Source organism: Ciconia boyciana, chromosome 14, assembly GCF_034638445.1.
Source record: "Ciconia boyciana chromosome 14, ASM3463844v1, whole genome shotgun sequence".
NCBI classification, from domain to species: domain Eukaryota; kingdom Metazoa; phylum Chordata; class Aves; order Ciconiiformes; family Ciconiidae; genus Ciconia; species Ciconia boyciana.
The window spans coordinates 17,026,231-17,164,588 of NC_132947.1; the positions used below are offsets into that span (position 1 = coordinate 17,026,231).

The following is a 138,358-nucleotide window of genomic DNA, read 5'->3' on the forward strand; positions in this document are numbered from 1 at the left end:
TCTCACTTTTCTGATGCTGCCCAGGACGAGGGAAGACACAAATGCATCAGCCCTGTGCTGCTGCCAAATGCTTTCTGGCTCCCAGACACTGGGATCAAATACTGTGGGAAGCAAGCATGTAACAGCTGTCAGGGCAAACGATGGTGGCGTAGGTGCAGGCCCGTGCCAGGCACTGGCCCCTTTTTTTCCACACCCAGCAATGCTCCTTAGACCTCTTAAGCTGCTTTGAGCGTCAGGAGGTGGGAAGGGGGGGTGGGGAGGGAGGAGCAAGTGAGCCACCCACAAATGATATAGTCCAGTCTGACACACAGCTCATATTAAAAAAAAAAACAAAAAAACCAAAACAAAACTAAAAAACTTTTATTTGACAACAGAAGAACAAACAAAAAGATATTTACAGTAGTTTTTTGCTCCGTAAATTTCATTCCAATAATCCCTGCCCTCCCCACTCTTTCTGGTCCATCCCCAGGGCAGCACCACTGGTCCATGGCACAGGCACAGCTGTAGCTCTCCTGCCCTGGGGGAGGAAACCACTTTGGTTTGACTGGGGCAAAATAAAGAGAGGAGACTAAAAAGCCTCTCCCTCCCCTGGGGGAGGAAACGGAACTGCAGGGGGGTGACAGGGAAGGGCTACCTAGAAATAAGGGAGGGAGTCCTAAAATTCAGGGCTTTCCCCAGAAAGGAGGCAGAGGGCAAAGGCTGGACATAAAGCGGAGCTGGGGGAGATGAGGAAGGGGATGTTCACAGCCGCATGATGAGCATCCACCAGAAGTGGTGCCCTCTGCCCAGCCGGGTAGTGCCGGAGCTGGAGCCGTCCCTGCGCTGCACGGGGGGCACCCGCACAACGCAACACACTATTGGCAAGCCTTCCTGCAGCTCCCCGCTAGCGCTCCAGACCTCCTTTCCCCTGTCACCTTCTCTCTGAAGAAAAGGGGGGGGCGATGGGTGGAAAACACCAGTCCCCAAAATCAGTGCTTTTCCCTTCCCGGCCCCATCATCCTGCAGCGTGCTGCTCCCCCAGCACCGCTGGCTCCAGCCACTGCAGAGCACCAGATCCTGTGGACGTTATTATCTCTAGTCATGCAACTTAATAATCAGGCTAATTACCTAGGATTAGTGTTTCTCAGGATAGATAACATAGGTGCGTACGTATCGCTATTTAACTTACATTTTACAGTGAAACAGCAATATCTCAGTCCCAGGACCAGCGCAGCACCCAGGCTCCCGCTCAGTGACAGCAAGCGATGCCCAGCCAGGAACTGCCCCGGAGCCCGAAAACCACCACCAGGCCAGGCTGGGGGGCCCAGCCAGCTCCCAGCAGACACCAGCTTGTCACTAGAGGTCACCAGCACCGCACAGCCGGGCACAGCCACGCTCAGCCCTGGAGAGCAAGAGCAGGAGGGAGGGGACAGGGGAGCAACAGGACTCGATCCCTCCGCGTTCCCAGAGCAGTTCATCAGCACTTGGCTGATGAGACCACTCTGCTTTCCAGGAACCGTGGTCTGCAGGCTATGAGTGCCGCACTTGCAGAAGAACACACATGCCCATGCCCGCAACACACCTCTTTCCAAATGTTTTTTAAAAAAAATAGGAAATAAAGAAGTTGGATACAAAATTTCACAGTCTCAGCTTTGCGTCCACCCCCAGCAGCAGCCGGCTGTCAGCGTCTCGCAGGCTCTGCAACGCGCTCTCTGTTCCGGGACACAACGTGCACGTATTCAGCAGGAACTCAAGAGAAACACGGGGAAGTTTGGAAATGCTTATAGAAGAAAAAAAAAATCATATAATAAATCACAATTAAAGGGAAAATGTTTCAACAAAAAATTGCTAAACAGCACCATAGAGGTTTCTACTGGCAGCATCCTTAACACCCTAAGGCAGAAGAGGAGGGTCCCATGTTTTCTGTGCGAAAAAATGCCACAGACTTCAGGTTTCCAGTTCATCTGTCCTTTGCCCTTTCCTGGGCAAGGCAGGGCTCCTGGCCAGCACAAGGTACCAGAAAGGCCCTCCACAAACAAAAGGAAAAAAAAAAAAAGGGAGGGGGGGGAAGAGATCAGAGATTTCGGAGAAAAAGCTTTTCATCCATAGTCCTTAAAACAGACACCAACTTTAAAAAAAATAAATTCTCTCTTTCTCTCCCTGAAGAAACGGTGTTGGCTGGGCCCTTGTTCACAGGAGAGAGAAAAAGAAGTCAGCAGGTTTTCCAAGGGGAGCTCCACAGTAACCGTCAGTCAGGAGAGGTCAGTAAAGCTGCAAAGGTCTTTTCACAACAGCCAGACTGCAGCGGCCGCATCCTCCCGCACGCCCGGGGCACCATCCTCGGCGGCAAGGGCAGCAGGCGGGGGCATCTCCCCAGCGAGAGGATGGCGGGATGGGACAGTCCTTCCTCTCCCCCCTTGGCTGACAGAGACCGGAACCCCCGGAAGGCAGGAGTCCGCTTCTGAGATGAGCTGGTCGGGGGGTGCACGCAGACGGGTGGCACGAGGCCGGGAGGGTCAGGCACCCCCCAAGGAAGGGCACCCTGCGGGACCTGGCCCAGGCGGTTATTTGGAGACGGAGGCTCCCGGGGGCTCAGTCTGGGGCGAGAGGGGCAGCTGCCCGCCCTGCCGCTGCGACTCCAGCTCGGCCGCCTTCTGCAGCGCCACCTCCACCAGCAGCTGGAAGCTGCTGAAGTCGTCGCCGAAGAGCTCGGGGGGCGTGGGGGGCGGCGTGTTGAAGAGTCCGCTGGTGGGGCTGGCCGCCTCGGCCCGCGCCAGCAAGGTCATGGTGCTGCCGGTGGCACCCAGCGGCGCTTTGGGGGCAGGGTCCGGCTCCGCTCGCTGCGGGCCAGGGGGCTTCTCCCGCTCGGGGCTGCAGGCGCTCACCACCGTCAGGTTGCTGCCCAGTGCCTGGGCGGGGTGGCACAGTACCTGCGGGCATACGGACATCGACAGCACCTTGGAGGCCCCCGCGGCCGTCACAGGGGGTACCACCAGCACCCCGGCGCCGGCAGCAGCCCCCCGTGGCAGGGCCACATCACCAGCTTTGCCCCCTCGGCGGGAGATGGTGAACTGGTTGGGGTCCTTCCCATCCTTGCGCAGCATGTCGGGGAGCAGCCGCCGCCTGGCATTGATGAACCAGTTGCAGATCTGGGAGGAGAGAGGGCCGCAGTGCCGTCAGCCAGGGCTGCCGTGCACGCACCGCGCTGGGCAGGGGGCAGCAGCCCAAAGCCAAGCCACCAGGAGCCCCCCTGGACCCAGCAAGCAGCTCCCGCTACCGCGGGTCTCCCCCCGCCTGCCCCGCACCTCCTTCCCGTGGGGCTCCGGAGAGGCAGAGCTACTCCTGGCAGGAGTTGCCCGGCCGCCCACGGAAACCCCAGCGCCGGCTGCTTCCTGCCTGGCATCGCCTGCCCGGGGCAGCCCCTTCCTCCCTGCACCCCTGTCCTGGCTGCCCCGGTACAACGCTCCCGCTCAGCCCTGCCAGCCCACCCTGCCGGCTCTCCCTGGCGGGGACTGTGCATGGGTGCCAGCCCCCCACGGCACCGCCGGCACCTGCTCACCATGCCAGCGCACTGAACAAGCAGAGCCTGGGCAGCTTTGGGGCCGAGCCACTCCACAAGCCAGAGCAAGGCTGCACAGAGCCACTGGAGCTGCAGTGGCTCTCAAAGAGAGCTGCCCACTCCCCGGATGAGGATGGGCTCAGCGCTGTCTCCCCACCACAGCCCCAGAGCCCTGGCAACTGACTGTGCCCAGCTGCATGCAGGTAAAGCGGGGTGCAGCTCCCAGCACCCTCCCGGGGGCTCCTGCCACCCCCCCAACCAGAGGCTGTGGCCTTGCCCAGAGCCAGCTCAGAGCCCAACGGCCTCCACCAGGTCTCCGGTCTGGGGGGAGTTTTCCCTTCTCCAGGCGACCCACCTCAGAGGTCGGTGTGCCCAGCCACGCTTCACACGCTGATGCCGGTGCCAACATGCTGCCAGCCTGGATGGGAGCACTGAGGCTGCCCGGAGCAGACAGACAGCAGGACAGCAGCATGGATGGAAAACCCTAAAAACCACCAGCGTGCAGAGCTGCAGCCCCCCATCCCCTAATGGGGCGGCAGGGGTTGCAGCAGTACATCGACACCTTCCCATGCCTCCTGCCAACGAGGGGGTTACGGCTAACTTTAAAGGCTCTTCCAAACATCTGCACACCAAGGAGGCAGAGCTCTGAGGCTACACCTCTGGCAGTCCCTTCAGAAACACAGCAGCCATGTATTCAGTCTGTCTCGGCCATGTATTGTTTCAGCATCTTTATATAAAATGCTACATTAAAATAACTGCCTTTTCCTAGAAAACAATTAGAAGAGAATAAATCAAGGGGAAAAAATGACTGATCTTTCCTAAATCAACAGCTACATAAAATAGAACTTACCACAACTTTGATCGCAGCAAGATCTCAGTTGTGCTTTTTTTGTCTCTAAGACAATATTTGGCATTTAACACCCTCAAATACACCAGTCTCACCCCCTTTTCCCTTCCAAACACCCTCCCTTGCAAGCCTTAGCCGGGTCCCCTTGATGTGATCTTGTGATCCCATGGCCATCAACCGCTGTAATCCCCAGCCAGAGGGCTGGACTCCCAACAAAAAGCCCGACCAACTCCGCAGCGCTGAGAAGCCCCCAAAAAATCCTGCTGGTCCCCCCTGCCATGCTCCTTCCAGCATTCAACTCCCTTTGGAGAATGCGGCATGGAGGCAGGCACACACAACCACCGGTGACGCCGCAGGACACCGCATGACATCACCCGCCCGGGGAGCTGGGATATGCCTCAGCTTTGAAGCAAGCAGCTTTTTTTTTTTTTTTTAAACATGGCCATCGCTCGGCCCCACCACCAGCACACACTGGCCCATCGCTTTGGGCAGCGTCTGTCCCTACCACTGCCATGAGAGCGGCATCCCTTCTGCAGGGAGGAAAAGCCCATCCCCACAGAAAGGCACGGGCTTGGAAACCTGCTGTTCCCTGGGAAGCCTCACCAGGACCAGGCACCGCTTTCTTACCTCTCAACTTTCTGCAAGGGAGGCACATGGCTTCCGGGTCTCCCTGGAGACCCGGGGTTGCTGCGCTCCTGATCCCTGGCCGCCAGCGCCTGGCTTCAGCTCCCCAGGCCACTGGACCGGGCAGGGGGATGCACAAATAAACACCTGGCGGGTGTTTGGCCAGCGGCTGCAGCAGAGCCCTGCGCTCGAGAGGCTCCTGGAGGGGTCGGATCGGCACTGACGGATCGAACCCCGCAGCCACTCCAGCCTTGCTGAGAGTGTCCCACACCTCCACCCCAACAGGCTTCTACTCATCAGATGGAGCAGCCGCCATGGCGTCCTGTTGCATCACCTCAGACTGGCAGCAATCCCAGTGACAGCCCTCAGCTGCCTGGGGATACAGGGGCAGCCTCCTCACCAGGCACACGCTGGCTGCAGGGGGTCCCACGGGGCAGACAACAGCCGGCGCACGGCAAGGCCACACCTCGACACAAGCCCACGTGCCTGCCGACACTCTCCTTGGTCCCAAAGAGCTCGGGGCACAGACAGCCGGGCACCTGCCGGTCCCACTGCCGCAAGGCCTGGGGTAAACCCCTGTGTGCCAGGCACTGCCGTGCCAACTCCGGTCCAGGACAAGCCCAGGCTCCCACAGCCCCAAACACGTTGCTGCTTCCCCCACCAATCTGACTCAAGTCCTCCCAGGCCCACCAGCCTCCCCTCGGAGCGGCTGCCCAGACACAAAGCTGATGCACAGCCAGCATTTAAAGAAATACATTAAAATGAAAAAGAAAGTTCGCCTTACCGGCCAGGAAGAGGGAAACCAGACAGCCACTGCCCACACACCGGTGTCTGGGCCGTGGCTGGGACGGCTGGCCAGGACCGCACTGAGCCGCAGGGAAAGGGGCCAGAGGTGCGGAGGAAGCCCCAAGGAGGGGAGCTCAGCTGCAAACCTGCTGGCCCTTGCCCGCTCCCCTGCACAGAAGAGCTGTTTCCCACCCCGCTGTGCCCCCCCCAGAACCAGAGAACGGAGCAAAGCCCCCGTTCATCTCCCACCCTGCCAGGCTGGGAGAGGGAGGATGGGGCCCTGGGCACACAGGGGTCCCCCTGCCTGAAGGCTGCTGGCCTTCGCATGGATCAAAGGGACAGGCACCTGCAGGCAGGTTCTCCCTGCCGCCCTAACAGCAGGCAGGGTGAAAGCCAAAGCCAGAAGGAAAAGCACCACTCACCCCCACCGCTAGCCAGGGCTCCTGGCTGGGCACCCATCACAGCATCACAAGAACATCAGCCCGCGACCAGGAGCGGGGCAGGGGGACTCCTGCCCAGGAGCCCTCAGCTGGGCTGGGCTCCCCTTCTTGCAACTGGTGTAACTGGGGCCAGCCAGTACTTAGTGCTGCTAAGGGCCCACCTGGGCTCAGAGCCCAGCCCAGCCGCTCTCTCCCAGGACGGCTGTCCCCTGCCCAGGCCTCTGTGCGGGGGGGTGGTAGCCCTGGGCCCCTTGCTGAGGGGTTCCCAGGGGAACAGGGTAAAGCAGCACCCCCCTGAAACCCAGCAGCCCCCTGCGGTGGCTTTTACTAACAACAGGGTATTGCTTAGTTTGTCCCCGTCCCGGTCCCTCCGTCTTCTGGCTGGCCAAAAAGCTCTGCTCCAGCACTGCCATCAAACTGGTGCCCGGGGCTCAGACCTCTTCTAAAAAGAGGCTGCCCGCAGGCCGGTGGCTTTGCTTCCCTGCCGTTCCCTCCCTTGCCTCCTCGCTGCCCTTCAGAGACAAGTGGTTCCAGCGTGCCAAGTCCCTTGGGATCTTCGGTGGGGTTCTCCCGGGCTGGCCCGTCCCAAGCACCGTGGCAGAGGGCCCAGCGGCGTCCCCAGCGTGTGGGGGACGGGCTCCTACCTGCAGCACAGAGAGGCTGGTCTGCCCCGAGAGGCTGAGCTTCTCCTGCTCCGAGGGGTAGGCATTGAAGCGGTGCTCGTACAGCCAGTCCCGGAGGATCTTCACGGACTCCTTGGGAAGATTGCCCCTTCTCTTCCTCTTGTTGGACTGCGAGGTGTCCGGGGATGTGGCGCAGTCGTCCTCCCCGAGGTCGCTATCCGACATGGTGGAGCTGCCCGCAGATCTCTCCTGGCTAAAGCCTGGCAAGGTGGAAACCGAAGAGCAGGCGTCAGGCGGCGTCCCGGCCGGGGAGGGGGGGACGCGGCCAGAGACCCCGCACCGCCCCGGGGGCGGAGGGCGGCTCACCCCCCTCCTCGCCGGCCGGGGGGGGGCAATCCAGAGGCAGGGGCCCCGCCGGGGGGAGGAGAAGCCACGGGCACCGGCGGAGACAACAGCCCACCCGCGGCACTTCGCCTTGCCTAAACAGAGCCCCTGGAGGTCTGCGGAGACGGCACAGGCGTGAGCCCGGCGCACGCAAGCGGGGTTCAGGGGGAGCCACTCGCAGCGGGCAAGAGGAGATCAAGCGTTTGGGGGAAGGAACTGCAAAAACTCCCAGCGGGAGAAGGGGGCCGGGGCTGGGAAGCCGGAGTCGCTGCGGGGAGCAGGAACCACGCGGGGTCATTGTGCGGCGGGGATGGAGGCGGGGGGCGGCGGGGGCGACTTCCCCGCGCCGCTGTCACGGCCCGGGCGGGCCGGGGGGCTCGGCCCGGCGCCGCGGGCCGGGCCGGGCCGGGCCGGGCCCCGCCGCCCCCCCGCCGCCCCTCCGGCCGCAACAGGTAGCGCGGCGCCGGGGCCCCTGCCCGCCGCGGACACAAAGCCGGGGGAAGCGGCGAGCCCCGGCCCCCCCCGCCGCCGCCGCCCGGGGAGGCGAAGGGGAAAGAAAGAAGCTGGAAACTCGCCCGCGGCCCCAAAACCCGCACCCCCGCGAACGGCAGAAACCGGCCCAAAAATAGCCCCGAGCACACAAACAACATCGGCCAAGTTAGAAACGACGCGGAAAGGGAACAAAACCCCCCGAGCGCGCCCACCCGCCACTCCCGCAAACTTTTCACGCCGGGGGCGGCTCCCGGCCCGGCCCGGCCCGGCCCGCACAAAGGCGGCGGGGCCGCGCTCCGCTCCGCGCCGCCCCGCGCTCCCCGGCCCGGCCCGGCCCGGCCCGGCCCGCCGCGCCCGCAGCCCGCAGCCCGGCCGGGACTCCATGTTTGCCGCCCGCCCCGGCTGCGCTCTTACCCCCGGGCCGCCGCCGCCGCCGCCTCGGCCCTTGCATGGGCCGCGCCGGGGTCGTGCCGCCGCCGCCGCTCCGGTGCCGGGGGTGCGGCGGGACCCTCCCGCGGCGGCGGGGCGGGCGGCCGAGGCGCAGCGAAAAGTTTTGGGTGGGCGGCGGTGACAGATGCCGAGACAGAGTTCCCTTTGTTTCCGAGGAGGCAGGAACTCGGCCGGGCCCCCCGCCCCCGGCCCCGGCCCGCCCGCCCCCGGCTGTCACCGCCGCGGCACCGGGCAGCGGGCACCCGAGCCCCCGCCCCGCCGAGCCCTGGGCCGGTACCTGGCGGCGGCGGCGGCGGCAACCCCCGCCCGGAGCGGCCCCGCGGCGGGGATGGGGCTCTGCCCCCGCTCCCGGACACGGTGCCCGGCGGGAGGGAGCCCCCGCACCCGCCCGGCCCCGCGGGCTGCACCGGGCTGCAGAAATGCCGCGGTAACCCCCCCCCGCGCGGAGCTGCACCCCGGCACACGCACAGGGACACCCACCCAGGGGCACCCACGCAGGGGCACCCGCACAGGGACACCCACCCAGGGACACCCGCACAGGGACACCCACCCAGGGGCACCCACGCAGGGGCACCCGCACAGGGACACCCGCCCCGCACAGGGACACCCACCCAGGGGCACCCACACAGGGACACCCGCCCAGGGACACCCACCCACGGGCACCCACGCAGGGACACCCACCCAGGGACACCCGCACAGGGACACCAACCCACGGGCACCCACCCAGGGGCACCCACGCAGGGACACCCACCCAGGGACACCCGCACAGGGTCTCCCACCCAGGGGCACCCACACAGGGACTCTCATGCAGGGACACCCACCCACGGGCACCCACCCAGGGGCACCCCCACAAGGCACTGCACAAGCTCCTTCCCCCCGGCCACGTTAAGGCTGAATCCTGTAACTGAGCACGGAGAGGTTACTGGTGTCTGTGGGCAGGGAACAGGCAGGCACTGGTTGCAGGGCCAGGCCTGGGGACAGGAGCTGCTGGGGCGGGTGTGGGTGACAGCCCCAGGGACCTCAGACCACCCTGAGGCACCACCGGTGCTTTGTTTGGTGGCTTTTTGACTGACTAAATGCGAAATCAGAAGCTCGGCACATCACCGCTCCCATGAAAGTGGAAGGTGTTTCAAAGCAAGGGTGGTGATCGAGGAGGCACTGTGGGACCTTTGCCGTGTCCATTGCCAAACGGGCCGGGCGAGGTCTTTGGAGGCCTTACGGGGCTGCCACTGCTCTCCCTGCACCTCTCCACTGCAATAGCAGAACCCAAGGTGACCTGTTGAGTTTTCGAAACCAAATCGCTCCATTTACGCACAAGCACGCTGCTGGTCCAGGATGTGGCTCCTGCAGGATCTCCCCACCACGTGCTCCGTGCCCTTCTGCGATGTGAGGCTGGGTCACACCTTCACCCTCTGCCAGATGCTCAGGACAGGGGAGCTGGGCCGAGCCCAGAAGGGGACATGTCCATCATGTCCACCCTTCATCGGTGGGAACCACAGAGAGAAGAGCTGCTCTGAGCAGTGGTGCCACATCCTGTGGGTCAGGCACCCTCTGGGCTGTATGGATGACACGGTGAGAAACACAGACTCATCCCTTCCAGCTCCTGCGATGGAGAAGGTGCTGCCATGGGAAGCCAAGATGACCTTGTCCAGCGGCCAGCTGCCAGCAGAGAGACCCCCTTCCTGGGGATGTCCTCTTTGGGTTGTCCATCCCCCTTCTCGGGGATGTCCACGGTCGTCCTTGCCAAGCCAAGCACAGCACGCGTGTGTGCATCCCCCCAGGGACCTGTGTGCTCGTGGGGCACAGCAGCCCCAAGGGTCAGCGGGTCCTGCACCGTCTTTCTCCATGCAGAGCTTGTTTGCAGCGGGTGTTTGATGGCACCCTGGCGCAGGAGCCGGCCTTGGGGCAGCTCTCCCCTCCCACGCTCCACCACCTTTGCAGGCTGTGCTGCAGCTTCCCTCCCTCCCCTCTTTTCTGCCTGCAGGGAAAAAGATGGGGACCCGTTTGGGTATTGAGAAAGGCTGCAAAAAACCTTATTTTATGGTGGGTTTTTGGTCCATGCAAAGCAGATCGCGTGGTGCAATAAAGGATTAAATAGCAAAAAAAGGAGAATTCCTTAAAGCATTTGTTTAATTGCTGCTAAATCTTCAACGTCCTGAGTGACCCCCAAATGGCTATTGCTCCATTAATGCCAACGCAGCATGGTCTGGTGAACCACAGGCGAGGTGTGGGGCCAGCCCCGGGTGCAAATCCCCTCCGCTGCAAGCGTGCACCAGCGCATGGTGCGTGCCCTGCCCCAGCCAGCCCTCTCTCGCTAGGCTCGCTCCTGCCTGCAAACCAGGGCCCTTCCCAGGCGGGGTGCGCTCATCCTGCCCGCTCTGCTCCCTGCCCGGGCGCCCAGCCTGTTCCTGGTGGGTGACACCGCAGGGCCCCCCCGGCCGCCCCCCCGGGGTCTGTGTCAGCCGCTGTGCCCAGGCAGGACCGTCCTTCCAAGCAGTCTGCTTTTGCTCCCCCCTTTGAAGAAGGCTGCATTAGTCTTCTGCCTAATTGAGACAACCGGGAAATGGTCCCTGGGCTCAAATACCTGCCCAGGGCTGGGCCATGAGACCCCCCCGCGCTCCCTGGGCTGCAGATACAGGTAGCGTGGAAGCAGCTTTGGAAAAATCCCACTGGGTGCCTGAGTGCAGCATCTGGGGAGCCTACATCCCTGGGCAAACCCGGCCTGGAGCGGGAGCCAGGGAGATCCCAGCTGATGGGGAATTAGGAGCTTTGTGGGGCGAGGGGCCAGGGCAGGGGCTATGGGGCATCTCCCTGCCTCTTCTCGCTAAGGGCTAGGCCAGGCTGATTCCCCGGGCAGCCGGCCCTGCAAAGTCTGGCCAGGCCCATTGACATGATAATACTATTAAACGTCAGCAATTTGAAAAACAATCAGCCAGCAAAAGCCCGAAGGGGGATGCTGGAAACCCCAGGCAGCCTCCGAGGGTGTTGACCTGTCCCAGGCAGGACTCCCTCCAACCTTTGCCCACCCTCTGATATTTAATCTGGATTTTTGGCAAGGAAAATTGGATTCGTGGTCGGCTGTGCTGGCTGTTGGCTACAGCCCTGCCCTTGGGGCCCAGCTCTGGCTCTCCAGCAGCGGGGGTCCCGCTCCCTGCTCAGGGCCACCGGACTCCCCGCAGGCCGGGATTCCCCCAGTAGGACTGGTCCTGGGAGCAGTGTTAATAGGGCTTTTTTACTGGTTCACAGCCTGCCTTTGCTCTGCCAAAGCCGAGGCTCGATGGCCTTGGGCTGGAGTCCTGGTGGTGTTAATTAGGAGGGAAACGATAGCTGGGTTCTTCCTTCCCCTGCTCAGGGATGGAGTGGGAGCCTCGGGCTGGTCTGCTCCTTCACCCACCTCCGGGAGAGCTTTAACAGCAGGTTTAAAGGTTTAAAAGCGATCGCTGCCTGCTCGGCGAGGAGACCGACAGTTGTGTTAGAGTGCCAATAAGGGCCGGTGCGTGCCGGCTGGGCACCGACCGGGAACAAGCAGCGCCGTGAAAACACCCAGTGTCCGACTGTTCGTGCCAGAGCCCTGCGGTCCAGGGCTCAGCCAAGTCAGCTGTGGCACGAGCTGCTTCACCACCTCCAGTGCCGCGTGGCTCTGCCTGGCTCCAGCATTGGAGCCCCACGCTTGGGCGCCGCGGCCCCTCCATCTCCTCCTGCCCCTTCCTGTGGGGCAGCTCTTCCGTTCCTGTTGCCCTTCCCGGAGACCATCGGGCAGGACAGACCCTCTCGCAGCGGGTACTGCCATATCCTTTGCCTTTCTGATATTCCCATAACCTGCATCATTGGACATGGAAAGAGGAGCCGTGGTGCTCTGGGGACGTCAGGATGGAGCTCGCAGCGCTGGAGAACGACACTCTTGGGTCAGGGTTTGGAGGAAGCCCCTCCTGGGCTGCACAGACAGCTCCTGATCAGGCTAAAGGAGGGAATAACTCCCATGGGGAGAGCTGAGACAACAGGAGCTGCCACCCAGAGCACCCAGGGCTGCTCCTGGGCCCCTGGCTGGGCTGCGTGTAAGAGCAGGAGCAAGAGCTGAAGGAATGGGCCAACAGGAACCTCATGAAGTTCAACAAGGAGAAGTGCAAAGTCCTGCACCTGGGGAGGAACAACCCCAGGCACCAGGATGTGCTGGGGCCTGCCCAGCTGGAAAGCGGCTTGGCAGGAAAGGCCCTGGGGGTCCTGGTGCACACCAGGTTGACCGTGAGCCAGCAACATGCCCTTGTGCAAAGAAGGCAACTGGTGTCCTGGGCTGCGTTAGGAGAAGTGTCCCAGCAGGCAGAGGGAGGTGATCCTTCCCCTCTGCTCAGCACTGCTGAGGCCACCCCTGGAGTGCTGGGTCCAGTGCTGGGCTCCCCAGTACAAGAGAGACAGGGACAGACTGGAGAGAGTCCGGCAAAGGGCCGTGAAGGAGATGAAGGGCCTGGAGCATCTCTGCTACGAGGAGAGGCTGAGAGCTGGAACTGTTCAGCCTGGAGCAGAGCAGGCGGATCTCATCCGTGTGTATAAATACCTGGAGGGAGGGTGCAGAGAGGACGGAGCCAGGCTCTTCTCAGTGGTGCCCAGGGACAGGACCAGCGGCCATGGGCACAAACTGGAGCACAGGGGGGTCCCTCTGAACATCAGGAAACACTTTTCCACTGTGAGCAGCTCTTTTAGACTGATCCAAAAGGATGGTTATTTTCTTAACTTGGTGCCCTCCTGCCCCAAGCAAACACTGCTGAAATTAAACACCTAGTTTTATTTTGGTGCTATTTAATACCTTTGAAATGACTGAGTCAGGTCAGGTCGACCTGCTGGCCATGGTTCTTGTGATGCAGCCCAGGGTACGGTTGGCTTTCTGGGCTGCAGGAGCACATTGCTGGCTCATATCCAATTTGTCACCCACCAGTGTCCCCTCCGCAGGGCTGCCCCTAACCCATCCATCCCTCAGTCTGTGCTGGTACTGGGGATTGCCCCAAGCCAGGTGCAGGTCCTTGCACTTGGCCTGGTTGAACTTCATGAGGTTCACATGGGCCCAAATAGTTTGGGGGTTTGCTAAAGTTTCTTTCTCCCCTCTTTGGATGAAGTGGTTGACCAAAGTGGATGAAGTGTTTTTGGGGAACGCACCATTGACAGCACAGGAGAACTGCCCCATCTGCTCGTGTTGGTGGCACCAGGGGCCTCCCAAGAGCATCGGCTGATGGACGATGTGAGCCGATATGATCGGAAAGGCTGGCCTCCAGCCTGTGCACCGCTGGAAAAACTAGGAAGCCAACAGCTGAGCAAAACCAGGGGAAGGGCTCAGTTAGTACCAGGACTGAGAAAAAATAACAAAGCGTAGAAAGGGCATTGCTGGACGAACTGGCATGTCTCCTGGGGTCCTGTCTCCCACTGTGGCTAGAAGCAGGTGCTGAAAGAGGGTGAGAACAGAGCCCGAGGGAGAGATGCTCCCGGCCACAGACACCCTGAGCCAGACGTGGCCTCTGCGTGTCCAGTGATGCCCATGCACAGCCCAAATTGGGTGGGAAGCGGCACCATCCCCACGCTGCCACCCTGCTCCCACATCTCCTTGCCAGGCCAGAGAGTTCAGCCTGCCTGGGGCCTCCCTGGATGGAGGCTGGTCCGTGCTGCCGGACCTCCCAGTAGCCCTTCTCAGGATGCTTCCACTTGGGCTCTTGGCTCTTTTTTATATTCAAGGTGTGGGTGATAAAAGGACCTAGGCAATGGCCAAACAGTGGTCTCACTTTTCATCTCCTGTCTTTTCCCAGTAATTCCTAGCATGGGATTTTCTTTCTCCTTTTTTTCTTGATTTTGACAGCTGCTGAGCTCTGACCTTTTCTTGGGGATGTGTCGGGGCACGTGGAGCCTGTTGTCTCACCTGTGAAGTCAGGGTTGACCTTCCCCATGTGCTTCACTTTCATCAACCCACCTACGACTGCACCTGCGTTTCGGTGATTCTCACTCAGCCTCTGAAGTCCTGCAAGACAGCCCCATCTTTGTTACCCAAATAACTTCTCGATCCACCTGCAAAGAGCTCCAGGAGGTGGGGGAGGCAGGATTCCTTTTGCAAGGGCCATATGTACTCTTCCCATATGTACCCCAGTGTCCACTAACAAAGTTCCTCTACTTTGCTGGCGTCAGGGTTGAAGGATGCCCTCTCCTGAGAGTCCTGCAGTGTAACCACGGCCGTGCCAGTGAAGGCGGCAGCTCAGACACAGCAGCTTTAGTACAGCTTGAGACAGCGCTTCTGAAAGCCCGATGCTAGAGCCTCTGGCAGCTCTCTGCTGGGGGCCAGCAGTGCCTGCAGCTGGTGGTGACCAGCCACCAAGTCCATCCCACTCGGGACACTGGGAAACCTGGGCTGGTCACACAAGCTGATCCTTTGGGGTCAGTGGGGCTGAACATCGCTCCTGGATGCAGCTGCCTCCAGAAGACAATTTGCCCGCAGCGTGGCAGAGACCTTGCGGAAGCTGGAGGCCCTTTCCCACGCCACTCAGTTTATCTCCAGCATCAGCCCATCTGCCCCAAAGTGACGTCTGTGAGATGTTCACTTTGGTGTGCGTCCAAAGGGGGCTTATTAAAAAGCATCCTGCCCTCCAGCAGCCTTCAGGCCTGGGACTTTGCTCTGGAAGTGGGAGAACTGTAGGTTTTCCTCTGGTACAGCAGGGAGTTAGGGAAGGAGCTTGGCATCTATGAGCCTGGAGGTGGGCTGGTTTGGGGCTGTTGCTGCAGAGCACGAGCCATGACCCTGGGGAAGCTTCCCGGGAGAGCACGTGTTCAGCCTTCCACATCTCTGTGTCCCTGATAATGCAGTTCATCTTTCCTTGTGTTGGCAGTGCCTGGGAAATAGAAGCACCGAGAACCAAGGAGAGGCTTTTCAACTGTGGGCCATCTCCCAGGTGAGAGCATTGCCCGGGGCCTGGCAGATGGGGCTGCTGACCCCTCTGATCCCAGCAGCATGCACCCATGGAGCTCCCGCAGACCCCATCCAAGCTTTCCCAGTGCACTGGGAGCACCTCCAGCACGCAGTGTGCCTTTGCCAGGTTCTGTGAGTTTGTCGTCACATTTTCCCCCATTTTAAATAAAGAAATACAGAAAACTCATCCTTCCAGGGCAGGGAGATGGGCTGACTTCAAGCAGCACTTAAGACAGTAGCTTTGCAAGGCAGGAGCCCCCTGCACTCCCACACTCTTGTCAGGGTGGTGATAAAGAACCAAAGCAAGGGGAGAACCCCCCTCTCTATTTCTTACCCTCCCTGTCCCTTAACCCCACCCCTGCCCTCTCGGGGTGACACAAAAGGGTGGCCGAGCCCCTGGGACCCCAAACCAGCTGATGGGGGGAGTGTGGCCGGCACCTTGCCAAGTGCATCTCCCCCCACCCATCTGCCTGTCCTGACGCAGGGGCCGAGCAGAGCAACCCATCAGCAAAAGGTGCAGCTCAAGCTGCTTTTACACGGGTTGGGAGCAATTTGGCTTTGAAAACAGGCTGCCCCACTGCAAGGGGCCCCGGCTGGTAACAGCAGCGAGGTGGGGAGACGTGGTGCCCAAACCAGCTCCCCAAACCCTCCAGGCAGGCGGGCAGTGCGGCATGGCACGGCACCGGTCCACGAGGGAGCCACACACAGCACGTCTCCATATCACACCCATTGGGTTTTATACACCGCTTCGGCTTCCCGAATCCCTCAGATCACAGGCTTTAAAGCCATAAAACAGCCAGGGAGGAGGAAACAACGTGGGTTTTCTTTCATGAAGGAAGGGAGTGTGGAGGAGAGGGGAGAGATGCTTTCTCTCTGTGCTACGGCCCTGAGACGGGGATCGCTCGGGATCGAGCCAGCCAAAAATCCCTGCAGGCCAGCGCTCACCTGGGATGCTCACCCCAGCCCCAGGGACCAGCGGCACGGTGGCTTTGAGGGGGTCAACGGCTGCTTGGTCCCAGCTGGGGGTCCCAGCGGGGCTGAGCCTGTGGATGGGAGAGGCAATGGGAGGGGAGGCCTGGGGCTGATGGGTGGGCACACAGCAGCACAGTGATGGGAGCGCTTCCCCTTCAAGCGTGACCCGATGCGGGGTGCTGGTCCTGGGAGGTGTTTCCCATGGGGGGAGCCTGCTGTGGGGCAGCAACGGGGGCCGAGGGGCAGGGGGCGTGCGCAGGAGGAGGCAGAGGGGGTGAGTGGCCCCGGGCTCTAATCGTCCTTGTCCTTGGCCCCATGCTTCAGGATGCGGGTGAACTCCACGTAGTTGAAGTTGCCCTTCTTGTCGATGGGCGCCTCCCGGTACATCTCATCCACCTCCTCATCGGTGAACCTGTCTCCCATGGTGGTCAGCAGCTCACGCAGATGGTCCTCATGAATGAAGCCTGCAGGGATGGCAGGGGGTGGCATTAGCAGGGGACACTGTGGGAGGGCTGAGTGGCAGGACCTTCCCCACCTCTCCCGAAGACACGCCTGCCCAGCTCTCCCACTCCGGAGCTGCCTGGGGACTGTCCGCAAGGATTTGGCCCCAGCCCTCGTCCTGGCTGCATGCCTGAGGGGCAAAGCGCCCAGGCAGGCAGCGTGGGGCTGCGCAGGCAGTGCCCGTACCTGACGCCTCCTCGTCGAAGCAGGCGAAGGCGTTGCGGATGACGTCCTCTGGGTCGGTGCCGTTCAGCTTCTCCCCAAACATGGTGAGGAACATGGTGAAGTTGATGGGCCCCGGCGCCTCGCTCATCATGCCCTCCAGGTACTCGTCAGTGGGGTTCTTCCCTGCCGGACCCAGGTAGGGGTGTGGGTGCAGGGCCCTGTTCCCCCCCGAGCACCCATCCCCATGCACCCAGCCCGTGCACCCAGCCGGCTGGTTTTTTTTTTCCATAACAAATGAATTTGCTGGCACGTGTTCACCCACCCCACAAACAAGGGAAGGGGGCTTCCGCAGTGCCCGGTGCTCCCCCCTTGGCATCTCTCCCCATGCTTTAATCCGTGCCGGAGGCCACCTGGAATCAAGCTCTGCCAGGCTTAGCCTCGAGGGAGATGCAGGAATTCATCTGGGGGTTACTGGGAACTAAACCCACGGCTTTTCCCTGTTCCCCTGGCAGCTGACACCCAGCACCACCTGAGGAGAGGGGCAGCAATGTCCCCACACGAGCCTCGTGCTGCTGACGTCCCTAGCACTGCTCCTGCCATGGATGTACCAGGGATTGTTTAACCTCCTCTGCTGAGGTCCGTGTGCCCCCAACGCCCGGCCCCTCTCTGCTCCCAGAGCTATGGCTCATGGGGAGGAGGGAGGTCCCTCCCATGGCCAGGCAGGACCTCCAGAACAGGTTTGGCTGCCAGGTCAATCATTGACAGACCTCCCAAAGCGCGGTGGAGGTACCGCAGGGAGCAGGAGGTGGGAGCTGTGGCCTGCAGCGAAAGAGAACGGGCTCTGGGTGGGGAGCATGGCCAGACCTGCAAGTCTCAACCGGTGGAGGTATCATGCCGGTGCAGGGACTGGCCTCTTTCTGTCACCCAGGCTGAGAGCAATGGGAGGGCTTTGTCCCGCAGGAGATGACCCCAGGCGATATTCGGGGGTGAGGCTACTCATCAATGGCTGCGGCTGGTGGTTGCTCCTAGGGCAGAGCTTCTCCACCCCAAGGGCCTCTTCCCTTCTAGTGAGCGTGGCCGTAAGAGCAACACACCAAGCTGCTGCCCTTGAGTGCCTCCACAAACGCACCTTCTACGGTCAACTGGTGCCAGCAGAGAAATCCCCCCTCCCAGATTTTGCAGCCAGCATCGGGCTGGCCCAAAGCAGGAGGGCTGTGCCACAACGGCATCCCACCAAAGCCAGTCTTCAACGCTGGGTGTGAGGCACTAGGTCACCCAGCAGCTCTCCCCACTTGCTGAGGAGGCGTTGAGGGCAGAGGGGCCGAGGGACACGTGGAGGCACGAGGGAAGGACCTCCTCACCGAGGGAAGCCAGCATGTCGTGCAGATCCTCCTTGTCAATGAAGCCATCGCGGTTCTGGTCGATCATGTTGAAGGCTTCCTTGAACTCCTGGATCTGCGACTGGTCAAACATGGCGAAGACATTGGAGGTGGCGCGCTGGGGGCGCTTCTTGGTGGTCTTGGCTTTGGCACGTTTGCTGGACATCTTGGCAGCTGGGGTGGTACCTAGGGGCAGGGCAGCAGGCAGGAACATCAGGAGGGCTGGAGACAGGCAGAGCCCGGGTGGCCAGAGCAGAGGCAGGGGCATACAACTCCCGGCACCTCCAGTCCCGTGCCTCAGTTTCCCTGGCTGTCATACAGTTGCCAACAGTGAAGTAAGGCAGTTGCAGGGCCGGAGACGGGGACAGGTGAGGCTCAGGCTCTAACGAGTCCCCTGGGAAGTCACAAGAGCAGCGCTCACTGGCACCCCTTCCCCAGGGCCGTCCCCACGGGCTGCAGGCAGGGCTCCCGGCCTGCACCCTCGGCCCCCAAACCCGCTTGCCGCCTGTCCCCTCTGCGTCCCAGGCACAGGGAGAGAGGCCAAGCCCAGCACCCAGCACCCAGCATCCCCCCGCTGCCGTCAGTCCCGGGGCGGCCCTGGGGCCGGCTGCCTCGGCGTTTTGGGCAGAGCTTAGCCGCGCGCCCAGGCCTCCCCTCCTCTGGCAGGGCTCTCCCCAGCCCTCCCCAGCCCCGCGCCCGGGCCGTGGGTCTCCCTGGCGTCCTCCACCTCGCCGCGCCGGAGCGGCCCGCAGCCCCGTCCCCGGGAGGCGGGCTGGCGCGGCACCCAGCGCCCAGCGGGAAGGGGTTATCTGCTCCGGGCACATTCCTCACATACCACCGCCTCCCCTCCCCCTCCATCCTGCCTCCATCCAGCCCACCTCCCGCCACCGCCGGGCCGAAGGCCGCCCGCCGCCGCCCTCCCCTCCCCGCCGCCGAGCCCGGGCGCGCCCCGCGCCCCGCGCCCCGCCCGGGGAGCCCACGGGAAGGGCCCCGAAGCGGAGGGGAGAGAGGGCCGGTGGGTCTCTGGGGGGCTGCAGAGCCCCTGCGGGGCAGGGGGAGAGCGGCCAAGCACGGTCGGGCCCGCGGGGTGCCGAGGACCGGTGCTGCTGTTACAGGTAATGAACGCCAGGAGAAGGGCACAGCCCGGGGGCAGCAGTGGGATGGACAGACCTCTGGGGCCACAGCTGGGGCAATGTGTGTCCCATGGGGCATGGCAAAGGGACCGTGCGGACCCCAAACACCACCGAGGCAGGAAAGCCTGGTCTTTCAAAGGGGGGGTCCTGCCCCCAGCCCGTGCTGGCGAGCGCCTCGCAGCGCCGGGCTGGAGCAGGGAGCCCGTTCCCACACCGAGATGGTACCCGAGCTCCTTCACAGCCTCCGAGCAGGGGTTTGGTGATGTCCCTCCACGCTGCCAGGCTGAGGGATGCAGTCAGTATCTAAGACACCCTGCGCCAAGGCTGCTGGGGACCCGAACGGGATCTGTATGGGGTGCTCAGCACCCCCAGCAACCACCAATGTCTCCTGAGGGGAGGATGCTCAGACCTCTCTCAGTCGAATCCTGCCACGCGTAACTCGGCAAGATGCCAGCAAAGACCAGCCTGGCAGAGGGACGGAGTCGGCTGCCAGCTCAGCACGGCCCTGCGAGAAAGCCCGGGGCGAGGTCAGCCCGAGGGAGGGACGCTGCTCAGAGCCCTCATGTTTCCACCACAGCCATTTCTCCCTCACACGCAGCCCCATGCCTCAGTTTCCCCATCTGAGTCAGCGTCTGGCATGGGGAGCGGCTGAGGGGGCAATGTTAAATTAATGGATTATGAAGGAATTCCATGGGGGAAGAGCAGAGTATTAATACTCCGCTCTGCTGTGTGCCCCGTGCCATGCTGGGCAGCCGGGCTGCCTGGGTTCCTGCCTTCTCTGGCAGGGGACACGGAGCAGTTAAGGAGCCACATGATGTTGCATGAAGCAGCACAAAGCAACACCACCAGCAAGCTGCGTGCCAGCAACCATGCCCGGCTGGTCTGGCCACCCTGGGTGTGCTGCTCCACGATGCGCTTCCCAGCTGGGTCCTTAATGCTGATGCACCCAGGGGGACCGCAGGGCCTTGGGGAGCATCCCTCCCAGCGGGACCCCAGCGCTGGCACGGACTAGGGCAGAGCAAACAGCCTTCTCCTGCACCCGCACAGCTCCTGCCAGCCCTCCCCAGACTGTACCTGCTTTCCAGCTCTTTCCCTCCCCTCCTGCTATCCCTCTTTCAAGGGGTTGCAGAGGTGGGGGCTGGAGCGGCCACCACCCTGGTCCCCATCCTGTTGCAGTCCCCAGGCTCCCCTAGGCTGGGGAGGACATCCTGGGGGCTGCGGTAAGTGCCACATCCCAGCTATGGTGTCAGTGCTGGCAGGGCTGCCCAGCACCACGGTGCCCAGCCAAGCTCAGAGGGGGCTGTGGACTCTCCCCCCACCCCAACACCCACTCCCATCCCACTGTGGGAGCAGTGCACCAAGCCAGAGAGCCTGGCAGCAGCTGCCAAGCCCAAGCTGGGCCCTTCACCTGCAGGAAACATGCTCCATGTCCCTCGGGAGACAGTCCCCCCTTTGTCCCCCATGAGCCCCAGTGGCTGGAGGCACTGGGATGGAAACCGCGCTGCCCTCAGTGGCCTCCCTTGTGCTGCCCTGAGCTGCCCTGGCTGGCACCCAGTGCCTAACAGCAGTCATCAAATCACCCTGCCATCCCCCAAATGCTTGGTTCTTTCCCAGTGCCCACCAGGAAAGAGACATTTGTCACCAGCCAGCTGAGGAGAGCAGCAGGACTGGAGAGCCCAGCCATGCCCACGGCTGGGTGGGCAGGAGATCTCACCCCTCGCAGCCCATCGCTTGCCCGCTGCTTCCTCCAGCACTGCTGCACCGTAAAGCTCTTTGCAACAGGACAGCCTCTTTCTGCGTGCCCTGCCAGACACCAGCGTGCGCTGCCGGCCTGTAACCATCCCCCAGGCAGTGGCCTGGGGAAGCTCAGCTGACCACAACTTTGCTGTGCTGGGCCAGAGCCAGCAATAAAAGCTCTGCCACTGGCCCATGGCACTGGGCTCAGCTTTCAAAACACGCTGAATTATTAGCAGAATTATTAGCAGAAGACTAGAGAAATAAGCAGGAGTTTTGCTCTCACCACATGAATTAATACTATCCAAATATTTACCCTGCCCCGGCTGTGACCAGTAGCAGAAGCGTGGCTTGGCACCCTCTCCAGAGAGATGGTTCTCGTTAGGGGGATTAAGTGCGATTTTGACAGCACATGGTTTTGCTGTTTGATCCAAAATATGCCCTGGAAAGATGCTTGGTCTCAAGGTCCAGCTCGGTCTGGTCATCTCCTAATCATTCTATTTCTGCTGCTAGCAGACCTCCCTGGGCTGGCTGGGACCTCGGAAGAGACTTTTTTGGGTCAGTGCGGGGAAGGTGCCTCTTGCATGAGACAGAACTGATTTGCAGCGAGGCCTGATTTGACAGAGTCGATCCATGCTCTGCACAAGGGCTCAATGGTCACCCTCCCTTGGTCTTCAAGCCCATGCTTTCTGGGATTCCCGAACCCCCGCTAGCTAGACTGTTTCAGGGAATGCCCGGCCATGATGCCCTGCATGCTGGGGTGGACTCGGCTGAGCCAATCGGTGCAGCCACCAAACCTCCGGCTTCCTCCTCAGCAAGAAGGAAACCCACAGAGACTGGTCCTGCTCCTGCCACCCCCTACCACCTCCTTGCCACCCCATCCCAGCGCTGCTCCAGCCCAGGAGCTGCTGATCTCAGGCAGCAGAGCCAAGGAGGTTAGTGCTGGGGAGAGAGCCCAGCCAGCCTGGCATGAAAGGGATGCGCCGATCTGATCACCACACTCGCCCCGTCACCGGCTGCCCTTATTCCCCTGCCCTTCTGCCACCACTCCTGCCAAGACGATCTCCCTGCCTCCTGCACCACTGGGCTTGCGCCTTCCCCACCCGAGAGTCAGACCCAAGGGGCCATGAGTCTGGCTTAAAAAGTTTGTAAGTTAGTAAAGAAAACAGTTTCGTTTTAAAGAGAAAGAGCAAAGACCCACAGTTACCAGAAAAATAAACCGCCATGTGTTTCCTCCTTGGTAAAAACCAAATGAGCAACTCCATCCTGGTGCTGCTTCCTGACCATGCTGGGGAGGGTGGGATAAGCCAAGGGGACATCACAGTGCTGCCAGGGCAGGCGGGCCCTGTCCCATCCCCATCCTCCTCCCTCCTGCCAGCTTTCACCCTTCCCTACCCGGCATCTTCTCCTCTGCTGCTCCAGCTCACTATCCCAGCTGAAAAATAAAACAGCGGGACGCTGGTGCTGGGCCAGCGGGCTGAGCGGGCTTGTGGCAGGTCTGGCTGGCATGAAGGAAGGGTGCCCGGGCAGGGAGGGGACGGGGCAGCTCCCCTTGCAGTGGAGCCGGGGTGTTCCCATGTATTCGGAAGCTACAATCAACCGGGATGTGCTGCTAAGGGTTTCCCAAGGGTGGCTCCTCCAAAGCTGGCCATGCAACTGCCGGAGCCACCCCTCAAAGTGCTGAGGAGGCTCCGGCACAGCGTGGGGCTGCCCTGCGGTCTCCAGCACAGCCAGAGAGGGACATCATCTCCTGCTTGCAGCAAGCTCCTCTCCACCACGAGATCCCGGCAGCGAGATGCATGATGTGCGTCTGCTGGACGCTTTTGGTCAGGGTAGGGAAAGAGCGATTCAAACAGCCTGGACTGTCCCAGAGGACACCCCTGCAGGGTGAGCGATGGCCCCTTGGAGGGACTGTGGTTAAATCTCTGCCCAATGGCTCTTCCCAAAATTAGTTGCTAGTACCAACGAGCCACAACACAGCTGTGTTTACTAACGGGCAAGCACTGGCCCTCCACGACGGGTGGCCAGCCACCCCTCGACACATTACAGCACTGCAGGGGGTGTGGTCCAGCACGAGGGCCAGCGCGGGTGATGCCTTGCACCATCCCACACTGGCACAGGAGACTGCAGGGAAGCGCTGCAGCCAGGGCATCCTGCCACCCGTAAAGCTTTGCCATCTGCCGGGCACCTCTCCCAGCACCAGGACTGCCCAGGAGCGGACATCCCACCTCTGGAGTCAGTGGGACACACGGATCAGGTTGTCATACGCTGGAGGAGTGAGCAGGGAGCAGCTCATCTTCCCTGCCTAATTTGTCGTTAAACCGTCCCTTTTCTCCAGCACAGCCTTGCTCAGGGTGCCCTTGGGATGTGGCAGTGCTCAGCTCCATCCCTGCCGCCGAGGGGTGCTGGTGCCGGGGGAGCCGCGCTGCCGGCCAGAGGCATCGGTGCTGCGGGAAGAGCTCCCCATCCCGCTCAGCTCTGCAAGAACGGAGGCAGGCTGCCGTTCTGCTCCTGGTTTGGCCTTATTAGAGATGGATGTGGGAAAGGGAGTTTGGAGGCGAGGGGAAAGCAGAACTCGAGCCCTGGGCTGTGTCCCCAGACCAGCCGCAGCCACCAGCACTGAAGCCGGCGAGCAGGTTTCATGTGCGGATGAGAAGGAGCAGGGCAGCATCACGGAGCCAGAGCTCAGCATGCAGAGACCCCTGGGAGGGAGAGTTCCTGCCAGCCCTCCCTCAGCTCCCGCCGCACACCGGGGACCCGGCCGGGCCCACGCGCAGCTGTGGGGCTCGGCTGCAAGTTTGCAGACAGTTTCTGGGCTAGCTCCTTCCCACCAGCTTTAGGGGACCAGGACCTCACCGTGCCCATGTGGCACACACAAACCCTTCCAAAGTGCAACTTTTGGGGCCACCACGAGAAGACCATGCACAGGCATCATCACCACGCAAAAGACCCGTCACCCAGCACCTTTCTGATGCCCAGGGAGGCTGGGAAACGGGACCATGGGGCAGAAGGTCCTAATGGCATCGGGCCACCAGCATAATATGCCCTGGACTGGGTTTGATATTTTCCCAGGAGAATTAAGGGGCTCACCTTGGCAGGGGAATCTGGCCGCAGCGCCTCAGAGGGGGAGGTGACCACAAACTCCTCCTACAGCTGCACAGAGCCTGCCAGTGACGAGAGGAAAAACATTCAAGTGACTGAAGAAACCCAACCATCTTTGGTCAGTGGCGGTGGTTGTTGACACTTGGGAATGTTCCGCTCCAAAGAATGCTGCTTCGGCCGCCGCCTTCTCCTACACATCCATGTTTTAGAGCCTCCCTGGCTTTTATCACAGTCATAACATTTTCTACCAAAAGGGCATGCAGGGAGGGAAGCCAAGAGGACCTCAAGGTTTCATGGGCAAGGCTAAACAAAACACAACGTTCCTCTGTGCTTAAGACTGAGGGAAATGAGCTAAATAAAGCTTTTCTGCCTTACAACAGTTTATTGCCTGAAGTTGCTCACAGGTCACTGGGGAGATCTCCGGAGCATCGCGCGTGCATCTGGATCTTGGCTCTGACCATCAGCAAAAAGACTTGGGGGAAAAGCAGATGTTCCAGACGGGAACAGCTCTTGCAAGCCAGGAGGCGGGTGAAGCCACGGGCGGTAGGATCTGCTCTTGCAGCGCTGCCATCCCGGGGAAGCCGGGGTGTCCCGGCTCCAAGTCATTGCGGACAGTTACCGAGAGCTTTGCTCAAGACCGATCCGCACCTCCCCTAGCTGGGACACCCCTGCCGGGCCCCGGACAGAGGCTCTCCCCGCCTGCCCGGGCACGGGGCTGCCCGGCAGGGACGCACCGGGCGTCGCCCGCTCCCCGGGGCTGACCCCAGCCCCAGCTCCCCAGCAGCGGGGGGGGCGGGGGGGGGCCGGGGGCTGCTCCCTCCCGCTCTCCCCGGGGCAGCCGCCCCCTCCCGCCCTGCCGCTTCCCCTCCGAGCCGCCCCCGGCTCCATCCCGCCCGCTCCGCCGGGGCTGCCCCGGCTCCATCCGTCCCACCCCACCGCGGCTGCCCCGGCTCCATCCCGCCCGCTCCACCCCACCCCATCCCGGACGGGCCCTCCCGCCCCGCCGGGGCTGCCCCGCTCCCTCCCGTGCCGGCCGCTCCCCGCGGCCGCTCGGCTCCCGTCCCGTCCGGCGGAGCGGGGAGCGGCGGGGCCGGGACCCGGCGGAGCCGCCTCACCTGGACCGGAGCGGGGGAGCCGCGGAGCCGCCGGCGCTGCTCTGCCGGGGCCCGGCCCGCGGCGCGGCCCTAGGGGCGGGCGGGCAGCGGGGCCGCGGGGCGGTGCCGCCCGCCCCGGCCCGGCCCGGCCCGGCTCGGCCCATACAAGGCAGAAGAATGTGGCGGGGCCGGGGCCGCGGGGCCGGGGCGGCGGGACGGCGCTCCCGGCCTTATATAGACGAAAGGGCGGCGGGAGCGGCCCACGCGTGTCGCTTTCCCGCGGGAGATGGGCAGCTCGGGGCGGCGGCGCGGGCGGCTGGGAACCGGCGTCCCCGTGGGCGTCCCTGCGCCTCCCAGCCTGGTGACACGGGGGGACGCCGTGCTCTGTGGAGCCGTGGGCACCCACGGAGGACACCAGCCAGGGGCCCACGGGTGGCGGTTCACCCCGGGCTTCCTGGAGCAGCTCTGGCTGCGGCAGCGCGGCCGAGGCAGGTCCCTGCCAGCAGGCACGGGGCTGCCTGTGGACTCCACTTGGGTTACGTGGAGAGGCCCTGAGGGCACCCGAAGGCTGCACCGAGACCGGCTGAAAGCCTCTGTTATGGTCCGCCGGGACCACCCTGCAAAGGGAACGGTGGCCAGAAGGACCCGCCAGTGAGCCCTGCCTCTGCCCCGGGCTGCGAGCCCCCAGAAGGACCCGGTTAAACAGCCCTCGGAGGTCCTCTGAAAAGTGGCCTGGACTGGAGAAGCCGGGGGCTCGCCCCACTCCCAAGCTGGGGTCTGGAGCCCGGAGGCGCGGGGACGAGGAGCTCCTGCCCTTCACCTGAGGCAGGACAGGCACGCGTCCTGGGACACCTCTCCACGGCAGCAGGTCTTGCTCACCGTTCCTTCCCATCAGCAACCCTGCGCCGCATCCCAGTCCTGCAGTCACCAAGAGGAGCTCCTGGTCCTGTGGGCTCCCCCTCGGGAGGGTGATGCCCCCCCCAGACATCATCCTGGGGGGGGATTTGTCTTTGGTTTGCAGGACCCCACGACTCTGGGGCCAGAATTCACCCTGCAGAGGAGCAGGCAAGTGGGAGAGGGAGACACCAGGAGCGTTTCTGAGAGGGATTCACCCAACCCTGGAGCAGGCAGCCAGAGCAGGGCTGCTCTGCCTGGGCACTGCCAGCAGCTCCGTCACTGCCCATGGAGAGGTGGGAGCTCGAGGACGAGGACCATACGCTGCCATCACCCCTGGGCACTTCCCAGCATGGCAGAGCCATGCCAAAGGGACAGCGTGGGGCACATGGGCTGCACTCACAGCAGCTCAGGTGAAGAGCAGAAATGAGCAGTGACACAAATTCAGAGTGCACCCTCAGCAAGTTTGCAGATGACACCAAGCTGAGTGGTGCAGTTGACACGCCAGAAGGACGGGATGTCATCCAGAGGGACCTGGGCAAGCTGGAGAAGGGGACCTGTGTGAACCTCATGAGGTTCAACAAGGCCAAGTGCAGGGTCCTACACCTGGGTCGGGGCAATCCTCAGTTTCAATACAGGCTGGGGGATGATGTGATCGAGGGCAGCCCTGCGGAAAAGGACTTGAGGGTACTGATGGACGAAAAGCTGGCCATGAGCCAACAATGTGCGCTCGCAGCCCAGGAGGCCAACTGGGCTGCATCAAAAGCAGCGTGGCCAGCAGGTCGAGGGAGGGGATTCTGCCCCTCTGCTCGGCTCTGGTGAGATCCCCCCGGGGTACTGCGTCCAGCTCTGGAGCCCTCAGCACAAGAAGGGCATGGAGCTGTTGGAGCGGGTCCAGAGGAGGGCCAGGAAGATGATGCGAGGGCTGGAGCACCTCTCCTACGAGGACAGGCTGAGAGAGCTGGGGTTGTTCAGCCTGGAGAAGAGAAGGCTGCGGGGAGACCTTATAGCAGCCTGCCAGTATTTCAAGGGGGCCTATAGGAAAGACGGGGACAGACTTTTTAGCAAGGCCTGTTGTGACAGGACAAGGAGTAATGGCTTTAAACTAAGGGAGGGCAGATTTAGACTGGATTTAAGAAAGAAATTTTTTACAATGAGGGTGGTAAGGCACTGGCCCAGGTTGCCCAGAGAGGTGGCGGAGACCGCATCCCTGGAAACATTCAAGGTCAGGTTGGACGGGGCTCTGAGCAACCTGATGTAGTTGAAGATGTCCCTGCTCTTGCAGGGGGGTTGGACCAGATGACCTGTAGAGGTCCCTTCCAACCCAAACCGTTCTGTGATTCTATGATTCTATGAAATTAATCTTCAGCTGCCATTCTCCTGTGGGGCATCACTACAAACAACAGTTAAAAAGCCAAAAAAACCCTGTTTCATCACTGATGCAAAAGCAATGGCCAAGCCCTGCCCAGGGTACGGATTTTGCTCCCGCTGGCTCAGAAGACCAGTGACCTGCTCTGCCAACAGCCTGCCAGACTTGGGGACATCCTAACCATGTCCCCATGCTGCTTGGATGAAATCTGCCAGGGCACTGCCTCCCCTGGGGAGCGGGGCAGCCACGGAGGTCATTCAGCCTTCGCTGGAGGCAGGTGTCCTGCCTGTGTCCCCTCCGAAGGACAGGCTGTGCCGGGGAGGAATCGGGAGCTGGCCAAATGCGGAGATGGGGTGGGAAACGCCACCGAGTGCCGTGCCGGGCAGAGGCGAGCCAGGGAGAGTGCAGAGCCTTTGCCGTGCCCATGATCTGGCCAGGGGGTCCCAAGAAGGTTTGCCTTTTTAATAAAAATACACGGAAAGAGAAAAAAGAAAGAAAAGAAGAACAAATCCCAGGAGTCAGACAGCCCGAGCTGCCACCCCGTAGCTGGTCCCAGGTTTTTCTGTGCTGGAGGAAAGGCCCGGCCTCAGCGGTGGCCAGGTGGTCCCTGGGAGCCTGGCAGGAGGCAGGACTCCCCTCCAGCCCCTCTGGGGTGCTTGCTGTCCCTCACCGAGTCCCGGTTCCTCGCCACTGGGCACGTCAAGCCGGGCCCCAAGGGGGGAACTGGAGAAGAGGGGCAGTATGGACGTGGCAGCTCCTCACACGCTTTGCAGCCTCTGAAGCTGCGTGCACATAAGGGGCTGCTGCTGGGCCACCTCGTGCGGCCCTCGGGCTCTCCCTGGAGCCCCATCCAGCCCTTCCCACCTTCCCCTGCCTGCGCCCAGGGCTCCCCATGTAATCCTTCTCCCCTCCTTCCAGGCGCCTGCCAACACGCATCCCTTACTGGGGGCCTGTTTGTACCCCCGTGACATCCTCTGGCACCTCTCCTGCCTCCTCCCTGTTCTTTCAAGCCCCAATTTAATTTGCTTTTCTCTCTGGGCAGTGGATCAGTCAATGGAGATGGAGTAAAACAAGCCAGTTTTTTTTCTTAGCACTTGAATTTTAAGACCAGTTCCCTGATCCAGGTGTCTCATCACCGTGCAAGCGCTTCCACCCTTGCAAAGTGGCCTGGGGCAGGAGCACAGAGCTGGGGACAGCGAGACTGCTCACGTGCCTAGGACACAGCCTGAAGCCCTGGAAGAGATCAGCCCTGGGGTCCCACAGCTGTCACCTCCCCCTGCACTCAGTGACCGTGTCCATCACAGAGTGGAGGGCGCGGAGCAGAAGGGGGGCTGCCATGCCCCGAGCTCCTGAGGAGCACCCCGGGAGCGAGGCTGGAGCCGGGGCATGTGAGACCTGGCCCCTCAGCGAAAGGCCCTGTCATGGTGGGGGTGTCAGAGGCAAAGGTCCTGCTGGAGATACAGCAATGGCCCCCCCACTGCGTGTCCCCTTCCTGCTAATGCAACATGGGGCCATTGACTTGGACCAGCCTTTGGCTTGTGGCAAATGCCCAAGGGGTTGGACATGTGCTCAGGGGTCTGATAGCTGGAGCAGGGCAAGACACTTTTGAAGTCCAAAAGTATCTTGCATAATCTGTATTTAAATTACATGGCCTCGGCTGGAAGCGATCGGAGGTCTGGGATGAGGACTCATCCGCCTGCTGCCCTCTGTGATAACCGCACACAGCTCAGGTAGGTCCAGTCTGCCCCTGAAGGTTCCCAGGTCCTGCTGAAATCAACAGCAAGGTGGCTGCTACCGAAGTATTTCGCGCTGCGAACAGAGAGCAGTCAGGCTCCTGAGATGCTCAGCACGTCACGCGTTTGCTAGTTTGTGCCACAGAAATGCAGGACCTCGGGCCTGGGCTTTGTTAATGGGGAAATGAAACAGCGAACCTCATCGTGTGTCAGCACCAGTGGGGATGTGCGCGGGCAAGCGAGGAAGGAATGGCTCCATGCGAGGTATCTTTGCAGGACTCGGGCCTGCAAAGGTTCATTGCAACATCAAGGTCTTCCAGCAAGGCCTTGAGTGGCCCCAGCACCGCTGAGCTGCACTGCTCAACACGCTGCCCACCAGAAGGAGGTACCGAGACCACAGCCACGCATACACAGGAAATTCGATCATTTGTTGTCACAAACCCGGGCCCTCCTCTGCCCACCCGCCCCCACCAGCGCAGCCCGAGGAGGGCAATAGTGAATCAGTCCCAACCGAACGCTCTGCCCACCCCATGCTGAAGAAGTAATTCCCAACATGTTTTTTCACGAGGAATGCAACCGTTTTAAGTTGAATACCATTGCTCTTGTAAGGCAAGAATATAAAAAATAGTCAAACCTTTAGGACTCCACATGTGATTATTTTGTTTGCATACACTTCCAAGAGCGTAATTTCTGCAGGCAGCATATGTTTGGCTGCTGTAACGTCTGCTCGAATAAACAGAGATAACAAGCTGTAGCGCCCTGCACAACCGTGTTTTATTTTAAAGGCCATCCTGCTCCAAACGCCCCCGTCCTGCAGCCCGTCTCCAGGAAGGAACTACGGAGAGCCTCAAGAGCGTGGCTAGGCATCTCGAGCAGACAGCGTAGCACGATGGAGACATGCGGTCAAAACGCCCAGCGCGGAGGGGACGCTGTCCCCAGGGAACCCTGGATCGCCGCGTGGCGGCTGTGTCTGCGCGGCTCAGCGCGACGCCTTGCCGCGTGTGCGTGTGCTGGTCCGAAGGGCTGTCTGCTCCCCCGCCCAACGTGCAAGGACAACACGGGGGCTGTTGTCCTGCCCTGCTGTTGAGGAGCGGCCCTGCGAGGCCTCCCCCTTCCCCTTCCCCATCCCCTCCCCTCCCCTTCCCCTTCCCTATCCCCTTCCCCGGCGTGTCCCCGGGAGCGGCGCCTCCAGGCAGCGGTGCCCGAGGCGGCCGCTGCCGACACGGGCCTGTTTCGCCTCACGGCCCCCGCCAGCCCAGGCGCTGCCCTCACGCCGGACACGGCCCCGGCTGGGCCACACGCCCCCTCCGCCCGGGCCCAGCGGCCGGCCGGGCCCCGGCCCAGCGCTGCCCATGGCGGAGGGAGCCCGGCCGGGGTCCGCCCCGCACAGCGGGGCTCCCTCCTCGGCCCCCCCCGGCCGCGGCCCCCCTCCGTGAGCAGAGCAGCGGCGGGGCCGGGGCTCGCGGGGCTGCGGAGGCGGCGGGGGCCGGGGGGGCGGCGGGGGGAGGTGGGGCCCCCCTCCCTCCGCGAGCCCAGGCTCCGCCCCCCGCGCCGCCCCCCGCGCCGCCCCCCGCGCCCAGCGAGCGCCGCGCTTCAGCCTGGCCCCTCTCCCCTGCCGTAGGGGGCGCGGCGCTCGCCTTTGTCATGTGTGACGGGAGACGCCGCCGCGATTGGCGGAGCGGGGGCGCGGGCGGGTGACGGTGCGCGGCGGCCGCTTCCGGGCCGGCTGCGGGGCCCGGGCCGGAGCCGGAGCGGGGCGGACGGACGGACGGACGGACGGACGATGAGCGGCGCGCGGCGCAGGGAGGAGCCGCCGCACGCGCAGCAGCACGCGGTGGCCAACGGCGGCGCGGCCGGGCGCGGCTCCGTGTGGGGCAAGGCGCTGCGCAGCGACTCCGCCTGGCACGACAAGGTGGGGCCGCGGCGGGCCCGGGGTGCCCGGGGGTCTGCCGTGAGCTGCGGGCGCGGGGGGGGGCGGGGGTGTCTCCGCCGTCAGCCTCCGCCCCGCTGGCGGGCCGGTGGCAGCGCGGGGAGGGGGCTGCTCTCGCCTGGCGGTACCGGGGCCGGGCGCTGGTGCCCGTGCCCCGGCCGGAGCGGCCGCGACCTGCCCGCCCGGCCCCGGGCCCTCACCCGCTTGTCGCCCGGCCCGGGCTTCGGGCTTTGTGGCGGGGGGAGGCTCCGCTGGAAGGGGGCAGCAGCGGCCTGCCGCCGCGGGCCGGGCTCGGGGCTCGGCAGCGCTGGGCAGAGCCGGAGCTGCTGCGGGGAGGGGCGCGTTTGAGGGCGGGCTGAGGCCGCAGCAGGCGCGGCAGCGCCCGGCGCGGCGGGCTGTGGAGCTACGTGCGGGGCTGCGGGGAGGTGCGGGAGAGCCTCTCCGCGGACGCCGGGCGGGCGTCTTCCGAGTTGGTTGAAGGCCCTTTCGCAGGAGAGGCGGGGGCCTCGCCGTGCGGCAGCCTGCGTGCGTTTCCCCCGCTCTCGCCCATCGGGCGGGCTGTGCCGGCTGGGTGCGCCGGGCTGCTGGCTCGGCAGCGCCCTGTGCTCGCAGCCCGCGGGTGAGGCTCGGGGTGTCGTCTGGCAGACGCCCCGGGTAAACACAGCGCTCCTGTTTAAATCCGGCTGTGCCTTCCACACCGGACAGCCGGTGCGCGGGGGGTTTGCGTCCTTTCTTACCCAGCTCGGCCTCCAAGCACTTCCTGAAGGCAGCGGTGGCGCGTCTGCCGTACCGTAGCCTACAGCAGACCTCGTTCTTCTCTGCTACTTGGGCATGGAGCCAAAGAAAACACAAGCTGCGTTTATATTAAGATACCTCAGTTAAATTTGGCTTTTGGAGGAAACTCTTCTAGGATTAAATAAAAATTTACTTTGTGTAATTAAAAGAAAACTAGAAATATAATCTACTTTAAGAAGTTGTGGGAAAATATATTTGCAAGTCCAGCTGACCTGTCAGGTCTGAAGGGAAAGGGCAGCAGCAAGAACAGGCTTGTCAGAGTTTCTCTGTTACAGTGTCACAGCGCGGGTGTGTTCTCAGGGAAGAGTAACATCGTGGTGGTGGTTTAGCCCTTTGCAGTCTGCCTTGCTGTTCCTAGCCTCGCCATCTCATGTGCAAAAAGAGATTTGGTTTCTCCAAAATTTCACGTGTGTGCTCAACTTGCATGTTTTGCTCGTGTTTGTCTGCAAACCTTCCAAGTGTGAGTGAAAACATGTCAGCCATAGACTTCCCAGTGTTTTTAGCGCTAGGGAAGCCTTTTTTCCTGTGCATATCTCCCGTGTGCTGTAATGCTCCTGGTCAATGCCTCTTCCTGCTGCTGCCCGCCAGCAGCACACCCACAAGGTGCTCTGAGCTCCTGCAGCGTCCCAGGTCCTGCCATATCCCTAGCGCAGCCTGGGCGCACGGCCGCGTGGACGGAGCGGGATGTCTGCTCCCCAGTTGGCTGGCTTTGCCTTTCAGCGTGGAGAAAGTGTGGACTCTGTCCTGCTTTTCCTTGGGGGACAGACGTGAATCTGTGTGGCTTTTTTCTTACCAGTTGCTGTTGCTCACAGAGCTGGTGGGGCGCCCCTGTACTCGACCTCATCCCCCTCTGACAAATTGGGGAGGGATGTCAGAGTTAGCGAGGGGAGCAATGGCAGGCTGTGCCAATGTTTTGATGCAAGAGGATATGAACTGAAGGCTAAAATGACTGAGAAGTGTAGTGACTGAGAGAAACAACCATCTCTGACATGGATTCTAGTCTTCCACATGGAGCCAAACAACTTTGCACATTCTACAGTAAAATCACGAAGGCTGTTGGTGTTTGGGGGTATGCTGGGGCAATCCCATCTTTGGGGAGGCTAGAAAAAAGATGCAAGCAGAAGTGAATTTTATTTAAAGCATGAGTCAGCATTGTCCAGCTGCAATACTTACAGTTGCATCGGCCCTATGGACGAACAGGAATGACCACTTCACTGCTGCGCTGAAAGAATTGCAGATGCACTCGTAGTGTGTGTGAGATTCGGTTTGTGGTTTGGAGGTGGCGTGAGTACTGGCTACTGGTAGCGCTTGTTTCTGGGTAGGGGAGGGCCTGGGGCACTGACAGTGGCTATAAGAGTCTTAAAGCATGAAAAATTCTTTAAACTTTTATTCCAGTGAATCTTTACAGAATTGAAGCTTTAGTAAACAAGGGGACTAGATACTTGTTTGCCTCTGCAGTTAGCCTATTGGAGGACAAAGGCGTGTATTTAATTCGGAAGCAGAGAAGTCCAGGGTGCGTGATGCCAGAAGCTGCTTTCATCTGCTTTGAGTACAATACCTTATCCTTTGAATGGAAAACTAAGTCTTCAGTGTCTTAAATTTTCACCTGTTAATTGTATGATGCTTTTAAAAAAGGAAACATAGTAAATGCCAAAATCTTTCTTGTGCTTTATCTCCTCAGGACGAGTTTTTAGATGTGATCTACTGGTTCCGGCAGATCATTGCAGTTATTTTGGGAATCATCTGGGGAGTAGTTCCACTGAAGGGATTCGTGGGAATAGCAGTGTAAGGTTTATTTCCTTTTCTGTCTCATGTACTTTCCCACATTTGGACTTTACTTGGTGTCTGGTTTAAAGTTGTGCTATAAACAATGGGCTGGCCAAATGCAGTCTCCGTCTGCAGTGCATCTTAAAGCCAGCATTGCATTCCAGACTGTTATTTGCCATGAAATTCATACAAATCATAACATGTCTTCATCAGCCTCTTTCTCTCTCCTCAGCCTGATTAATGCTTTTTTAAAGTATCATTTATTTTATTATTATTAAAGGGGGCAGGGGTAGAAGAAGGGAACGAGAGGTTCAATTGACTTGTGAAGTGGCCTGCTCCTGCATGTGTGAATAGGGGCTATGAGTACGGTGCCTAGCGTGGCCACCTAAGAAGTAAGGCCCATATTGGGGAAGGTGTGGTAGTCCTTCTCTGAGTCAGGAGCCCTCCTCAGAGAGGAGGTTCTGTTAGTAGACAAGAGGGGCAGCTTCTCTTTGAAAAAGAAAAGGTTTCTTCAAAACACCAAAGACTGTAGGTAACAAGCAGGCAAAGCGGCACCATTGGCAGTGCTCCTGCAGCGCTCCCAGCTTGCTGAAGTTGTTTTTTCAGCCATGGTGCAGGGGAAAGGCAGTGCCTAGAAGGGTATGTACGCGTTGGATCCTCACAGAGACATGGGATTCGGGTCACCTCCCAGCAGGTGTCCAGAGGCTGCAGTGAGCACTCTGAGGTATAAAATGAAAATTTGTTTGGCCCTGGCATGTGCCTGAAAGCCTCTGGAGGGACACGAGAGATGGGAAACACAGCCCTGCTCTCTGAACACCGGGTGTGGGAAGATGCTGTGTCTGCTCTGGGGAGTTTCTGTTTGCAAATGTCTCGGTCTAGTCAAGCTCACAACCTCACAGCTTTTCTTAGGCAAAAGTGACTTGTCATCTTGTCCCTCCTCCTGAGTGTCCTGGCTGTGGCAAGAAAGTGGAGGGAGTAGCAGCAAGTGTCTCTAAGGAAAAAAAAAAAAAAAGGGAAAAGGGGCTGTAAAGCAGTGATGCTCCAACAGGAGCTCGATAGCTACATGCAAACAGTTAAATCTCAAGTGCTTCCAGTAACAGGTGTGGAGTAGCTGAGAAGCATTGTTCTTTCTTAGTCATCCATTAATTCACAAGGCACCTTCAGGCACCTAAGCCAATTCCTGTGATAAATGTGTAATAAGAAATAAAAGTGATTTGGTATACAGTGGAAAGACTAAAAGCTTCTAGAACTGTGCGTGTGGTTTTTCTGTGGTATGCAGTCACACAGCTTCTCACAGCTTGCTGCCAGTCACTGAACTTGTGTGTATGTCTTCCCGTATTGCCCTTCCTACACAGGGTTCTTTCCAGGAAATGTACCTGTCGCTCACCTACGCTGAGGTGGTGTAAAGCCAAACGTGTCTAAGGACAAACAGGAGGTCACGTTTTTTCTCTCTATTGCAGGGTAACTGTTGGCACAGACTAGAGAGCGCTCAGAGTTGTCTCAAGTTGAACCCTAATGCTATGGCTCTGAGGGTGCTATTGAGTCTTCTCTGGCTCTTATCTCTAAGTTCACTGTGTTTGGTCATGGGACGTTAACAGGAATCTAGCACTGAGCATAGAGTCTAACAGTCTGCCCTCTTAGCAGCCTCAAAATCAAGTAGCACACACAAGGAAATTGGATTCTGTGTGGGAGCAGGACTGCTGTTGATCTGCAGGATAGGAAAACGTGCAGGGTTTGCAGATCTGCTGATACTTCCAGCTTTTGACTACTGTCTGTTGAGCCTTACTAGGAGTCGGTTGTGCCTTGTGAGGTGAACTTCATCCAGACCTAGCATGCTATGGGAAGCTGACCTGGAGGTGCTCTTTTAAGGAAGTGACTGAGCTGCCCGGGAAGTGTTGCAGGAACAGTGTTCCTCTTTGCTTCCTCTCTACCGCGGATGAAAGACATTTCATTGCTACGCAGCTGTACGGCATGTTGGATACCTGCACCCTGTATCACCGAAATGACAGTTCCTCATCTCTTTCTTCCAGATTCTGCCTGATCAATGCTGGTGTTCTGTACCTCTACTTCAGCAGCTTCCAGCAGATAGATGAGGAGGAGTATGGCGGGACGTGGGAGCTAACAAAAGAAGGATTCATGACGTCTTTTGCACTGTTTCTGGTAATGCCTCTTGCTTTCTTTAAGTTGATTAGTGAATTGTGTTGGTACACTTTCTGAGGGAAAAGACCTGGAAGAAAAGCAGGTGAGGTGGTGCACTGATAAAAGAGAGATGTGTTAACGTCATCTAATAAGTGGAGTTGATTGGGAAAGAAAATCCCAAAATCTGATGGCTACTGACTATGAAATACAGTATTAATGCCTGGGATTTCTCTGTAGGAAAGGATGTAGGAACAGGCAGCTATACTTCTGCATCTACCACTTAACTTTTATGTCTTCCCATCCTCTGTCCCAGATATCCTGGTGGAGTTTCATCTAGAGCTAATTACACCCAAACTGGTGTCTTTGTTTTTCCCTTACTGCCCTCCCCCAAGTCTCTGAATACGTTCAGCACTTGATTTGGTGGTGTTTCTGAATCCCTAGAGGGACTGTGGTGGGACTTTAATGTGGAGAGGCTAGTCACCCCAGAAGGCAAGCAAGTTGAATGCCACCGTTTGCGGCACGTGGTGATCCTAACATCTCTCTGAGACCATCTGACAGCTGGAATTCAGTCCCCAGTCCTCTATTGAGAGCAAGGCGTGAGGCTTGTTTTCTGTGCCTGAACCCTCTCCAGAGGCATCAAAATAACCTTCACTTCCTTTCCTTTCCACAGGTTGTTTGGATAATCTTCTATACTGCCATCCACTATGATTGACACGGTCTGCAGCTTTTGCCTGTTAAATCAGTCATCAGTAAATGGAGAAGGTTTTAATAAATCATAGTCTTTAGTGGACTGGTGGGAAGGCTGGGGAAGTCAAATCAACTCCCTTCTGTACCAGTGGTCTGATTAGCCTAGAAGAGCCCCAACTCTTCTGCTGGAGAAGTCCGTCTCCGTTTTATATACCCGTTAATTGTTGGAACTATTAAAAAGCCATTGGAATTTTTGGAAGTGGTTCAAGACTGTTCAAATTTGGAACTTTCTGTGACTCTAGCCAGTAACTCTATCAAACTCCTGTGTGCTGAAGGTTGAATCTGTTAATTTAATGTATGTGTGCCCTTCTGTTTGAAATCTGTCATTAAATCCTGACTTGTCTTCCACTGTTGTCCTTTAGACAGTTTTAAAAAAGCAGTTGTAGGGTACATGGGAGGAAGGCACTGCAGCATCCATATGAGTTGAGTGGCTGTCCTTAGTGTGTTTTTGTAGTAACCAGATCTGATTTGATTAAACAGACTGTGGTGTTACCATTTCTAATATTTTTTGTTTTACTTGTAAATCAGTTGTTGGCCAGAATTTTTAAATGGTCTTTGCCGAAGACAAATTTTTAAGCAATTTTGCTAGAAATAATTGTGATTCATTTGGTTAACGAAGGGGTATTCAGGAGGCTTAGAAACTCCACTGCATTCTGTTAGCCTGGCTACTAAGTTGCCATTGCATACCTCAGAGCTTAGTAGTCTTGAAGGACAGTCATTCTGGAGATACCCTTTTAAATGTTAAGCATTTAAATTCTTTTTTTTTTTTTAAGCTCTTGAATTCAACTGCTCCTTGTTAATAAATGCAGGAGACTAAGACACAATTGAGGCAGCTATTATCTTAAATGCAGAATTACTAACTTGCAAATCAGGCAAAGTACATAGCCTCTGGTTCGTGAGGTGCATTTTAAGAGTTGATCACTTCATAGTTCAGTTCCTCCCTAGTCATGCCCTTCTTGTGCATCAGTAGGGGAGTCTCTGCTTTAAGATATTTTTAAGGACGTGTCTGTCGGAAATAGTTCTTGGGAAACACGCACAGTCCTTGTTATTGTCAGAGCACCTTGTAGTCTTGTTGCCATGTGGTCCTAGCTTTTCTAAACAACAGCTCAGGCACCCAAAAAGAGTCCTGCCCTAAAGCTGCCTTATAGTGAGGAGTTGATAGTTTTAGTGTGCTCTTGCTGAAAGTCTGCATTGCTTCCTCGCTGATGGAAGTCCAGCAGCCTGGTTCTCACATGTGAGTATGCAAAGCCAGGGATCTAAATCTCTAAGTGCTGAGCTAGGGCTCCAGAATTGCCCCCCGGTGCAGGTCTCCATTCTTACCAGGGAAAATGCTGCCTATTCTTGTTGGAAAAAACACACCTGGCTATTTCAGGTCCTTGGGATGCCAAGGGAAGAGTGCAATAGCAGACAGCTTCTGCTACTTGTGAGTTGCCAATTTAAGTGATCTCAAATAAAAATTTCTATATTTTTCTCCTTCCCATCCCCAAACTTGCTCAGTCTTTTAGTCTGATACTTTCTTTTCCTCTTCTTTCAGCTGAAAGCATTAATTTCCCACAAGAATTGCATAGCCTGCTAGTTCTAGGTCACCCTTTCCTACTGGCATCTGTTTGCATCTTAGCTGCTCACAGCCATCAGTAAAATCATTGTATACTTGAAATGCTCTAATAAATGTTGCCTGGATAATCCACTGTGCAGCTTCTGTATCTGCTGGTCTTTGAAGTTTTGTAAAATGGTGGGAGTGTGGGATTCCTTTAAGAGTTTGATTTTTGGTAAATACCTAAGCCAACAGCTCTTGGGATTCTGAGGTCTCTTGTGCTGCAGGTTTGAGTCCTGCGCTTCCAGAAGGGTCCAGAAGCATTTGTAGTGGAAGTAGTAGCTAATGCTTAGATCGTGCTTTAACGGGTGATGAAGCAGGTTAAGCCAAGTATTGCCTCCATGTAAGCTGTTCTGCTCCTTCAGCAGCTGTCCCTGCCCTGTGACACGCAATCATGGCAGAGCTACTGCTGCGTTGCAGAGTGCCCAAGTCTGGTCCAGAGCAGGACTTCAAGGTCTGCTGTAAAATGTGCAGAGTGAGAGAGTGCAGAGATGGAGAGTTGCTTACCTGCCCCTCTGCTTTATTCCTTGCTTGCCTGCAGTCCCACCAGATGAGTTTCTTGGTCTTTGCAGTTCTCTACAGTTCTAGTGGCTGGAAGCTGAGGCAGAACCTGAGTTGAGGAGGATCCTCTGTTGCAGAGGATCATGACTATGTGGAAAAGACATTGGTCTCTAGATGTCCTCAAGTATCCTGGTAAATAAGTTAGTGATTGCAGTTGCTCAGCTGCAAGCTTTTAATCTCTTAAGTTTTCTGTTTTAAGGGGTGCCTCAATGGCTAGAAACAGGTATCCCCAGTGCTGATCACCAGGAGAACTAAAGCTATGGCATCTGCTCCTGAAGAAATGACGTTAATTTTAAGAAGCCCAAGGGGATGTGGCAGCCTGTAGAATGGAGCTGAGCATCTTACAATGATGAGCACTGTAAAAACAAGGGGTTTTTGCAGAGACTTGAGAGACTGATACAGGGGTGGTCTAGCAGAGAGCATGAAGTTGAGTGCTAGGAGGACAGAAGAGCAGCAGCTGACAGGAGTAGGGACTGCAGCGGGGGGGAACAGGGACTTGGGCAGCACCTCTGTCCTCAGCAGTTCTGGTATTGGCACAATGAGCATGCTTGCTCTGCACTCTCCTCTCCTTGAAGGGCAGGGGACTAAACCAATGGCTGGTGGGGGGTCTGTGCTACTGTGGAGCAGCGACTCAGGGAGAAAAAGGTCTTTCCTGTGCTGGAGAGCTGAGCTGTGGGAGCCACAGCTGCTGGGATATGGCTCCACCAGGAGGCTGCATCCTTATGGGGTCTACGTGGTGGTGCAGAGAAGAGGCTGTACTGTCTGCAGGCTCTGTGAAGCTCACTGCTAGCTGCAGACCTGGAGGAACATCACTTTGGCTTTCAGCAAAAAGAAGCCAGTCCCTGGCAGGAAAGAGAGTGAGATATTCCCTGGCCTAACCTTGTTGTGAGGAGAGAAGCAAGTGTGTGCTGGTGTGGAACTGGCAGAGAAATTTCTTGTCATCTTCCTTAGGCTTCAAGCATAATATCTGTTAAAACTTTAATGCAGGTTATTTTTGGTGTTAAAGGGAAAAATGGTGTGGGTGCAAAGATATGCTAACAGGTGTTGAGGTGGCTGTGTGGCTGGGCATCTTGTGCCTTGGCAACACCAGTTGTCAGACCCCAGCTAAAACAGCTGCTGCCCGCCACAGGGTAGCTCTGCAGCGGTGATGGCTGAGCTCTGCAGCACGATGTAAATTTGTTACCTGTAGTTTTGGTCCAGCAAGGGAATGTTGCTGATGTTACTTGTCTTTAACAGTGCTTGGGATGTCCTTAAAGCAAGTGGTGCCTGTTGGGGCTGAGAGCACACCGCTGAGGAGCCTCTGTCCCCTCCGTGGAGGTGTTGTCATCTCCGCATTTCCCCAGCTTGATTTCCAAGCTTGCAAAGGCTGTGCTCACAGTTGCAGGGATTCAGCTGCCCACAGGTGATAGCTGATTGGTTTTGGTTTGTCAGAAACACAAAAGCACTGGAGGCTGGGTTGGTCTGGGGCAAGCAGGGTCTTGAAAACCCAAGAAGCAGAGCTTTGTCTTCAAGCACTGTTAAGTCACATATACATCTGACAACTGGGGATAGTGTTTACTGAGACCTTCTGGGACAGCAGTGTCCCTGCCCACACTTCCTAGGGTGTTTCATTTCCAGGATGTCTGTTAATATTCCACCAGGCAAATGGGTGGAGGAGGATGCAGTATGCACAAAGCTCCTGGCCTTGGAGGAGCTGCTTTGGTGGGGAAGAGACCACCTCCAACTGCTGGGGATGGGAAGGCTGGAGAGATGTCTGAAAATGGAGCAGGCTGAGACTGCTCATACATTTAGTTAATAACTGGCAGCGCCCATTATGCCCTCAGGCTGCTGGAAGGCACTAGCGAAGCCTTGCCAGTGCCACAGCAAAGGAAGGTTTACAGCTCCCTGCGTTAAGGAGCGCTGAGTGAGCTAGGGGAGCTGCTCATGCAGGCAAGAGCAGGGGGCATTAGCTGGCTCGTTGGAGGATGAGAAAGTAGGACACATACCTCTCAGGTGACTTCCCCAGAGCCAAACAGCCCAGAACTCAACACGCTCCATCTCCCGGAACAACAGATGTCCAGGATAGATCAGAAGATGGATATTTCGGATCTGGCAGCAGAACAGCCAAGCGTGTGTGCCAAGCTGAGAGGGAGGGGCCGGTGTCCTTGCGGGGGGAAGTAATTTGCACAAACCTGAAGCATTTTGTTCAGCCCAGAATGAAACAACCTCGCCCATCTTCCAGTTATTTTACTGGTGTTTTTTAGGTCAACCTCTGAAAGTGTAGGGGGAAAAAATGAAATGTTTCAGCCGGTTTGATTTCAGAAACGTCCATGCAAGCCAGGCCTCCGCTGCTGTACGTATTTCAATCAAAACTCTTTGCCAAACGGGAGCTGTTGGTCACCATAGCTCAGGTTTGCCCCAGGCATGGCTGGGTCTGTGGCCCCAGTTCGGGCTCTGCCTGCACCCACCTGGCCCCACGCTGGCCGGCTGCACTGCCTGACAGCCTCAGCCCGTCCTGACACATGTGCCGGTGCTGCTGGAGCCAGCAGCGAGAGCTGCTGCTGCCAGGGCTGAGCCTGGACAGCTTCGCCTGCAAACACCAACCGAAACCCGTTGTGCTGCAGGGAGAACCACGATCTTCAGCTCTCATCTCCAGACGGCCACGCATGAGAGGTCCGTGTTGGAAGGCCAAGCTGGCTGTGAGAGAAGACACACCAGGCTGCTCTGTGGCAATGTCATGGTGTCCCTTGCTGATGGTGTCCCACTGGGTGCTGGACCCCCCTTGCCGCCGTGGTAATGGGTGAAACAGGGGTGTGTGAGCCTCCCTGCTAGAGGCTGGCTTGAATAAGCGACGACACAAAGTACGGGCACATCCCTTGGAAAACTCTTCCAGCCTTCTGGAGACCGGGAAATCTCCAGTCCGGCTACCCTGGAGGCTTGGCCCGGAAAGCAGACGCCCTTGGTCTGAGGGGCCCCGGGGCTGATCCCTCCCGTCCCCTCCACTGGCTCTGACCCAGCGTGTGGGGCAGGGGGCGAGGGGGAGCTCAGACCCGGCTGCAGCCCCGGCCAGATGGGCCCTTCTCCTCCGCCCCGAGCCACGCTGCGCCTCACCCCGCCACGGCCCCCGCAGGCCCCCCGTTCCCGGCTGCCCCCCTCCAGCGCTCGGGCTGCGGGGAGGCGCCCGCCACCGGGACAGGGCCCGCCGGGCAGCGCGGAGGCGAGCGAGCGCAGGGCTGCGCAGCCGGGCTAGCCTCGGCCTCCTGCCTGCGCGGGCCCCGCTGGGGCCCCGGCGTCGCCCCTCAGCGGCCCCCCGGCCCCGAGCGCCCGCCACCGGCCGCTCCCGCTCAGGGCCCCGCCGCGGGGAGGAGCCGCGAGGCCGCCCCGGCCGGCCCGGCCCGGCCCGGCCCCTTCCGGCGGCTCGGCGGCGGCGGCGATGGCGGTGCCGGCGGAGGCGGGGGGAGGCCGGCAGCGAGCCCTGGCTGCCGGCTCGCCCGTGGACTACATGAGCATCACCAGCTTCCCCCGGCTGCCCGAGGAGGAGCCGGGCGGCGCGGCCGAGGGCGGCCTCCGCGCCCGGAAGGAGGAGGACGCGTTCCTGGGCGAGCAGGACACGGGTGAGGGGCGGCGGCCGGGCCCGCCCGCGGCCCCGCGTGTCCCCGGCCCCCGCCGACCCCGGCCCCCCTCGGGCCCCCGCTCCGCCCGCGGCCCCGAGCCCGCCCGCGGCCTCCAGCAGGGCAGGCCCGCGCATCCGCTCAACCGCGGCCCCCGTCGCCCTCCACACCGCCCTCCCCGGCGCTGCTCGCCCTCGGCCGGGCCGAGGGGCTCCCTCTCCCTGGCCCCCACACCGGGAGCGGGGCCTCGCCGGGCTCCCACGTCCTCGTGTTCCCCGGCCCCTCGTTCACCTTGCGGGGACGTGCCGGGAGCCGCGGGCACGGAAGATAGCCAGAGATCCCAGGGGTTTGGCACGGAGCTAGCGATCCCTCCGGCCAGGTGCGCGGCTGTAATAAAGTCAGGTGGTCCTTTGATCCTTGAGAAAACCCTTTGCCTGTTTTTAATTGATTGCTTCCTTCTCAGTAGTTCAGAGAAACATTTTTTCCTCCTCGTGTCATGTTTCTCCAAGCAACGTTGCCCTTCACCCCCGGGGCTGCTTCGTAGCCCGCGGGCAGGTCTCTGCCCCGTCGACCCCCAAACCCTGAGGCCCATGTTTGAGCAGGCCCCACGTGCCCCTTGTCCTCTGCCCTGTCTCGCTGCGACCACCGGGTGAAGATCCCATTGCCCCTTCTCGTCCCTTGCCATCCTGCGCTGTCGGGGCAAAGCTGCCGCGTGCAGGGTTGCGGGAGCAGCTCTTCCAAAAGCACGAGGCCTCTTGTCTCACACGTGGAGCACGAGCAGAGTTTGGTGCAGTTTTGGCTGTGCCAGCGCCCTGCCGGGCACGGGGTCTCAGTTTCCCCAGGTGTCCGTGCGTGGGGAGGCCGGAGGAGCTGCTGCTCTCCTGCCACGTGGAAACTCACACTCATCCAACTGCGTGCGTGTTGCAAAAGCTGGCTGTGGTTCTCCGTGCCGTGTTATCTGCCGGACTGGCAGGGAGGGAACCCAGACCCCTGGTTTCTACCGCCCAGAAGATCTCATTAAAAGGAGGAAGCCCCTGTTGCGCTGTTGGTGCTGGGGACAGACCCCCGCAAAGGACTGAATGGTCCTGTATCGCAGTGCCTGCCAGAGCCCACGAGCGGCTCCGGTCTCTGCTGTCCCCTCTGAAGCGTCTCCAGAGCTGAGGTGGCCCTGGTTCCCCAAAGTGCTGGTTCCCCCGTGAAGCCACGTCTCCTTCACAGCCCCCATGGAAGCCAAGTAGGGTTTGGTGGATCTCTTTCAAGCGTGGACATTGGTGGCGGGGCGGGCACCTGTGCGTTGGCCTCACAGGCTGCTCCTTGCCCTTTGTGCTCCCCACTGCCCCCTTCCAGCCACTCCCATCCCCAAACCACGGCCCTGCTGTCCCCATGCAGCACCAGCGGTCACAGAAACTAAGTGACTTGCCCAAAGCCATGCGGGACGTCTGGCGGAGAACCAAGGGACTTCTGTGTGGGTGGGAGAGGGCACCCTGGAGGGCCGTGGCCTGTCCTCTCCCACGGTTGCTCCCTGGGCTGTTCATGTCCCCTCGTGCTGGGCTGGCCTGTCACCAGCGCTACAGGAGCAGAGCAGAGGGACAGCATCCTGGAGGGGTCGGGCGGAGGAGCCCAGCTCACTCCTCATTGTTTCCCCACTGGTGGGGCTGGTGCCCCACTGGGGGGGGGCAGGGGCTGCATGTGACATCCCTCCCCAATGGCATCCCCCGCCAGGCCAGGCGTGGCTCCCACCCGAGGCACCCCAGCCCGTCGCCCCGCCGAGCCAGGCCTCCCACTCTACCCACGTGCTGCAGGCCCAGCTCACTCAGAGCAGACGTGCCGGTGAGGGGCTCTGCGTGTGCTCAGAGGCACAGGCTGGGAAAGCTGAGCCTTTCCCAGGCACGCTCCTAAATCACCGCAGCATGAATGAGATTAAATTTGCCCTAAGGGGATTCCCTGGCTGCAGCATCACTGAAATTAAAACTAACTCCCCGTCTGGCCCCGGGAGAGCTGCACCCAGAAGGTCTTTTTATTGTCATGGCAAGGACAGGGCTGGCAGTCCCCAGGGGGATGCTGCCTGCCAGAGCAGGCAGAGAGGCATGGCGGGGTGATGGGGGATGCGGGGTTTCCTTCTCCCTTACCCCGAACCTGTGAAATGTCCCCTGTGCGGAGGGACAAGCTTCTCATCTTGTGTTTTCCACTCAGTACTCCTCTTCTTCCCACCATGGATGTGCGGGGCACTGCAGCCCCCGCTGGCTCTTGGCAGCCCCCGAAAAAATTCATCCAGCCCTGGATGATGCCCTGAGCTGCTTGGTCCCGTTCGGTGCCCGGCAGGGACAGGCATGTCCCCGCAGCTGCACCAGCAGCTCTGTGTGCCCGGCAGCGCCTGTGCACAGGCAGGGCACGCTCGGCCGGTGTCCTCCCCGCTGCAAGGGCAGCAGCTGACGCAAGCAGAGATTCAAGGCATCTTTCACAGCAAAAGAGAGACTTTTTCATCCTGCTGAGCATTGTTTGCCGGGCGATGGATGCCCAGCAAAACCCTGCCCCATTGCATTTGCCATGTCAGAGCTGGGCGTTCGGCGAGCGGCTTGATTTCACAGTGGGCCTCGTCAGCTGGAGGAAGCAAGAAATTAAAGCAGAGCCTTTGCTGCTGTCAGAGCGGGTGGACGCCCCGAGGCCCTCCGGTTTGCAGGTTTGCTCCTCTCCGCCCTCACTTTGCCATGCTTCTGTCTACAGGCTTTTCCTGTGCCTGGGCCTCGTGTTTTGCTTCGCCTCTGTTTTGCTCAGGTGCTTGAGCTCAAGCATAGCTCCAAATAAGGCTGCTGGATTTTTTTTTTTTTATATCTTAATTTCCTCTTCTTCAGTCCTGCTGCATTTCAGAGACCTGTTTGCAAGTCAGTGCTGTGTTAAGAACCCTTCCAAACGGAGCAGTAACTGTGGGCCCATCACTGAAGACTGATGAATGGACTGAAAATTCAGGTTTTTTTGCCCCTCTTAATCTCCAGGGAAGTCAGTTTGGAATAACTAGAGCTAAAGGAAGGGATCAGTAAAATGACCTAAAGCAGCATCTGAGCCAGAAAGTCTCTTGAGAGCTGGGATCAATAGGGAAGGTAATAGCCTTGCTGGAAGGGGCACGGTGTAATGTTAGCACTGGGTAAACACTGCAATAAGAGCCCCGTGTTGCTCAACAACTAACACTTGTTTTCTCCCTGCTGCCCACAAAGACCCGGACTCCTTCCTGAAGTCTGCGCGTCTCCAGCGCCTGCCCTCATCCTCATCAGAGATGGGAAGCCAGGACGTGTCCCCTCTCCAGGAGACCAGCAAGGACCCTTTTTCTGGAGACTGCAGCTGCCGGCAGGATGGGCTGACTGTCATCATCACCGCCTGCCTGACCTTCGCCATGGGGGTCACAGTGGCCCTTATCATGCAGATCTATTTTGGGGACCCTCAGGTAAGATGAAACAGTGGCTTTGCAGTTGGGCTTTGGCTCTGAAAATAGGAGAAGCTCCCTAACTTTCCTCCTTGCCAGCAGTTTAGCGGAGTAAGTGCTGGTGAGCCCCGGCCAGTGTCAGTGAGACCCTGGGTGCTGAGTCTCTCTCTGTGATTCCCCCCCAAATTGTCTCGAAAGCTTTTTCCTGCGGCTGGGAGTTGTGCTCGAAGGCGGGAGCTGGGCTCTCGGTGCCTGCCCCACGGCCGGGGCGTGGGTGGCTGTGCGTGGCAGGTCTGGGGGTGCTGCCAGGGGGAAACGGGCAGCCCTGCTGCTATGTCCCCAGCTGTGGTTTGAGCCAGATGTGAATGCTTTCAGAAAGCAATCCTTAGTTAAGCAGTAGGCATCTTTCACACATCTCCACTTGGGGAGAGTTTTATGGATCTGCATGCCCAGGCTCACCTCTGGAAGGATCCATCCAGGACCAAGCAGGGGAACGGCTGAAAGCAGAGCTGAACCTCCTGCTAATCTGTCCCACAGACCATAGCAGAATTGCAGAGCAAAGGCAGCATGGCCGTGGGGTCATACCTTCCTGCAGAACATCTCCTGCCAAGTACTGCAGCTTGAGAAGGGCCAAGGGGCAGCCAGTAGTCACCATCATCTTCTCCGTATGCCGCCCAGCAGGGCAGAGCTGCCTGCAAGTCCACGAACGTGAAAGAGATTTGCTTTTTTTTTAATTTATTGCTCTCTCACTGGCATGCAAAATGCAGCCGTTGGGAGTGGAGCGGCTTGGCCCCGCGGCTGGCTGGGGTGCAGCACAGCCCCTGTCGTGGCACTGCTGGAAGGGCCAGTCCTGCCCGCCAGCCTGCCATGGCCCTTCCGTCTTCGCACTTCCCAAGGCCACTCTGGCTCATGCTGACATGCTGCAATTTGTACCATAGGGTTAAAATGAACCCTTTAAAACTTCCTGTGACTGCGTTAGCACTGGCGCTGGCACCAGGGAAGGATGAGAACAAGCCGTGGTACTGGGGGGATGCTGCATTCTTTGCAGCTGTATTCCCGTTTCCAGTGACCACATTGCTGCAGCGCAGTGACAGCACGCCGTTGCCCGTTGCTCTTGAGGATTAGTCCAACCCTGCTCTGGGGTTGCGGAGGACAGGGTGAGACATCGCCCACCACCTTAGCATGTCTGCTGTTGAAAGCCGGCTGAGCTGATGGCCACGGCTACATGCAGAGCGGCCACAGCTGCCCTGGTGCAGGGACGTGCCAAGGGACATATGACTCCCACCGGCATTTGCAGGCACCTGAAAATGCAGATCAGCCACAGCCTTGGCGCTGGCCTCAGGCTTTAGTTCCCACAGAGCTGGGCGAAGATCTGGGCGGCCCCAGCACCCCTCCCCGGGCACAACCACTCTCCTCTTCTGGCAGATCTTCCACCGCGGCGCCGTGGTCACGGACGCTGCCCGCTGCACAGCGCTGGGCATAGAGGTGCTCAACAAGCAGGGCTCCTCGGTAGATGCGGCCATCGCCTCGGCCCTCTGTGCGGGAATCGTCAACCCCCACACGTCGGGGATCGGCGGGTAAGTGTTGATCACTCACCCCCGTGCTGTTGTCTGCGGTTGTCCTCAGGTAGGTGGTTTCCCCACCAGCTTGTAGCCCGAATCCCAGCACATGGTACCAAGTCTCTGACATCAGGCGGTGGATGTGTCCACATCTGCACAGGGACAGGGACCCTTCCTGTGCACCGAGCTGACAGCGAGGGACAGATACCCCCAGGGAGGGAAAAGCTGCGTCTGTCATAGTGGCTGCCGGGGAATTCCAAGCCTCAGGCTCGGCAGGGTTGAATAAGTGGCCACAGGCTGCCGAGTCCCTCTGCGAGTGTGCCAGGAGCTTGCAACACCCTGGGCTCAGTCCCAATGCTTTCAGAGACCGACTGCTTCCCTCCATAAGTTCTGCTCTGCTGCAGCAGGAGGCTGAGGTCCGAGCCCGGCTCCGGACAGCAGCCGTGGGAGGCATGGTGGCGAGAGGTGGCCTCCTCCCAGCCCTCATCCCCAGGGTGGCACCTCTGTGAGCCTGCTGCCCTCGGCTCTCGGGAGCTCTTGGGAGCGTTGCATAAAACACTGCCACCTGATAGTTTCTCCAGGCTGCGCCACAGATTGCTGTTGTAAGCAAAAACCCTGTTTTGTTGCAAAACTGCTCGGATTAGAAAGAAAATCCCGGATAGTCCCAACCTGGCAGTGGAACAGAGCCAGTGGCCCTCTGGCCAGGCTGGCAGGGACTGATCCAGCCTTGCTGCAGCCTCAGCACGGGGGCTGCCTGCATCCCGCCCTGGCCCTGGCTCGGTTGGCCTGAACTGCACTCTGGGGAAGGGCAGCAGCGTTTCCCTGCGCCGCTGGCCAGCCCTGGGTTACTGCTGAGGGTGGTGACCTGCTGAGGGTGGCCCCATCATGCTGGGAATGGCCCCGGCCCCAGTGGCACCTGCGCTCTTCCTTTTGGCTTTACGGCAGCAGCTGTTGCAGGGACAGCCGGTGCTGTGCCGTGAGCCCTGTCTCTCTGCAGGGGTGGGGTGATGCTGGTCCACGACATCCGGAAGAACAGGAGCTGGGTGATCGACTTCCGTGAGGTGGCTCCCCTGGGCATCCCACTGGAGGAGGACCTGCAGACGGACACCAAGGTGAGGACCAGTGTCCCACGGCCAACCCCTCCAGGGCTGTAGCTGGCTGATGTCTCCAGCTCTCCTCTCCCCGCAGCTCTGGGGCTGAAGGGGAGATGCCCAGGGAAGGGACAGGAGGCATCTCCCGCCGTGGGAGATCCCAGGCCTTACAGACATGGGGAATCCAGGGAAAATACTTCTTTGACAGCCCCAAAACGCCTGGAGCCTGCAGGGCTTGGGGAGTAAAGAGGCATGTCCCTCCGGCAGTGGGGAGCCGGGAGAACAAGAGTCCCAGGAAGGAGCACAATCCTGTGTTGTTCTGCTGAGTTATTTCTCCTGACCAAACTGGGTTGAGACCAGGATTGAATTTGCCTCTTTCCTTCCAAAACCTTTTATTCCCTAGTTGAGTGTGTTGCTACAGACCTCTTCCCCTCTCCTAAAGACCATACAGACACTTCCCATGTGAATATGACTTGCATCTCCTTGACTTGCAATTGGGAACCATGTCCCATGTCCTCACAGGAAAGAGACTACTCTTCCTTTTTGTCCTTCCTGTTTTACAGCCAGGCCTGCTTGTGGGGGTGCCAGGCATGATACAAGGAATGCACCAGGCACACCAGTTGCACGGAAGGTAAGACACGAGGCTGGCACGGGCAGGCTGTCCTCGTGCTGCACAGGCTGTGCCCTGGGGTCCCCGCAGGGGAGCTGGGAGCACAAGAGCCCTTGCCATCAGACCACGTTCTCAGCCACCAGTCAAAACCATTAGCTAAGGGGTACTTGGAGGCTTGTGTTGAAAAATATGTTCATTTTTTGGTACTTCATTTAACAAAAGAAAGAATTCAGCTTGGTCAGGTTTTCTGCAAAGTGAACTTTGGCTAACAAGACGGACAATAAATGTTCTCTTAAAAATAGGTGCAGAACATTTTCATGCATGCCTGTGTATTTTCATTCTCTCTTTAGCTGGACCCTAGGAAGTATTGCTGTCCTTGATGCCCTGTTGGGACAGGGAGGGAGGGATCTGAATGACTTGCTCAGGGCCGGGGCCTGGCTTGAGATTTTGCTCCAGAGATGCCCTTCCCCTGTCCTTGCACTGACATTCCTCTTTGGTGCGCATTGTGGAGCACTGAGATGATCCTGCTAAAAAGAAACAACCCACTGAAAGCCCAGTGCTCTTTTTGGCCACCACTGGCCCCACAGTCTGGTCTTTCAGGAGCCCCTTGACCACAGAGCCAAGCCCTGTGCTTGCTCCCCACCACCCTGCCCTGCTGCACCCCTCCAAGGCATGTTTCTCCTTGTCCTTTCTCCTTTGGCAGACTCCCATGGTCCGAGCTGCTGGGCCTCGCGGCTGGTGTCGCTCAGGATGGGTTTAATGTCACACACGATTTGGGTGAGTACCTGATGAGGAGCCAAGGGTGCCTGCTCAGCACGGAGGAGCACACTGGCCACTGCGCTTGGGTGCAAGGCGGCTGGGGATGTAGATTCATGGGAAATTAAGGCTCTTTGGACCGGGAGATGGATGGTGTTGGGAGCTGAGCAACGCGTGAGCCACGGTCCGCAAGGAGAGAGCGTGGTGGCTGCAAAACTGGAGCCCTCTCCCAGGGCTGGTCAGGGACAGGTCAGAGCAGCCCACGCAGGGCAGCCACCCAGGGCCAGGCAGGGAAGGGCGCTGGGGTTTCTTTGTGTTTCCTTCCCAGCTCTCATGGATGCATGATCCAGCCTCCCTCTAGTTTTGCAATAGGGCAAGAGGCAGCAGCAGGCCTCCAACATCCCCATCAGGCGCGCAGTGACTCCAGGTCCCCTGCGCGCTCCTGCACCCTGGCTTGTCTGGATGTCCTTCCCCTTCTTGCCCGCAGCCAAAGCCGTAAGTGAACTGAAGGACCTGAACTACTCTGACAAATTTCGGGAGATCTTCCTGCCGGACGGCCAGCCCTTGCTGCCTGGCATGTTCGTCAGGCGCCTGGACCTTGCGGCCGTCCTGGAGCTGGTGGGCGCAGAGGGGGTGTCAGCTTTCTACAGCGGAAACTTGACCCAGGAGATAATTTCCGAGGTGAGCCATGTCTGTCCCTGTCTCTGCCCCAGATCGCAAGGCACAGCCTGGGCTGGGGGTGCCACCTGCCATGTCACCTGCTTAAGGTGACAACCTGGAGATAAGCCATAGCCACGTGTTAGCACAATGATGGGGACAAATGCATGGAGCCTCCTTTTTCTTTCCTGTCCCTGTCACTGCAGTGGCGTGACACAGGTCACTCCCACAGCCTACAGAAGTGAAACCTCCATTTCCTCTATAACCAGGACAGACTGTTTTTTCAAAGGAAAAAAATTCTCAATTTCAAGACCCGCTCTGCACTCTGTTAGTATCAGTGACAATCCCCTTTTCCCCATAACAGAGGTGCCCCACTGTTGAGAAGCAAATTTTTTTTGTTAATGGAACTGTAAGATATAGACTCCAGGAAGATGGTTTTAAAATAAAACTGTGAGCCTTCTGAGCAGAGGATCAGACAGGCTTGCTCCCACTTAGGGTTGCCCTAGTTTAACTCCTGTTGTTAGAGGTGCTCTGGAAAAAATAGCAAGAACAAAGTAATTATTCTGGTAAAAAAACCCCAAAACCGAACAACTTTTATACCTGTGTAGCTGCAGACAGGGTGGTTGCTGGCACCATTTTTCCCTACCACCGTGTTCGGGTGATGCCCCTTCAACATGTCAGTAATCTGGAATGGGTTCATTCAGCTCAAGCCTTAGACATTTGTGAGCTCTGTGTTTGGAAATCTTCTCCTGCGGTTCACCTGGACCACAGCAGAGGTGGAGAACAAGGAACAGGAAAAGTCCCAAGCTTGTGGTGCATCTCCACAGCTAAACCCTGCTTTATCACCCCGTTCCCCTGACCTGAGGGCTGCCGCAGGGAAGCACAAACTCTCTATGGAGGAACAAGGCCCAGGGTTGCAACACCAAAGACCCTGGCAAGCTCTGGGATCAAGTGCACAATTCCAGCTTTGATTGCAGAGCAGAGCAAAGTGCTGGCTTCCCACAGTGTTTATTGTTCCAGCAAAGGGAGGGCATCAATGTGGTGAAATCAAGTAAAGCTCCAAAACACCCTACCCTTTGTTTGCATCCCATGGCGGGAAGGCACAGGTGCAAAAAAGTGCTCTCTGGGGAATTTGAGATGGTGTCTGCAGTGTGTGGCTGACCAGGGCTTCTCCCCTTTCTGTGCCATCAGGCTCCTCCTGCCCCACTCCCCACTGCTGCGCCCGGGCTTTCCGCTGGCCGAGCTCCAGGGAGCCAGCTCCTGGCACAGGCACTGCCGGCTCATCTCCGCCGTTGGGTTCAACCTGGCCTGTTCTCTGGGACTGCTTTGGGAAGGGGGCAGGGGTCCCAAGTAGGGGATACATCTTCTTTTGCAGCTTTGGGGTGGTTTGACATGCTGCTCCCCACAACGTGCCCTGCATTAGCTTTCCTGCTCCAGTGATTCATCCATTTCTGCCAGAGAAGGAGTTTTCTTGCCAAGTTAGGTGGCTAGTTTAGAAATCAGTGCCTGCACAGGTTATTTGTTCTTGCCCATTTTTGGATGGAAATCCAGAGGACTCGTAGCAGCAACTCACCCCAGCAGGTCGTGTGGCTTCTGCTGGGTGGAAGGAAAGAGTTGGCCCATGAGCACAGTAGCACCTCTACGCTGACTGAGAGTGTTACCTACTTTAGGGGATTTTAAGATCAGCAGAGTGCAATGATGATGGTCTTGCCTCATCTCCATCATGACTCAACCACAGAAGTCCTGCAGTAGGGGGAATTACCCATCTTTACTGTTTGTGAAAATTACTAACCCCAGTAAACTGTACCTCTAGGAGAGTCCTACAGAAAGACCAAGCGTACAGCAGACCCACTGTCACCTGAAATAATTAAAAATAAGATGGGAATTGTATGCTAAAGATTTCTAGTGATGGTGACCTGCTACACCCAGGTTCCTTCTCTCCTGGATCCACATATATCTTTTATCCTAGCAGTATTCAAATGCTTCATAACCTTTAACATACATGCCTGGGGAGAGAAGGCTGCAAGGCAGTGCCAGTCCCCATTCTCTCGGGGAGGCAGAACAGCTTCAGAGCACCCATGGGGTGGGCGAGCTTTTGGAGGTGAGCTGCAGAGCCTTCCAGCGGTGGTGAATGGTGAGCCAGGCTACCAAGGCCATGAAAGCACAGATTTTCAGGGTACCCTGAGGAACCTGGCACTTGGCTCGGGAATCTCAATGGTATTTGTTTGACAGTGTGGTGTGTGTTCACCTGGGCCAGCACGAGGAACACAGAAAGCCTTGACCTCAGTGTGCGCTGCTTTGCTCTCTTATGCAGGTCCACAACTACGGAGGAGTCTTGGTGGAGGAAGATTTCAGCAATTACAGTGTCAGAGTGGAGAATCCCATCCACACAGTCTATCGAGGTAAACGCCTGACCCATTGCCATGCAACTCCAGTTAAAAGTTTGCTTCACCCGGCAGGAGGTGGCGACAGTATTTAACAAGAGTTGAAGTCAAAGCTGCGCTGAAGCATCTGGAGAAAAGCCCTCCAGGGAGTTTCCTGCTATTGCCCACCTACACGGATGCATCGTAGGCAGTTCAGGAGGTTTTCAGCACTTTGAAATGGGCCTGATTTTTCCTTGGTAGTGACCAATGGTATTTTGATAGCGTTGGAGTGTAAAGATGCAACGTGGTCACATATTGATGCAACGTCTAGATAGAAGCTGGACCATAGGCTAGCGCCTACGTCTGAAGACAGTTCCCAAAGTTTATCTACAAGGGAGGAAAACTTACCTTATGCAAAAAGTTTCTCAAATGTCATTCTTTTCTAGAAATCACTGTATTTACTCTCCTTATAGCTGTAATGTTGCAAACCCATTTTATCTCCGTTCTTCCATACTGCAGTCCAGAAACCAACCAAACCAACAAGAACTGAATTTCAGATGTAAAAAAAGCATCCCTATTTGGGCTTCCTTCATCCACCATAAAGAAACAGAAAGATACAACAGGAATGTTTTGAGAAATCCTTTTCAAATCATGTTGCTTTCCATTATTTCCCCTCAAATCTGGAAAGGTTTCCCTGTCCTCAAGGACACTAGCTTATGGGAAAGTAGTATAACTGGACAGTATCTGACAAAAGCAGCTTCATTCCTCTCTTCTTCCCTTCACAGGTCATCTTGTTTTCAGTCCCCCACCTCCACATGCAGGTCCTGCACTGATCACAGCACTGAACATCCTTGAGGGCTTTAACATCACAAGTCAAGTATCCAGGGGGAATATCTTGCACTGGATGGCAGAGGTAAGAGGAGGTTCAACATTTGGCTGAATTTCTTGTACTGCTAGAGAATAATTTATTTATTCCTTGGTTGTACAAAAATGTTTGTAGGTAATTCCCAGAGGAAAATTAGTAAATAGACTGCTAAGGTGTAAATCTGAGCTGTGCTGCTGCCGCAGGTAGGTGCAGATGCTGGAGCCTCCTGCTCCGCTGAGCTCTTTCTTGCTTAGACAGAGCTTTTTCAGAAGAACAAACTGTGGCTTTTGCCCATTTCTTGTATGTGATCATCTCTTCAGAATGACCCCACAGCAGCTGAGGGTGGTCCCTGTTTCCTCCACCTCTTATGCTCCAGTGGCCCTGGCCATACCAGAGCACTGCTAGGGCACTGCAAGGAGAGTCAGCAATGTGATGCTGCAAGCAAAAACCTATATGTGGCGATGGCAAGGAAAACTGACCCAACACTGTATATTTTTTAAAAATCTTTACATTTTAGCCCACCTCCTGATCTCAGTGGTCCAGAACATGATTTTTCCAGTATTTAGGGCTAGCAAAACATTGTAGCTTCCTAGGAAGTCAAGCAAGTGCTCCGTTACCTGCTCTGTAAGCAGAATTATGTTCTTAGATGCCTAACAGATCCACAGCTGGGCTTTACGAGTTGGGAATTTTAAGCATGGATGTAACCACATCCTTGTAGCAGACAGGGCAGTGGGTGCTTGGAAGCTATTGCCTCTCAGCAAAAATGCAACAACTGGAGGTATTACACGCTACTAGGCCTGTGCAGAGGAGGTTGACTCACCTAACTTATTTTTGAGCTCTCTTCAGGAAGCTTTGGATGAATCTATTTGCTCTGCATTTACACCAGGCCAAGAGTTTCACCCATTGGTTATCATGTCCCGGCTGAGGAACAGCAACCTCCAGATAAAGGGCAGTCACTTCAGAAGATGTGTAACCCTGATTACTTGGGATCACACTGCTGAACACATGGCTAAGATTCAGTGCTAGGTCAGCACCAGATATTCCAGTCCTGGGACAGCCATGACCAAGATGTCCTTAACCTGTGCCTGTGGGGTGGACATGGTCTGTTTGTTTCAGTGGAGCTCTTCCTTGGCCACCAAGCCTCTTGTACATCCTCCACATGGTATGGTGGTCAGGAGACTGTTTCATGGAAATGCCACCTTCTCCAGAAGTTAATCATGTTCTACACTGTACATCAGAAGATAAATGATGACACTTCAGGAGAAGTTGTTGATGTGTGGCACATATCAAAACAGAAGTCACATCTAGCTATCTACCTGCAGGGTAATGTACTGTCTTGAATCTTGAATGAAAATGGCATGACCTGCAAGCTGAAAGTCTAGTGCATTTCTGCTAAGCACAAGCTGGCTTGCTTGAAGAGCACATCTCTCCCTGTGGCTGTCCTCTGGCTATGCACTGTAAAACCAGGGCTGGATAAACTGTGTCTTTTGAAATTGCATCTTCCCATTTTTAATGGATGGCTTAGGCAGGATTCTGCATGTATGAGAAAACAGATCCCTTCCTCTTTTTACACCATCATTCCCTTTAGTGTGCTGGGACTAACGCTTTCTGTTCCAACACTTTGGATGACTTACAGCTAGGAACATGGGTAGCAGCTGGTGAGCAGAATAGCTCATTTCTTCTCGGCAGTGGTGCTGTGCCAGTGGAGCTGCCCTGCAGAGGCAATGGCGAGCCCAGGCCCCACTGTCCCAGTGGGATTCACTGTGATCTCTACTGTTGTGGTGACCACTCAGGAATGGAAATAGAAAATAAGTGGCATCCTGGTGACCCTGTCTGCCAGCTGGCAATGCAGCTGAACCACTGAGCTGGGCTGAGCCAGCTGGTCAGCTCCTGCCGGGCATGTTCCGCCTTGTACAAACACTGCTGGATAAGCTCGGCTTCCCCAGCACACAGTTTGCCATGCCAAACTGATGTCCTTTGGTCCCCATACCCACATGGGCAGCCCTTTGCACTGAGGTATTCCCAGAACCGGGCTTTAGGCATTTTTCTTCATAGGCTTTAACCAACATGCCAGGAGACCAGATACCTCTTTCTGTTTGGAGTATCAAAAGTTGTATTTCCAGGGCCACCTAAATGTTTTTCCTTCTTTCTTTCTTTCTTTCTTTCTTTCTTTCTTTCTTTGTTCAATTTAGACATTAAAAATAGCCCTGAGTCTAGCTAGCAACCTGGGAGACCCATCTGATGATGTGTCCATCACTCACGCTGCAGAAGGCATGGTGAGGTAGGTCTGAGGCTGACAGGCACGATGACAGTTGCAAGATGTCTGGTTTGGATATCATTCCTGTATTTGCTCTTTTCAGTGCACAGGGAAACCTGAGGTTTTTCTACCTCTGTTTTACTGAGGAAAGGTCAGTCCTTGAGTGTCCTCCTAGGGCTCACTCTTCCACAAGGATCACAGCTGATACCACGGGGCTCTGGGGATGGGTCCTGGGATGTCCTCACACAGAGGTTTCCTGGAGCCAGCTTGATCTTGAGGGTTCCTCCCATTTTCTCACCCCTCTAAATATTCCTTCTCAGCAGGTCGGACAAACGACCATCCACGTGGTCATGACCACACATGCAGTTTCTGGCTCTCCCTTCCCCACTGTGGGGCTCGGTGCCTTTGCAGTATGCCCAGACGTGCGGGAGAGGCCAGGCCTGGGGTTTCAGCCCAGCCTCCCACCTCAGAGCCAGGTTTAGCCATGGTTGGTGGCCAGAGCTGGACCTGACTTGCCCTCCTCCTGGAGAACCGGCATGCAGCCGGGTGGTGCCACCCCTCGTCCATCGGGGGTGAGTTTACCACTGTAGGCAGAGCCTGGGAGGTCCACGGCATTGCCTCTCTGTGCAGACTGAGCCATCTTGTCGCCTTCCATCAGGTGAACCGAAGGAGCTCCCTGTCCTCAGTGCCGGCCCCCTCAGGGAGACACCACCAGTAGCTGTGTAGATGTATCCCCACAGAGAGACCAAGAGATGTTCAGCTTCCTAGGCTCATGGCTTTCTTTCCTCTTTCCCTCCCTCATTGCTGAAGTAAATCAGAAGCTAATTCCCTGCGCCAGCTGATTAATGACTCCCAGTCCTTCTCGTCTGATCTCCGCATGCCTCACTTCTCCATGGAGAGCGGATCTGCTGCTAGCCAGGTCCTTGTCATGGGACCTGATGACTTCATTGTTGCGGTTGTAAGGTAAAGGATTTACTTCTTCCCTCCATAATGTACTCAGAGGGTGGGAGCAGAGAGAAGAAAGCAGGTTCAACAGGACAGGATGGGACCAGACCTGGAGCAGCTGGGCTGCTCTGTCCCAGTTAGCCCTGCAACAGGAGAAATGGGGAAGATGGGGTGGAGATGTGTGAGCTGGTGCTGCTCTGCCCTGTGTAATCCTACAGCCCTCTCACAGTGAAACATGTCTGGATTGGCCCAAGTCTGCTCCCTGGAGAAGAGGTGATGGCCAAATTTGAGGACTGATGGGGGGATGGAGACAGATCCATCACCTAGAGGGGAATCCGTAACCACAGGGAGGGACAGAGTTGCTGTCGCCCACATGGTCCCTGCTCCTGAGTACATGGAGACTTTCACTCCTCACATCTAACCAGCCCTAAAGAACTACCAAAGAGTCTCCATCAAGCCAAGATGGGACAGAAACTTGGAGCCCTGAAAGCCTCGAGGTGTACAAAAATCTCTGGGAGGATTTTTGTGAGATTTCTTCATGTTTCTTTTCAGTTCTTTGAATCATCCCTTTGGCAGTGGAATAATAACACCCTCTGGAGTCCTCCTGAACAGCCAGATGTTGGACTTCTGGCAAAATAAAACAATGAACCACTCCATTCCCAGGCCGGTAATGAATGACATGACAAATTCTTTATTTGAGCTGTCTGTACCATTTTTTTCAATTTTATTCTCATCTCCACAACAGGGAGGCTATTTAATGCCTTATTAATAACTGAGAGACAACAGTCTGTAGAAAGCTCCTATTTTTTCATTATACGAACCACTGAAACAGAGTAAACGGAAGGCTTCATGTGTATCAATTATCATTATAATGCAGTTTTATGAAGCGACACTGCACATCTCAGCTACCTATTTTCCCTGCAGTCCAGATGCACTTTAAAGCAACTGTGGGCTTGAACTGAGGACTCTCTTTATGAATTGCTGCTCTGCAGGTTTAAAAGTAACAGATAGCAGAAAAAAAATCTTCAGGTCTTGGAAAGAAACAATTACAGACCAGTACTGGTGGCTTCCAGTGCTGCCTTGTTGTTTCTTCTTGCCATGTATTGTAAAACCATCCCACTTTGCTGGGTTGGTACTTTAGAATTGGGTGAATGGCTCCGTATACCTTCTGTAAAAGAGAGCCATGGCATGAAACGGGACGGATCCTGTTAACATCAGAGAGCATCATCATAGCAGCGAGGATGTCAGCCTTGTAAAACTACACAAGTGCAATTGCTGGCTGAAGCATAAAGAGTAAGAAGTTAACCTGCGCAACTTGAGCACCAGCAAAGCTTTAGTCAGCTTGTTGAAATTTTTTGGTGTGTCTTTTCTTCAACTGCAGCAAAATCTCATTCAGCCTCGGAAGCGGCCCCTGTCTTTCCTGTTGCCCACCATCGTGAGACCGTCCGAGGGGATGTGCGGGACCTACCTATGTCTGGGAGCTAACAACGGGGACAAAGCCTTGAGCAGCATCGTTCAGGTCAGTGCTGTGTCCGGGCACCCGCCCTCTCGGAGCAGCTGTTGAGCTCAACACTGAGTAGGGTCCCCTCCTGCAGTACAGGCTTTCCCTTCCTAATGTCCCAGGCTGTGTTGAAACTGGTGGCCACGGGATTACCAGTTCAGTCTTTGATGTCACCAGTTCCACACATGTGGTTTTTCAAATCTCTAAGAGCTACCGGTTACTTCTCTTGCATCTTTTGGTGGCACCACTCATAATTGTAGAGGAAAAGCATCTTGGCAAAATCTGTAATGGTTTTGTGTCATTCTAATACCTGTTCAAAGCTCATCTTCAGGATCATTAGGAAAATAACGGAGCATTTTGTATTCAGAGAATTGCAGGAGACTGGCAGCCCGTTAGCCCTTTTCCCTATGAAAAGCTCCTTTTAGGGCATTCTCGACTGAATTCCTCCCTGCTCAGCACTTGCTATAAATCGGGCAGCTCCTCCTAATTTATGATTTGTAATGAGGTGAAGTACTTGCCAATAGCTTGATTGCATGCACAACAGCAAAGGATCGCTACAGAGAAAGGCACAACAAGAATGGCTCCCATTTTCCTTACCTTTTGGAAGGCATGATTCAGAGCAAAACTGAAGCCAACCCTTGGTTTCTAATGCTTTGTTTGGAGAAGTCACGTGCTGAGCTTTTGGCCAACAAACACGTATTTAGAGATTACATCACGTCCCAGACACACAGCTTTCCTAATTTAGCAGGAACTATGTGACAAAAAGCCCCTGCAATCCTGAAAAGGTACTGCTTTTCCACCAACAATATACAGGCCATATTTCAAGGGCCTCTTTGTATGTCCAAAACCCTGCACTAGTTCATGCAGTTTGGTAAACGGTTCAAAATCTTCTTTGCTTGCTGCATCTGCAGATGTTGGAGCCACCAATTAGGGGGATGCTCGGGAAGTTGGCTTCTCCTATTCTCATTACTTTTTTTAATTATTGAGGATCTTTTATTCTCTTGCAGGTTTTGGTAAATGTTTTAACATTTAACAAGAATCTGAGTGAAAGTTTGTCACTTGGTCGACTTCACCCACAGCTTCAGTCCAACACCTTGCAGGTTGACAGTGAGTATGGACACTGGGTGTGGCGCAGCCTACAAACCTGGCGTGTTTAGAAAAGGAGCAGGATTTTCTTAGCACACTGCTGTGGAAGTGTGACAGCCCAGCGCACAGCTCACCGTGTTCTAGGTCCCCAGTGGGTGTGGAGGGTTTTGGGGAAGACAAAAAGCAGCAACCTAGCGTCTTCAAAGCTTGGAGCCCTTGCTGAGCCATGCCCTCTCCTTCTTGTCTTGGGAGTGCTCTCTGGCCCCTCCAGCACCACCTGTCCAGACGCGGTCAGGTGCTTCTCCCCAGCCCTCCCCCTGTCCCCGCTCACCTCCTGGTAGCAGCCTTGTCCTGTCCTTAAAACCTTTTGGTGATCTGATGCCACTGAGGATATCCAAATAAACAAGATTGCAATCACAGCTTCACCCAGACAGGTCCTGAAAGCTAGCAGATCTTCCTACGTTTTATTACCACTGCCATAAATGATATTCTTTCACTTTCCAGTCCATGTCCCTTAACTCCACTGACTGGGGAGAAGACAAGGCTTGTGGCAAGGCTTGTAGCTTGACAGTGCTGGAAATGCAGCATCAATGCTGACACTCTGGAGACTGTACTGCCAGCTTTTGTCCTTGTTATTACAAGTCTTGGTCTATTTGGTGTTTTTCAGAAAGCCCCATACCTTACCAGAGTGAACCGTAAGTGAAATTTGGTTCTCATTTCACACAAAATAGCCAAAGTTTCTAGGCCTTCCCATTTCAGAGGAAAATCTAAAAATGTCTGTCGAGTGTGACCTGCAGACTTGGAAACTAGAATGTAATTGAAACAAATCAAAAACTTCAAAAGGTCCTAATTTGTGGGTTTGGACATTTGACATCAACAAGATACGTGTTAAGACACATCTGCAATGTATATAGCTTAAATAACTGTGGGGTTTCTGTGTGCCTGCTCGGTTTGTCCAGCTGCATCCCCAGCTTTGTATCCTCAGGCACTTCTATTCATACAGAAATTACAAAACATCAAATAAACAAAATTAAAGCAGAAGAGCAAGCAACCTAAGGTAGATGGCCGGAAGATTAAGAACTATGTGAAGGGGAAGTTGGAAGGCTTTTCACAAAGTTTGTCATTTGGCAACTTGTTTTCCTATCATTTGTTTTGAGCTGACTGGCATCTTATTTTGACTAATAACTGTTAATACTATTATTTGTAACTGAGCTCTTAAGAGCGGGGACTGCCTCGTGTTCTGTAAGAAGGATAACTACAATAGGTGCCAACAACGTATTTTCCCCTTTTTCGAAAGAGGAGGACCTTCCGCATCTTTCAATGGTCTTCTGGATCCTCTCATTTCCCCCACCGCACAGCACTGCCCAGCTCTGAACAGCTTTTGCTGCTGAGAGCTGGAAGACGGCTCCTCGGAGCGGTGAGTGCTGGTCCTCCTTGGCCGCTTGGCTCACCCTAGCAGGACACCTTCTGAAGAGGCTGCAGGCAGTTTCCTTCACACTGCAGATCCCGACAGGGTTAGAGCAGATTTTTGCATCAAAGGCAACAGTGGTTTCAGTTACAAACTCCTCTTTTAAAATCCCTACAGGTGAGTTTCCTGAAGAAGATATTGAATTTCTTGTAGCCAGGGGCCATCAAGTGGATAAAGTCAAAGTGGTGTCCCTAGTTCACGGGGCCAGGAGAACCAACAGTTTCATCATTGGCCTGAAGGACCCCAGGAGCGTGGATGCTGCTGGAGCCACAATATCGTAGCACCTCCCAGATGACGTGTTCGCTGAACGAGGCTTAGACAAATCAACCCAAGTGACGTGCATGTTCTGAAATGGCCCCTTCTCCAACCCCAGAGCGGGAGCCCTGCATACACACTGCTGAGTAGACTTTCTGCATTCCCCACCCAGGCTGACACCAGAGGGGTTAGCAGCACCAATGTACAGATCTCTGATTTTTTTTCTTTTCTTTTTAAATTATTTGAATTGCAAGCAGCCCAGTCCTTGTTACAGGAGTGCAGGGAGCACACTTTTCTTTTGGCAGAGTCTTGCTAATAATTTCAGTCTTTTCAAAAGCCCAATTCTAGCCAGCATCTTAATTTTAGTGAGCAGGAACATTAGCAAAGGAAAAAACAGCTGATGATGATACTGTCATCTTCATCTCCCTGTCTTTCCCAAGTTCATTCGTTGCCTCTTGTGTAAGTCAATAATTAATACAGCCTAACGCAGTGTTTGTAGGTGCCTGTAGCTGGAATATCGGGGAGTCCTTTAATACTCCGTATGGGCCAGCTGATTTTTACCAGCGTGCAGCCTCCTGTGTTAGTTCTTTTTCTCACATTGCTACATACCTTGAATTTCGGGAGAAAATATTTCGAATCAAGTTGCTGCACAGACTCACTGGCAGTCTGATTTTGTAACCAGAGCAATGGTTTTCAACTTCTAACAACTTGTGGAGCCCCAATAGTTTTTTTACAGATGTTCAGCCTCCTCCATGGTGAATTTAAGCTTAGTGGTAATGGGCTTAATTTTCTTAGATACGTTTTGGAGATATCTTAGCAGTACTCACAGACTTGTAAAAATCCACAGACTTGTAAAACTCCACAGACCACGGACTGAAAACCACATGCAGAGCGTTTAGGTAGATTCAGGGCTTTCCTAACACTGCCTTATCTCAGTCTGCTCTGAAAGCCTGAATCGTGTAATCCCTATAGAGAGGCTTGGGATTTTCTGCTTCCTAACTTCATGCCTGTACTTCAGCTCCATATTTTGATACAGGTGGCTCTATTGGAAAAGCTGAAGAGAGTGAGAGAAAAGGTACAAACCAAACCAAACTCTACTGAGATAATTTTCTGTCTGCAGCACGTAGTGCAAAATACAAGAATACTTCTGCATTTCTTGTCTGAAATAGAGTGAAGAAATAATACCACATCTGACAGCTGCACCACTTCATTCAACCCACATTTGGACATTTCCTTCTCTTTCTACTAGCCAGTTAGACAGAGACACCTGGCACTAAAATATTCTGGAATTCGATAATTTTCTGCGGTCTAAAATTTGATGATTTCCTTTATGGTGCAAATGCATCTATGGCCACTGTACATATTATATATGTATGTCTGCTTATGGTTGTCTTGGTCTTTCATTTGATGATTACACCAGTCACCCCCAACCCCCCTCCTGAGGGACCCCGCGACACCCATCTGTCTGTAACACGCCTTCTAACGCTCATTGCCATTTGACACGGGGAGCATGCAGGTCGTTTTGGGGCGGTCAGGGCGCTACGGCAGCTAATCGGCCTACTCGTTCCTGCCACCTGCCAGCTGAGGATCTCAAAGCATCTTACGTGAAGCCTTGCACGTTGTGCTGAGGAAGGGCAGAGATGCTTTTATGCTCCGCTGAAGCGCAGCCACCCACGAGAAGAGCACAGCAGCTACCTAGCAGATGGGAACACCAATGGTATTTTCTGTTACAAATGCGTCAATGGCCTCAGCTGAGAGACGGGAAGTTCAACGTTGTCTTTGGGAAGTTGCCTTCTGTGCCACCACACTGCCCACAGGGCAAGAAGAAACTTTCTTCACCATAGGGACATCAAATCTGTTTGTTTATTTTTCTGTCATCAGCACTAGAGTTGGTCACTGCCCAAAGTCAAAGCATTCATAGAACTTCACGTGTCTTAGAGCAGACCTGTTCAGGTTTCACGGGAAGGGAAGGGTGCAGTTTTGTGCGTTGAATTTCACTGGTGGAAATTTGGGGGTTTTCTGGTACAGTACAGCAGTGGGCTATCCCTCGGGCACGGAGGCTTACTGTGCACAGCTGCAAAATAAGTGGTCAAGTCATCGTCGCTTCAGTACTTTGCATGGAATACCACAAAACACTTTGAAAGATGAAGTTCCTCTTTATTAACTGAATTCACCAACTCACTTCTGATGCTGGAAACTGTGTGTTCATTTGGAAGTTAAAGACTCTGGTCTTGATTCAAAAGGGCACTTACACGCCCCAAGGTACAATTTGACAGCAATTATTCAGAATCTTAAAATAAAGCATGTTCCTAAGTGCTCTGCTGGATCATGGACTATGTTGCAGAAAGGAGAAAATTTAAAATAATTGGAAGAGAGGACTTAGGCCCCCAGGTCATAGCTAAGAGAAGTAAAGATATTTTGAATTATTTCTCATTGTCTCTCTTTAAAAATGGCATCAGTATAGCACAGATATATTCGATACAGAAGCCTTTAATCTGTTAATTGGCCCAGTGTCTCTGATACTTTGAGTCCATCTGTTGTGATGAGATCTAATGAATGTAATGTGAGGTACCAAGAAATACCCGATGTTTCCTTCTGTACAGGTGAGACAGACGTTGTGAAATAAAGGGCCATATTCTGGAGACATGTGTGCAGAGTAACTGCATTGATTTCAACCTGGCTATTGCAGACGTCTAACAGCTCTGAAGCAGAATTTGTCCTGAAACTTTTACATGAAAGTGTCAGTGAGGAGCTCAGAACACAAAATACAAAATATAAAGTGGCTGAGAAAAACAATAAAGAAAAATTTTAAAGGAACAAAATAAACCCAAACAAAATAAAGAAAAAAAAAAGATGCCTTTGCCAAATGTGACTATTATGATCTGGAATGCAATCAGCTTGTCTCTGCCCACGTTTGCATTGCTCCCCATCGATGTATACTGGTTTTTTACATCGGGATAAGCTGGAGACAGGCTCTGCTGCTAAGTGTTAGCTCAGTTTGTCACTATTTCTCACAAAGGCTCAATGCCATCCATGAGCACAGATAACAAGCAGCGCTTCACTAGCTTTAGATACCGCTGTTCACCTGTGTGCATCGAGCACTGATCACTGCATATAAAAGCCTAAAGGGGGGATGAGGCAGAAGTCGGCGCCGTCATCCTGCAGCTGGGGGGACGAGGATGCTCCGGCCCCTCGGCTGTGCCATCTTGTTCCCATCACTGTCCGGTTCAGTGCCCAGACACTGAGGGGGCTGGAGCCTGACTTGCTCCTACCAGTCTGGATGGGGGCAGATGCTGCTGGGCTTGTCGGGGTGGTTAGAGCCACGCTGCCGGCACGGCTTGGCACAGCACCCAGCACAGGTGCGGGAAGGGCCGGGGGTCCCCTGCTGCCCCTGGGCACGGGTGTGAGAGCAGCCAAAGAGCGGCCCTGGGCACACCGGGTGTTTCTGCACTCCAGCAAGCAGCTCCGGCAGCATGGGGGGGACCTCCGTGCCTCGGGGGACCGGGGCTGCCAGGGGCAGGTGAGGGCAGAGAGCAGCCGCTGCTGCTGTAGCTGGGGCCGCGGGTTCAGGTCCCCAGTCTCCAGGGCTGATGACTGGTGTCCTACAGCTCTGCCGCAGCTCTGCCAGCCTCTCTCCGAGGGGTCCCTCAGCTGGGGCGGCGAGTCCAAAAGCGCCTGTTCAGCGTCAGCCGGTCAGCTGGCTGCCGGGGGGGGCTCGACCCTCCCGGTGGCCGCTGGGTCCCTCTGGCTGGACCATCTCAGAGCCTCCTTCCACCCGCTGCACAACTCGACAGGCTTCCGTGGACTGATCCCAGAGACTGACTTGTTGGAGAGAAAGGGGAGTCAGGCCTCAGTAAACACCATGAGATGAAACCTGCATCTCTTTCATGAACGCATCAAAACCACTGAACATTTTGTAAGGTTTTGCAAAGAATCAGGTGGAGCAGGAAGAGCTCCTGTAGCACCCAGGTATTTTCATCACAGCGGTTTTGGAAAGAGCTTCCATACTTCAGTGATGGACATTTGCACGCTAGCCAGGGAAAGGACAGCTCTGACAGGCTGAGCTGGTTTTCGGAGAGGCAGGGCACTACCTAAAAATGAAACACGTCTGTGCGGAGGGCAGAAGAGCCTATGGAGTAGAGCACTTGAGCACTGAAACACGCTGCCCAAGAAGGGCCCTCCAGCGGCCACAGCATTTTTAGATGCAGACTGTCCTCGCAGAGCTGACCCTGCTGCCCGGGGGGAACGTCCCGTCTGACAGCGGCTGCTTGGCAGCCCGGACCCGCCATCCTCCATCCACCGGGACTGCCCCCAGCACGGCCGGGGCTCCCACCCGGCAGCTCTCGCCGTTCCGTCTCCTCGGAGCCGAGAAGGAGAGGATGCCTCCTGTGTACCCCACCCTATCTAGCACGTCTGTAGCCAATTGCCCACCTCCCTCCTTCTCGCCACGTTCACAGTTTAACAAAACCCCAGAATAAAAGTGATTGTGACTGCAATGCAACAGGTCTCCCTTCCTTCTCTCTGAGTGAGCATCGTACCGGTATTAGAGGAGAAATTATTTTGGTCAAGTTATTGTATAATATTTACGTTTGGAAAAATCTACAGCTGGTCATGAGTCTACCTACTTTTTCTGTATAGTGCCTTTCCTTTGAAAATACTGTCATATGAAAATGCATGTAAATATAACCACAATTTTGATTGTCAAGATCTCAGATGCATTTCTCTGTTCTGTTTGTGGACAATGAAGCAGCTCAAACAGCTGTCTCTCTGTGCTGTACGTAGCTCCTCTGCAGGTGACGTTGTATTAGCATGTATCACTTGTTTTGCAGCAAAGCTTCAGAATGCAAACCAAAATGAGGGTCTGCTCACGGAGGGACTCCACAAACCCAGGATGATGGGACAGATCTAGCCCAAAAAAGTCTCCTGTCTTGGTTAGGGTGTACAGAGGCCAGGTGAGATCTAGAAACGTTTAAGCTACACAGCGTGGATCCAGGCTGTGCAATAACCTCAGCTCCGGAGATCTGCCTACAGTGCACCTCGCTGCAGAGACGCGCCTGTGCGTGCGGGCAGCAGGACACCAGGGTGGTAGTGCTTGAGCTGTCCCGTATTTCTTCCCCCTCACAGTCCTCCACATCACGTTATTCCCTTCGCACCACTGCCAGGTGCCTGTCGGTCTCCTGCCGCACACGGCGGCGGCCAGTGAGCTACATGCCTTTCGCTAGCTGCAATATGCAGGATGGCAAACCCACTTCGGGTTCCTCCAGCTGCCGGTCTTCAGCAGAGATGCCTCAGAAGGGTCCTCAGTTGTGTCCTGTCACCCTGGTGTCCCTTCAGCTCTACCTTCCCTTTACTTCCTTACACTTGTGGCAAAGCTATTTTGAGAGAATGGGGATTAATTTTAATCCTGCGGAGTTCTGGTCTTTCCCAACAGTAAGCAGAAGCATAAGGAAAAGCCATCAGAAGCAGCGTGCTCTAAAGTGCTAAGTGGATGTGCGAGGCACCGAGCTGCTAATGAAGGAAGGGCTTGCTTGCAAACTCCATGTGTGATTAGGCACAGGAAAGTTATCCACGTGGAACCTCTCAAGCCCAGATCAGAAAGTCACAGCAGTTAGATGGGTCGAGCAGATCTTAGTGAGATACCTCAATCTTGTGCTTCCAGAAAACTCGGGTTTTGAAAAATAGCGTTCTACTTGTTCTTGTTTGCTGTGGTATACGAGATGTGCCCAGTATTAATGTAGATAATACACACAAAAACAAGCATACAAAAAACCCCAAAGGACAATCTGGCAAGACAAGCACAGCAGCATCGGTGGGAAACACGGGGATTTTTTGGAAGCGGCACTCTGACCTAGCTGCGCCAGAGCAGGAAGTGCATGAGCCTTTTGGGGAAGATCAGGCTGGAGGAGGAAGATGTTAAATGTAGCTGGGTTAAGAAGTGTCTCCTGAAAGAGAGGAAAGCGTGAAGACAAGTCGGGAAGAAAGGTAATTCTCGGGTACTGAAGAAGTCTTCTCTCAGCTTCCCCGTGTTTCCAGCCTGTCTCAAAAGACAGGAGCGGAGTAGGGCAAAGCAGGGGAAACATCCACACCAACGCGAACAGAAAGTCCCTGGCAGACAATCAGATGTAATGAACGTTGCCCTGTGACTGACGCCCCGTCTCCTCTTCTGACACCTCTGAGGGTCTCCCGGGGCTTGGGGAAGGGCTTTTCCCTTGTCCGAAGCACACTGGAGAGGTGCTGGAGCTGGGGTCCCTGTCCCAGAAACTGGAGAAGACTTACACAGAAAAAGGCATGAACAGAACAATCCTTTAGTAAAGAATTGCTCAATGCTTGTCTGCCGACAGGGAGCTTTAGAGCTACAAACGCAAAGGGAACAAGCAATCTGCTTGCAGCTTTCCACACACCAACAATATTTCATTATTAAGATAACTCATAATGAACCATGATGTTCATTATTTTGGTGTTGTGGGTTTTTTTTTATGGAATGCATTTATATTTCAATTTAAAAAAATTTTTTTCTGTGTTGCGAGCTATGGTGACAAATGAGATGATGTGGGATTATTGTATTCAAAACATTTTGCAAAATAAAAGAACGTTTTCCCCTTTTCACGTCATTTATCCTGCGGTAATCTGCACAAAGCCAGTGGCGGGGGGCTGCGAGGGCTGGCTCCAGCGGTGCAGCCCCGCGGGCCTGCACCCCCTCCTGAAGCCAGCAGAACCTCCTCGAGTTACTAACGTCAATCATACGTATTTTTGCAGGACCAAAGTCTGTATTTTTCCCACAAAGGACTTTCGATTACTTTGCTAGCCTGAAATAGTAATTGCCACGTGTTTCTTTTCTTTACCGCCGCCAGGTAATAGCTTTCTGCTTAAAGCAATGACGGGCAGGAAGAAAAACAGGCACTTCTGCAGCGCCCCTGCCTTTTTATATCGATGCATCATTTCTCATATTAATAAAGGTTTGGAGGAAGAGACAAACTGGAGGGCTGTGTCCTGCAAGCTGTTCTGTGGGGATCGCCTCCGCTGGGAAGCCCCCCCCGTGCGCTGAGGTGCCTTTTTAGGGAGCGAGCATCGCCCGCTGGGGACTGCGGGCTGTTCGTGAACCAGATAAACAGCCTTTTAATTAAAATTCAGCATTGTGGCCTTTGCTGAATCCGTACCAGGTCGCTCTCTGGCTCCTTTCCCGTCTCCCCAGTGGTAAAATTAAGCGGAGCGTAAGTCACCGATGAAGCCCGAAACCTCCCGATGGAAGGCTCCTCCGGATCACCCGCCGTCTCTCGCAGTAATTTCCTTCATTGTTATTTTTTCTTCAACTTCATCCGGGAAGTACTTTTTATTCCTTTACAGACGCGGCTGCCAACCCACGGCCTCCACGGCCGGCACCCACGCGGAGGCGACGCGCAGGCCCGCTCCTCCGGCGGAGGACCTGCCCCGACAGCCCGCCCCGCCGCAGAGCTGCTCCCACCGGTGAAGGAGGCTCCACGGGGCCCGCGGGTGCCTCTCCCCGGGGCCGCGGCCCCCCCCGGGCCCTCCCGGCGACGGGGACCCCCCTCCCTGCGGGGAGCCCCCCGGAGAAGCCGGCGGCCGCTCTCCCCGGCGGGAAGGGCTCTTCCCGCGGGCCGGGCAGCGCGGAGCCAAGAAGTCCCCGCGGGCGGGACCCCTGCTTTGGGGCGAGGGGGCACGGCCCTGCCCGCTCCGCGCAGGGACGGGTCCCCGACTTCCCCGCGGGACCAGGCCCACCTCCCACGAGGGAGGCCGCCGCCGCCGCGGGCTCGGAGCCGCCCCCACCCCCCGCTCCGCTCCGGGGAATGGGGGGGGCGGGGGGTGGCCCCGGCTCCTCGGCGGGGCACGCGCTCCGCTCCGCCCGCGCACCGGCACCACGCGCGGGGGCGCAGCCCCCCCCGCCCGGCTCCGCGCGCTCGGACGCAGGCGCGCGCGGGCGGCGCGGGGCGGGCCGGGTCACGTGCCGCGGCGGCGGAGGGAGGCGGAGGCGGAGCGGCGCCGGCCTGCGCTGGGTGTCCCGGGCGTCCCCGGGCCGCGCGCGACCCCCGCCCAGCGCCCGTCCGCCCCCGCCCCCGCGGGCCCCGCGCGCGCCCCCGCTCGCCGAGGCGGCCCCCGCCCTCCTGCGCGCGCTCGCGGCGCGGGCGCGGCGGCGGTGGCGGAGGCGGCGGCGGCAGCGGCAGCGCCACCGCGGCCGCCACCAGCGGCGGCGGCGCCAGGTGAGGGCGGGGCGGGCCCTCGGCGGGGCCTTCGCCGCCGCCCGCGGGGGCGCGGGGACCCGGCGGCGGCGGCGGCGGGCGTGACAGAGGCGGCGGGGCGGAAGCGGCGCCCCGGCGGTGTCAGGGCCGGCGGCGGCCCGGGCAGGGAGCAGGCCGGGCCCGCGGCGCGGTGCGGCGGGCGCGGGCCGCGGGCGGGCGGCGCGAGCGGCGGGAAGGGGCGGCGGGGCCTGGCGGGGCGCGGAGCGGGGCGCGGGCCCGGCCCGCCGGCGGCGGAGCGGAGCGGAGCGCCCCGCGGGGGCGGGCCGGGATGCCCAGGCCGCGGGGTGCCGGGGGCTGCCGGGCCCCGCGGGGCTCCTGGGCAGGAGCCTGTCAGCGTGCTGCGGGGGGCCGCGGCCTGGGGCCCCAGCGCCGGTGAGCCCGCTCGGCCGCGGCCTGCAGCCCGCCCTGCCGCGCCGGGCCGGAGCTGCCCCCCCGGCCGGGGTGGCTGTTGGACCGGCCCCGTTCCTCCCGGCGCTCCGATCTCGGCCGTTCGCCGCGACCTGTTAAACCCTGAAATCGGCCCTCAGCTGCGGCCCGAGACTAAGAGGCGGTCGCCCGGCTCTGCCACGCCGTGCCGAGGGCAGGCGTCTGTGTCCCGGGGGAGGACGGCGTTCCTGACCCGAGGTGGGGAGCAGCCAGGGTGCTGTCAGCCACGGGAGCTTCTTTTCGACTTAGGACGTTGTTTCTGATTCTGGTTTCTCAGCCCTGACCTCATGCGGGCGTTGACGTCTTTGTAAGATGTCAGCGAGGATGCGTTGACGTTTCTTTTGAACCCAAGCTTTCGTTTGAGTTCCTCGGTAACTCTTTAAAATAGTCAGAAAAAGCCTTCTTAACTTATTCCCTCGGTTTGATTTCTGCGTTTCTCTAAATTTCGTCTACTTTTAGAACGTCTCAGAAAACTCGGGGTTCTGATTCCTTCAGGCTTCTTCAGGGAATGGGAAGTAGAGAGCTTTCCTGTCGCTCACCTCGGCGGGGTTCTGAAAGCCGGCTGCAAACTGGAGCTTTGTGAGCTTTGTCTCTTCATAACCCCTCAGCTTCCGGACACACACATTTGTGCTCATTCCCCTAACTGAAAACTATAGCAAAACCTTTCTCATTTGAATTTTATTAGAGGAAGGACAGTGCCTCTTGTTGGTATTTATAATTATTGTGCATTGTAGTCTCTCTGGCTGGTTCTGTAGCTAAAGAATCTTTCAGTATTTCCCGTATGAGAAAACAACCACAGAGAACAAATTTGGCGTTTGCAAAACAGGTCGCCAAGCGTAATAACCACAACTTTTGGATTTAGCAGCTCTTTTACGGTTATAGGAAGTGTTCCCAGCTTTTCTGTGCATCTTGTGGAGAGAGAAACAAAGGTCTCAAAGCATGTATCCAGAATGGCCAGGTCGACGAGCCTCTGGACTCAACGCACTACCTGCAGCAAGACATCGAGGTGTTTGCTAGAAATTCGTACGCTCTTCAAATATTCACTGAGCCTTGTGGCTTCCTTTGGAAGTTAACTGGCTTCACCTGGAAATTTTTCACAGTAATACTGTATCCTGACCCTCCTGTGAAAAAAAACAAAATCAGAGTGAGGGAGGCTGCACACAGACCTGGTCTTCTGTTGAGAAATAATCTTAATAATTTAAACCTACAGAAGGGTGTTCCATTAGGCTTCGGATTTTGGCTGGAAAAATGCCCAGCAGCGCTCTCCAGCCGTTCTCTCTGGAAAGCCTGTTCTGCTATAGGACTTGGAGGGGGAGCTGTTTACAACAGGCTTCCAACTGATGCCGTAATTTTACAGTATTCTAGTAAAAAAATAGGTGCTTCCTTAAAATAGAAAACAACTGTATGTGGGGAAACCTGAGCAATCCAGACCCTCCCGTGCATCTCTAGACTGAGTGTTAGTGTTTTCATTTTTCAGTGGCTTAAATACTTGAAAATATGGGGGTGTAGAGGTAAATTCTGCTGAACGATTGTAATGCCGCTCTTTGTTCTCTTTAAGTATGATACTGTCAAAGATGGCATGCCTTTGTAGTAGATGTTAAATATTTCAAACTGATAACCGTTAAACAGATTTACAGTCTATTTTTATTTTCTAATACAATATTGATTGCTTTTGGATGGAAGCTGGAGTTACAACTGAGTTACACAGACATACTAAATTTAATAGCTTTGCAGTGGCAAAGGGTTTGCTACTGAAGATAACCAAAGAGTTAACGTGGCTGTAACAGTTTGATTGCATTGGGAATAGTGAAATTTTGTAGGTCACTGGTGTACCTCTGGAGGGCAGAAGGCGTGATGGTGGTGTCTGTTTCAAAATCGTGTGGTCTCTGTTGAGAAATACAAACGCTGTGGTGTAGAGGGAATAGGAGTGAGCCTGTTAGCGTGTAGACCATTGAACAGCAAGACTTAACCCTGTGTACCGCAAAAACTGTGTTCAGGTGTAAACTTGTTCCTTAACGCTGGGCTAGAGCAGAAGTAATGGGAGAGAATGCATGGGGTTGGGAAAAGTTAAGGGGCAGAAGTGGAAGGAGAAGTAATCCTAGATGAGATGGACCTGAGGCAGGGAAGATGCGTCGTCAAACTCCAGGTGAGGTATTTTCCATTTGTTAGCCAGACGACCAGCTCACCTTTGCTTTACTGAAGCCATGGATATTTTGTGTTTTTTCCTCGACACTGTTAGGAACTCTGCTGTCCCCTCCAGAGCAGATCGCGGGTGTTCTTCAGCAGGAACTACCTGTTGCAGATAACTGAGCATTTCAGCCGCGTAGTCAGCGTGTTCCTTAGTTTGTATGCGTTGATAGCTGAAGGTTTGGCTCAAGATGGTGTATGAAACTCAGATTGTCCGGTGTCCTGGCTAATTAGAAGGAAGGAAAAAAGCCTTTTCAGGGATGATGCTGGAGTTGAAAGTTCATCTAAGCTTTGAATTACACAGAAGGACGGTAGTGGAAGTTGTCCAGAGGTCCAGGAGCCTGGGATTTTTCTCAGTCCATTGGGCATTGGGGGTCATTTTCTGTTCAGTGTGTCTTCTGTCATTAGTTGATGCTGTTAACAGCATCCTGCCTGCACTCTGAATAGCACATCAAAAATGGCTATTGTCATAATTAAAAATAGAAACAAGAAATGAATTCTGTCAGGTATATATTGCGGCCTTGAGGTTGTGTTGCAGTAAACCACCCTTCTTTACGTATTTGGGAAGAAAGAAAGGCGACCAGTGCGTGTCACAGTGTAGCTGGTTTGGGAGCTGGGGTGAAGGAGGGAGGCGCGCAGGGGACTCCACAGCTCGTGAGAGCCATCATCTTTTTGGAACTGAGAGGACAGTTGCCTCCTTCTCCAGCTTGAATGAGTAGTCTTGAAGCATAGCCCTACACAGGGGTTTGGATCAGATTTGTATGAAAATTGAAAAGTACAGGAGATGAATGATGCCTTGCCTAAATTCATTTGTCTTCATGTAAACCAATAATTTGGGACAGGAAGTTGCTCGTACTGAGTTGCATATGTGGGAGCCTGAGCATCAGGTTTCATGTATGAAAGGGAATGATCTAGTTATTCCCACCAAAAGATGCATGCTATTAAATTCTCCAAGTCCTATGCCTATCGTTTTAATTTTATAATTTTTATTCTTTTAAAAATCAAATGACCTACCAAGACTGCGCAGCTGGTATGAAATTGCGTTTCTCATTGTGGTTTCTAGGTAGTACTTGCAGAGACTGAACTAGATGTAAGACTGTTGTGCATACATGTGCGCAGGCACGCTCTCACACATCTCCCTCCTTGCTGGATGATACAAGGAAAATGTGAGGAGTTGTTTCTGCCTTGCTTCCTGATAAATTGGAAGTTTTGGTGTCTGTAGTAACATCGTTTTTCCCAGCAGTGAGTGGAGAGCATGTGAGAGATGAGATACAAGGCTCGTATTGGCAATTCTGATGGGTCTCTTTCCCAGAGCAGTCGAGGAGATGGCAGTTGCAGTCTTGGGACTATGGCTGTAGGAGCTGAACCTCCCAAGGCAAAAACGTTACCAGGTGTTTTTTAGTGAGGCTCAGTTAGGAATAATACTGGACAAGAAATAGTGCCTCATCTTTTGGTTGCAGCATGGGAAGGTGCTCCTTCTAAGGGTTTTTTTGGAGTGCTCTTCCCCTCCCTGCAAGAATGCATTGCTGCCTAGTTCTGTTGCGTCCTAGTTTTACCGGAAGGTGCAAAGCTGACCAGTGATTACGTGGTTCTTAATAGCAGTAGTGGCAATAAATAACACTTCAGAAATTTGATTCTTCCGAAAGCCCAGAGCAGCACAAAATAAGCTGCAAGTTTTTATACAATCAGGAAACTCTCAGAATGATCTCGATTTTAACAAAAGTTATACCTACTTCTGCTATATGAAGATTGGTTTTGGTTTTTTTTTGGTCAGGGAAAAGAGTCTCCTTTATTATTGAGTGCCTCATATCAAAGGAATTACTTTTAAGCTGTTTGTTTTAGCTTAAATCTTTTATTCATGCTTTATAACATTTCAGAATTTTAAAAACTTTAGTGAAATTTCCTAGACTTTTATTACACGTAAGAAGAAAGAATATTGCAATAAACAAGAGGTACAGTTTTCAGTCAAACCTTAGTTCAGGACTGGTAATCACAAGAACACCTGGACTGGTATAAGGGCATTTGTGAAGCTCAGTGAGAATTTGGTGGTAAAGGAGTACCTGTGGGGCATGTCAGCCCAGAAAGGTTTGGCAGCAGTTAAATTCAACTTTAAATAAAAAGCTTGTCGCAACACAAGAAATGAATAGATTGCTACTTGAAAAGTTTTCTTGTAGCCTTTGGAAAGCAAGATAAATTACAGTTTCTTGTCAAGATGCATCAGATTTTAAATAGCGTCTCATTTTACTTGTTTGCTGATTGCATTGGTGGATCTTTGTGAAAAGTTACATACTGCAAAGCTCTGTCGTAGTATTCATCTGTTACAAGCTATGGTGTATTTCTTCCAAATGGAAATGTCCTTAACATGTGAAATTACTAATTGAACTAATGGGAACTGGTTGATCAAATATTACACTGTATAGACTACAGCTTCTAAGAAAATTGCTGATTCCGAGCGAACTTGTGACTTAGGAAGAAGACTGGCGGCCTTCTTGTGTTCGTATCTCAGCTGCCATAAGTGGGAATTTCTATGTGGTTAACTTAGCTGCAGTTGAAACTCGTTCTGGAGTTATCATCTTGCTTTTTAAAGCAATCCTGATTATATTGTCAGTCAAATTCTGTTGAAATAAAAATTAATGACTCAGTTGAGACGTGTCCATTGCAGCTTGGCATGAGTTGTGGGGTTTCAACAAACTTTATGAAAGTTTAAGAAACCAATGTTCCACTAAAGCTGCTGCCAAAATCACTGCAAAAGGTCATATGCATTATAACAAGCTGTAACTTTCTCCTTGTCGGAAACACTTGGTTTTAGGTGTTTTATGCTTGAGGGCTATGGGAGTGCAGCAGAACAGTATGAAGAGTGGGGAGTAGTTCTGTATCAGGATGAGTGAATGAAGCCTGCCTTCCTGTAGACTTACTTGTTTTGTTTTCTTGGCATTTGGGAGAGCATAAGCTCTAAACAAAACTCTTTCTGTAGATGGAACGCTTCACAGGGATGTTTTAATGGATTCCTTGGTGCCTGCTAAGGTATGCGTTCAGTCTCGAGGCGTTTCCAAGGTCTCTATCAGATAACTTACTGTAATGAAAGTTGGAGTTAATGAACCAATGTTGGGGAGTTATTTTCCTTAACCAAATTCGGCATCGTCTCATGTGTACAGCGGGAATGGAGACAGCAGCAGTTAATTGTTCTTCTTCCCATAGCCTGGGCTGACCATCCTCAGTTTCTTCCTGGGGCTTGCTAGGGCAGCCCGTCTTTCCCAGCCCTCTCTGGAGCAGTTGGGTGCCTGCAGACCATCTCATACCCTCCACCCGTGGTGAGGGAGGGTCACCCTTCCCCTCGGAAGGGAGAATTGAAGGAACAGAAAGCCCCTGGGTTCCTTGCACCAAGCAGTTCAGATGATTTTCCCTCCAGTTCACCACCTTCAGCCAAATGTCGACTCTTACCCCTGTCTTGCCAAGGCACAGACAGTTTGAATGGGGGCTGACTTCTGTCAGCTTTGAGGCTGCCTTAAAAACAGCTTTTACTGGGCAAGTAAGGACTGTCCTTTCACATGAACTCTTAGCACGGCTTTGGAGATAACCAGCCAGTTTGTTCCATGATTCAATTTTAGGCCATCTAAAATAGTCCGTGGAACATCCTTTTGTAAAAAGGGTGAAGGAATAGAACTAATGCAGTATCTGCTGTAGAATGTGGAAAGCTTTTGTAGCTTTGGCTTACACTTAATAAACAATATTAAAATTTCATATTTCAGATTCTGGTTTTGCTTGTCAGCTTGGTGTCCGCTCATGGTATTTAGGCAGGTTTGCAATGGCTGCAAACAGCTAAGTTACTGCTTATGATTTGGCCACTCAGGTCTTCTACTTGGTACTGTACTGCTTCTTGAATTACAATGCTTATTTAAAAATACAAGAAGGTACCAGAGGCTGAAAAGTGTTACATGACTATTAAAAGTGCTACAAAGCATATATGATCTGATTTAATTTGAATACTCTTTCCTTCCCTTCGAGTTGCTGGGCTGGCAGAAGTGCAAAGGCTATGGCACAATACTAAGGCTTCTAAAGCAATTTTACTTTGTCACTAGATAGAAGATAGCAAATTTCTGCTTTGTCTTCCTGAGTCTTCTTCCCTCTTCTGCTTCCCCAGCTTGTTTTTGGGTAGTCCCCTTCCCCACTGATGAGCAGTCTGGCACATAAGCAGAAAATTTGCTTGAAAAACGCCACTGGGATGTTAATATAAATCATCTTGATTTGAGGGGTGGTGTTTTGTTTTCACTGAAGCCATTAGCTTTACTGCTGCGTTTTCATTACCCTGAGAGGTTTGAGTGCAACTTGATGAGACCATGAACGGGAGCAGGTTCTGGGGGTGGATTCACCTCGCTTTGTTGGCCACCTGCAATAAAAATGTCTGTCTGAGGTGGTCATGTGGGCTCGTAACGTGTTTCTGGAATGAGCTTAACCTGAGCCGCTTTAGGCGCCTGCTGAGGATGAGCTGAAGTGCATCCTAGTTGTGCCAGTTTCTCTTTTCTGAAGATAAATTTAATCTAGAAGAGTTTATCTTAAGACTTATATAAATACATTATTCTAGATCAAACTCACCTTGCTTAGAAGAATAAAATGTTATTTCCAGCCAAAGGGAGTATTCAGTTTTTTGCCTATAATGAAAGGTTGATTTTTCCAGATCCTCAGTTTTTGCTGTTAGTATTTGAATATAGTAACACGTGCTTTTTACATTACTAAGGAGAGAGCTGGATTTGGTGCAAAACTTGCGTATTAAAAATCAATGTATTCACTGTTACAGTCAGCAATTTTGTTATTTTGCATCGTTGTCTGATGAAACATGATGGTTTTCTTTCAGGATTACATTTTTGGGAGTTGCTGTTTAACCATGTTTGTCAGTCTGGAATTACCTGAAGACCTGTTGCATGCCACAAAATACTGAAGTTTTGGTAGGTAAAATAAGCATATGATGCATTTGAATATCTCTTGTTCTTATATATTCTCCTCCTAACTGTCCAATAGGTCCTCGCCTCTAATGTTTGTGTGTGTTTGAAGGGCTGGGCTGTCTCCAGAGCTGACTTTTCAGTCTGCCATAGAGGGTTACGGGCATTTGCCATCAGGTTTGTAGCTGTTCTCAGACCTTCCTCCCAAAGAGGACAGTTGAGACACTTTCGTGGTGTTATACCTCTTTAATGCCAAAGTTTGAAGTTCCAAATTACTGGAACTGCCCCCAGCTAAGTTGTTTCAGAGGAAATTTTACTGCGTGTTTAGGTTTATTTTTAGGTATTCTTCCGTATTATAACAGTGATTCTTAGCCTTACTTAATCTTGTGTAACAATATGACACTTGTCTAGGATTAGTTTAAAAATCTTTTTTGTGTATTTTTGCCAAAAACAATTACGTTATTTTAATCTTTCTATCATGGAATGGTGGTGTGTGTATAGAGGTTTATTCATTGGTCAGATTTAACGAGTTCCAAGATCGTTATGCTAGGAAACAAAACGGTTGAAACAGTTGTAGGAGGATAATACACTGTTAACAAATTTGCAATAAAAACAGTGTTATGATCAGAGTGTTTCTGGGTTTTATAGGTGGTACGGTTTAAAAGTATGCCTGTGTGGGTGCATGTGTGTATACGTTATGTATTAAAAGAAAGCCATCTTCTCAACGGTATTCTGGCAATGCTGAACCTCCACTGTCCCCCTCCTGAAAAACTTAATAAATACCTTTACATGTTTTCTCACTGGCACCTAAAACAAAGGAAACAAGAAAACTTTCAAGTGTATTATTCAAGACATGCTTTTTTTCTGATTTCCTTCCCCCCCCCCCCTTATTAAGTTGCTTGAAAACCATTTTTCAATGAAGGCAGAAGCAAGGATGGTTCTGTATCCTTAGGAAATCGTGTTGCTGCTGCCATCAAAGACTTTTTCTCCTCAATCTCAGTTCTGGATTCCCCAAAGGACTTGATTGTAGTCTCATTTCTGGACTGATTTTTCTTCCTCTTCCCTGTCGCAGCTTTAAATAATGGCCAGTGTGAGGATGAGGACCCTGCTCAGTGCTAACTTCTGCCATCGGCTAGTGAAGGACATCAGTCTATCCTTCCTTCTGCTCTCACCCTTTCCAATCTTTTGTGTAATTTGGAAGAGTACTTTTTCAGGTGTAGAGCAGGATTTTAGTACTTCTTATTTAATTGGGCTCCGTGCATATTTGTTTTGAGAGGGTGCATGTTCTGGTGTGACATCAGTTGTGAAAGTGTTTATTCCAAGTTCCAGAAATGTATAAACAGCCTGTAAATCAATGGGCTGTGTCGCAGAAGACCTCGGACTAGTTATTAGACAAAGCCTTGTTTTGGTTTACTCACTTTGTATAGTCAGAAGAGAGCAACACAAGAGGTTTCAAGTTCTGTTTAAGAAACAAATTGACATAACCTTAAGTTTGGATCAGTTGAGCAGATCTTGGGATGAGGATACCTAGATACCAGGTTTTGGGTTTTTTTCCTTTCTTTGTTTTTTTTAACCCCAGAGACCAGCCCTTCCATCTGGCGGTGCTGGCACTGCAGGGCCTGCTGGCTTTCCAGTGTTCAGCTGCTCCCCAGTTAGTGACAACTGGCTGTTTCAGATTTTGCTCTAATCCCATCTCTCCCAGGGACTGGACAGGATTTTCTAAGTGTTGCCCAGTCACATGGCACTGGGTTTGTCGTGCAGGCTTCCTTTTACGATCAGGGCTGTTGGGGGGGGGGGACACACACAACACATGGCATGACAAACTGCCTTCTGGGTTCCCCATGGCGTGCAGTGGGACCCAGCTGTCCGTCAGCCCAGATCTAGACCATGGCATGGCTGTATCCTACAGGAATTCTTCCTTTGGAGAGTCTGTCTTGCACATTTTAGTCGGTCAATTGTTTTATCCATATGCTAAGTGTACCTGGGACCCCAGCCTCCAGCAGCCCGGGGTATGCCTTGTTTCCTTCAGTTTGGACACTCTGGTCTTCATGGGCTGTCACCTGCCACCCCCTACCCCCACACGGTACTGCAGGTGCATTTTGGTTATTAGTCCGTTATCTGGCTATTTATCCCTGCCTCTCTTACTTCAGTTAGATATTTTTAATAATTAGACTATACTGAATAAGACCAACTTTATAATAAACAGGCATAGCACTTTTTATGCTGCTGTAGGCCATCCCAGGCCAGGTTCATGGGTAGATGGTTGCCACGTGGTAGCACTGGACTTGCTCTGAGTTTCCAGAAACAATTGTGTAATGGGGAATAATAAATTGGAAACTCTAAAACAACAGGGTGCAGGGGCAGGAAGGAGGCCATGCGTGTTCTTTGAATGGAGGATGATATTCGGAGACCTTTTTGTGCTGCCACGTGAGCATGGATGCTCAAGTTCATGAAATGTGCTGTGGTTATGCAGATCAATTCAGGTATGGTTCTTACTCATCAGAAGTACTCTATAGGCCACTGGGAGTTCGTCTAGGTTACAGGAATTGTTGAATGACCAGAGTTTTACCTGTGTGTGCTTATGCTAAAGGCTTTTTGTGTTTATGTGGAAGAGTGGTGAGCAAAGGTACACGCTAATTATGGTCACGTGCTGGCTTGTGATTTATGGAAGTCAACCCTATAACCAGGAGATTACAGAATTTGTTAGGACGAGGGATGCAGCTGGGATTCATTTGGTTTGAGATGGACGGCGTGCTGTGCTCTGCCTGAAGAGGAAGATTTCGCAAATCATTACTTCCTCCTGTCACACTTGAGATAAATTATACCTGAATATAGGAACGGACTAAACTGCATGCGTTTGAGAGGGAGAGAGATGGATGTAGCAGAGATCCTTGAGGAGCATAATGTGGAAAAAAAAAGCGGAGGGAGCTGTAGCTACGTGTTCTTATCCAGAAAGTAAAATTTAAAGCTCAATCTTGGGGTTTTTTTCTTTTTTCTTAACTCAAGCTTTCCTTGCAGCCCTATGATTTTCTGAGTCAAATGAAACAAGGCCTATGGTCCTTCGGGATGTAGCAAACTATATTTTGATAGTGTTCGTGAAGGGCCATAATGTCAACAAATCATGTCAGATTTTGGCACATTGAGGCGAGGTTGGTGGAATCTGCTCTAAGCTGCAGCATTTTCATGAAGTCTTTAAAACCATGGTTTAAGCAGTCTGGGAGTCTTCTGCTCTTTCACAGAGAAGATGGATGCTTCAGACACTTCCATTCAAAAAAAAGATTTGAAATGTTTGTGTTCTTACAGAGGAATTTGTATTTCTTTGGTGTCAGGGATTGTCAGAAGTACTCATGTTTCTTGCTGCAGGTGGAACTCCCCATCCCCCCCAAGTAGTTGTGCTTTTTCAACACATAAGAGCCTGTACATTGAGCTGAGATTTCTCTCCCTGAAAAACTTACTCAAGATTTTCAGATAAATAATTTTTAATGTAATTTTCTTCAAAATATAGTGCTTATATTTCACAGGATGCTTGCCTCATTCAGTGCACAGAATGACTGTGCTTGGCCATTAAAAAGGTTATTTGTGTAGGACTCCCAGCTCCTTTCTTCCTGAAGTCAGTGTATGTGTAATGAATGATGTAGGAATGCAGAAGGAGAAGGAATTCTCTCCTGGTTGGTGTAAAGCCAGCCCTGGTAAGGAAGTTCCCTATCCAAGAAATTATGTGTGAAAATCAATTAAAACAGCTTTTCACAGATGCTTATTAATTGTCATTCTCATTTTCTGGGCACCTGACGTGAAACTGAGTAGTTTAACTTAATGGAGATGTCAAACACTCAGACCTGTAATTTAGATGCAGAGCTGAGCAGCGAGGAGTTGGGGGGGAAGAAGAACATTTAATTGTCTCCATGTTCACGTGGTAATGAATTTTAAAAATTTTTGTCTCTATTCCCCATCTTTAAAATTTCCATGGTAATACTAAGTCACTTATGAAAGCACTACGGAAATAGATCAGTGACTGTGAAACATTTTTACTTACTTTCTGTTGCAGGACTGCAGAAGAGCGTGTGAGACAAATTAGCATTGTTTTTAATCCGAGATCTGAATCGTGTTTGAGAATGAAGGCCTGGTGCTGCAGTATAAAGAGAGTAACTATATGTAAAATAGGTGATTATTTATTAATGCCATTTAGCCTGCCTAGTGTGGTGCAAGGGAGGAAAAAAAATGTATTTTGTAAAATTGCAGTAAGTGTGTGCGTAGAGACCTGACCAAAAGCGGAGGGTATTTTGTGACTTCCGAGTCCTTGTTTCTTCATTTGTAATGTTGTCCCTTCAGCAACATTATGCAAGTGTGCAAACAATGTAGTGCTGAATCTAAGCTTGTCTAACATAGTTATATTTTTTTATTAAAAAAGACTGTTTTCTGGGCAGTATCTGTAGCTAGCTCACCTTTAATCTGAGTTGTGGTTTTAATTTGTGTTGGGAACTTGAACCTCTGCCAAAAGCCCAGTCTGTATCCTATTCAAGGGTATGTCATCCCGAACTAAACGTTTTGGGTAGGTTGTGCTGAATACTGACAGCTTTGGAGTTATGAAGTCTTGACAGTCCTGGCTGTTGAATTGATTTGTTTTTGACAGCAGCGGTCAGGAACAGGTCCCTTTTTCGGTTTTGACATCAGCTTTGGCTGTTGGTGTACATGGTTTTAATCTTTCAGCAATACTTGCAAAGCGTTGAGTGTGAGAATAGAGGTCTCGCCTGGAGGAGTTAGTGCTGTAGCCCTTGTAACAGCTTGTGTTAGAGTGGAAAAATATGTATCTTAACTAAACATTGGATGTTCACCGTAGATGTAGGGATAACTTTTATCGTAGGTTGTACTTCTGTACACATAACAGCTTAGATTACTATCATGATGTCAAGTAAAATTTACTGCAAAGTCTAGACATTTTATACAGTAAAAAACATCGGGGGTGTGACTTGATTTGCTGAATTCATTCTGATCCAAGCTCAGTAGGGGCATGGGGGGAGCTGTGGGCTAGAACAGGGGGAACAGATTTCAGGTTGTGCAATCTGCATAAGCAGCTGAAAACCCCTAAATCTGTGCAAACTTTTAAGAAGAAGGCATAGTATGCCTGAGATTTCCCTGGATGTGGGCAAAATATTTGTCCAACGCTGAATTTCTCCTGGTGAAAATGTGCTATGGCTTTCCTACTGCTTTGCTGGACAAAGGAGTGCCTATTGCATTGCAACCCCGATTTGGTGGGTTTTTCCTATCTTTCTATAATTAAAGTATTGCTGTGAGTCTTAACAATTTCCTGGCAATCAGGCACTGCAGAATTGGTACTGGGTGCTTGCTTGTTCTCTGTACGATACGGAAATGAAAGTAATTTATTTTCTTCTTTTTTTTTCCCCCCTCTACCTTCCTTTCTACCTGACTATCATTTAGGTCAACTGGAATACTTCTCAAGTCAGGTGCGGCAGGATTCTGTCAGGAAACCACTTCTGTTTGTTCTAGTGGACGAACAGCTTGGATACTGCAATGGCCACCCTTTTCAAAGTCGCACAGTTTGTCTCGCAGACCCTACCATTGGGTCACCCGGTAGGTTTTTCTGTCAGTGATCCTATGTGCCATTGAAAGCAGTTGTTAATGTCTTTACCACTTATTATTATACTTATTATAATTCTTTTTTCCCCCTTCCAAGCGTCATCTTAACGTCTGACAGGCTCCCATTGTTGGAAACAATGGTTTTGGATGATCTACCTAACTTAAAAGATACATATGCCTCCTTGTACTCCTCAGCCATGGAAGTCTTAGAGGTGGATTTTGATTCAGGACTGGAGGAAGATGAACTGAAACAGGAGGCTGCTCCTGAGGATTCCACGATCTTTGTAGCTTTTAAAGGAAACATAGGTGACAGAGACTTTGAGCAGAAACTAGATGTCATATTGGAGAATGTGCCTGGCCTTTTACACATGGGTAATGTACCTTATTGTCATTTTTCAACTGTCCTTAAAATATTTATTTATGTAGTCAGAGTGCTTGTACAAATGAATAGATTAGATTGTTTTCCAGTTAGTTTGTAGTAAGATTTGTTGGGGTTATTCTTAGTGAATTTGGGAGCTGTTCTTTTCGGAGACACAGAGTACAAGTTCCTGCAGTTGTTTTATTATTTAAAACTGATTTCATTAGTGAGTTAATTTATTCCTATTCAGTTCCCATGTTTTACTTTTTTTTTTCTCTTTCATTTCCCTCCATTACACATTGCTGTGTTATATGAAAGTGAAACCAGGCTTGGCCACACGGGAGATGTTTTTTACTACCAAAACCATCCAATTTAAACCACTGCAGTTCATCTGAGAATAGGTTCACTTTTGAATAACTGTGTCAGTCAAGACATTATTGCCCCTTTGTTGTTACATTGACCTACGCTATGGTTTGGTTTTTTTTTTGACTTTTTTTTCCCCCTGATGGGGAACGTGGAGTGCTCTCACGTACCCCTGTTGCCCACTGAGGTCTGGGGACAGCTATGTGGCCAGTGAGTGATAACAGGCTTTTGGGACAATAACATCTTTTACCAGCACATCTAGAACTGGAAAAAGACATCTGTCCACTGTCTGAGCATCTTTGCAAAGGGTCTTATAATGATTACTTAGAGCTGCTCGGTTATGTAGTCTTGCTTGTACAAGTACAAGCTTTCTTAATAGAAAGCCCTCCCTTGGCAAGGGTGCAGCGTTGTGATGGTTTGGGTCAGTGTGCTGGGATCAATGACATGCTCCCTCCCCACCGCCAGTTTCCCCAGCAGTGCCCCTCATCTGATATTACTGGAACGGTCAGGTTAACGGCTTAATTTCTTGCCATTAGTATAGTTTGCTATAGAAACAGATCAAGCTGGGCGGGTTGCCTGAAGCGCGGTGGCAGGAACACATAACCAGAAGAGCCTTGGAGACTGGGACCACAGCAGCGCTGATGTGACTTGGCATGATGTCATATAACTGCAGTCTAAAAGCCACGTAATTGCCTGTACTCTCTCCCCCTCTTTCTGATGTTTGTGAACCAAGCTTTTCCTGATAACTATAGGTCGCCATCCCAGCATGCTGCTCTTCTGTTGTGTGGTCTTTTGAAATCACACCGTACCATGAAGAATCCTTCTTCTTCAGGCAGGCAGTCTTCATGTTTAAACAAAACTAATTTTCGAGATTAGGTTTTAAAATGTTCATTGCATAGTTAGTTTTTTCAATAATGTAAAATACCTTTTTAGAAAAATAACCTATGACTTCTGCATAACGAAACTGAATTTCTTTGTCACGTTGTTCTTTTCTTTCTATTTTGTCCAGTTGTAGTCAGTTGGGTCTGGCACCAGTTGTTGGGGTCCTTTTCATTATCTCTCGGGAAGATGATAAAGCTGAGATAAGACAAAATACTATGAAGAAATACCACTGTTTTCAGCTGTATCTTATAAACAGTTGGAAGTAGACAAAAAACTAACAGATAGTTACTGGTGTAAAAGAATATGTGTTAATACTGTAGATGAATTGCATCGTTTTTGAATGTAAACAAATTCAATCTGTAGTTGTATGGAGTTGCCTTTGTAATACAGAGGCATCTGCATGCTGGGTTTGTTACAAATATTAATGGCAGGATTAATAAACATGATTCAGACCTCAGCTGAGAAAGCAGAAAGCGAGTTTTTAAAATCAGTGTCAAATTAATTTGAAAATTATCCATACAACAAGTTATTTAAATGGATTCAGAGAAAAATAGGATATTCAGAATGTCGAGTTAGTAAATAACATTGGTTTAGACTTAGCAGATGCAATGTTTAAAAACGAGAAACTTGGGTACTAGTATCTAGAAATACTGAAACTGATAATGCAATTTTTATATGTAAAATATTTAAACATTAATAACAGTAAATATAGGATTGTTCAAACCTCCACAAAAGGAGGTTTTAAAACTACTCCTGTCATGTTTCTAGCCAAAAATGTGTTTATAGGTAGAAAGAGGATGAATTTAATAATACCATTACCATAGCAGCAGAAGGGACTTGGTGAATTAGTTAAGGGCAAGAGATTCCTAAATAGGAATGAGTTATTGGCATTCTTAAATCATGTGTTCTTCAGAATCAGAAAGTTAGTAAACTTTTAGTAAATCTGATGTTACAGTGGAGGAACTAGCTGATTGAAATTTGGGCCAGTGTTTACTGTTTTTCAAAGGGACTTCCTTTCAGAAAGCTAGAAACTGGAAGCTTATAAACCTGTATTAGGAATATATTTTTAATTATCCTTAAATGCGTTTTGTAGCAATTTCTTAGTTAGGTACCACTTCAGATAAATATATCCAACGCGACTGCCCTACCTTTTTGCTAATTCCCACCTGTTATTTCTAAAACAACTGATCTACATAGAAACACTCATTTAGAATGGGTTTTCAGAAAACCTGCAACTAAATATTTTGCATGACTTTAATATGCTTTTTTGCAGTGGATTGAACATACCTATTCAGAAAAACTAAATAATATGGTAGAAATTAATGAAATACTGCTAGGACTCTGTTGGTACTGGCCTTCTAAAAACAGAAAAGGTGGTTTCACAAGCATTTGTAGAGCAAATATTTCAAGAATGAGGGTTTCATTCTTGTAGTCAGTTTTTTCACACATCCATCTCGTTCACTAACAGATTTACTAAATCTGTTTTATAAGATACGTTCATATCTTTCCAAAGTAGTTCATCCACAGAATATATCAATTTTTGAGTAATATTGTCAAGTCATTGTGTTGGCTACTGCATTGGTTATCAATTGGGTAGTTTTTATGTTGCTAATTTTTGGAAAATACCTGAAGTGGTTTGGCAGTATCAGTCACTGTACGCCTGTGCTGGAGAAATCTCCTGTACCTGAGACTAACCGCTGATAATTTTCAAAGCCAAATAATTGTTTCCGTTTTTTCAGCTGTGCTCTTTATTACCAAGTTATTTCATCATACGGGTTTGAAAACTGCCTTTGCACTGAGTCTGACCGTTTCTCTTTTAAGAATCCAACAAGTTAAAACTACAGAAGATAGAGCCTTGGAACAGTGTCCGCGTTACCTTTAATATACCCCGTGAAGCTGCTGAGCGGCTGAGAATTCTGGCTCAGAATAATAACCAACAGCTTCGTGACCTGGGAATTCTCTCAGTTCAAATTGAAGGTATTTCACACCTAATTTGCTTCCAAAGGCATTAAGCTAAAATTTAAGTATACTCAACAAGAGATTTTGTGTACTTGGTTAATGTTGCAAAACTTCTAATTTAGTAATTTGGAGAATGACTTCAGTGAAAAGGTAGCTCAAGAATTTTATTCTTTCAAGAATAGGTTTAATAATAAAAATGGTAGCTGAAAATCCTCTGAGCATCAGGAAACCTCCTGAAAAATGTTTTTGAGTGTTAGCTAGCAAAATGCACCCTTTTCTTTTTTTCCCCCTAATTGTTTCATATGAAACTTCCTTAAAAACAAGTTTTCAGTGGATTTCACAATTAAAATATCCATTCTGGACAATTGTCCAAGAGCACACTCAGGGCATTTAATGCTTGTCATGGTGTTTGTTTTTCTTAAAATTGAAATCCAGAAGATAAGGGTAGTATGATGCATAACTATCCTTCTGAAGTGCACATTATGGGTAAAGTTTATTCTTCCTTCCTTGATATCTTTTAAATATCCTTTTGAAAATGTCTGTATTCTGCTTTTCTGTGTATCATTGAGTTCACCCAAATTGTGCGTCACTTTTAGGGGAAGGTGCTATCAATTTAGCTTTAGCTCAAAACAGAAGCCAAGATGTCCGAATCAATGGGCCCCTGGGAGCAAGCAACTCGGTGCGAATGGAAACAGGGTTTCCCATGCAGGGGGGACAAGGTAAATTCCTTTGGTTTTTATTTGTTTAGCTTCATACACTTTAAAATTTGTTACTAAGCTAATCATAAAATTTCACTGGTTATAGCAACTATTGTTTGCAGAATTGTAATTGCCATTTTAATTAATGTGTGTTCTTGTTTCTGTACTGTCAAACCATGTCCCATATTATGTAAACTAAATAGTTGGCTGCATTTTGTCCCACAAACATTGGAGTGATTTGGGTAGGGCAGATTGGTTTGTTTTGGGGGTTTTTTTGAGGGTTTGGTGGTTTGGGTTTTTGTTTTGGTTTTAGTGTTTTGGTTTTTGGTTGGGTTTTGGGTTTTTTTTACATAAAGACTGTTAAAGCAGATGAGTCTAGTATAGTGAATTCACTTTGAAATGTGCACAAATTATCACAGTTTTCTGTTTGGCTACCGTTATGAAAATGAGCATAAGCCTTTTTTTCAATTTATTTATTATAAATAATAAAACTATTTTAGATTAAATCCATTGTAATTATGTGAAGGACAGGACGCTGTCATTGTTAGTCTCTCTTTTTATTTTCTGATAAACTTTTGAGATCTGATCATAGAGAATTAATTTTCATGGAGAGGTGTAGTTTTATTAAACTCTACATTTTAGAGCATTGTAAGTAATTTTTACAATGATAAGTAATTTTTAACTACATGATAAGTAATTTTTAACTACAAAAGTCAGATTTTATGAAGAGTTAAAAGAAAGCTACTATGTAATTTATTTTAATAGCTGAATCAAGGCAAAATAAAATAATTAGTGTCTTAGTAAATAGGATTTAAAGCAATTAAAAATCTGGGAGTGTTTTATGTCAGTTAATGTAAGATGCATGTGTGGCTGTTGATGAGAAGGAATGGAAAGAACATTTCACCTCTGTAGAAACCTGATTAAACAGTAGTTAAATCATGCGCTTAACAAGGAATGTAAAACATTTAAAGAAAGGTTTACTATGAAAGCAGCTGCTCTGATCTTCACTGTGATAATCATGAGCTTCATTTGCTGCCTGCAGGTCAACAGTGTAAATGTAAACAGTATAAATATAACAACAATATAACCAACAGGTCAACAATATAAACCATGTTATAAAATAGCAGCCCGTGGAAGTGAAACATTGAAATTTTTCTCTCTTACAACACCTCAGTTACTTTCTAGTATCAGATTTTGCAAAAACCTTAGTAGTGTATAACTTTGATACAATCTTGTCGCTTGGTGACTTTAGTGGCAAGTCAGGCTTAAATAATTCCTGAGTCAGTAGTGTTTCCTTCTGTAGCCTTTTTAAAGGTTTGGTGCTAAAGGAAAAGCTTCAGCGTGACCTTCACTTGTTTGTTTTATACCAGGGTCTAAGCTTTCAGACAGATACACGTGTCCTCAGGTTATTTCAGACAAACAATTCTTAAAGTCTAAAGACATGTTTTATTAACAGATATAATTCTTTCTGTTAGAAAAAATCTAAAGTTCTTCTCTGTGTACAAACTGCAAGACTTGATTATTTTTATTTTTATTTTTTAAGGTTTAATAAGAATGAGCAATGCTGCAGCTGTCATGATGTCCCAGAGTGGAAATGTGCCCTCCTCTATGGTGGCAAGTGGTGCTAGTGCTGAGCTGCAGCCAAGAACACCTCGGCCTTCTTCACAGCCAGGTGGTAGAATTTAATCACAGTACTGACCTGAAAACGTTCTTGAATTTTTATTCTTCAGCACACAAGCTTGAGCATGTACTCATAAAAGTACTCCAGAATTGTCCTGGAGTATTTCCCCTGCCCTTTTTGGGAGTTACTCTTTCTGTGGAACCCTCCCTGCCCCCATTAATCGGTAAAACTTTTCAAATATTTTGGGTGCCTAATAAGTCACCGGCTTGCTTGGTATTTTGTTCAAATGCGTTGAGCAGTGGCAGTGGTATTTTTGCAGTAGAACTGTTGTGACTGAGCTTTTTGTTTAGATAAAGGTAAGAGAAGGATTGGTTGAATGAGGCAGATGTCTCCGGTAGGAAGCAAATGCACCAGACTGAGCACAAGTGCTTTTCAGGAGGGGTAGGTAGACTGGAAGTTTAAGGCTTGGGGATCTGGGAGACGTGAATGTTTACAGTTTGTTCTTCAGCATTCTGCCAGTACGTATTACTTGAATTGTGGGACTACAGAAAAAGAGAGGGGGTTATTACTTGTGTCTCCATAAAATGGTGGCAGTACTTGCTAACTTCTGTAGATCTCTGCAGTGTTTATTCTTACAGAAAGCATTTTTCATAAATGTTTTAAATATTCTGGGAATGAATTCCTCATTATGCCAGGTTTTTTAACTGATAGGGATAATAGCCCCAACAAGTGGGTTATACATACAAGCTGGAGGACAAGCTGGAGAGGCTGGAGAGCAGCCCCACGGAAAGAGATCTGGGGGTTTGGGTTGATGGCAAGTTGAATATGAGTCAACAGTGCGCCCTGGCAGACAAAAGGGCCAGCCGTGTCCTGGGGTGCATCGAGCACAGCATAGCGAGCCCGTCGAGGGGGGTGATTGTCCCACGCCGCACTGCACTGGTGCGGCCCCACCTCGAGGACTGTGTGCAGTTTTGGGGACCTCAACATAGGAAGGACATCAAACTCTTAGAGTGTGTCCAGAGGAGGGCGACCAAGATGGTGAAAGGTCTCGAGGGCAAGACTTCCGAGGAGCGGCTGAGGTCACTTGGCTTGTTCAGCTTGGAGAAGAGAAGGCTGAGGGGTGCCCTCATCGCAGTCTACAACTTCCTCAAGGGGGGCAGCGGAGGGGGAGGTGCTGATCTCCTCTCTCTGGTGACCAGCGATAGGACACGAGGGAATGGAGTGAAGCTGCGTCAGGGGAAGTTCAGATTGGACATTAGGAAAAGGTTCTTCACTGAGAGGGTGGTCGGCCGCTGGAACAGGCTCCCCAGGGAAGCGGTCACGGCACCAAGCCTGTCAGAGTTCAGGGAGCGTCTGGACGACGCTCTTAGTCATATGGTTTAGTTTTAGGTAGTCCTGCGGGGAGCAGGGATTTGGACTCGATGATCCTTATGGGTCCCTTCCAACTCGAGATATTCTGCGATTCTACAATTCTAAGTGTGCAGAAGGCTTATGTTAGTCTGTAGCAACAAGCGCTGTGGAGCTATCATGCTTTATTGTAGAGGTTATAAATTGGTAAGACCTGGCTTCTCAGGATTCCCAAACATTTTGAAAACTTTGAGAGCATTGCCTGTTCAGTCTGGAGAAAGTGGAACACTGGAGCATGAATTTTTATGCAGAGTAAGCAAATGCAAGCAAGCAATTTACCCTTTCTTGTTTTGGGGTGGGTTTTGTCTACAGTAGGTTATTTTTTTTTACTTTTCTTTGCTATTTTAATAGATGCAATGGACCCACTCTTATCTGGGCTAAATATCCAGCAGCAAAATCATCCATCTGGATCTTTAGCTCCCCAGCTCCATTCAATGCAGTCAGTTCCTGTAAACAGGCAGATGAACTCAGCCAACTTTCAGCAGCTACAGCAGCAGACGCAGTTGCAGACACGTCCTCCCCAGCCACATCAGCAGCCACAGCAGGGTATTCGACCTTCATTTACTTCACCAGCACAGGTTCCAGTTCCCCCTGGCTGGAACCAGCTTCCTTCTGGAGCACTTCAGCCTCCTCCAACCCAGGGAGCATTGGGTACATTGACAGTAAACCAGGGTTGGAAAAAGGCCCCATTGCCTGGACAAATGCAACAGCAACTTCAAGCAAGACCATCTCTAGCAACAGTACAAACTCCTACTCATCCTCCACCTCCATATCCTTTTGGAAGCCAGCAAGCTTCCCAGGCTCACTCAAACTTTCCCCAAATGAGCAATCCTGGCCAGTTTACTGCTCCTCAAATGAAAAGTCTTCAGGGAGGGCCCTCACGGGTTCCTACGCCACTACAACAACCCCACCTGACCAGCAAGTCTCCTGCTTCCTCTCCCTCCTCCTTCCAGCAGGGATCTCCTGCATCATCTCCAACGGTTAACCAGACGCAGCAGCAGATGGGACCAAGGCCTCCCCAGAGTAGCACGCTTCCCCAGGGATTTCAGCAGCCTGTCAGTTCTCCTAGTCGTAATCCTATGGTGCAACAGGGGAACGTACCCCCCAGCTTCATGGTGATGCAGCAGCAAAACCAAGGTCCACAAGGTTTACACCCTGGTTTAGGAGGTAAGAAGTACTGAGACCTTCTTTTATTTTAAAAAGAAAAGAAACATAAAATGGCTAGAGCAAATGTTGCTGTTGGTTTTGAAAAGATCCTTTAAAAGACAGAATAAAGACAGAGATCGAGTATAAAGTGGGTATGCGTGAATTAGCATCAGCATCACTTCATTTCTACTACCTACCTCTGTCTTGCAGTGTCACAGTGATAACCTAAGGGTAGACTCTGGGCCACTGCAGAAGAAATTGCTGTATGCAGTTGCTTGTTATGACTGCCAGTCGTCCTCTTGACAATTCTTCTCTTGCCTTTAAGCAAGTTCAGGATATTCAGAGCTGGTGTGGGTTTTTTGTTTTGGTTTGAGGTTGTTCTTTGGGGGGGGGTGTGTGCATGTGGGGTTTTTTTTTTTGAGAGAGTGTAATAAGAACAAATGAACATTTTCTTTCTCTTTTCAGCTTCCTCTGTCACCATTTACACTTTCTACTACAGAAGTGAGGCATTATTTTGCATCTTCCTTTCTAAGTACTTTCTAAGTACTCCCTATTCTAAAATTAAGAGGTCAAGGGATGTTTTAACTTCCCCTTTGGCTGTGTTGTCTTTAGTTTTCTCCTCAGACCTCCACACTCACATCTTTTACTTACTACTCCTTAGAATTCTCTAACAGTGAAGGAATTTCATTCGTCAATCCCAAGATCTCTTTTGTGTCCTTGGTGTTTTTTTCCCCTTGAGCCTTTTGTGGTTCTGTGCCAGACTTGTAGCACTTCTCTCTGCTCACTCATTTGTTCATCTTTCTCTTGAATGGCTGCTCTCAGATACCCATACACAAACTCTTGCTTAAGCCTTTGAAATTCCTTCTGTACTTACAAAATATGAGCCATATTCTTTGTCCACCTACACACACACATATATATATATATCTAGTTTCTTGCATTCTCACATTGTACATCTGAAATATGTCCAAAAAGCTGTAAGGAATACCCGTTTCTTGGTCTGCTGATCTGGGACAGCTTCTTGTTTTCACTGTTTGTATCATGGGTCTCATTTGAATTCAGATTAATTTGATTTATATGAATTATCTCAGTTTCAAGTTTTCTCAGTTTTCCTCTTCCAGACTGTTCTTAGGATCTGCCAGTGCCCTATACTTGGTATATCTTATCTTGTGTCCATCTGGAAGCTGATATTATTTATTATCGTCACATTTCCCTAGAGTTTTGCCTCACCAGACATATGTCCCCATCCAGGAATCATTTCCTCTAGGTAGCATAGCCATGACCCCTAGATAGTATAACCTCTGTATTCTCCTTACTTTCTAAGTAAACCTACTACAAACAAAACCCTACTTTTTTTGAGTTAAAAATGACACCCGAAATAAACTATCAAAATACGTTATTTGGACTCGCTGTAGACCTTAATGCTAAAATCAGTAATCCTGCTGTGAGCTATATCCTCAGCTGATTTAAAAAGACAGGATTCCGTTGGTTTCAGCAAAGCTGTGTTGCTTCCACTTGCTGAGGTTTTTGCCTGGCTTCTGTGCATGCTCATTCCTTGCTGCAATTTATATATTAATTAAGTTGTAATTACAGATTTTTCAATTTTTAAGCCATCTTCCATTTGAAGGTTTGGTGTAAATGAATACATTCAAACGCTTTCCATTTCACCTAGTTAATTTAGCAAATCAGAATGTCTATTAGATTTGGAATAGGCCAAATTAACGCTTCTTTTTTGTCAGTTCAAGCATTCCTACATGCAAAACTTTCCTAAAAGTTTAGCAGAATTAAAACTAGAGTCCAGTGATGTGATGTTTCAAGAAGTGTATGTTCCATATTTTCAGATGTGTCTTATTGTTTGACCTGTAAACTTGATTATCTTGAAATACTAATGACAAACCTAAGACCAGATTAATTAACACAAACAAATACAATTAGGTGTGCAAGAAAGCTCTAACTGTAGAAGGAACCAAAATAAAAATCTGGCTGTGTATCGTGGGTCAGAAAAATAAGGGAGGACAGGGTTGCTTCTAGGTCTTGGCATTGTCTGTTTGACAGTGAGTTAAAAAGTGGGTTCTGTTAAATCCATTTATGCTGCTGCTCACGTTGGTAGGTAGAGGGAAGGTTTTGCTCTCTGTCCCAGGGCAGTGGTGATGTTTTGGTATGTCAGAGTGTGGGCGTTGTGCCAGATAGGGGCCTGATAGAACTACTTTCTCTTGCAGTAGGAATAGCAGGGTTACTTGAATGAGCAGCCGTTCTGGACTCTGGACATGTTGTCTCATGAGGTTCCTCAGCCCAGTCTGGGTTGAGAAGTTACTTTGAGAGGTGCGTACACACAGCAGCGGTGCAAAGGAGCACTAAGGAGTGTGTACGTGGTATGTTATGGTGAGAGTTGTTGAGAGGAGCACATCACTGTAACAAAAATGCAAGTTATTTGTGTTTGTGTCCGTGGAATAAGTTAAGGGCCTGATTAGAGTTGAGATGCACTAGAGAAGAAAACAGCAAACTAGTTACTTTAATTTCTAGTTTCTAAAAAGTCAAACATGGACTTTTCACCTTCTCTGAGGGGTAAGTTTTGTACTTAAATTACAGTTTGAACTGAGTCACAGTAGCTTGTTAGGCAGAATTATTGCACAGGTAAGAACTATAAATGTCTTTGTGGGTTTGTATATTGGCAAAAAACACTTTCTGCCTAAACCTGTAATGTGACAGTACAGACTCAAAGGTATTCTTCCTATCATACTCCGATCATAGATTTTCTCTTTTTTTTCCTTCCTGTTTTCCATACTTACTAATAAGAAAATTCTTGTGTTCAGGAATGCCCAAGCGCCTCCCCCCGGGGTTCCCTGCAGGCCAGGCTAACCAGAACTTCATGCAAGGTCAGGTGCCTTCCACAGCTCCAGGAACACCGGTGAACAGCGGAGCACCACAGCTGCAAACTAGCCAAAACGTGCAGCACACAGGTCTGTGTGGAATGTGGTGTTCCTCAGATTTTCCTTTTTTGTAGAAAATTACGCCTTTACTTGTGTAACACAGATACCAAAACATTAAACTCTTGTCATTAGTAGGGAGTTAGCTACCTGGGGCTGCAGGGGCGTTCTGTGTGTATTCCTGAATGAGGAGAAGAAAAACAGGAGACTGCTCATGTTTTTCAAACAACTCAACTGTTACTGATTAGGACTGTGGTACTAGGATCCAGAAGTATCTGTTAAGAAATTGAATGGAAGTAGCACTGAAATTTGGAAGCTAGGGGTAATAAAGATACAACACAAAAGGAACTTCTTGTCCAGAAAAAAAAGTGTTATTATCTTAGAAGCAGAGCAACAAAATAATCTTGTTCTGCTTTGAAAAGATTATTAGTTCCTTTGAAAGCTTTGGAAGTCTACTTACAGTCAGTCCTGTAAAAATTAAATCTTTAGCTCACAAATGGTTCCATTTAACAATTCAATTATTAGTCTTTTGTCTGGATTATGGATACCCTGATAATCTAATTTCATCAGTACTCCACATGTATTTATTTTTTAACACATTATAAAATAACCTCAAGGTTTGAAGCTTATTTTGGTTAGGAATTATTCTGTTGAGTTTAGGTGATATTATGGAAGATTTTCAAACTTACGTACAGATAACAACTGAAGTTAAATTTCTGTTATGTCTTCTGCAGTGGGGTACACAGTAAGTACCAGACTGAGGGTTTATTTTGAGAAGTATGATGTTCTGTTTCAACAACTAACATGTCTCTGTAGCATCAAACATTGCATCACAGGGCTGCAAATATGTTAGATATTCCAGTTCATTGGAAAAGGGAGGAGAACAATTTTGGAGTACTTACTCAACATCAAAAGTTGTGAAAACTCTCCTACCACTCTAGTTTCTTACTGGCAATTTTTTTTATTTTTAAGGTGGACAAGGATCTGGACCTCCTCAAAATCAGATGCAAGCACCACATGGCCCACCAAATATGATGCAGACCAATCTAATGGGACTTCATGGAAATATGAACAACCAGCAGGCTGGTGCTAGCGGGGTGCCACAAGTTAACATGGGCAACATACAGGGACAGCCTCAGCAAGGACCACAGTCTCAGCTTATGGGAATGCATCAGCAAATTGTATCCTCTCAAGGACAGATGGTAAACATTCAGGCTCAGGGATCGCTGAACCCTCAAAACCAGATGATACTTTCTCGAACTCAGCTCATGCCGCAAGGACAAATGATGGTGACACCACAAAACCAAAATCTTGGTCCTTCTCCCCAAAGGATGACCCCACCCAAACAGATGATTCCCCAGCAGGGACAACAGATGATGTCTACACACAATCAGATGATGGGACCTCAGGGCCAGGTCTTGTTGCAGCAAAACTCGATGATGGAACAGATGATGACCACTCAGATGCAAGGAAATAAACAGCCTTTTAGTACTCAAAACCAGTCCAATGTTATGACGGGGCCAGCTCAACTGATGAGAGGACCAACCCCAAACATGCAAGGCAACATGGTGCAGTTCACTGGGCAGATGATGGCGCAGCAAGGCCCTGTGAATGGTAATCCTTCTCAGGTTATGGGAATTCAAGGGCAAGTTTTAAGACCCACTGGACCTGGTCCTCACATATCTCAGCAACTTGGGGATACTACTACAACAAATAATGATGTGAACTTGACACAGATGTTACCTGATGTTCCTGTGCAGCAGCCAAACATGGTGCCTTCTCATATGCAAGCAATGCAAGGAAACAACAATGCTTCAGGGAGTCATTTCTCTGGCCATGGGCTGCCTTTCAATACAGGGTTTAGTGGAACGCCAAATGGGAATCAGATTTCCTGTGGGCAGAATCCTGTTTTTCCTGTTAATAAAGATGTTACACTCACAAGTCCGCTCTTGGTTAACCTTCTACAAAGCGATATATCAGCAGGACACTTTGGTGTGAACAACAAACAAAATAATCAGAATGCCAACAAGCCGAAGAAGAAGAAGCCTCCAAGGAAGAAGAAAAATAATCAACAACTAGAACAAACAACGTAAGTTTAATATTACATTGTTTTTATAAGGGGCATGGGGAAGCTCCACAGGCAACTTGTCAGTATTTTTTCAGCAAGTATGGGGTGAGAAAGGACCTGTATTATTTCATATTCTAGCAATTTCTCTCGAGTTAAATGATAACCAACTGGCAAGTCTGCCACTGGAAAGTTCGTTCAAGATTTAAAAAAAAACGTGCAAACATCCCAGCTCCGTTATAAACACAATTATAACAGCGCTGTTCCTTACATTTACTGGGTTAAGGAAGCGTAGACTGTGGCACACGGTGCCGCAGCCCTCGGAAGAGGAGGCTGCCTTTTTAAGCAGTCTGACAGCCACAATCAAAGGTTGGGAAGTACTTTCAGAAGTATTAGAAGCCTCCATATAAGATGTGCAGTAGAGATTTTTGGGGGGTTGTTTCCCGAATTATATGTATATCCTGCCATGTTTCTGCCTGGAATTGAGCTGGACTTCTCTCTTAGTTGAAGCTGCAGCTAGAATTTAGAGGGAGGAATCTGGTACTTCCTGGATATCAGGATAACAAGCGCAAGCAGTGCTGGTCTTCCTGGCCTAGGAGAGATGAGGAAGGAAAAAAACCCACAGCTCTTGAGAGGGAAGAGGCAAATGGATAATATTGAGAGAGAATGAATGAATGTACCTGTTCAGTGGAAACAGGAGATTGCTGAATCTCTTCATTCCTCTTTGGCCAGCATATTCTTCATTGGCCAGCTGTCCTGTAACCTTTTGCTGTTGGCAGTCTACTAATGCCAGCACAGGGTGGTAGACTACTGCTGCTGCACCATTATTCAGCTAAAATGGTAAAGGCAGATATGCTATGTCTAATTATTCTAATGCTGCAGATGAGCCACAGGGGCGTTGACAGGAATCCACCTGATGGAACTTCTGGGGGTTGTTTCCAGTTTGCTTTAGAAAAAAAATGGAAAAACTTTACACAGAAAACTGTAACACAGGAACATCCAAATTTCGAAGTTAAACACTTAAAAACAAACAAGCAAACAGGTAGCAATGGCAGATTAAGCTACTGGTGTGGATCTGGTTCCACCAGTCCCACTCCTTTGAATAATCATTATAAGTCTTTAACCTGAAGTTTATGCTGCCTTTTCCAGAGACAGATGTCCAGTTCAGTGCAAAGAGTTGGATGGCATTCAAGTACTAAGCAACTGTTCAATATTTTTTTTTTCCCTTGGTTATTCAGTGTGTAGCCCCAACCTGCATTTTCTGCACAATGTCAGGATTCCTTCGTGAAGACAGAATTAATTTTCTCATGGACATTTTAGTTCTGGACTGAAACGACTCGCATAATCTTTAGCAAGTGATCTTTTGTGCCAATCGTTAATTGGCTTAACTAGTATTAAAATAAAATGCAGGAGCTGTTACCTGCATTTTACAGGTGCAGAAATGCTGCGTAGCAAAGGTAAAGCAAAGCATGCTAATTTAATAGGCCTTGAAAAGGTCTTTCAAATACCTGCTATATAATTATATATGGTCACGGTATCGCCTATCAGGTCAACACTGCTGCAAAACAGGCCATGTGATTTCAGATTAAATCCGAAGGAGTGTACAGTCTACGGCCAGCTGTGAAAACCTGGTTAAAGTAACTCAGCTAGAGCCAAGTGGCCAGCGTGTGGGTAGACTCCAGCTTTGGGGTGACTTGCAAACCGTAACTGAGATACCAGCGCCTAACTCGTTATGCCTCGTCAGCTTCTGAAATGTGTAGAACAGGGCTCCTTCGTGCCCAGGTGGGTGGTCGCGGACAGCCACGATCCATCCTGCGGCAGTGCTCCGCAAGGAGCAGGGCAGGCCTGTAGGGAAGGCCATAGGTGACGGTGTGCCGAGCTTTCTAGCTTTGTTGAGTCTTTGGCTACGTGGAAGGGAGGTATATGAAGGCATGTAGGTGTCTTCCTTTTGCCATTCCAGAAATTTTAAGTGCAAATAATTTGGCAAGAGTGGGTTGTAACAGTGTATTGCACAAGGTAGCGTCATGTGGTCCAGTTGTAAAGAATAGCAGTAGCATAACAGTGGAACGTGCATCTTCCTGCTTTTGATACATGAGATCCTGCAGAGAGTCTCAAATAAATAGCAAGCAGATATTTTCCTGTTTGTTGTTCGTTTGAATGTTCGACATTCAAAACTATCCAGATGTCTTTCAAACAATAACAATCTCTTATTTTTCTTTGTATCAAAAACATTCATGTTGCATAACCACTACCCAAGAGCACTTTGTATAGTACTGGTAGGCACTGCTGATAATTTGCAGCAAAGTAAAATACGCAAACCTTGTGTCACTATTAGTCATCTGCATCTTTCATGGAAAGTTGTTTGGTGGTTTTTTTGCCCCAAATCAAAGACAAAAATGGCCTTGTATTTAAAAAGATTCCAATAAAGTAATAGTAACCACTACTGTAGCGAGCTCTCTTGCCATGGAAATGACAAAGGATTCAGAGGGAGCAGATGAGTTGGCACTCTCTTCTGAAAAGAAAATCTGTTAATCGTTAAAGAAAAGCCTTGTTAGGATTTTGTTTTCATTGGTCTTATTGATGATTCCCCAGCTCCAGTGTGGCCTGGGAATATCAATAAACGGATATGTAAAGCTCTCCTCTGAGCTTACAAAAAGCCCCACAAGACTATTTACTTGTTAAAAAGTTTTCACAATAAAAGAAGTCTAAATTACAGCTTTTCTATTGAGCTATGACAACTCAAAATAATTCCTAGCTCTTAAATAAGGCTTTTAATCAGATTTCAGTGTACTTAACAAAGGAAATACCACTTTGTACTTATTCTATCACATAAATTATCAGTGAATGTTCTCTTGCCATCGCTACCTGCAGAATGCTGTTTTGGCACCTGATATGGATTAGCATTTTGTTTCTTAATGGGCTATATATTAATCACTTTATCCTTGCAGGAGCATTAAGAAGGGAGCTATCCTTATAAATGTTTTTGAGATTATTCTCCAGCAAAAGGAGGGCGACTACACTGAAAGCTGGCTGCAATACCTTCCTGCCTCATTTGCTCTCAGCTTCCCTAGCATCATTAGGCAAGCTCAGCATTTTCCTGTCTTGGAATTGCTGATTCTTTTAAATCTGATTTGAATCACTTTCTTTTACGTCAGAAGCAAATAGGATGCTTTTCATCTCGGCTTCTTCTCTGTCATTCTTCCTCAGAAATTTTATAATTCAGAGCAGCAAACCTTGTGTGGAAATGCAGCTAATTTGATAAACGCTAAAAATTATTCTGTTTTTTTTTCTTAGAAATCATTTCTGAGATGTAATAATATAGTAACAAAAGTACCATTAGTAATATCGTTTGTAGACTGAGCCATATTGGAATGTAAATAGAATAAGTGAGCTACGGAAAGAGTTTATTCAGCTGAGTCTAAAATAGTTTTAAGGGTTTGCTTAATTGAGCAACTCAGCATTGGAATGAAAACCAAGACATTTTGGAAAAGTAGGCTGTTTAAAAAAAGTGATTGCACCTGGTTTCTGAACCTGAAGACCGTAGGTAACGGGATGTAAACTGAGGAAAAAGATGCTAGATGAAATGTGATTCTAGAGAAAACGTGTTAGTTAATTCTATTAAATACGTGCACAAACAAATAGTTGTTTTATGTTCCCCTGTGCACAGACCACAAATATCATGTGTACAGGTAGAACTGAAGTAATACACTCCGTAAAATCACTGCTGGCTTTCAGATTTGCAGTATCCAGTGTGAAGTGTGATGTGCAGATGGTGCACAGCACTGCAGGACAAAGAACTTTTTCTCAACCAGATTCAGAGAGCTTTTAACTGTAGGTCTGGAGGTGACAGTCCCCCTGTACACATGGGAGATGAAACTCATTTAGCATCAGAGGACAAGTGCCTTTCTATAAAAGCAAAAGTTGTTGCAGAGCATTGTATCATGTTGGCAGTGCTGGTTCTGCTTGCATCTGTACTGTAATTTTATTTTTGCACACCTTATTTCAGCATCTGCAGCCCTTTTTGGTTTTGGGTTTTTGTTTTGGTTTTTTTTGTCTTCTGGAGTTTGCTCTCCACTCTGACAAGGGATTTTGTATCTGAAGGTTGTGCTTGAGAATGCAGCTGGTGGAGCAAAGGGTTCACTTATGACAATCCATACTGTACCTAATGTGCAGTTGTTTTTTTTTTTTTACATCCAGAGCAATAGGAAAGAAGAACAAATATGGAATATTTGCCCTGCTCACTCAAACTTCTCATCTTGCTTGTTATTTGTATTCAAAATTTGGGTTTTTTGCTGAGTGGTGGTTGCTAAATATGCCCAGTGAATTTCAGCTACATTCAAAATTCAAGTTATCTTTACATTTTCCAGCAATTACAGTAGCAGTCTTTCCTACAACAACTGCTCTTCTTTGCTAGCAAACAAAGCTCATGCCTGTTTTGCAAGGTTTGTACAGCTTGCCCGATTACACCCATCTGGCAGGAGATGTTTTCTAAGAATCAATTTTGTACCACAATTGTTTTCTAGGTTAAACCCATTTGTGCAGTGATGCTCTGCATTGGCTTTTTATCTAATCTTTAACTGTAGTATTTTTAATCTCCCACCATTATAAAGAAATCATAAATGGCAAAATTACAAATTTAAGATTGTATTCACAATTTTAGGCAGTTATTCCAGTTCACGTTGCTGGCACCTACATCAAAGGCTGCAGCTCCTCTGGTCTGATTTTGCTTCCAGAATTTTTGTTCATTTGTGGCTGCTAATATAATGCTTCTGGGGCATGTGTACGCATTTTGCCAATTTTCATAAAATTTATTGCTGGAGGCATGTAAGCCTGCAACAACTGCATCACAAAAATTGGTGGTGTGCTGGATTAGACAAAAGGTTTAACTCCAAATACTTTCCGTGGCAATACTTGCCTGCTCAGCAGCAGTGCTCGGAATGGTTCTGTGTTTGCTCCATTCCTTACCTTTATTCTCTCTTGGTTTATGTTCTCCCCAGTTTTGACCTGCGAAAGTTCAGGGACTTTCAAGTCACACACTGCTTTGTGAACGTTGGCTAAGTAGTTCATAGGACATCAGGACAGGCCTGGGTGTCTCCATGTCAGCTGTACAGATGCCAGAAACTGTTACTCTCAAGTAAAATTAAATAAGATTGATCTCTCCACCTTTATATACTTCAAATTCTTGTTTTGCTGAAAATTTCTTTTGTCCTTGGCATTTCTGCATGATTCTGCCTCTCTTTGTTGACAGCAGGCTTATTTTTATGTCTTTAATTTTAACTCCAAGCTTTTATTATGTAGATCTCCCTACAGCCTTCATATATTCATGAAGCCAATAAGCTGTTAAGGTCTTTTAATCTCTCTTTATCTTACATCCTCTGACCATATATACTGATAGCTATAGAAACTTGTTTTTTTCTAAGTCTGCAAAAGCTGTGTTGATTCAGTGGAATATTGGGCATTGAATCTGAACAATTTTAAAAGAGCATCAAGTACCCTTGGAGAAGGACTTGGGGGTACTGGTGGATGAAAAACTGAATATGAGCTGGCAATGTGCACTCGCAGCCCAGAAAGCCAACCGTATCCTGGGTGCCATCACAGGCGGCATAGCCAGCAGGTCGAGGGAGGGGATTCTGCCCCTCTGCTCGGCTCTGGTGAGACCTCACCTGGGGTACTGCGACCAGCTCTGGGGTCCCCAGTGCAAGACAGGCATGGACCTGTTGGAACAGGTCCAGAGGAGGGTCCAGAAGATGATCAGGGGGCTGGAGCACCTCTCCTACAAGGACAGGCTGAGAGAGCTGGGGTTGTTCAGCCTGGAGAAGAGAAGGCTCTGGGGAGACCTTATAGCAGCCTGCCAGTACTTCAAGGGGGCCTACAGGAAAGATGAGGAGGGACTCTTTATCAGGGAATGTAGTGATAGGACAAGGGGTAATGGTTTTAAACTGAAAGAGGGGAGATTTACATTAGGCATTAGGAAGAAATGTTTTACAATGAGGGCGGTGAGGCACTGGCACAGGTTGCCCAGAGAAGCTGTGGATGCCCCAGCCCTGGAAGTGTTCAAGGCCAGGTTGGATTTTGAGCAATCTGCTCTAGTGGAAGGTGTCTTTAAGGTCCCTTCCAACCCCAGCCATTCTATGATCATTTACAGAGCCTCAGTATCCCGCAAAGGCCTATGCTCTGGCAGGTGGCTTACAGCGTGTGATACATCAGTGCATTTTTGCTGTGATGTTAACAGAGGTCTCTGATACCCTGAGCTAGTCACTTCTAAGTACAATACTGGAAGAAATGGTGGTACCATTAAAATAAATTTCTGTGCATCTAAGTATCATTATACTTACCTATACAGATGTTACAGCAGTATTAGAGGGAAGCCTATTTAGTTTGAATAGATACAGCTATATCATTTGGAATATCCATTGGCATTCTCTTAGTTATAAAACTCAGATTCAAGGTAGAAACAAAGGAAAAAAATGTTTAAGATCAATAGAGCACCAGACAACTTGTTTCCTTTTTGGTAGTATTTAAGGCACAGGAGTGACTGTCAGCAGACCTGTGCTCTGTGTTCAAGTTTGTCATGTTATACCAGAGGTAGTGGTGCATTTTAGTGAGTTACTTGCAGGTCTGTGAAAAGTGCTAGGAATTAATTACTTGAGTCCTTAGTTATGGAAACAGAAGTCAAACACTGATGCAAGGGATGGATCTTAATTGCAATTATTTTTCTTTCAGTTCTTCAGAACCACGTGCCGCTGGCCTGGAGGAGAGTGATCAGTCGTCAACATCTGGAGAACAAGGAATGAATTTAGATAATTCAGGCCCTAAACTTTCAGAGTTTGCAAGTAGGCCACCAGGTAGCAGGATTTTTCTGTGGATTATCTGAATGTAATAACTATAGGAGAGCTTTTAACTGATCTTTGTGACAGTTCTGTTTTATTTTTGTTATCACACATTCAAGTCCAAAGCTTTTTTTTTCTTCCTAGTAACTAATTGGTACCATTGTTTAAGTGTTTTCTTTGAATTAGCTCAAAATGAAGAGGTGGCCACATTCTCACATATCATCGTGCAGGTATCATACTGAATACTGTAGAGTTATTCAGCAATAACCTAACTGACAAAAATTCTGTATTTCTAGCTGTAGCACAGACTGATGCCTTAAAAATTTAGCATTAACTAATAGCTGATTTTTCAGAATTAAGAAATAGAGGTTTCAGTTGGAATTATCCTTTGCACGTAGGGAGAATTAAATCCCAAGTTCGCAAAGGAATTTATATTATAAGCCACACGGGTGGTTCTTAGCACCATTTTTGGCCAAGTAATACATGACAGATTCTACTTTGTACGCTAGAAAATGTCAGATCTGTAGCAGGAATGCTAGTCCATGTCCCACAGGGCCTGTCAAACTCTTCAGTTTGTTTTAAGGGGTCTTAGTGAAAGTCCAACTCTGCATTTGTAAGTGAAAGCAAGTCCATGGACAGTTGCAGACTTTTCAGGTGGCATGAATCTGCAGTAATAGCTAGTAGCTGATACAATACACTAAGAGATCTCTGATTAAATGTCGTGCAAGTCATTCATACATTAAGTAAAAATATTTTTAAGTATTAAGTAAAATCTTTGTCCTTATTTGTAAAGGCTGTTTCATTAATGTGGCTCTCGCATAAGATAAACAGGTTCCTGGATATACTTTCTATCTGATCCTGTTCGTTACAGAATTTCTGTTTTCTCTCATCTTTGTTTGGTTTTAATGAATATAACATCTTGTCATCTTAGGTTATCCATCTCAGCCAGTGGAACAAAGACCACTTCAGCAGATGCCACCTCAACTCATGCCACATACGCAGCAGCAGCAGCCGCAGCAGCAGCAGCCACCACAGCCACCACCACAGCAAGCCCAGGCACCACCACAAACACCGCAGCAGCAGCAGCAGCAGCAGATGATGATGATGCTTATGATGCAGCAGGATCCCAAATCTGTCAGGCTTCCTGTACCACAAGGAGTTCACCCACCTAGAGGGCCTCTGAATCCAGATGCTCAACGAATGCCAGTGCAGCAGAGTGGTAACATGCCAGTAATGGTTAACCTCCAAGGTCCTGGATCAGTGCCTCCATCTCCTGATAAACAAAGAATTTCCTTGCCAGGCAATCCTCCTCTGGGAAATAATGCAAGAAAAATGGTTTATCAAGATAATGTACAGAATCCTTCCAGCTCACCCCTCGGAGAGGTTTCATCAGTATCCTCCCTTCCAGAAGGAGGTGGAGCTGAAGGCCCCCCAGCATCAGGAGCTCAGAATAATTTGACGTCTCATTTAGTAGTTTCACAGAACCAATTAATGATGACAGGACCCAAACCTGGACCCTCCCCACTTTCAACTGCCCAAGGTGCAAGTCCCCAGCAGCAGTCTAATTCTCTGCCTAGCGCTCTTACACACCATTTTCCAAATGTTGCCACCCCGTCACAAACTTCAAGGCCTAAAACACCAAACAGAGCAAGCCCAAGGCCATACTATCCTCAGACTCCTAATAACCGTCCACCTAGCACAGAACCGTCAGAAATAAGCTTGTCTCCAGAGAGACTCAATGCTTCTATAGCTGGTCTGTTCCCTCCCCAAATTAATATTCCTTTACCTCCCAGGCCTAGTCTCAATAGAGGATTTGATCAGCAGGGTCTTAATCCCACTACTTTGAAGGCCATTGGACAAGCCCCATCAAATCTCACAGTTAACAATCAGTCTAGTTTTGCTGCTCCACAGTCACACAAATTGGAAGGCATGGTCATTAATTCAGGAAAACAAACCAACACTGGAGGAACAAAGAGAGCAAGTCCAAGCAATAGTCGAAGGTCGAGTCCTGGATCCAGCAGGAAAACTACACCAAGCCCTGGCAGACAGAATTCGAAAGCAGCTAAATTATCATTGACAACTCAGCAGAATCCATCTCTCTTGCAGAACATGGAATTACAAAGAAATATGATGGCTGGTCCCTCTTCTTTGCCAACACCTGTGACTACAAGTTTTCAAAATAATAACATGCTAAGTAATCAGAATCCTGCAATTTCTGTACCTGCTATGACTGGCATTCCTGAAGACAATAAAGAGAGCCTTAGTGTGCCTCAAGATAATGAGTGTCAAAGTGCACAAGGTATCCAAGGTAACAAAGACCAGCCCAGTATTGAACTAAAAGGTATCCCTACTCCAGAAATGAAAATGTTGGTTCCAGATGAACAGTCAAAAAAAGACGGGCAAGGCTTAGACACCAGTAAGCTTCCAGTCTTGGAGGAAAGTAAAACCATGGTATCTCCAGCTATGAGGGAGGCACCAACTTCCTTAAGTCAACTTCTTGATAATTCTGGAGCTCCTAATGTAACCATTAAGCCACCTGGGCTGACTTGTCTTGAAATGGCACCCATAGTCACCACTGGTGAGGAGCTAAAGAAGATAGCTGTCATTCCTCCACTGCAAGATTCATCCTCGAGCAAAGAGCCATCTAATTCACTTAGCTTGCCTCAAAATAACGAACCCTGTTCAAATCCAGGGCACCAGGAACTGGGAGAAATAAACTCAAACGTTGCACAGAGTGTTCCTCCAGTAATGCAAAGGCCTGTCAGCTCTTCTTCTATTTCAGGTCCCTTACCCCCCAACCAGATAACAGTTTTTGTAACTTCAAACCCTATTACATCTTCTGCTAATACATCAGCACCGTTGCCATCTCACTTGCAACCTGCGTTAGTGTCGACTGTTGTCACAATGCCCAACGTAGGGAACAAAGTTATGGTTTCTGAGGGACAGTCAGCAGTTCAGTCTAACGCCCGGCCACAGTTTATTACACCCGTTTTTATAAACTCATCGTCAATAATCCAGGTTATGAAGGGCTCTCAATCAAGTACGATTCCAGCAGCCCCGATGACTTCTAACTCTAATCTAATGCCTCAGTCAGTCGCAGTCGTGGGTCCTTTGCATATACCGCAGAATATAAAATTCTCCGGGCCTGCCCCTCCCAGCACATCATCCAGCAGTCCTGTTTCTAGTATTCCCACCAGCAGGCCACTGGTTTTTAATCCCTTGGCACCTCCTATCCAGCTGCCTTCTCCCGCTACAACTTCTTCCAGTGTTCCTTCACATCTTCCTGCTCAGCAAGTCAAAGACTTCAGCCCAGAGGAGACTTCTTCTCAAAGTGGTGGGTCGAGTGACCAGTGCTCTGTTACAGCAACGCAGTCGGGACCTGTTGTTTCACCTCTTCTTACGAGTAGTCCAGGATCTGGGAACAGACGCAGTCCTGTTTCATCGAGTAAGGGAAAGGGAAAAGTAGACAAGATTGGCCAACTCTTGCTGACTAAAGCATGCAAAAAAGTCACTGGCTCCCTTGAGAAGGGGGAAGAGCAATATGCTTTGGATGGAGAAGCAGAAGGTCAGGGACTAGAAACATCAGTCCCAAATAGTTTGGGAACAGAGCAATCACCAGCAGAACTAGATAATAAAACTGTGACACCTCCAGCACCCAGTCTTATAAAACAGAGCACTTCTGGGCCTGGCAATTCGAGTGTCAGCACTGTGGCTGCTGCTCCTGCCTCTGCGTCTCCAAGCGTACCAACAAGCACTCCTCCTACGAGCGTACTGTCGGTTGTAACCACTCCCGCAGTCCCAGACCTCGCACCTGCAGCACCAAGCACTAATGGTGGTAGCCACGGCGGTTTACCAGCGGAGCAAACTGGGGTCGGTGTGGTGGAGGAAAAAGCAGGAGCACATCAGGAACTGCTACAAAGTGCAGGTAAGTCCAGTGCTACCCTGCATAAATGGAAGAAATGAGATTGCTTTTGTAAACTTTCTAGGTGCTTTTTTCCATGAACATAATAAAATTTAGACACTACAGCAGAGGCTGACAACTGCTTTTTTGTTTCTAATAGCTGAGTGATACATAGGCTTGTATTTCACTAGAGTCACATTTCAGATGTTTTATTTTGGTTTTCATTTACTGCTTAAATGGGGTATTTGTCATGAACATGTGCAATAACAGAGGAGTGACTTCACGTAACTGTTAGAAGTGGGGAAAAAAAGTAGATGTATCAGTAATGACGAAAGTAATGCTTAAGGTGCCTTTTACACTGGTAGGTATACCAGTATTCTGCTTCAGTCTTGCCAGAGACTTTTTATTTTTGTAACTTATTTCAATTTACTAACTTAATTATGATATTTTGAGTTAATCCTAATAATACCAGTTCCCTCTTTGAATAACTTTAACCCTCTAGGGAAATAGCTGAAAAACCTCCAGAAGAAAAAAAAAAACCCCACCAAAACCCCTTATGTCTAGGGAAAAATTAAAATGCTCATTTCAGATAAATACTTGAAAAAGTGATTATAAGTGAATTGCACCCAATTCAAAAACATAAAATACCTCCACATCTGAACTGTTTTCTCCTTTACTATTTGAATTTGAGCATCTGGCAGACTTTATTTATGACATTGCTGCTATTTCTTGATGCCATTTTTAATCTATTGAAAATGGTGTGGAAATAAACCGTCACCCTTGAAGTAAGCTGTCTGAATATCCATTGTGCTTTACATCATTAATTTAGACACAGAAGATAAAATAATGGAAGATAAAACCCACGGAAGTCAGTGGAACTGAGAAGTTCAGCTTGAATGTGACTTTCCCTGTGGCTATTTGACATGTGTTGTAGCTGTATGCCACTAGAAAATGGAAATGTTTACTTCAAGCTTCAGAGAAGGAATTTGGGTTTGTTAGGAGAAAAATGGAAGTGGATATTCTTTATTTAAACAGGATTGTTCATATTCTTTGGAAGTTCATTATCAGATATAAGAGAAGACTAGAAAGCATTAGCCCAACAAGAATTGGTTTTCCATCTTATTTTTTAACTTGGCAACCTATGAAATATTAAGTCACATCATCTTATTGCCAAAGAACTTCACGGGAGCCTCTGGAGCATATTTTGCACTCTTGCAATTTAATTGAAAGAGTGAGGGCACTGACTGATTAACAAAGATGCTATTTTTCCCCAGAACTTCTGTTGAAATGAATATTAAACAGAGAGGCTAAACTCTTTAATTTCTAGGACTTTCTTTAATTTCCCAGTCTGGTGGAAAACTGTTACCTTTAAAAATGTGGTTTATGATACTTAATTTCATCACTTATTCTAGTTTGAGAAAACTTGCGTGGGATAGTTTTGCTGAAGTTTGTTTGTTTTTTTTAAACTGGGGAGATATGTGTGGTGGGGGGAAAGTAGAGGGTAGGTTAAAAAAACTGCATCCATGAAAGAAAAAATGCAGTAAGCTGGAAGATACAGCATTTTGTAAAAGCAGCCCAATCTCAACAAAAAATTCTTGTGACTCCCTTTGAAAATAATGCTTTTTCCCTCCACTTTTGTTCTAGCATCCTCTCAACATTTAACACAGAAAAAAAGTTCAGTTGCAACATCAGAAAGTACTGTTCAAAGAACAGGTAAATCTTACTTTGGAAAAGCAGAATATAGGTGAACTAAATTCTTTATGTTTGTAACTGAAAATGCATTTATTTTAATGCATATTTAATGGTCACTAATATGCTTGGTAGTTTGGGGGTTGGGGTTTTTTTTTATTATTATTATTTGTGCTTTTGGAATTGCTTTTCTTTTGTTAGATACATTGTGCTTTAGAAGTCTCCAAAGCCTTGTTGGAGATTCCGTATGGGATCAAGTAAAACAAGTGGAAAAAATCACCAAGGCAGTTTTTAGATACTCAGTCATGAGCTGGAGGGACTAGATTTGTAATGATATGTTGTGTTGGAGTTTTGAAGTTTTGTTAAGAGCAAATAGGAGTTTTTCTTTTATATGGGACACTTCTGAAAATATTTTCAAAAGCCATGCTGGAGTTTGAGTTGTAATCCTTTTTTTTTCTGTTCAGCTTTTAATGAACTCTCGGCAGTGTTTGAAGGATGAAGCCCTGGCAGATGACTTTTTGTTGTCGCCATCTATTATCATGGTGTTTCACCATCAATTCTGTGGTGTTTTTAAAAAGTAATTTCCAAGATGAGTAGGCAAAATGGATAGATGTGGACCTGGGCATGTGAAGTGCCACTCTCCATCAATTTGCCATCTCTAATATGATTAGAAGTAGAGCTTTCAGAAAGTAGAAATTGTACTAAATTGCTTTCTTTGAACTTCCACTTAAAGACATTCACGCACCCTGTCAATTTACATCCAACTCATTGCCCCAGCGCTGATGTGGCTGTATTAGGGAGTTCCTGCCAGAGGGGAAGCACTGACGTTATCAATTTTTACTACTGGATATTCTCCCTCTTCAAATTTTGGGTAGGAATAAGAGTAACTCTTTCCTTATGTTGCTTAGTCTATTTTTCTTTTGTTACCAAGACGACATCTTTTTTTTCCAGACAGTGCTATATACACTTACACTGAAGAGTCTGATGTTCCAACAATACAAATTGTAAGGGGTATTTACCATAAGGGGACAGATATTATCTGTTTTCTTACTTTTTTTACACCTTTATTCCTTGTGCACACTCTAGCAAACTTTGGGTCCTAAATTGATCTTAAAGGCAGAGCCACAGTTTTGTGCACCACTATCCCAAAGATTGTAGGGTGTTTACGAGTGAGATGGAGTACACTCCAGGCAATGGGACAAATAACAGTGAGTTAATACCTTACACTGTAATGGTAATCCCTAAACCCGTGGCAGCTTCTCACACGAGGTGCTGTGTTTAGGTACAGATGCTCCCGCTCAACAAAGTATCTGGTGGATATGGGGAGAATTAAAAGATGGACAGTAAAAAGATTAGAAATCTTACATGATGAAAAGGAGAGCTGTTTATTGTGGTGAAGACTCAAAAGGAAACCTGATCTGTGTGTATAAAATCACTATGAGAGAGAGAGAAAGAAAGAAGGCAGGTCAGACTTCTCTTTACATCATCTCCCGAGAGATTTTTTTTTTCCAATTCAGTAGAAGTATAACTGGGCTTCAGAAAATGGTCTTCCTTTGCATTAGAAGATACTGCTGTGAGAGGTGGTTGGGTTAAGGCAAAATTTTACATGCGTTTGAGATTAGTATTTTTAAGGTCTAAAACTAATAGCACCTAGAAGTTTTAGAAGTAATAAACTGTCTAAAATGGAAGTTAAAAAAGGGAGAGGACTGTAGCCCTTGTCAGGAAGTTTCTCTATAGTTTTCTTCTGCAGGGTTCCTTTTAACTTTTCTCTGTCTTAGCTGGTGCAGGCCATAATCAGAAAGAGCACTTGGCTGATGTGGTACTTTGATATGTTCGTTTGCTTTGCTTGGAGAGGAACGGTAGATGAGAGAAGCTTATTCTTCAGACCTAATACATAATGAGAAAAATGTGAGATAGTCAGGGGGTATGTACTTCTACAGCAGTCTTTAAAATTATCTTTTTCTCTTGTAGAACTTGAAACAAATGCTCCAGTAGTTGCTGGTCAAAGGTAAGGAGATAGTTTGTGTAGATTCAGCATAGATATAGCTTTCATGGGAGGAAGTCCCTTTCTCTTTGCTTCAATTGCACAACTTCTGCTACTGCTTTTCATTTTCTTGTCCATACCCTTTCTGTCCTGCTAAGAATTGGGCTAGTTGAATGTTTCAAAACATTCCTGAAATGCAGAATGTAAGAGAACTTTTTCCTGAGTCTGTCTTTGTGCTTTGGGCAGTGTTTCCTCTTATCCCTTCAGGCCTGCGTGTTTCATGTCCTGGAAGGGTCTTGGTGGTTCCACTGTTCAATATTTTCTGGAAACAAATCAAAACTAAAACCCCCAAAGCCTGCAGCTTAGCTGTCATGTGAATTTTTGTTTTCTGAAAGTAAGTCTTTCTAAAGTTTGTTCTTCTTCTGCCTTCGTGACTGTTTTCTCCAGATTTCCTCTGTGTTTGCTTGTTGACACTTTGCCAAAGCCTGATAGGAAAGCCAGGTAGAAACTTCATCCTGTCCCAATTATGACATTCAGTAATTAAAAGATCAAATTTCAAATGGTTGTGCTCTGTCAGAAGAAAATACAGTTTCCAAGATCTATTTATTTAGATTCTAAACCTACCAGGCTCTTAAACTCAGTCTAGGCAGCTGTAATGGCAGACCTTTGTAAGGTTTTTAGATAACTGTGCTGGCACAACTGGCCGGGTTTTTGATGCTGCCCTCGTCAGTGGAGTGATCCCCTAAGCCAGGGCAAGAGGTGCAACTCACTCACTCGGTTCATCAGGAAATAAGGCAGTGTCTCCTTTTGTAAGGGAGGTAACGCAATACACTTTCTCAGATCAGGAATGACTCCGAATTGAATATGTAACTATATTTACCTTCACATGGTTTGGGATCTTTCTAGTTGTATCGAAGACAAACTGAAATTTCACAACAAGTGTTTTTACGGTAGAATTTTTCTAAAAGGCTGAAGGTGCAACACTTGGCAGATGAGCAGATTCTCCAAATGAAGTGTCCTTGCACGACCATTCTCCAAACTCTTCAGCACATCACATTACTGCAGGTGCATTTCTGTTTGGATTTTTCTGGACTGGTGTGCTTTTCTGAGCAAGACCGGAAAAGAAGGAAAGCTTTCAGGCAAACTGTGAATCTAGTGATGGCTGATACTCACAGCAGTCAGCTTTGAGCTGGAGTTAAACACCATACGGTACAAACCTTAGAGGAACCTTGCAACCTACAAAGCACTAGAAATGTTTTTACTTGGGCCAACTTGATTTCCTCCTTATAAAAGGAGAGGAGTGATGTATTGGTTCCTATGAGACAATCCAAGCTGACGATTATTCACTAGAAAATTGTCTGTAATAACTGAACTTCAGCTGATGGTGCCTGTTTGCTTACCTCCAGGTATCTGCTGAAGTAGGTGGCTGTTGTTTCAGCTGCCCAGGTTACTTAGTGGAAGACCAGTTTGTGACCTGGTTGGGGGACTCCTATAGATTGCCCATAATACTGACTTAGGGGGAAATAGATCTCCATATTTATTTTTGTATCTGAGGCAATCCACATGCTTCCATATTCTCCTCTACTGTGTGTTTCCTTGCTTGAGAATGTTTGTCTCTCCTTTCATTGACAAACTTTTATTTCAGATATCTGTTACTTAAAAGTACAAGCATTTGTAGTAGTTTTTCCTCTCAAAGCAGGACTTCCTCTGAAACAGTGACACCGTAGTGGAACCTCTGTAACGCACAGGTCTGCTCTGTGTGTTTTCAGTCAGTTCTCTGATTACGGCAGCCTTTCTTGAGATCTTGCAAGTATCACCCAAAGGGCATGAAATGAGTTTTCTTTCTCCTTTTCCATTATCAGCAGAATAATTTGATTAATTACTTACCTTTGAATTCACAGGAGATAAGTTAGCTTAATCTTCAGAAACCACTTAGTCATCGGAAATTGTCTGGCATTAATGGATTAAGGAGAAAACACCCAAACCTCAGGATGAGTTTACAGGGTTAAGAGTAATAAAAGAGGACTTTAATTACAGAATGTAGCACTCCATTTATTGTCTCAGTGACAAGAAACACGGATTTCCGCACTACCTAAAATTATTTTTTTTATAGCAGAAAAAGCTTTCTGTTATAAAAAAAATTTTAACTTCAAGCTTTAAAGCTTGAAGAAAGTTTTAAATAAGCCTTAAGCTTTTTAATACGTGAAGAAATCACTTGGATCAATGGAGTGAGTCTTTTTAGTAAAAACAAAAGCTGGCATACTCACTGAAGAGTTCCTAATTCCTCCTTATGTTCATCTGCAATTTCAAACTCTGTACTCCCATATCGTAGCAGTCTCTAATGTAACTTGTTTGCTTTTCCTAGACTTCAGTAATGGTGGCACCTGTGGAAAACAGAGCAGACAATTTATAATGCATCTAATTTCTTGGTCTTCTAATGTTGAAAATATTCTCTTTGAGGACTTCTCAATTCTGTATCCTCTGATAATTTTTAATAGAAATGGACTATACTCTGGCTTACTCAGGTCATTCTTCATCTGATAAAACTTCTGGTATCTCTAGCATTTCATATCTTCAGTGCTAATAGTCCGGAACTGGTACCTGTGTCGGTCCATCCTCCAGCTTGTCTGAGTTGCATAGAAAAACATAATTCTTCTTACACTTCATCAGAAATATTTTGTCCCACTTTATTAGTAATGAGACAAAAGAGAATTGTGAAAAGTCTAAAACTCCAAATAGAAGAAATTCAAGAACAGAGGATTCTACCGCTTCACAGGAAACTGTAGAGAATGGACAGCGCAAGAGGTCCTCCAGACCAGCATCTGCATCCAGCACTGCAAAAGGTAAAATGCACAGCCATCATTTCTCTGGAGAGGGCAGGAAGTAATGTACTTCCCCAAGTAATAACCCTCTCAATAACTGGCTCATAACGATGGTTTACAGCTTGTAAACGTTGTGTGCTTTTAACTCTAGTTTCAATGACTTAGACACAGGTTGGTGTTGAAGTATTTACTGACATCTGTACTGGCAGTAAATCTTGTATGAATTTCCCATTGTTAAATTTGTGGAACTTGTTTTCTACAGTACTCATCAACATAGTGTTCAGCGAGCTCGCCTAGTTGAAATTGAATTCTCTTGGCAGAAATGTGTTGCTATTAAAAGGACTGTACTCAAGTAAAAAAGTGACATTTTTTTTTTCCTGAAGCCTGAAAGACACAAGACAAATGCTTAAGTCTTCCCAAGTGCACGGTCAGCTCTTGCGAAGCCAAATGCTGTGGTTCAGGCACGCTCAGAACGCTGCCTGGATGGCAGCCTGGAGCATCGAGGAGCGCTGTGTGCTAGCGCACAGGGCCTCAGCTGTTCTTTCCAAGAACATGTGAAATCCTAAAGTTACGGATATTAACCCATGGCATTAGCAGTTGCTGACGTGCCTTATTTCTACACAGGTTACAGTCTTTAACAAATTATGCAGCATTTGTGTGATACACACAGTCATTGCCGGAATGCACAGTCCATGGTGCCATTCTGCATTTCTGAAGCTAACTGTGTCAGCTCCTTATGTTTAAGGGTCAGAAAAATTCTGATGGACAAAATTAATATAAATATAATTTATTTAGGTATTAATATAAAATTATTATAAAAGGAAGTCAAGTTGAATTCAGCAACCATTTTCCATACTGAAGATGCTAAAGTTTGATGGTAAGAGTATTTGCATTTTAAGAGTTTCAGAGAAGACTTCCAGCTATACATAATTGTGCAATGGCTCTCAAAGATTACATGGAGGGACCTATATGTTCTGCACTTTTGTGGCTGCTGAATTTAATTAAATTTACTTCTTGTGGCAGGATTGTGCAGAAGAATCTAAGTCTGTATTGTAAAAATAAATTATCTTTCATGATTGTGAAAAAAAGTTTGAAAACTGTGAAGCCAATGTAAAATCGATTTGGTGATACCTTCCTGAGTTTGAGGGGATCTGAAGCGTGTGGCCTGCCCCACACACTGTAATGAATAAACCTAAAGATGACAACCGGTGGCACGTCAAATTCTGAAAATGTGGGAATGTGAAGTACATCAAATTTAAATAATACCAGAACTCACGTAGGGGTTTTGTACTGACTGTATTATTCATTTACCTCTGTAAGTAAAATCATTGTTTCTAAAACATGCATCTGAAACTGCCGCAGTATCTAAGGGTTTTGCTTGAAAACATAGGTCCAGCTTACCGTGTAGTACCGTGGGCTTCGATTCCCTTATCTCCATGCAAGCAACTGCCTACTTCCAAGTTGTAGAGAAAAGGAGCAAACCAAGGCTCTCTTGTGGAAGAGGACAGGCTGGAGGATTAGTGAGGTAGCTGAAGAAGTGTAACGAGGTTTGCCACTTGTGCCTACTCTGTTCTACATTTTTATCAGTGAATCATAGCTTAAGAAAGCACATTTGTTTTGTATGCTCCTGGCCTCCTCCTGGACATCTGCGGTTACGTTATCTGTGTCCTGAGAAACTCGCTAATCCACGTTAAAGAGAATGCGGGGCTGGGAGAAGTTACCTTTTGAAATAGAGGCTGATTAAGGTCATTGGAAAAATGGCAATTAGGAAAAACTTAAATATAGCAGGGAGAGAGAAGTGGACTTTGACCAGTTCCTATAGGAGTTCCCTTGCTAAGCATCAGGAAGGAGGAGGCAGAAGGATAACTATAACTGTAAGAGAAGAGGACACGCTGAAAGCCAGCCCTCGTCCATATGTACACGGCACGCTTCGGTGTGCAGGTTTTGGGTAGAAGCAGGTGGGGGAGGTGCTGGGGATAGTCACAAGGTGCTGGTGATGCTCACAAGGGATGGGGACAGGTACGGAACGCTGCTGAGCGCTGACCCGTTCGTTCTCCCAAACACGGAGACTTCAGCAGCAGCAGGGATGGCTACAGCTAGTGCTGCTGCTGGCCAAGCTACTTAAAAGTAGCGTTGCTGCTTGGAGGGAGCTGCGGTGACTGGAAGTCGTGCCTGTTAAGATGTTTCACTTCTGAAAACTGGTACTGTATTGGTATTTTCACTTTTTGGAGTACCTTTCCAGCAAGGGCTGTTTTAGCATCTACTGTAGCTTCGAGTTGGTTAAATTTTGAAATGTTGATTATTATTTTTTTTTTTAAATACACCATTTAACAGCCATGGAGTTGCACCGTTGCTTTTCTAGTTTTAGATGTCTTGGAAATTTCTTCCCTCTTGACTCTTAAAATACACACAGCTTTTGGAAAATATTGTAAAGAGCCAAAGATACATTGCCAACATTTAAAATCACATTTTTAAAAAAATCTAAAGATGCAAATACCCTTGGTCCTTACTCTTTACTTCTTTTGTTTTGAAATGGAAACTTAGTGCCTTGGTAAGTGCACTGAAAATGTCATCTGCTTTCTCTAGCTTCTGCAAGTGCTTCTGGTTGTTCTGCTGCAGTGCTCTATTATATTTTGTATCTTTCTGCATAAGCTGTTTTTCTGTGAATCATAATGTACAGCGAAGAGACTTGTTTTCTAATGACCTGACTTTCCAAGGACTCCAACAACTAGATTCTTAACTTGCGTGGCAGGCTTCAAAATATCTTCCTAAGTTTTTTTAATAACACCATCTGCATGATACTTGGGTCTGATTGACGCAGTTTGTGCCCAACGCTGTACTGCTGTTTCACGGAGCCTTCCTTCTGTGGTACGGCTGAGCAAGTTGTGGCATGTGGGGAACTAAAGTTGAAGAACAGTTAAAAATAGACGGCTCTTATTTTTAAGGCCGTTATATTAGGACTTCATAAATGTTAACCTCACAACACTCGGAAATAGTGTCCTCCAGGAGCTAGGGGGAACTTTGGGTTGTATCGCTGCCGACAGCTGTCGTCAGGGTAGAGGGTCCATTTGTGTTACGTCTTGTGAAGAGTCAGTCCCGGTTCTGTGGAAATCCTGGTCTTCAGAGGTTTCCACTCTGGTGTGATTTTGGAAAAATAAAAGGACAATCTGTGCACCTCTGGTGAATGGCTTACCGACTTCGTATCCATGCTTTTTTTCTTCTCTTAATTTCAGAAACGAGTGCCAGTGCAATGCAGTCAAAAAGAAGAAAATCCAAGTAAATTACTGCATGGAAACATGAAACTTGTAAATGAGTGTGAATTTACCAATAGCAATTTTGAGCTGTGATTTTTCTTTTTTAAATAAAATTCTGTACAGTAAGTCATTTTAATATTATACTGTTCCCAGTGAATGATTTTTTTTCTAAAAAACAGATAAATAGATATAAAAACTGGGTTCTCCTAAAACCCCCTGGATTTACAAAGTGAAGTCCAGGGTTAGCACATCAGGTTAATGTGTTTGTATGAAATGGAAGGGGAGGGGAAGACAATTGTAAATTTATTTGTTTCCACTTTTCATAAACAAATTAGAATACAGGGTTGTCATTTTTAGGTATTAAAATAATGTATTGTGCTGTTGTTTTAAGTACTGTATGTGAATAGCAGTAAGAGGGTTTATAAACAAACCCGATCTTGTTTGGAAATGTAAATAATTTTATTATATAGTAGATCTGATGTATTTGTTGTAGAAATGGACCAGTGAAACAAAAAAATAAATTTAAGGGTTTGTATAATGTGGAATCCCTCATGCTCTAAATAAATGTTATTGTCCTATAAGTTGGGTTGTATTATTATTATTAGCAGCAGCAACAGCATCATTCCAAACAGGAAGACTGAAGGGATTATTTAGAGCTCTAGGCCTGCAAGCTCCTTATATGGAGCTTTAGAAAGGCATTTGTTTAACCACAAACGAATTAACTGATGCAGCTGTTCTTGCAAAGCAAGAAAAAAAACGCAAAGGCCACGGGATACGTGCAGTGAATACATAGTGAGGAGACCCAGAAGACAGCGCTCCCCACAAATAAAGCCTCTCAGCAGGAAAACATGGCAGAGAAAAATGCCGTATTAAATGGTTTGAGGACTTCCTGAAATGCAGTAGCCTGCAGTCCCTTTATCTGGGTAACTGTAGTGCCGTCAGTGGTGGCCGGGTTGCGTGTACTGCCGCGGAAAGTAGGTCAGCCTCTTTGTTCCGGGAAGCTCTCACGGTGAGAACTGAGAAGCCAGTCTTCTCAGATTGCTTGTTGCTTTGTGCACAAATAGATACTTTTACCTTTTTTCTTTTCTTACGGAATTTTAAAAACGTATTTATGTATATCAGAAGGCTGGTTAAATATAAATTGGCATTAAATACAAATCGTTGCCTTTTATAATGACAGACATTACCTATTTGTGCGCAAGGTGACAGACACCGAGCGAGGCTAGTGTCTTGGGTCCTCGCTGTCGCAGTCGGGGTGCTCTGTGTCTTTCGCATGGGAAAAGTCAGCTGTGTTGGTAGAGGAGTGCGGCCTCCCCCCGCGCCCCGCGAGCCCCTGTCCTGAAACCCCGGCTCTCCCCCAGCTGCTCACGCTTCTCATACTTTACGGGGAGGTAGAATGAACTGCAAAAAGTATCTGCTCCTTTAGGATTATAGATCTACGCATACACATTTATATATGCATGTAGGGTTATAGATCCGTGCATATACATTTATATATGCATGGGTGTATTTCTATATGCACTCACATGCACATGAGTACAGTCAATAGGAAGCAGTTTCTGAAATGGCCCATTTTTTACTACTGCCATCCTCCACGTTGTGTTTCTTAACCCTCATCTTTAGTTGGCCAGTTCACAAAATGGCTTTTATTCCCCATGTCAGCTTGTGCTAAGGACAGGACAGGATTGCCCCAGGCCTGTCAGAAGTCTTTGGTGGGGTGGGCGAGGCCCGTTGTGGTGTTGCTGTTTGATGTCCTACCCACCGAGTCTGCCCGAAACGCGAGGGGCGAGTGTGCAGGTAACCTGGCGTTCAGCCTGCTCCGTGCTTGGCCTCGCCGCTGCTATTGCTGGTCAGGTCAGCTGGGAAGTTTTGGAGAATGAGGAGCTCAACAAATTCCACAGAACTGGAAGGCCGTCTTCACAGGCAAGGTCTAATAAACTAGGGGCAGAGAGGGGATGCGCTCAGGTTTGTGGAAAACGCCGCGTTGGGGGAAGCAGATGAGCTTGAGGACAGGGTCACCGCTTACAGGGACATGGACCTTGGGAAAGGACAAATGCAAGATCCTACACCTGGAAGGAGCCAGGGACCCGTGTACGGGTGCAAGCCCACTGATGCGCTTGGCAGTGGCTGGCCAGGGAGCAGCTCTGCAGTCAGAGCCCTCGGGGAGAGCGTGCTAAGCCTGGCGTGACGCAGCCAGGAGGGCTGCTGTACCGGGCTGTGCTCGCAGAAGTGTAGCCAGTGGGTAAGGGCAGTGATCATTCCCCTTTTCTTGGCCCTTGTTAGACTACATCTGGAATATTATCACCTGGTTTCCACCACAGCCCCCCCCCCCCCCCCCACAAAAGATGTTGATAATGTAGAGGGGACACAATAGAGGGCTACCAAGGTGGCCAGGGGCTGGGAACACTGGGCCAAAGAGGAGAGATGGAGGGAGATGGGCTTCACCACCCTTTCAGGTACCAGAGAAGATGGAGCCAGGCTCTTATGGAGGTGGGTGCTGGGAGGAGGGGACACCACTAGAGTAAATGGAACAAAAAATTCTCCCTGGGGACATCTGGGTACTGGACCAGGGCTCAGAGAGGTTCTGGGATCTCTCTCTGGAGATTTTCAAGAATTGGTTGGACAAAGCCCTGTACAACGTGGTCTGAATTAGTTATTTACCCTGCTGTGAGCAGGAGGTTGGACTGAAGACCTCCCGAGGTCCACCCCAGCCTGAATGACCCTGTGCTTTGTCTCCTGCTGCCAAATTTGGTTTATCAAAGCTCGCTCTTACCTATTTTTTCATTCCCGATATCTAACCTAACAATCCCTTGAAGTGCTTCTCCCAGCAGCTGGGGCATGGCGGGTGTAACACCCGCAGCACCCCTTGGCTTTGCTCTGCTGGAGGAGCTGGTGCAGGCACTGGGCTCGGAAAGCCCCATCCCACCCCTGCCCAAAGCAGGTTGCTCATGGCTGTGTCCGCTCTCATTTTGGGTATCTCCAAGGATAGAGACCCCTCAACCTCACTGGACAACCTGCTCCTGTGGTCAACCACCCTTGCAGTAAAAAAAGCATTTTCTTATGTTTAAGTGGAATTCCTCTTCTGTTTTACTTCAATTTGTGCCTCTCACCCTGCCCCTGGGCTGAGAAGAGTCCAGCTCTGCCTTCTGTACTCCCCCCATCAGGCATTTGCACCCATGGATGGGATCCCCCCGAGCCTTCTCCTCCAGGCTGAGCAGTCCCAGCTCTCGGCCTCTCCTCACCTGCGGGGTGCTCCAAGCCCTTAATCATCTTAGAGGCATCTCTCTGCCTCTCAGTTCTACGGTGGGTGGTAGGAGCGGATCAGGCTGTTCTGCACGTGCTTGGAGAAGCGGCTGATGCTGTAGAGATCGGCTGATGTGGGACTTGTCTTTCTCAGGGCAATCAGCAGCTGCTTTAGCCCTTGCAATCATCTACTGAGCTTTAGGGTAACGGGGAGGGAAAAAAATCCCCTCAAACGACTCAGCCGGTACCATCCCCTCCCCTGTGCATCCTTGGCTTCAAAGGGGATTTTTTTTTTCTATTGACTTCTCTCTGATAGTTACGGCATTGACTTTTAAAAGCTTATTTTAAAAACCAGAGCTTTTTGCAAACAGGTTTACTTGCAGGCTTTAGAGGAATACACATAAAATAAAGTTTAAATATATTTTTTTATTTCTTGTGGTTTTTCTTTATATTAGATTTTTTTTTTCAGTCAAAAGACAGCATTACAACCTAACAACCAAAACCAGGTTACATACACACAGGCACACTACATAACGTATTCCAGGCAGTCGTGTCCTTCAGTCTGTTGACACACGGCAAATGTTTAAACAATGTCCTACGAGAAGTAGACACCCTTTCTCTATTAACCTTGCTTACACCTATTTAACATGTAACACACAAAAAATGGACGTATTTTGTTAGCTTCGAGTTTCGGACGAGGTTTCAGTCCTACAGCATAGGTGATGTAGAAAAATGTGGGGCTTTTTTTTAACTCTTCTCAAAATCCCGGTGTGGAAGTTGTCCCCTGTTGTAAGGCATTCAGCAGAGCACGGCTGATAGAGAACTGCTGCGTGGGCATCTGCTTGATGGCGTGGGTCCTCTGCAACACCCCAACCAGGTCAACCGCGTGGCTGCTCTGCCCCGGGGCGGTGGTGGGCGCAGGGCTGGCAGCTGGGGACGATAGCATTCTCCGATGCATTTTAGGGAAAGCTTAAGGCAACCTTTTCCGACAAACAGCACTTTCTTCTCCTTTCTCTTGAACGGAAACACCAGCTATTGAACAGGCCGTCTGTCCTGGCGAAGCGCTGGTGCTCGTTCTGCCGCTACCGCTCGCTCTCCACACACAAACCGGCAAGGAACTGGGGTTTAGGCTGAGCTTTTCAAAGCTGCCTAAGAGATTTAGCATCCGAAATGCTAAATGCTTTTTAGCTAAAAAAAAAAAGCTAAATGCTTTTTAGGGTGTTAATTCTGTTAGGCTTCTCTGAAAATCCCAGTGTCTACTTCTGAAACAACACAGAAACACGGAAATATTGAAAACTGACTCCCCAGTCATCTCTTGCATAGGACTTTGAACTATAGCTCACTGATTTATTCAAGTTCTGCAGTTGTGTCAAAAAAAGATGACAAACCATGAAAAAGGGTGAAAGGCACATGTACAGTCAGTCCAGCATGGAGATGGATAATGCGCGTGGATGAGTTTTACAAGCAGAATACCTAGGGTTGATACATACAAATAAAATATTGCAGTGCTCACTGGCTCTGTATGGATATATTTATGATACAAGAGAAAATATTACTATTTTACTGTTATGCCTTGTGCTGTTCCCTCATCCCTAGATTTCCTGAAGCATAATTGTGTCGATACAAAGCTGAGGATAAGATTTCAGTTAGACTTGGGCATAGCTGCTCCCGGCTTCCCTGATGTGGATAGGCAAGGTGAACGTGAAAGAGTGGAGAAACTTTGGGCTCCCCTGTGCAACCCATTTTTAAGCTACACTTACAATTTACTGTGCTCGTTTCCCCCTCCATTTGCAAGGGATAAAATCTTCCCCCCCCGGTGATAAAATACGATCAGAGTGGAAGGTAGAGGGGTTTTCGTGGTTGGCTGTAACAGAGCCAAAGCTTCGCGGCAGTGTTTTCATGCACTGGGGCATGCGGTAGCATCCCTCCAACAGAGCCCCCAGCCAGCCCGGGAGGTATTAGCTCAGAGTGAGGGTAATGGGGGGACACCAGTGTGTCACCTCTCTGTAAAAAATAATTTTAAAAAGGACTACACATAAGAGCCGTCTTTGTTATTAAATGGAGCTGCTGTTCTTTGTCATCCTCATCCTTTCAAGGAAAGAGTTGTGGGTTTAGTAATGACACAGGTCTCTTTTAAGAAGCAAAAAGAAAGGCTGTTTGATGATGCATCGATAAACGGCATGAAACGGGAGGCCATGGAGGGACCTCCTGCCCAAGCTGTGTCTGGTTGTCCAGAGCTGGTGGCTGATGAGTGCTCCCACCACTGGCATCCTGGAGTCAAGCGGAGGAGAAGGCAGCATCTCTGATGGGTTTGAGGACACCTCTTGCAGAAAGAGGGACTTGCCAACCACGCAGAGCCTCTCCCACTGCTTCATCCAGCTTCTGCGGCCACGTTCATGCGACCCATGACAGCCGCTCTGGTCGTGTTAATGGGATGAGGACTGAGCCCTTGAGGACGCCGGGAAATTATTCATGACTTTGACATTGTATTGAGCAGATCTGAGAGAAATGGGCGGAGATGGAAAGCTCCACCTTGAAGAACACAAGCCCTGAGGCGATCAACCCCATTTAAGGCCCTAAGTCCCCAGCTGATCTGACGGTGGGAGTCCCCTGGGATGGAGAGGCTGCAAGTGTGGTGGGTGTCTGTCCTTGGGCTCTGGTCCCTGCCAGCAGCTGTGCTGAGGAGGTCACCAGACACGGTCCTGTGGTGGAGAAGGACTTGGGGGGAAGCTCTGAGGACTGGGGGGGGATGCTGGGGTGCTGGCGCTTCCCTCTCGCCACCAGCAGCTATTTCTGAGCGCAGACAGCAAAGGAGATGCAGCAAACTGGAGGCACATCTGTGCCACCTGTGGAAATGGTGGCTATTGACAGTCCCCGGTGGCTAGAGAGTCACCGTGGCACCAGCTGGACACGGGTGGCCCCTTGTTTTAAACCCGGACACTCGGGGAAGACTCGGGGACTGCCATCACCCCATCCCCAGCACAGGGGAGCAGGGCTCGGCGCTGCCTTCTGGCAGGCAGCAACAGGAAGATGCTGAGAACTGTTTTTCTTGACTTGAGGTGTCCTATCGCTTTTTACTGGCTGTTTTCTAATTATTATATGGTTTAATCTTTGGGCACTCACTTGTTTTTCAATAAATTCACCTGAAATTTAATTTACACTTTATGCAGGGCACTGGAACTGATATTTATCCTCCAGAGGAGCAATTGCAGAGCTGTGTGATTCAAGTCTACAACCTCACTGGAGTATTTTTTTCATCTTTTTTTTTGTGCTGACTGGTATGACAAGACATCTAGTGGGGATTTTTTCTCCCCAGTGGGGCTGGATGGAAGAGGAAAAGGATTCAGTAAGATGTAAATGTAAAATTACCTATTGATTAGAAACATGCCTAAAGGAAGAGTGAAGATTCCCACAGCGGTGATCTTTGGGATGAGCCATGCGTTTATGTTATCCATGATGAAAAAGAAATGCTGACTCCCATGGAAAGAATAGTTTTCCTTCCAGATCGAGCTTTTACAGTAGGGTTTTTTGGAAAGCGCATTTGTGAGTGCAAGTTTCAGAGCAGCGGGTGACGAAGACTTTTGCCTCATGTCCCCTGGTAGCTCCCCCCGGCCTTGCAGTGCAGGTGAGAGCCAAAATTCAGTGAAAGGACTTCGTTGCAGCTGATGTGGCTGCCGGCGAGGTGTCCTGCGCATGCCGTGGCCGCGCCGTGGCCGCTAGCCTGCCTTTGCACGGTGCGGCAAGCAGAGCCATGTGGGGAGCCGCCCTGGGAGGTGGGTGCGTGCGGGTATGCAGGTTTAGACGTGTCCTGGCGTGATCTGGTTTTAATCTCGAGAGGTGGCACTGCTCCACTGCCTCTCCCGGTCTCGTCCTGATGGCTGGGGGAGCCTCGCCACTCGCTTCGGGGGGTTCATCCATCGCACGGGTATGGAGATAAGCTGCCCTGCCCCGTACCGAAAGAAGGCAACTGAGATGCAAATCTCTCGTGCCTTGCTCGGAGAAGATCCCCTACACCATGGTGACTTTGAGTGGTGGAAAGGATCTTTCCACCACAGGGGTCTGCTCCTCCACAAGCTCCAGGCCGTGCTGCCAGCACGGCCCCAGCCTGCCCGAAGGGTCCTGATGCCCCACGCCTGCCTGCCCGTGCCTGCTCCTTGCTGCAATACCAGCGCGGGGCTGGTAAGCTGCGGCCGGGGCCAGAGCCAGCTCGCCCATCAGAGCCCCGGCAGCCACGGCTGCGGCACTGCCGTGCTGCCCAGGCAAAGCTGGCATTTACTGAACAGAGATTTGCCCCGGTCTCTCCACTGGGGAATTTTCCCTTTTTTTTTATGCTTTCATTGCAAGAAATACAAAAATTTCCTCCCACAAATCCGCCTGTCACCTGCATCAGCTTTTCTCCACGTGATTGCTCCGATGGCTTCCCCCATCCCGGCTGCCTTCTGATCCCAGGGACGCGGTGGGAGCAAGGCCAGCTGCGGCTGACACAGAAAGCACAGCTCCGCTTCTCTTCCCAAACTCTTGGGGGCTCATTGCTTAAAATCTGTGCCCGGTCGTTCACAAACAAGCCCAAGGAGGGACGAGCCATGTTCCAGCAGCTGTAAGGTGAACTTCAGGACATGGGCAAACGAAGAGGGGCTGCTGCGCAGGGGTGGTTTCACCACAAGCGGCCACAGCTCCTTTTCCATGCAGGCGCGATGGCGGAGCATCAAACCCTGCAGCTCGTCCAACGCGCAGCAGCCTGTGCAGCCTCTCACCGGCACGTGCTGCCAAAGGCTTTGGCCACGTCCCTGCAGCATCCTTCAGGACCACGCAACCAAGGGCCTCACAGACAGAAACAAACCCTACATCTGAACAGAGAAGCCCGGAAAAAACACATTTTTAGAGACCCCAGCATATTTGTTTGTCCCTGAGTCCATGCTGTAGTTTCCCCCTACACAAGTAAAGAAAAGAAAGCAAGACTCATCCGAGCCGTTCAAGCAGGACACCAGCCCAAGGGCCTCCCTGCCAGCCAGCGCCGTGTTTGCTTCACCTTCCCATCGGAGCATCACACAGCTAGTCACAAATTGAAAATACTGGGTGCAAAAAAACCCAACAACCAAACCCCTAAAAAACTAAAACCTGCACCCTGAAACAACCTACCGAACACCCATACCATGTTGTGAAATATCTACACATGCACACATGTGCACACACAGGAAAAGTTCTCAGTTTGTAAGCACCTTTCATTTGTTTTAAGATTTGAGGAGGCTCATAACCTCAGCGTTAAGGGGTTTTCTTGCTCTGGCAACACTGGGCAGGAGATTTGGTATCAGGCCAGGTCTTGTGCTCACTGTCGGGCAGGAAAGGAGCCTTGCAGGGCTTCTGCAAAGCGCAGTCTGAACACACCTTTGCCGCAGCATAAGAAGGGTTGGTCACACTGCTGGATCGACAGCCACTTTGCAGGGGGTTAATAGGTGATTATTAGATGTTAATACATGAGCAAGTGGGCAAAGAGAGGGGGGATTGCAGGAGCCCATATATGCTGTGGTAAGCGCAGTCCATCGACCTGTGGGATGCTAGGACTCTGGATTAATCTCTTCATGAAAACATTATTAATAATTTATTAACCCTTTATAAACATACTCTTGATATAAAGTGTGACAATAGTTCTGCTTCATGTCCTGTGCTGGCTGGGCACAGCGTGATGAAAGATGCCTCAGACGGGCACGGAAAGAAGAAAGGAAAAGAAAACAGTTTGCATTCGCTTCTGAAAACCAGGACGGAGTAACAGCATCAGCTGTTTGAAAAGGGTGCTGGGAGCCGGTGGTCGGCAGCCACGACTGCGCTGAGCCCCGCAGGAGCACGGCCACAAGCTTCTGGCTCACGATGGATGAGCGGGATGCAGAGGAGGATTTCGATGAGGGGTTTCTTCTGCTGGAGTACCATTTGCCACCGCACTGGTGGGCACGGGAAGGTCTGGTAGGTGAGACATGGCAGGATCCGCCCCGGGGATGCTGCTCCCAGCCAGCCTTGCTGCCCTCCAACCCGTCTTCCCCTGGGAGCTGCAGGTGACAGGGTCACAGCCAGCCTCTGATTTCGGGAGCACTCTGGAGGGACTGGTGCCATCTCGGTTGCGCAGGAGGAGAATTTGCAATGGAGAACGGGCTGGGAGGCAGGACATTCCCTGGCTTGTCCACTTCTTGATGTATATTTGGGCTAGAGAAAAAAATGCTTCCTCTAACGCTGTTGCCCAGTAGCCACAGAGCACATCATCCAGCGACACGGGACAGAGAGGCACGGGGAAGGCAGCACCCCATCAGACATCCATCGGACACGTGAGAGCTCGGGCTCAGCCCCTGCTTGTCTTCACAAGCACCTGTGCCAGCACCCCTACAAATGCCATGCTCCCAGTTTGTAACAGGCAACACTTCAGGGGGAAAAAAAAGGCATTTAATGTGAAGCCCAGGAAGCCAAAGGATGTAAACGTTCCCCTCGAGTCAAGGAGTTGTCAGTCTCTTTGCCAAGAAGACACCATAGATGAAACACGGCGATCTCCAGCATGGTCTTGGGTTCGGTGGCGAGGGACGGTGATTGCAGCGAGGTCCAAGGACTGGCGGGTGATGCCGAGGGCTGGGGGGAAACGCTGGGCTCCCCAGCCCGCCCGTTTTCTGCTGATAACCCACTGGCTGTGAAAAATCAGCTCTGGTGCTGCCACGCTTACCAGAAAGGCTGAAAAAGCAGACCAAACCAGTATGGCCCAGTGCCTCCGCCAGCACAGCAGCCAGCGCCGTGCTTGCCCGGTGGGCACCGGCTGCTGCAGACAGAGGGGCAGGAGGCATCACATCACTCATGTGATGAGGGTGCCGGGTCTCGGGACGACTTGAAACAAGAAACTGGCCTGGAAGAATTGAAAGGGAAAGGCTGAAAACAGATATTTGAAATTGTTTTTTCGTTCTTCCTATGCTTTTGGGAACACCGTCATTGGAGCAAAAGATAAACACTGCAGGTAAGCATCACCAGCCAGCTCTCCCGCCGTCCAGGCTCCCAGGCCAGAGCTGGGGGCTGGTGCTCGTAAGAGGGTTCGTTTTGTTTTTAATCTCATTTGAAAAATTAATAAATATCAGCTGTCTGAGGTTGGGCTTACCATGATTCCTTCAACTCAGGTCCCAAGCTGATATTAAGGGATGTAACATGGTGAACGGAAAAAACTCTTGTGAAATTAGCATTTTTTGCAGGGGGATGGGGGTATTTCTTGTCTCAGAGGGTGGGAATCCAGGCTGTGAGCTGGCCACGAGCAGGACATGATGGCCAGACCTTCCCTGGAGCATGGGGTGCAAAACCAGTCCCTAAAGGGAGGGAGCTGGGGGGGTCAGCAAATTTCTGCTGGGTTTGGAGCCATCTCAGCTGGTGCTGGAGCTGGTGAAAAGTCTGGACCAAATCCTTTGAAAGACAGAATGAAGACTTCGGTCACGGGGAGGGGAGGGATTTGCATTAAAAATCAGCATTGCCCACGACAGAATTTGGCCCTTCATGGGAAACGATGCAATTTTTAGTGGGGGAAGGAGGCATTCCCACTATGGCTCCACTGCAGCGACCCTCTCGCCCGGCCCCGCTGCCCGGGCCTGCCCCATCCTGTCCCTCTGCAGCCGCTCCTGGGTCCATCTGTGCCCTTACTTCGGCCTCCTCCCTCTGGCCTCCTCTTCGGCATCCCTTCACCACCAGCTTCAACGTGCTTTTGCCGCCTCGGGGAAGCTGCGCAGGTCTCTGCCTCCACTCCCCTCCCAGGGGTTAACACCGGGCAGCCAACATTCCTTGGCTTAAACGGTGCCTCTTCCAAGTATATAGGTATATAGAGACATATATACACACACGTATATATGCATGTATATAGGTGCGGCTTGCGCAGATGGGTGGCTCCAGGAGGAGGGGGCTTGCTCAGATGAAGCAGCCAGCAGCTCGGTGGGACCACCAGTCACGGTGAGGCTACTGCTGGCCCCGGGCTGGACACCCCCTCCTGGTGCGGCAGCCAAGGGCTCTGGCGAGGTGCTGGGACGGTGCTTGGTTTCCTGAGATTGCTTTTAAGGTTGTCTTTAAAAAACACACCACGAGGCACCACGAGCCGCCCGGCTGACCCTGCCATGAAGGTTTCCACCAGCTCTTCCCCATGACAAGCCCTTGCGGGACTGGCACTGGGGTTTTTGTTTTATCATGGTAAAAATGTAATTAAGAAATCAAGGAGGGAAGGGGGTATTTGCTGTTTGGGGTGGGGAGGAAGCATTATTTAGTGTCATTGATGAGATTTTCCTAAAAGTCCCAAATCTTGTTGCTTCATTGCTCTTTTCACTTCCGCTTGGTGTCTCTGCTTGTGACATCCCAGCCTGGCTATATGTGGAGTCATGACGTCATGAAGAAAGGCACTGATGTCACAGGCTCATCAGGACAAACAGGCTTCACCGTGGATTTCGGAAACGGGTGATTTCACCAGGAATACCGATTTCCCGCGTGAAGGCTGGCATGGCCGTGAGGGTGGAGGGTGGAAGGCTGGGGGCTGCTGGCCCGGCAGTGTTGGGGGCGAAGGGTGGGGGAAGCAGCGGAGGGCGGGGGGAGGAAGACGAGGAGTGGGGGACCGGGTGTGCAGGTGTGCGTGGGGAGTTGGAGTGAAACCGCAGCCCGGTGTCACCGGTGTTCGTTGGGGCCGGTGCTCCCCAGGGCGGCTGGTGTCGGGGTGGGGGGTGAAGTCTCCCCGCGCCGGGGGGCAGCAGCGGCGCGGGCATCCCGGCGAGGTCAGTAGTTGCAGTGGCGCTGGCAGGGCTGGTGGACGAAGGTCCCAGCGTGCTGCTTGGCACGGCGCAGCGGGCGCTGGCAGGCCCGGTTCTGCCGCTGCAGTGCCTTCTGGCTGAGCCGGTGCTTCTCCGCCAGCTGCTTGGCTCGCTGCACCCGCCGCGCCTGCCCGACCTTCTCCAAGATGGCAGCCTTCACCGAGAGGGACCTGCTGTGGTGCGGCACGTGCCGCTCCAGCCGGGGCTCTGGCACCTCCCTGCAGAGAAAGGGGCCGTCAGCGGCCTCTGGCTCCCAGCTCTCGCCCACCCCAGCAAGAAGGGGACCGGGGTCTCCAAACCCCTCCGCCCCGTCATGCCATGCCCCCCGGACGGAGCCAGCCCCCTTCCACCCCAGCAGCCTGCCGAGGGGTGGGGACACTCCGGCAAAGGTGGGCTCTAGGACACCCAGGATAAATTCAGACACCAGCAGGAACGGGGCATCCCTACGGTCCCCCCCAGTGGCTAAGTCCCTTGAGCACAGTGGAGGGAAGCCAAGCCCTGCCCCATTTCCATCCCGCTTGTGACCCATTTGGTCTTCTGGCCCGCTGCTAGCTCCCTTTGGCCCTCTTTCTACACCCTCCAGGGTTGAGGTTCCTCTGAAGCTCTTGAGATCAATCTGTGGCCTCAGGGAGACTTTGCAAAGAGACAAGTCCTGGAGGAACAGTGTCCCCTAGCCTGGGTGGAGGCTCACCCCAAAGCCTTGTGCTGTGGGTAATCAACCACGCCGTGGCACAGGGGAGGTGCCTCCTCCTCCCCCGCACCGGTGAGGGCATCCCGGGGAGACACTGGAGGGCTGGGACCGGGGGCAGCAGGGACCCCGCGGCACAGTGGGACCCCGGGCTCGGCCAGCAGCAGCAGGGCTGAGCGTGTGCATGGTCAGGGCGTTCCCAGTGCCACGGGGCAGTGGAGGGCAGCCACGGGGAGAGGGCAGAGCTCCCCAGGGGCCGCAGCGATGCTGTGGCCCTGGGGAAGGAGGTGGGGGGGCTCCATCCCACAGCTCCTGGAGGAGGAGAGGGCAGTGGGGCCATTTGGGGCACTTCTGTTTAACCTCCCCCCCGCTAAGCTGGACTTTGGGGCAGAGACAAACATCTACATCCATGGCTGGTGGCATCCCCCGTGGCTGCGGGACACCCCTGTGCCGGGCCAGTACAGAGCCAGGAGGGGGATCGGGGGGGGGCTGCAGCACCCTCCTGCCTGGGGGAGCCAGGCGTCTTGGGGGGGACCACTGTGCCCAAAGGGCCACCTTGTCCTGTTGGGTTCGCTTTGCTTGTGCCATACCTGTGCAAAACCCCGTGTTTAAGCCCAGCCTGGCAAACCCCCCTGGACGGGCAGTGGGGTGACAGGCGGCATCGGCATGGGCGGCCGTGCCAGGAGACCCTGCTCGGGGCAGGGGAGGGGGACGCAGCCCTCTCCCGCCACAGCCTGGCAGCAAGCTCACGGTCCTGCACCCATGGCCGTTTCAACATGGCGTTGAGATCCCCTTAGCAGAGTATTTCGGGCCACGGAGGCTGCCATCCTTGCACAGTGCCGGCCAGGGCACTCTGCCAGGTGTGGAGGGTGCTCCCCGAGGTGGGATGTGGGGACACCGAGGTCCCTCACAGCCCCACTCCATCCGTGGGCAGTGTGGGCAAAATGTTCCCAGGCGTATGCGGTGACTGGGGATGCCGGGACTGACTGTCCACCCCAGTCCCCCAGCGAGCACTCCCAAGCCGCACTCACCCGGCAGCATCGTCCTCGGGGCCCTCCCCGTCCACCTCGAGGGTGCTGGTGACATAGACGGACATGCTGGGGTGCTCGATGAGCAGGTCCTCCATGGGGTTGCTCCCCACGCCGCTGGGGCTGGGCCCCTCTGCAGTAAAACAGGGGGGAGGGGTGACAAACCAACTCTCGTCCATCAAGCAGGGACCGGCCGGAGCCGGGGAAGCGGCCGGCAGCGGCGGTGGACTTGGGGGTGCTGGGCGGGATCGTGCCGAGCGCCCGGTACCGCCAGCACCCACTCGCCGGGCTGCGCCGGGGCGGGCACGGCTGCCTGGGGGTGGCGGGGGTGCAGAGCCATGCAGGGTGCAGCGGGGACACACACACACCATGTACAGTGGGGAGGGGAGGGGGAGAGAAAGGGGCATCGTTAGTGCAAGAGACACCCCCCCACCATCACCATCGCTGGAGTCGGGCACGGCGTCGATGGGACCTCGCGGGGAGGGAGACGCCAGCAGTGCTCCGCATCGCACCCCAACCAGCAGCCTCCGCACCGGGGCCGCTGCCGGTGCTGCGGGGTCCGGCTTTGCTAAGCCAGCAAGCAATGGAAATGGTCCTAGTTCGGTAGTTAACCAAAAAGTTGAGGAAACCAGCAGGGTTTACCGCAGCAATTTTTTTTTCCTTCTCAAAACGAAGGAAGAAATTCAGCCGGCAAGAAACACTGCTTTTGCCTGTTCTTACGGCACCTGAGCCGTGCCGTGCCACTCGAGGAGCGCTGGCCCGCCTGTGCTTGCAAACACCACCCAGCACTTTGCAAACATTGAAACCAAGCACACACACAGGAAAAAAACAGTTCACACCTTTTGTTCTGGAAGAAACCAGGGGAATAAATTCTTCAGCAAGGGTTTTCGCTGCGCCTTCAGCTTCAGTCCATTAGTGGCCGAGTTTTGTGTGGTTGAGCCAGCAGCTGCCCCCCACCCCCCAGCCTTCCTCGCCTTCCCTTCCTCACCTTCCTTTCCTCACCTCCACCTGGCAAAAGCACTTGGGCTGGTGCTTTTTCTGCCAGTGCTCAGAATTACTGGTTGTGTTATGGGAAGGGTGCTTGCGCCTAATGTTGGGCTCATCAGGATACCCAGACCCGTTCCCGGCCTCATCAGGGGGATTCGAGGGAACTGGTCTTGGGGCGGATGCGGTGCAGTATCTATATGGACACGTGTGACCCCGCAGCTGGGCGAGGGTGCAGGAGAAACCAGAGGTGAATGTGTTCTTGTGGTGGAGAAAGACAGCACATGAAGCACGGGGCCGGCATTTGCCACCCAGCGTGTCCCCGGCCCCACCCGCAGACGATGCCCCAGCCCGGGGCTTAGGGCAGGCCACAATTAGCCTTGTGAACACGAGAGCGTCTTTCTTCAGGTCAGTGGATATCAAGCTATTAATAGTTGTTGACATGCTGGGCTGGAGATTATTTGTCAGCCTGGAGACAGCCACTGAGCCTGGCTGGAGTGCTCCTGGTCCGGCAGCGCTCCCGCAACTGGGGGGCTGTGGGCACAGGGAGCAGGGGACCCAGCGTGGCTGAACCCTGCCCCAGCCGTCCATGGCTACCTGTCCCCATCCTTTGCCAAGGTGGGTTTTAATGTCACAAGGAATATTTTGGGGTCCCCAAATCCCTGGGTGACTTGCAGCTGTATCGCTGAGCACCAGGAAATGCTCTTTGCCCCTCCCTGGGTGCTGAGCGGAGCCCGGCTGGCTGATGGGGTGAGAGGGGCAACTGAAACACTCCTGGGAGATCTGGTTAATTCGGATGCATTTTGCAACCTGTGGATCAAAGACCTAGCTGAGAGGGAACGAATTCGGAGGCTTGTTAGGCTGCCCCGCTGCTGGGAGGGAGCCAGGCTGTGAGATGCTTTCTGGCCACCATGACTTGAAGGTGAAGGATGGGGGCTGGAGCCAGCGGGTTTAGTTTTTAAGTGCTTTGCATAACTCCAGCCTCAGAAATAGGGCTGAAATAAATCAGTCCCTCACTGGCCAGGGAATGCTACGGGGAAAGGCAGCAGCGGTGCCGGTGGGGATTAGCAGTGGGGTGGCAGTTCTCAGGTAGACACACTGCTGAAAGCCGGCTCTGCACCGACAGCCTGGCCGCTTGATTGGAAAAAAAATGGGAGCCTTTTGTACCAAAGTCATCCCTGGGTCCCTGCTGAGCCGGCTCCAGTCTCGGACCCAGGGGATCAGGGCACAGCCCAGCGTTTCTCTGTCTGGGGAACTCCTGGCTCCTTCTGGCATGCTTTGGGCATGCTGCAGCCGTTGCCAGCTGGCCCCGACACGTGGCGGCTGCGTGCCCATTGCTCCAGAGACCTCCTTGCAACCAGCCCCCTCCCGTGTCACTGCTGTGACACCCTCCGGGACAGTCACCAGAGAGCCCAGAGGACAGGGCTGCCCATGCCCACGCCACCCATCCACCTCCACCAGTTCTCCATAGTGCTCCCACCAGGCGTGGGGCTGTCCCTGTCCCCCGTCCCAGGCTTGTCCGTGCTCTGGTCCCCTCTCCAGCTCACCGCATGGGGGAAAAACCCTAACAAATGACTCGCATCACGAAAACGAGCTCTGCTCAGTGCACAGGGGACAGGCAGGGAGCATCTGCTCGGAGAACAGATGCCTGCAAGAGGGAGGACGAAACCCTCCTCCGAAACCTGCAGGATACATTTGTGAACCCCTGGGCTGGGGCACCACAGGAGGCTGCAAAAGCAGACGGTGGCCACCGAGGAGCTCCTGCACAGGCAGGCTTGTTTGTCTAAGTTCGCTGCTCAATTTGCAAGCAAAAGGTCATAAAATTATCATTACAATCGGTTGAGTCATCGACCCTACAATAGTAACGCCAAGGTCTTAATGGAGCTGGAGAAGCTCTGCACACACGGAATTTGACCTGGCTGGTGTCAAATGGGGCTCCCGATGGTTGTCACTGTCCCTGGGAACAGGGAACCCTCGAGGGATCTCTAGGTATGGGGACCTTGCAGCAAACATGCCTTGTCTGAGTGCTGCTGGCATGGGCACTGGGAATGATTTGGGAAGATAAGCCCTTTGAAGTTGAGACTTGCTCCCCTGATGGACTCAAATGACCCAAACATGGCCAGAGCGTGGGTGGCACGTCCCCAGCTGGGACAGGCAGGCACCACGGCTGCCTGCCCTTGCGTGAGGAAAACCCTGGCCCCCTCCACCAGCACCCGGGGACTGGGGTTTCCCCAGGGGAACAGGCTCCCGGTTTGCTTCCTCAGGGGTGCCGCAGGGAGCGGCCGAGACCAGCTCCTCTGGGCAAAGTGCTGCCCACGGCACAGCTTAGCCAAGGCCACGGCACTGCCACAGCTCGCAGGCAGACGGCCCACGTGGGCTGGCGTCCCCCACCAAGCCCCCGGCGGGCAGGATCGCACCGAAACCCTGGGTGACCTCCCCAGACCAGTGCTGTGCCAGCGTCCAGTCCTGGCACGGAGGCACCTGGAGGCTCCAGGGCAGCAGCAGCCCTGGCCGGGGACACTGCTGCTGCTCCCACGCTGGCGGAACGTCAGGAACCACCGCTGGGAGAGGAAAGGGAAAAAGGAGGATCAGGTCGGGGGCTGCCGCCCTGACCACAGGGCTGGGCACCACAGGCAGGGCGGGGGGACCAGGGGAGGAGGGATGAAGGGCAGAGCTGACCATTAGTGGTGAAAGCTCATCTGCTGTCATCTCAAGGGGTTTGCCCAGCTCCGGAGAGACAAGGTGCAGCAGAGGCTGTGGGAAACCAGTCCCCCCTGCTTTTCTCACCTGCAAGATCAATTATGAGCCAGCCATCCTCCTCCTCCTCCTCCTCGACAAAGGGTTTGGGCTCCTCCAGGCCTTCCGGCGTGTTGCTGTCGCTGAAGAAGAGGCTGGTGAGACGCTGAAACATGGTGGGGGGGCAGTCCAGCAGGATGGACGGTGAGTTAGAGCTACTGCTGAGCACTGGCTTCCAGGCGCGGAGATGGGAGCGGTGGGCAGGGAGGGGGAAAAACAGCACTCGAGGTCTCAGTGGTGGCGGAGATGCTTTGCTGCTAGCAAAATTGTAGCTGACTTAAATGGCGTGTAGTGCAATTCTGAGGTTCTTCACTTGGCTTCAGTGCAAAGGCCTGTAAAAGGGAATGAAAAAGGAATAATGCATTTGGACTGGTTGGCAGCATGGCCCTCCTGCATACCCAGGGCTCAGACGGCCGGACATGACAGTGAAAAGGTGGCTCTGGCACTGATCTGTGCTGTGGGCTGTCCCAGCTGCTGGCATCTCCAAGGGCATCACACACAGCATCTGAAAGCAGCATTGAAGGGCAGGGTGCCTGCACCCTGCAGCCCCCCGCCTGCACTGAGCCCCACATCGCGTCCCCTTCCTCACGGGCAGCGTGTCCCAGGGGACCCATCGCCGGAGCTGGCAGGGGCAGAGCCAAGCACTGTCCCAAAGTCGGGGGGGACCTGCCGCCCCTGGCACTGAACAGGCATTGAGCGTGGCTGGTGGTACGAAGCTTTGCTGGAAGGGCAGGGCAAAGGGTGCGATAGTGCTGCCCTATCTGAGGACGATGGCACGAGCCATCCCTGAAACCCACCACCAACCCACTGACAGCCGCGCCAGCGTGGCACCCTCCCCTCCTCGAGCTGGGTCCCGAGAAGCCCTGCTAGCCTTTTGCTCAGGCCCTGCCTGTGCCCATACCTGCTTGAGGTTGGTTTATTTTGAGTCATTACTGTTATCGTCGCTCCGTGTGTGTGTATACCTGCAGGGATGCTCTTCTGATGCAGCTGCATTCCATTGCCACCCTCCAGCCCCAAAAGATCACACTGTCACATGTGTCATCACTGCTCCTTTACAAGGACCTTAGAAAGAGCCACGGGACAAAGCACTTGGCTATGGGTTGTGTCTTGGCCCCGAGCGCACAGACATCATCAGTGTGCAGGAGCGAGCGGTAGCGAGCATGCTGTCCCCCTTGCAGCAGGGCAGGGCGAGGACGGCGTTATCCCAGCCCTGGGCGAGTCTCTGCGCCATCTATGCTCATCACTGGTTTACCCCTGGGGAAACACATTCCCCGCAGCTCAGGGCGAGGTTAGGACTCGCTAATTTTATTAACGACTGCAAAGCTCTTGGACAGGCGCAGACAGATGGCAGCCACAAGGTGCAGAGTGATATTTGTGTGGATAAAATAGTTTTTGGTCCAGAGACATTAAAGGGCATTAAAATGCCATCAAGAGCTAGATGCAGGGAGAGGGGACAGCTGTGTGCTGCCTCGCTTGGCACATTGCCGTGGGTGCATTTAGAGGGCAAACCCCCAGTTCATGGCTCTGTTGACCAAGGTGGCGTAGAGCCTGCAAATGGTCATGGACCCTGGTCAAGCCCCATCTGCTCTGGGCAACACGGAATGAGAAGGGCGCAGGGAGGCACGAAGTGTCCGAGCCTCGGTCCATACATGTGCCAGTTCGTCAACAGCTCAAGTTCTAGCTCAGACCCCCCCCAGCGAAGCAGCCTCTCCAGCCTCAGCGTTGCTGGGAAGGGCGGCTGGCCTGGGCGCTTACTGCGGTTCCGGGGCTCAGGCACGCTTGTATTTACCCACTGTGGGATCACTGTGCCTTTTGCCTTCTCTTAGGTGCCTCGGGAGGTACATCTGCTCCACAAGGCAGCAAATGAAAAACCAAGGGGAGCCTTTCCCCATGGGTGGGATCCCCTGGGCTTCGGGGGCTCATCCTGCATCTCTGCCACCCCGGGATGCAGAAGGGAGTGCTGGAGCACGAAGCAGCCCCACAACACCCAGCTCTCCCTCCCTGGCACGGCCGGGACAGCAGCGTGACGCTACCTGTCCCCTTGAGGAGGTCTCAAGCCCCAGGTGACTTTAGTTGCTCCCCAGGTGCAGGGCAGACCATGCGGCTACAACCGCGCCCGGCTCCAGACCCCAGTGCTCAGGGGTCCAGCCCCCGCCAGCGCCGCGCGCTTCCCACTCCCTCCGGGATGGCAGCCCCCCACTGCCGTCGTCCATCCCTTCCACTCACACCCTGCACCCAGATCATCCAGGGGGAGCGGCTGCAGGTGAACGAGCTGGGTCCCGGCTGGGATGGAGCATTCAAAACAGACTTGGCTGAGGCTCAAGGAGCCTCTCGCCACGATGAATCAGAGGTCAGCGAGGATTCCCCACTCTGTGTCCTAAGAGGGTTCCTGGCTTCCCCTGGAAGCGCCGAGCGGGAGGTTTCGGGGCACTGAGACATGACGGAGTCGTTTCCTCTGCCTGCAGTGAGAGCTGCAGGTACAGCTAAGGCAGCTCTCCCCTCCCAGCCCCCATCACCACGACCGTAGCAAAGCCACGGCCTTTCTGTTATCCTCCAGTGCGCCCACGATTAAATTATCCAGACACCCCCCCTTCCTGGAGCATTAAAGCATAATAATATAAGTTAGGGAAACAACATGAAGAGGGGCTGGTATCCAGCTGGGCAATGCATGGCAACTGGCCCACCGGGCTCTCTCGTGTGCTCCGTGCTGAGCAGGGTGGGGATTTCCCTCCCCTGGGACCCACGTGCGCATCCAGCCTCCCCCGGGCCAGGCTGGCAAAGGGCACCCAGGACAGCCCTGAAGGCCGCGGGACACAGCCATGGCTTCATTACATGCCAGTTCTCCCTGCCTGCAATCTGAAATCTGGCAGCTGCCTGCAGCACTTGCCTATTTATTAAATATCTTTTAATATTATGTTAGTGTTATTTATTTAATAGACATTAAATATCTAACTGTGGCAGAAACCCCATCGCTCCCAGGTACCTGCTGGTGATGTCTCAGGGCTTCCCACTGTTTGCCCTTCCCCAGGTCCCCAGGCAGGAGGGAGAGGGGCAGGAAGCACCCAGCAGCCCCTGGCAGGCACGGGGGGCTCCGATCCCCCGAGACCACCACGGGCCTGGCCTGGTGCAAGGCCAGGAGCAGGTTCATGCGCTTTTTGAGCTGGGGCAGCTCTGCCTGCAGCATTCCCAGGCTGTGGCAGAAGTGCTGAGACAAGGCTGACCCCAGCGTCACCGTGCAGCTTCTCAGGGTGATGCACCAGGGCTGAAGGGGGCTGGGGACAGCAGGGTCCCCTGTGCCGCACCCTGAGCCTGCCTCCCTGGGGAGGACGCTGGAAATGCTCTTGGCCTACCTTGGCCAGGGACCTACGTGCAAATTTCAGTCTTTCCCCCCCAGATGTGCATGCCACACAACAGCAGAGAGCTGGGGATGAGAGCTGGCACACAGGGGACGGGAGGAGGCCGGTGGCCCCAGCCCAGCTGCAAGGGGAAGGTCACCCAGAAAAGCACCCAAGCAGCTACCGCAGGCCAAGGTCTGAGCCAGGCAGAGATCCTCCCCCTTGCCTCAGCAAAGCCAGCCTAGGAAGAGCTTGCTGCTGGACTGCGGGCTGGCTCGCACACACAGCCCTGCCGAAACTCCTTGCCCAGACGGCACGAGAGCACTCCCCTCCGCTCTGCAGGCTTGGCTTGGAGAGCCCCCAGTAAGGAGTTCATCCTTGAGCAAGTTCAAAGCCAAATGATAAATTACACAGTCAAAACAGAGAGCAGAAAACCTCTGATTTTTATTTTGTTAAAACTTGGCAGCAGCTTTCACTGGACAGCAGCAAAGCCAGTCTCCTCCTTCAGCCCCCCCCGGGAGCTGCACTCATTCCCCCAGCACCCACCTGCTTAGAAACTAGTCCCCAAAAAAATCACAGGGTGCATCAATGGGAAAGGCAGGAGCTGAAGTGTCTGGACTCCACGGGTGCCCACCCTAAGCCGAAGATAACTTTCCTGTCCTGAAGACACAAGACACAGCAGATACTATCAGTTTCAGTTGCTCCCTCTCCCAAATTTAACTTCATTTTCTTTGTCTCTGTAATTAAAGGCCCTGGGATAACCACGCTCCCATCACACACAGCCACCCCCGTGATCATGGGCTGTCAGGGCTGTCCTGCTCCAGAGCAAAGCCATGGCACGCTGGGAGGGCTGGGGCAAAGGGGCTTGCAGGCAGCTGCGATAGCTCTGGGGGCAGCAGGAAAGAGTTAAAAGCTCCCCCAAGAGCAAAAGTTGAGATGGATCATTTTAAAGGATCATTCCCCAAAGAATTTAAATAAATCACCAGCTACCCCCCTCTCCGTGCCAGGGGGTGCGGGGTGGCCCTCAAC

The 138,358-nt window shown here is 51.3% G+C and overlaps 6 protein-coding genes across 19 annotated transcripts in view; 3 read left to right on the forward strand and 3 right to left on the reverse strand.

The window, feature by feature from the left end:
• Window positions 1-345: 345 nt before the first annotated feature.
• On the reverse strand, window positions 346-8,541 carry TGIF2 (TGFB induced factor homeobox 2). Of its 4 annotated transcripts, none has more exons than XM_072879189.1 (3): window positions 8,462-8,541; window positions 6,880-7,118; window positions 346-3,128 (listed from the first exon to the last, which is right to left on the reverse strand). In XM_072879189.1, exons 2-3 carry the CDS (start codon window positions 7,081-7,083, stop codon window positions 2,544-2,546), a joined length of 789 nt encoding a protein of 262 aa, XP_072735290.1. In that variant the 5' UTR covers window positions 7,084-7,118; window positions 8,462-8,541; the 3' UTR covers window positions 346-2,543. The 4 variants fall into 4 exon arrangements, with proteins under 4 accessions (XP_072735290.1, XP_072735286.1, XP_072735289.1 ...); XM_072879185.1 differs by lacking the exon at window positions 8,462-8,541 and adding an exon at window positions 8,149-8,374; XM_072879188.1 differs by lacking the exon at window positions 8,462-8,541 and adding an exon at window positions 7,947-8,064.
• A 7,294-nt stretch (window positions 8,542-15,835) lies between these two features.
• MYL9 (myosin light chain 9) lies at window positions 15,836-25,357 on the reverse strand. 2 transcript variants are annotated; one of them, XM_072878943.1, is made up of 5 exons: window positions 25,223-25,357; window positions 24,096-24,169; window positions 18,121-18,324; window positions 16,781-16,942; window positions 15,836-16,557 (listed from the first exon to the last, which is right to left on the reverse strand). In XM_072878943.1, exons 3-5 carry the CDS (start codon window positions 18,302-18,304, stop codon window positions 16,385-16,387), a joined length of 519 nt encoding a protein of 172 aa, XP_072735044.1. In that variant the 5' UTR covers window positions 18,305-18,324; window positions 24,096-24,169; window positions 25,223-25,357; the 3' UTR covers window positions 15,836-16,384. The 2 variants fall into 2 exon arrangements, with proteins under 2 accessions (XP_072735044.1, XP_072735045.1); XM_072878944.1 differs by lacking the exon at window positions 25,223-25,357 and adding an exon at window positions 24,510-24,586.
• A 5,502-nt stretch (window positions 25,358-30,859) lies between these two features.
• Window positions 30,860-38,267, forward strand: RAB5IF (RAB5 interacting factor). The gene is made up of 4 exons (XM_072879258.1): window positions 30,860-31,109; window positions 33,604-33,707; window positions 35,720-35,849; window positions 36,499-38,267. Exons 1-4 carry the CDS (start codon window positions 30,981-30,983, stop codon window positions 36,538-36,540), a joined length of 405 nt encoding a protein of 134 aa, XP_072735359.1. The 5' UTR covers window positions 30,860-30,980; the 3' UTR covers window positions 36,541-38,267.
• Window positions 38,268-41,943: 3,676 nt separating this feature from the next.
• Window positions 41,944-63,901, forward strand: GGT7 (gamma-glutamyltransferase 7). Of its 2 annotated transcripts, none has more exons than XM_072879307.1 (15): window positions 41,944-42,323; window positions 45,533-45,759; window positions 47,164-47,315; window positions 48,295-48,409; window positions 48,952-49,019; window positions 49,702-49,775; window positions 50,242-50,435; window positions 52,726-52,813; window positions 53,560-53,687; window positions 55,832-55,920; window positions 56,707-56,859; window positions 57,394-57,508; window positions 58,223-58,360; window positions 59,350-59,449; window positions 61,014-63,901. In XM_072879307.1, the coding sequence occupies exons 1-15, from the start codon at window positions 42,143-42,145 to the stop codon at window positions 61,175-61,177; spliced, it is 1,986 nt and encodes a 661-aa protein (XP_072735408.1). In that variant the 5' UTR covers window positions 41,944-42,142; the 3' UTR covers window positions 61,178-63,901. The 2 variants fall into 2 exon arrangements, with proteins under 2 accessions (XP_072735408.1, XP_072735409.1); XM_072879308.1 differs by having other exon boundaries at window positions 42,180-42,699.
• Window positions 63,902-69,252: 5,351 nt separating this feature from the next.
• Window positions 69,253-117,029, forward strand: NCOA6 (nuclear receptor coactivator 6). Of its 7 annotated transcripts, none has more exons than XM_072879585.1 (16): window positions 69,253-69,367; window positions 76,872-76,962; window positions 82,393-82,545; window positions 82,649-82,923; window positions 85,976-86,131; window positions 86,710-86,832; window positions 88,355-88,483; window positions 90,191-91,006; window positions 93,799-93,945; window positions 94,885-96,001; window positions 102,701-102,822; window positions 103,739-106,732; window positions 108,353-108,421; window positions 110,369-110,405; window positions 113,052-113,224; window positions 116,437-117,029. In XM_072879585.1, exons 4-16 carry the CDS (start codon window positions 82,689-82,691, stop codon window positions 116,481-116,483), a joined length of 6,165 nt encoding a protein of 2,054 aa, XP_072735686.1. In that variant the 5' UTR covers window positions 69,253-69,367; window positions 76,872-76,962; window positions 82,393-82,545; window positions 82,649-82,688; the 3' UTR covers window positions 116,484-117,029. The 7 variants fall into 7 exon arrangements, with proteins under 7 accessions (XP_072735686.1, XP_072735689.1, XP_072735690.1 ...); XM_072879588.1 differs by having other exon boundaries at window positions 113,076-113,224; XM_072879586.1 differs by lacking the exon at window positions 69,253-69,367 and adding an exon at window positions 69,855-70,030.
• A 3,103-nt stretch (window positions 117,030-120,132) lies between these two features.
• TP53INP2 (tumor protein p53 inducible nuclear protein 2) overlaps window positions 120,133-138,358 on the reverse strand; it is a 24,161-nt gene continuing 5,935 nt past the window's right edge. Inside the window, exons 2-5 of one of the 3 annotated variants that reach the window (XR_012045094.1) lie at window positions 133,986-134,326; window positions 130,218-130,527; window positions 126,824-128,716; window positions 120,133-126,577 (exon numbers count right to left, since the gene is read on the reverse strand). Coding sequence is in view for 2 of the 3 variants with exons in the window: in XM_072878840.1 (XP_072734941.1) it covers window positions 128,464-128,716; window positions 130,218-130,527; window positions 133,986-134,109 (687 nt within the window). In the remaining variant the exon portion in view is untranslated. Of the gene's footprint in view, window positions 128,717-130,217; window positions 130,528-133,985; window positions 134,327-138,358 lie in introns of all 3 variants that reach the window. The other 2 variants (XM_072878841.1, XM_072878840.1) reach the window with 2 other exon arrangements.

Bases quoted from the DNA above. Each gene is read 5' to 3' on its own strand.
- NCOA6 (XM_072879585.1), top strand. From the start codon at position 82,689: ATGGTTTTGGATGATCTACCTAACTTAAAAGATACATATGCCTCCTTG. The intron at 88,484-90,190 runs GTGGTAGAATTT...CTATTTTAATAG, and splicing joins TCGGCCTTCTTCACAGCCAG to ATGCAATGGACCCACTCTTA. The intron at 102,823-103,738 runs GTAGCAGGATTT...TTGTCATCTTAG, and splicing joins GTTTGCAAGTAGGCCACCAG to GTTATCCATCTCAGCCAGTG.
- TGIF2 (XM_072879185.1), bottom strand. From the start codon at position 8,185: ATGCAAGGGCCGAGGCGGCGGCGGCGGCGGCCCGGGG. The intron at 7,119-8,148 runs GTAAGAGCGCAG...CCACCTTGCCAG, and splicing joins GCGGCGGCGGCGGCCCGGGG to GCTTTAGCCAGGAGAGATCT. The intron at 3,129-6,879 runs GTAGGAGCCCGT...CTCTCCTCCCAG, and splicing joins CCAGCCTCTCTGTGCTGCAG to ATCTGCAACTGGTTCATCAA.
- RAB5IF (XM_072879258.1), top strand. From the start codon at position 30,981: ATGAGCGGCGCGCGGCGCAGGGAGGAGCCGCCGCACGCGCAGCAGCAC. The intron at 31,110-33,603 runs GTGGGGCCGCGG...TTATCTCCTCAG, and splicing joins ACTCCGCCTGGCACGACAAG to GACGAGTTTTTAGATGTGAT. The intron at 33,708-35,719 runs GTAAGGTTTATT...TCTTTCTTCCAG, and splicing joins GGATTCGTGGGAATAGCAGT to ATTCTGCCTGATCAATGCTG.
- GGT7 (XM_072879307.1), top strand. From the start codon at position 42,143: ATGGCGGTGCCGGCGGAGGCGGGGGGAGGCCGGCAGCGAGCCCTGGCT. The intron at 56,860-57,393 runs GTAAAGGATTTA...GTTTCTTTTCAG, and splicing joins TTCATTGTTGCGGTTGTAAG to TTCTTTGAATCATCCCTTTG. The intron at 58,361-59,349 runs GTCAGTGCTGTG...ATTCTCTTGCAG, and splicing joins CCTTGAGCAGCATCGTTCAG to GTTTTGGTAAATGTTTTAAC.
- MYL9 (XM_072878943.1), bottom strand. From the start codon at position 18,304: ATGTCCAGCAAACGTGCCAAAGCCAAGACCACCAAGAAGCGCCCCCAG. The intron at 16,943-18,120 runs GTGAGGAGGTCC...TGGGTCCGGCAG, and splicing joins CGACATGCTGGCTTCCCTCG to GGAAGAACCCCACTGACGAG. The intron at 16,558-16,780 runs GTACGGGCACTG...CCATCCCTGCAG, and splicing joins CTTCGACGAGGAGGCGTCAG to GCTTCATTCATGAGGACCAT.